Here is a 117435-nt window from a genome sequence, read left to right as displayed (position 1 = left end):
TCTATGATGGGATGGCAGCATCATCAGGGATACCCCAGACCCCAACCACGGACTGCTGACCCTCCGTCCATCAGGGAGGCGCGACAGGAGGCGTCAGGCCGCGCCAGCAGACTCAGGAGCGCCAACACTCCTACTAACGCCATCAACAACAACGACAACCACATTTATTTCTATCGCACATTTTCATACAAATGGCGTAGCTCAAAGTGCTTTACAAGGTGAAGAAAGAAAAATAACTAAATAACAAAGAATAAAATAAGGTCTGAGGGCCTGGAGGACAGCAAAAAAAAACCAAAAAAAGTAAAACTCCAGAGGGCTGGAGAAAAAAAAAAAAAACAAAACAAAATCCGCAGGGGCTTCAAGGCCACAAGACCACCCAGCCAGCCCCCACTGGGCATTCTACCTCACATTAATGATCTCAATCAGTCCTCATGGCTTTCAGGCTCCATGTGGAAGAATTGCATGATGCTGGTCATGTGGACCTCTGACCTTCAATCCATCAATGGAGGGGCAGCATGGCACCCTGATCAGGTGGTGGGGGCGCAGTTGGGCAACACAGAAAACTAGAAAGAGAACAGCAGAGAAAGTAAGGGTTAGCATGGATTGAGGAGCCACGAAAGAAATGAGAATTCAATGCATCTACAGAATATCAGGGTTACACCAAAGTGAAGCTCTGAGGAGGCCATGTTACAGTGATGAGTTTTTAAAGTGCCCCACCGTATCAGCCTGGTGAATTTCTATCAGTCAGCTATTCAGGTTTGAGGTGCCTAACAGCAGAAGGCCGCCCGCTGCCTCACCACTTCTTTTAAGTTTCGCTTAAGACCCTCATTTGAAGATCTAAGGTTACGATTTGAGAGGCATTCTGGGATATAGGATTCCACAGCTCCCGGAGGTCAGACGGGAGCTTGGAGTGAACCCGGATCATCACAAGGACGGAGCAGATTATCGAAGGCTTTGTAAACCATCAGCAGGATTTGAAAGTCAGTTCTAAATGGCACAGGTAGCCAGTGTAGTGACGCTCGGACTGGGGTGATGTGCTCGGATTTTCTCCACTATTGTGGATTACCAGTCTGAACTCTCAACTCTTGCCACTCGATAGCTGACCTTGCTAAATATCAGTAACTTCTGACTGTACTCCATGTATATTTTCAGCTGTTCACATCTGTCTATTCTGTATCTCTATATTCATATCATGTATCTGTACTTACTAATCAGTATTCATATCTATATACTCTTCCTTGTATTCACTACTACTGTACCTGTAAACTCACATATCGTATAGATTTATGATATTATGGTATCATATACTCTTCCTTTGTATGCTGCCTTATTGCACCTTACTGGCTATTGTACTTTTCTCTGTTTGCACTTTTGGATGCTAAACTGCATTTTATTGTACCTGTACAATGACAATAAAGCTGAATCTAATCTAATCTAAGATTATAACTGTGAGACGGTTATCTGACTCCAACAATGACGTGTGTCCATTGAATTAACTCCACCAACTTGGAGCTTCAGTATGGTGGCTCTGGGCAGCAGAGATACCCGTCTCAAAAGCTAAATAAATAAATAAAAAGTAGAGGCTCTACCTGCAGGCCTCCAGAGCTCTGCTCCGTTGAGGAGATTGTCATTTTGTGTTATACGTCCCTGACGTTACACTACGGCTACGATTAGCGTTGTGGGAGTTCACCCGATTCAAACAATGACGACTGTCCAGTAAGTCAACCCACCTACTGGGAGCTCCAGGGTGGAGTCTCTGGTCTGTAGAGATACTGCACTCCCAAGCCGAGTCTGCAGGGCGGAGCCTCCACCCTGGAGCTCCAAGTAGGTGGGGTTAACTCCAATAGCGCCAATAGGGTCCACCTGCAGACCTCCTGAAATGTACCCCAGTTACACTGTGGTTAAGATCTGAGCTGTGGGAGGCGTATCTCATTCAAAGTGTCCAGTAAGTCAAGTGCATGTACTGGGAGTGAATGATTGAGAATTTGGATCAGGGATCAATGTGTTTTATTGCTAGTTTTGTGCTCTTAGATATGAAAAGTTTAGGCCTGAAAAAAACTTTAAAAGGACACCATTAGTGTTGTTAAAGAGGCCTCCTGCCTGCCTGTCCTTCATACTTGCTTTGTTTTTGAGTTTCTGCAAGGCGAGCTGTGAGACGAGGTCATCATGTGCTCTCTGAGGAAGCAAGAAGGCAAACTTTGTTTTGAACATCGCAGGAGCCGAGCTGTTCTGAGACTAAAAAAAACTGCATGTAAGGCCTTTGTCTGTGTGAGTAAAGGGTAAGCTCTTAAAGCTAGCGTATAAAATATTTAAGTAATTACTGTAAATGGCATTAGAAGAGAAGCATTAGAGTTCATTAATAGCTTAGGCAATACAATTAAACACAATGTATTATGATATTAGACAGATAGATAGATAGATAGATAGATAGATAGATAGATAGATAGAGTGAAAGGCACTATATAATAGATAGATAGATAGATAGAGTGAAAGGCACTATATAATAGATAGATAGATAGATAGATAGATAGATATGAAAGGCGCTATATGATAGATAGATAGATATGAAAGGCACTATATAATGGATAGATAGATAGATAGATATGAAAGGCACTATATAATAGATAGATAGAGAAATAGATAGATAGATAGATAGATATGAAAGGCGCTATATGATAGATAGATAGATATGAAAAGCACTATATAATGGATAGATAGATAGATAGATGTGAAAGGCGCTATATGATAGATAGATAGATAGATAGATAGATAGATAGATAGATAGATGTGAAAGGTGCTATGAGATAGATAGATAGATAGATAGATAGATAGATAGATAGATAGATAGATAGATGTGAAAGGCTATATGATAGATAGATAGATAGATAGATAGATAGATAGATAGATAGATAGATAGAGAGAAATAGATAGATATGAAAGGCACTATATAATAGATAGATAGATAGATAGATAGATAGATGTGAAAGGCGCTATATGATAGATAGATAGATACTTTATTAATCCCAAGTTGAAATTCACATACTCCAGCAGCAGCATACTGATAAAAAACAATATTAATTAAATAATTATTATTAATTAGTTTTGAACACTATAGAGACCTAAGAGTTGATTATTGAAAGCTCGGGGACTTTTTTCTGAACGTGTGCCGTGACGTAAGCAGCAGGTTGGTGTCTGTCAGACCACCGGGCAGCTGTGTGCCATGACTTCACAGTACTGCTGTCTGCGTTCATGGGCTTTTTATATTAGTACGCACATACAGTATATATTTTACAGTAGCATTTGCAATATTTCTTTATATAGCTTAGTGATAATAATAATAATAATAATAATAATAATAATAATAATAATAATAATAATAATAATAATAATAATAAGATATAGTAGCACATATAAGTGAACTTAAAGCAGCAGTTTTTCAAGGCTTGCCTTTTTTATCTTTTCCCCCCAAGTGTGAAGCACTGTGCCATGTTAAGGCTGTTTTGCAGCTTGGCTCTTATCGGTGCAGCTGGGCGCTACGCTCACTGGCACAGCCACTTATTACGTTACTCTTAGCCTCACAGGCAGTCCAGTCCAGTTACTTATTTATATATTTTTAACTAATTACAGGGTTTTAACTAATATTAATAGTTAGATGGGGGAACTTATTTTAGTTCGTTTTCTCATTTCATCGGGTAATATTGATATTGATTTTATTGGTCATTTTGTAGTAATAGTTATTTTTGAATTGCTGATGATTGGATACGACTCTACTGAGTACACTTTCAAAAAGGTTATATGTGTAAGAAAACTGGACACCGGTTAGCGACAGACCCTCTGACACTAACACACAGCACTCGACGCCATTGGCACCTCACTTGAATTGCAGTCCGCTGCACGTGGAAGCCGTCGAGACGCCTCAGGCTGTGCTGCGCTGTGCTGCGCTTGTAAGTCCACTGGGAGGCGCCGTGAGAAGGCAGCGCTTTGTTACACCACAATGTGTATTGTACACTGAAAGTGGGCTTGACGTCATACTGTTAGTTTCAACAGTGCCTTGGTCTGATAGCGCGCACTTCTTTAATGCTCTACCATTGCAGTTAATTATACCGTATACATTTATCTATACTGTATATATAAAAGTCAAATCCCACTGACCCACTCATCACGAAATCCCCCGAACCATGAGGACTTGGGACTTGGAATTTGGAATGTAAGTTACCCTTGGCCCATAGATGCTCGCTACGAAACAGTTTTAAACAATTCGTGGTCCAAGCTCGAAATTTCTTATGGTTTTTTAGACCCGTTTATATGTCTGTCGGCTTTTCACGAGAGAACTACTAAACGGACTTAGTTTTTCTTTTTTTCTAGAATTTCCTTGAACATTCCGTTGATTTTGCGACTTTCTCATCGCGCTAAGTACCACAGCTCGCTGGCGGTACCGATTTATTAGCGCGAATCCCAGAAAGACTCATCGGGCTGCGGGGTGGGTGGCCGGGCCCTCCTCACTGTCCTGTTTCACTAATACGCGGGCAAAGCCGCGAGCGATGGCTAATTTTATATAAAGTTTTATCACTTTATACCTTACCTTCATCCTATCCCTTATCTTAATTGCATATCTTATCTTTATTTTATGCAATTGCACTTTCTTATACCACACCTTCATTTTATATCTTCATTTTTAACCTGTACGTTTATTTTACATAATACAATTACACTGAAAAAAGTATAACCTCCATTCAACTTAAAATAATTAAGGTAATGATTCACACTTAACATTTTCAATCTGAACCAATATAATTCTTTTTATTTTATTGAACCCACAATTTTTAAGTTGCGGCAAATCATTTAGAGTGACTGGGTGTAATTCACTTGTTTTATACTGAAGTAAATCTATTTTGAAGTGGTTACAATTTAAAATGTTTTTTTGGTCGTAACCTGTTTTTATGCTATTAGAAATATTATGAACATAACCCATTCCAATGCTGTACTTTTCACATTTATTTAAAAATCTAGTGCAAATGCACAATCATTTTGCAGTGTAAATCTTAAATATACAACAAAAATTATTAAGCGTCCCTACAGCTTTCTTTAAAGTATGTTTTATTACGAGTTCTTATACTTAAAATTAACAGGGTTACCACGGTGGCGCAGTGGGTAGCGCTGCTGTCTCGCAGTTAGGGTCCGGGTCCTCCCTGCGTGGGGTTTGCATGTTCTCCCCGTGTCTGCGTGGGTTTCCTCCCACAGTCCAGAGACGTGCAGGTTAGGTGCATTGGCGATCCTAACCTGTCCTGTGGGTGCCCTGAGGTGGGTTGGCGCCCTGCCCGGGTATGTGATCCTGTAGTTAGGATATAGCGCATTGTCGGGCAACCGGTGCGCCGCGAAAACATTTGTAAAATATTTAAAATTGCTAGTGTTTTTGAACTTTTGGTTTATTAAAAAGATAACGTTTTCTAAAAAAAATATGTTGGAAAAACAGATAACGGAACACTTACGGAAATGAAGTCTAAGAAACGCGAGAGACTTCAAATGATCGACAAGGAAATGCGCGTCTGTCTTTCGAAAACTGATCCTCGCATCAATCTCATATGTGCTGAAAAACAATCTCAAGGTTCACATTAATTCAATTTAAGATTTATCCTTTGATCCCTTTATTAATAAAATGCCTTTCAAAGTTGTAAAATTCACTGTTTTTATTGGCGACTGTCCATAGATTGTGTCGTCACGACTTTATTTCTGAGCAGTCCCTCAGGTGCGCCGCAACTCGAAAAAGGTTGCCTTTCACTGATATAGCGGGTTAGATGATTGATGGATGGATAGCCCAATCCACTCGCTGAAAGCCAGCACGCTGGAAAGTTTAACCGGAAGAACATACAAACAGCCCCTCCCACAAGCACACGAACCACCTAAAGTATTCGCTTCACTGAAATTGGATTTTTATGTTTATTCCCGCCACCATAACTTACTTTGGTACAAACATTTTTTTTACTTTGATTGAGATCTGAAGCCAAATATTTCAAGCTACAACACTAAATGACTTACCCTAAGTTGTTTGAAGGAGAAAATTTACGTTGAATGAATAACGTCAATGTTATACTTTTTTCAGTGTATTTAATGCATTAGCTTTATTTTATATTGCATCCTCATATCATACCACACATTTATTTTATACCATAATTGTATTTGTACACCTTTATTTTATGCAGAAGCTTTATTTAATAATGTAGATTTACTTCATATAGTACCTTTATTGTATCCTATATCTTTGTTGACTTTCAGAGCTTGGACCGCACGTCTATCAGATTCAACACAGAGCACCGCCACTTCTTCTTTAATTCTCACGGGGGACCCCCCAAACCCCCCAATCGGCTGTCATTGTATCACAACACCACAAAGACGGACGCGTCTCAGAACTCGCAGCTCCTCTTAGTCCACCAGTGAGTCCTCTGCTTGAATCTGCACGGGGGACCCCCAAGTATCTGAGCAACTGTCAGAGTGCCACCGGTATGGTGGTCTCACCTGAGGCACTCTTTAGTTCACATGCCTGCAGCAGCTTTAAGCTTTGTTTTATTTTATAATATATCTTTATTTTATGTAACCTATTTAATTTAAACTGTACTTTTATTTTATGCATCACCCTTTTTTACACAGTATCCAAATGTTACTTTATTTATTACACCTTTATTTAAAACAGTTGCTTTATTTAATAAAGTACATTTTTTCATTTGGTACCTTTATTTTATGCTATATCTTTATTTAATGAAGTACATTTATTTTATATAGGAGCTTTATGCTGTAGCTTTTAAGGTGTCTTTATTTCATATAGTACCTTTATTTTAAACTATACTTTATACAGTACCTTAATTTATACTAGACATTTAGTTTTACATATTTGTATTCAGTACATTCATATGAAACACATAAAGAAGAATGTTGTTTTAAAGATTAACTAATGGACGCTATTTGGGTGAGGCCTAAGGTGGAATAATTCTAAGGCGATTTTGACCCAAACATTAGCGAGGGGATTTTATTTTAACATATCTTTGCCGCGACTCCTTACCATGGCCTCATGGGAAATGGAGTCTTCGTCGACTTACAACAAAGAGCATGCGCAAATCCAGAGAGAGAGAGAGAGAGAGAGAGCGAGCGAGAAAGTGAGACACGAAAACGAACGGGAACCGGAAGTGGGCTTTGAGGCGTCAGTGTGCGCGCCCATGACAGGCAGACCGGTGCTGTTAGCTCCTCCTCCACGATGTTACCGTGAGCCCACTTTCAGGATGCCGCCGTTTTTTTCTCTAGTTGACATTGGCTAACATCGGCGTGTGACGAGGGCGGGACAGGTAAGTAGCGGCACGCATTCTGTCTGTCCGGAGGCTGAAAAACCTTCCGTTTGCTGGCCACGCATACCTGGGCGTCTGTGACCTTAAAGTCGCTAGAGCGGTACGTCAGGGTTGTTTTCTAAGCGCTTTGCATTACGAGTTTGCAGTGCCCTGTCACTTACGGACCTGCCGTGTCCCAATGTTTTCGGAAAGTTCGTTATCTCCTTCTCGGCATGTGCGCTGCAGCTTGTTTGAAAAGTTGCAATTTTGACTCTTCGGAACCGAATTCGCTCGGTGGCACTTTAGGCGGAGCTTCCTTGTGTGGGGACAGGTGAGCCCACCGACACCACCGGGAAGGCGTGACGTGAGCCTCAGGTGAGGCTGGAAGAAGCGGATTAATTAAAGACAAAACAACGCGGCGGGGGTCTCAAAGCCTGGGAGCCGAGCGGAGACAAGTCTTGGGAGGCACGTGATTAGGAGATTATCGTCCTGTGGGGCCTCGTCTGGTTGCCACAATGGGGGATTGTGTCCCACCCTTAAGGCGGGTGTGGTTCCCATGGTGGCTCAGATAGCACGTCTCGTGGGGGTCCTGTGAGAAGCGATAGCGGAGCGCAAGTACTTGCTGCCGGCAAGGCGCTATATAACGGCTGTCAGCAGAGTCTTCCTCTCCAGGGTGCTTGCGTCAGGTCCTTTGCCTCCCTCTCAGTTTTGCCAGGTCTGTGCTTTTCTGCTCCGGAAGGCGATTAGGCAAGCGGCAGGGGAAAAGTGTTGCGAGGGCAGCCTTTCTTCTCGTGATCCCGGCTCAGATCTGACCTGTTGTGCCCTTTGTTCCCTCGTGTTTGCTCAAAGTGTCGACTCATCGCTCTCCGTGCTGTTCTTTCCATCTCTTCTTCAGGGGCTGTCACTTTTTGCTCGTGCTACCTCAGTGTCGCCGCTGCCGTGGTCACCATGCCTCCTGTCCAGGACTCGGCTCAGCCTAATGCAGGTAGGTGTTTAGAACTTTTTGCACTAACCTCAGTCCAGACCAAACGGGTGGATGTTAAGGACCCTCAATAAGACCGAACCTGGGGGATTTAAGGATTAGAGAAGAGATACTCACTAGCAGCCCTGAATGGCTGCAGGTCTTCATTCAAACCAGTTTCCTAATAAGAAGACAGTCATTGCTGATAATGAAACTTTTGCTTGTTGGTGCTTTCATTCAAGATGAATTTTAACTACATTGTAGAGTTTTCTTCTCTGAGATCATTATCCATGTGTTCTTGTGGATCAGAACAGATTAGCACTTCATCCTCCTCCTCCTCCTCCTCCTTTCTCTCTCATTTATTTATAAACTTTTTGTTAGGACGGATACTTCATGATGCACATTCTCCATTACACATGGAACCGAGTTAGCTGGAGGGCTGCTGGTTTCTTTATGATTTGCATTTCGTTGTTAACTGATGGCTGGTTAAGAAAAGGGGGTAACAAAGCCTAAGTGCAGCTGCTTGAAACTAAAATAGACAATTCTGAGTTCAGAATCATACAGAGCGAGTTAACTAAAATGAAGCTCCAAATCTATGTTGCTGTAGCAGCAGTCAGTCAGTCATTCATTGTCCAGCCCGCTATATCCTAACACAGGGTCACTTGTCTGCTGGGGCCAATCCCAGCCTTCACAGGGCGCAAGGCAGGAAGAAATCCCGGGCAGGATGCCAGCCCACCTCAGGGCGCACAAACACTAGGCACAATTTAGGATCACCAATGCACCTAACCTGCATGTCTTTGGACTGTGGGAGGAAACCCACGCAGACACGGGGAGAACATGCAGACTCCACGCAGGGAGAGGACTTGGGAGGTGAACCTGGGTCTCCTTACTGCGAGACAGCAGCACTACCCACTGCGCCACCGTGCCGCCCGCAGATATATAGGTTGAGATGAAAACCTGCAGCCCTCCAGCACCATGACAGAAGATCCTTGCTCTACAATGTCATTAAAATTTGTCTTGGATGATTGGAGGCACCAACAAGCCACAGAGCTAAATATCGAATCTTATGACCAACAAGGACTGCCTTCTAATTGGGGAAACTGCTTGGGATGAAATCCTGCAAACACTGTGAACCCTCGGGACTCTGGTGAAGATCCCTGGACTCGAGGGATCTCATTTTTCTAAACATTGATGTGTGTGTTGGTGGTAGACATCCTTAATCTTGTAAGTATTGACATTGGGGTAAACTAAACGGGTTGTGGTAGGGAGACGGTCCTTCTTTTAAATGCCAAACTACTGGAAGTAGAACCCCCCAAACCGGGGGGATACATGGACAGCTCTCAAAATACTGGTGGTAGGGAGATGCTCCCTCCTCTGAATACTGACCTACTGGAGATAAAGACCCCCAAATACCTGTAATTATTGAGTTTTTTTGGGGGGGGATACACAACAACTCTTAAAATACAGGCTAACACGTCGTAAGGAGATGCTCCCTCCTTTAAATTCTGACCCATTGGAGATGGAAACCCTCCATCCTGTAAGTACACGGACTGACCAACAGGTGGTAAGCAGAAGTGCCTCTCCTTTAGGGACAGGGATGATAGAGAACCTCAATCCTGTACATAATTTCACAGGGTAGTTATGAAAAGAGATTTAAAATAATGCTCTGTGGGTTCTAGGGAGACCCTCCCTTCTTTAAATATGGAGCCACAGGTGGTAGAACCATAGGGGGAAAAAACCAAGACATGCAGTTGAAGCAGAAACCATCACAGCCATGAGATATTGGGCCAGCGTAGCTACAGTCGTATGAAAAAGTTTGGGACCCCCTCTTAATTCTTTGGATTTCTGTTTCTCATTGGCTGAACTTCCTTTTAATATCTGACATGCCTTATGGACACAGCAGGATTTCAGCAGTGACATTAAGTTTATTGGATTAACAGGAAAATATGCATCATAACAAAATTAGACAGGTGCATAAATGTGTGCCCCCCAACAGAGATATGACATCAATACTCAGTTGAGCCTCCTTTTGCTCCTTTGAGCCTCCAGGCGCTGTCCTCCTGTAGCCTGTGATGAGTGTCTGGAGTCTGGATGGAGGTATTTCTGACCATTCTTCATTACTAAATCTCTCCAGTTCAGTTCAATTTGATGGACAGCCTGCTTCAAATCATCCCATAGATTATAAGTGATGTTCAAGTCAGGGAACTGTGACGGCCATTCCAGAACATTCTACTTCTCCCTCTGCATGAGTGTCTTTGTGTTTTGGGTCCTTGTCTTGTTGGAATATCCAACCCCTGTGTAACTTCAACTTTGTGACTGACGCTTGAACATTATCCTGAAGAATTTGTTGATGTTGGGTTGAATTCATCCGACCCTCGACTTTAACAAGGGCTCCAGTCCCTGAACTGGCCACACAGCCCCACAGCATGATGGGACCTCCACCAAACTTGACAGGAGGTAGCAGGTGTTTTTCTTGGAATGCGGTGTTGTTCTTCCGCCATGCAAAGCACTTTTTGTTCTGACCAAATAACTCAATTTTTGTCTCATCAGTCCAAAGCACTTTGTTCCCAAATGAATCTGGTTTGTCTAAATGAACATTGGCATACAACAAGCGACTCTGTTTGTGGCGTGAGAACAGAAAGGGCTTCTCTCTCATCACCCTGCCATACAGATGTGCTGAATTGTAGAACGATGTCCAGATACACCATCTGCAGCGAGATGTTCTTGCAGGTCTTTGGAGGTGATCTGTGGGTTGTCTGTAACTATTCTCACAATCCTGCCTCTCCATATGCCGCTCCTGTATTTTTCTTGGCCTGCCAGACCTGCTGTGTTGGTTTAACAGCAACTGTGCCTGTGGCCTTCCATTTCCTGATTCCATTCCTTACAGTTGAAACTGACAGTTTAAACCTCTGAGATGGCTTTTTGTAGCCTTCCCCTAAACCAGGAGACTCAACAATCTTTGTTTTCAGATCTTCTGAGAGTTGCTTTGAGGATCCCATGCTGTCTGTCACTCTTCAGAGGAGAGTCAAAGGGAAGGAAGCACAACTTGCGATTGACCACCTTAAATACCTTTGACCACTCATGATTGGACACTCCTGTCTATGAAGTTCAAGGCTTAACGAGCTCATCCAACCAATTTGGTGTTACAAGTAATCAGCATTGAGCAGTGACAGGCATTCAAATCAGCAAAATGACAAGGGGACCCACATTTGTGCACAGCCAGCTTTTCACATTTGATTTCATTTCATACGACTAAATACTGCTTCATGAAAAATCTATGTTTGGTACACACCGCAGTACTCCTAGGAAATGAAAGACATATCACTGTTATCTTTATTGTTGAAAGGAGAGTCAATTATTATGCAGGCTGAGAGGGGGTCCCAGACTTTTCCATATGACTGTATAAGCTAAACAACAGAGCGACAAATGGACTGAGTGGTCTCCTCTGGGTTGTCAAATCTGTTCTTGGGTTCTAGAAATCCCCAACCCTCATAATACTGAGCTGTGGTGGTGGGTAGACCTTCCTGTCTTCATATATACTGAGATGAGGACAGTATGGAGGCCCTTCAATAATTGCAGGACTGGAAGCGGAGTAGAGACTCCTTCAAATATTAAACTTGTTGGTGTCAGAGGTTCACCCTCCCTAGCTCATCTGAATTGCAAGTCATGAGATTGACGCCATGCCAGGCTTCAGGGTTTTCTGCCTCTGGCCCTGCTTTTTCTGTGCCGCTCACAAGGCCTTTCCAGTTTGCCCGGTGCCAGGGCTGATAGTGGGAGTGGCTAAATGAGGTCAGAATGTAAGCGATGGCAGTTAACGGTGAGCCACCTCTCCCTGCTATGTGCTTGTGTCTCTGTTGGCTCAGATAACGTAGTCAGAGTCATTTCTCAGCTTTGCCACGTCACTGGGCACACTTTTTTTTTTGTTTTGGAGTGAGGACAAGCAGTCCTGTTGTGCCCTCTGACCCGCCAGCACATTCTGCGCAGGAAGATAAGTGGCAGTATTAAGAGCGTTGGTGTATGTGAGCTCTGCGGCGTCCAGGAGTGTGCTAATAAAGGTTCATTGGTAGTGTAAGTGAACTGGAAATGACTCGGATAACGCAAATGAGTTGGCACCCACACGTGACAGAGTTGCTGACAGCTTATTTAAGATTTCCACACTGCCCAACTTCTCTGTCTCTATTTTTCCTGTGGTTTTTACAGACGCTGACATGACGTGCGATGAAGCTGATGGTTTGGATTCTGCCATGGGATGCCGGGAGTTCTCCGATCCTCCCCTGTCTACGTACTTCGAGGAGAAGGTGCCCATTCCAGAAGATTCCAAGGCAAGTAGAGCATGTCAAATCCGTTGTCTGTTTCTGAATGTGAATACTGTGTGGCATCATCAGCCTTATCATCTCCTGAAGACTGGTGTTTCACAAGCAGCTGTCTTTAGAGCAAAGTTTAGCCAGGAAGTGATGGTTGCTTCCTGTGTGTAATCCATGCCCAGAAAGCCAGCACACATGTCCTCTTACTGCCGTGTTCCTTGGGGACAGTCGGCACTAACTCGTTCTTAGTTTTCCTTGCAGGATGGCTTCAGCTTTCGGAAGCTTTGGGCATTTACGGGGCCTGGATTTCTCATGAGCATCGCTTACCTGGATCCAGGAAACATCGAGTCAGACCTGCAGTCTGGTGCCAAGGCTGGCTTCAAGGTATTCTAGGGTTACTCGTACCATTGCATTTCACCCCATTACCCAGCAGCTGACGTGCTTTCTGTTTTGCAGCTCCTGTGGGTTTTGCTGTTCGCTACTGTGATTGGTCTCTTGCTGCAGAGACTGGCTGCTAGGCTAGGTGTGGTGACCGGTATGCATTTAGCAGAAGTGTGTCACCGCCAGTACCCCAAGGTGAGTGTCGAGTTGCTCTGAAACGTGGGTGGGATGCCTGATGATTGCTTGCATGTAAAGCTTGCTGTCCCTCATCACTGCCAGGTTCCTCGCATTATCTTGTGGCTTATGGTTGAGACGGCTATTATTGGCTCAGACATGCAGGAGGTCATCGGCTGTGCTATCGCCTTCAACCTGCTTTCCTCAGGCAGGTAGGGTTGCATGACTCCCATATGGGGCGCAATCGGGGTGTACTACACACAGGTAAAGCTCACTAAGCCATTGTTAAGGTTCGGGGTTTAGGGGTGAATCCTATTTAACGGGGTAGATGTGGAGTTTTAGTGCCTGTGCTTGCTTGCTGTGAGGCAGACAACCATGTGCTGAATGGAAGGAGGCACAGCGGTGACTGAATTGAAGTGTGTAGGGTATGAAGAGTTCATTTTTGTTGAGGAGGGCAGGGATTGGACACACAGCAGCAGTGCAGGCTGAATAGGAAAGGCTTCCTAATGGGGTCTGGTACCCGTGTGTCTGCCCGCTCACTCCACCAAAGTGGGGCAGTGGAGCCGCCCTGCTAGTCGCCAGTGCCCATTCTTTCTGTGAAGGTTACAGGCACTGTGTCAATTGACATGTTTGATGGAGGAGCCTTTATGACAGGGGTGCCCAACTCCAGTCCTGGGGGGCCGCAGTGGCTGCAGGTTTTCATTCTAACCCCTTTCTTAATTAGTGATCTGTTTTTGCTGCTAATTCACTTCTTTTGAATTCATTTTAATTGACTTGGTTTTTAAGAAATGTTTCCCTGAATTGCTTCATTTCTTTCTTAAATGGCAGCTGTGACAGATAGGGGGTGCTGTCAGGCCCGCACCTAGGAAATTCTGGGCCCCAATGCAGCTGACAGAGTTCGGGCCCCTTTCATGTTTCAAATACAGTGGGTACAGAAAGTTTTCAGACCCCCTTCAATTATTCACTCTGTTATATTGCAGCCATTTGCTAAAATCATTTAAATTATTTTTTTTCCTCATTAATGTACACACAGCACCCCATATTGACAGACAAAAAAATAATTTTGAAATTGTTGCAGATTTATTAAAAAGAAAAATTGAAATATCACCTGGTCCTAAGTATTCAGACCCTTTGCTCAGTATTTAGTAGAAGCCCCCTTTTGAGCTAATACAGCCAGGAGTCTTCTTGGGAAAGATGCAACAAGTTTTTCACACCTGGATTTGGGGATCCTCTGCCATTCCTCCTTGCAGATCCTCTCCAGTTCTGTCAGGTTGGATGGTAAACATTGGTGGACGGCCATTTTTAGGTCTCTCCAGAGATGCTCAATTGGGTTTAAGTCAGGGCTCTGGCTGGGCCATTCAAGAACAGTCACAGAGTTGTTGTGAAGCCACTCCTTCGTTATTTTAGCTGTGTGCTTAGGGTCATTGTCTTGTTGGAAGGTAAACCTTCGGCCCAGTCTGAGGTCCTTAGCACTCTGGAGAAGGTTTTTGTCCAGGATATCCCTGTACTCGGCCGCATTCATCTTTCCCTCGATTGCAACCAGTCGTCCTGTCCCTGCAGCTGAAAAACACCCCACAGCATGATGCTGCCACCGCCATGCTTCACTGTGGGGACTGTATTGGACAAGTGATGAGCAGTGCCTGGTTGTCTCCACACATACCGCTTAGAATTAAGGCCAAAAAGTTCTATCTTGGTCTCATCAGACCAGAGAATCTTATTTCTCACCATCTCAGAGTCCTTCAGGTGTCTTTTAGCAAACTCCATGTGGGCTGTCATGTGTCTTGCACTGAGGAGAGGCTTCCGACAGGCCACTCTGCCATAAAGCCCTGACTGGTGGAGGGCTGCAGTGATGGTTGACTTTCTACAACTTTCTCCCATCTCCTGACTGCATCTCTGGAGCTCAGCCAAAGTGATCTTTGGGTTCTTCTTTACCTCTCTCACCAAGGCTCTTCTCCCCCGGTAGCTCAGCTTGGCGGACGGCCAGCTCTAGGAAGGGTTCTGGTCATCCCAAACGTCTTCCATTTAAGGATTATGGAGGCCACTGTGCTCTTGGGAACCTTAAGTGCAGCAGAAATTTTTTGTAACCTTGGCCAGATCTGTGCCTTGCCACAATTCTGTCTCTGAGCTCTTCAGGCAGTTCCTTTGACCTCATGATTCTCATTTGCTCTGACATGCATTGTGAGCTGTAAGGTCTTATATAGACAGACAGGTGTGTGTGGCTTTCCTAATCAAGTCCAATCAGTATAATCAAACACAGCTGGACTCAAATGAAGGTGATCTCAAGGATGATCAGAAGAAATGGAAAGCACCGGAGTTAAATATATGAGTGTCACAGCAAAGGGTCTGAATACTTAGGACCATGTGATATTTCAGTTTTCTTTTTTAATAAATTAAAAACATTTTTTTTTTTGTCTGTCAATATGGGGCGCTGTGTGTACATTAATGAGGAAAAAAATTAATTGAAATGATTTTAGCAAATGGCTGCAATATAACAAAGAGTGAAAAATTGAAGGGGGTCTGAATACTTTCCGTACCCCACTGTATGTGCGTATATTTGAAAAAACTCGAAAAAGGGCGGACCCCTGACAAGTGTCATGGTTGTCACCCCCCTAGGTGCAGGCCTGGTGCTGTCGTCCCCTTGAACCCTCAGACTAAAGTCCAATAATTGACTTTATTATTATAATACAGTGAACAAAGCACCCTCCTCTCCACAATACTCATCAGCCAATACAATACACAATAATCAGTAATCCTCCACTCCCAGACGCGTTGCCACCCTTCCACCCAGCTCAGCTCACTCGTCTGGGATCTCCCAGAGTCCTTTATAGTCCGTGATCTGGAAGCACTTCTGAACCCCTGTCCATGTGACTTCTTAGCACTTCCAGGTCAGATCAAAACTCCTCTTCTTCAACCCGGAAGCACGTCATTCCCTTTGTCCATTTGACTAGGACACACTTCTGGGTTGCAGGCAAAATAGTCGTTGCTCCTTCCTGCAGCACCTTCTAGCGGCCCCCGTGGTATCCAACAGGGTTGTGGATAAAAACTCCATTGTCCATAATTCCCTGCTGGCATTCAGGGCACCTCCATGCTGCTGGGAGAGCTCCACCTGGTGGCCTGGGTGGGATGACTGGCCGGCCATAGTCCACACACCCAAAGGGAAATGAAATGTGAGGTGAGGGAGCCAACAGAAGACCAACTAAGTCAGGGCCTCAAACTCCCAACAGTTTCACTCCAACCAGTTGCTTAATGAGGCGCCGAGTCTTGTCGTTAATCAAACCCGCTCTTTAATTCCATGGCTTGTTGCTGCTCTCATTATGCAATGGCAGACATTTCTGAAATTGTGGATTTTCACTTTTCTAAGAGCAGATCAGCATTCCTGAGACCTTCACCTTTCTTTATTTTCACATATTGTATGATGGACACCAGTTGTTTTGGTTCATTTTGTATCTCATTATTGTTTGGCTGCTAATTAAAGAAAAAGAAACAACTGAGGGGTCCGAGTCAAGTCAATTAAAATGAATTCAAAAGAAGTAAATTAGCATCAAAAACGGGTCACTAATTAAGAAAAAGGTTTAGAATGAAAACCTGCAGCCACTGTTGCCTTCCAGGACTGGAGCTGGGCACCCCTGCTTTATGTTGACAGCTGCTCTGGTTGCCATGCCAGTTGAATGGAGAGGCACTGGGGCCACTTTACTGCCCCATGGCTGCTGTTGGTCCATTTGGAGAATTGAGCAAGTCTTTTCAGACACAGTGATGTCATTTTGGAAGAGTTACCATGCTGATTTGTTGGTGGCAATGTGGTGCTGTCTTAACATTGGGCATGGGAGGGTATGATCTGTTTGGCATGTGCCTCTTGTAACGCCAGTCTGTGTCTTTAGGATTCCTCTGTGGGGTGGAGTTCTCATCACCATTATTGATACGTTTATGTTTCTTTTCCTGGACAAGTATGGTAAGTTGTGCCGTTTTCCCTCTTGTGTGTTTCAAAAGTTGCGCTCAAATTTCTTATGCCCCCGTCTCTGTCTTTTTAGGCTTGAGGAAGTTGGAAGCCTTCTTTGGCCTTCTCATAACCGTTATGGCATTCACATTTGGGTACGAGGTGAGTGGTCCTGACTCATGTCCCCTCTGTCAGGTATGCAAGTGCTCTTCACCTAATTGTTCCCCTATTTTCTCTGATAGTATGTGATTGCCAAGCCTGACCAGGGCCAGCTGCTGAAGGGCATGTTCCTTCCTTACTGTCAGGGCTGTGGAGCCCCTCAGCTAGAGCAGGCTGTGGGCATCGTAGGAGCCGTCATCATGCCTCACAACATATACCTGCACTCTGCTCTAGTCAAGGTAAGAGTGATGGTAGGATGAGTGGGCAGTATGGCCTACAGCAGCTGGTGCCTCACTGATGTCCCGTTTTTCTTCTGTAGTCTCGGGAAGTAAATCGATCCAACAAGAAGGAAGTGAAGGAAGCAAACAAGTACTTCTTCATTGAGTCCTGCATTGCGCTGTTTGTCTCCTTCCTCATCAATGTCTTTGTTGTGGCTGTCTTTGCCCAGGCCTTTTTCAATAAGAAAAACAGTGATGTGGTGAGGAAGCATGGGCTAAGCATTGGGCACCGGGCACCACTGGGGTCTCGCCTCTGTTGCTCCTCACACCTTCTTTTTTCTGATTCCAGCATGCAATCTGTGCCAACAGCACTGGCCCCCACAGCCCTCACTCTGCCCTTTTTCCAGATGATAACAACACACTGGAGGTTGACATCTACAAAGGGGTGAGTGGATGGCAGCGGGGTGGTTGCTCTCTGCCACACAGAGATGGTTCATCTTCTCGCTCTCTGTGGTTTTCAGGGTGTGGTTCTTGGCTGCTTTTTTGGACCTGCTGCTCTCTACATATGGGCCTTGGGAATACTAGCAGCTGGACAGAGCTCAACAATGACGGGCACCTACTCTGGCCAGTTTGTCATGGAAGTAAGTATTTGCCTAGTGTAAAGTTTTCTGGGGTGGGTGTCCTGGTGGCGATTTCCCAGTCTGCTTGCCCATTTTCTTTGATTTTTGGGTGCAGCAGACAGCCTGTGCCCATGCTCTTTTAGTACTAGCTTACCTGTGCCTCAAAGCCCACCAATGTTTTTGTTTATTCCTTCGGTTTATCTACAGATGAAACCAACTAGATTGGCTTGTCCCCACTACCACCCTGGCACTGGTCTCTTGCATACCTGCCCCTTTATTTGACAACAGCTGGCACCTTGTTTGCCTACCTCACCAGTTTATCTAAAGCTGTCACCCTAGCTGTCCTAGGATCTGGTGCCAGGTGCCCCCTAACAATTGCTCCATCCCCCATTTACCACTTAATTTTGAGCTACACATTAGGATTCTGTCCAAAATTTCATTCTGTCATCTCCGTCCATTTCTGTCCTTTAATGATACTCAAACTCTGGTTCATTGTTTCATAACGTCTCGTATTGATTACTTGTAATTCCTTCTTCATTGGCCTTCCTGTAAAATCTACACAGAAGTTACAGTACATTCAGAACTCTGCAGCCACACAAAGCGTTCTGCTCACATCTCTCCTGCCCTCTCCCAGCTTCACTGGTTACAGGTTCCATCAAGGATTAAATTCAAGATTCTGCTTCTCACCTTGCCCCTCTCTACCTCACTCCGCTCCTAGCTCCTTACACTCCTTGTTGCTCTCTCAGGTCTTCATGCAGTCGTCTCCTTTCTGTCCCACGCAGCAGACTCTCCGGCCCTGGGAGGGCACGTCCTTCAGTGTTATGTCCTCCCAACTCTGGAACTCTCTTCCTCACGCTATCCGAGATTGTTCCTCTTTTTCCACCTTTAAATCTCAACTGAACTCAAACTTTTGTCTTCTGTGTAATCTTTCTTTTTTTCCCCATCTAAATGTAAAGCAGCCTTGGGTTTGTGAAAGACACTCTTTACAGTATAGAAAAGAATCCCCCCCTTTGAAATATTCGCATTTTTTAAGTTTTTCTTTACACCCTTCAATGAACACACAAACTAATTTTTCTTCCCAGCTTTACTTACTCAATGCCACCTCTAACATCCACATGAAAGATATCACAGCTACAGTTCAGAAGAATTATAAAAAATCAAAAATAAGACCTACTGAGATTAATTAAGGATCAACCCCCCAATGTCAGTGTCATTTTGTTGACCCCCCTTTTGCTTTAATGACAGCCTTGAGTCTGTTGATTCTTCTCTATCAGCTTTGCCCATCTAGACTGAGCCCACTCAATGTTTGCCCCCCACTCTTCTTCACAGTTTAACTGTTCAAGTTCGATCATAGCAGACCACCAACGCTCACCATCTGATATCTTCAGATCTTTCCACAGATGTTCACTGTGATTTAGGTCTGGGCTCTGACTGGCCACACCAGGACATTCACTTTTTTGTCCTTTATTGACTGTGTGGTCCATTTTGCTGTGTGCTTCAGGTCGTTGTCGTGTTGAAAGGTGAACATTCTGCCCATCTTTAACTTTCTGGCAGAGGGTAGCAGGTTTTCCTCCAGAATTTGACGGTACTTTGCCCCATCTATTTTTCCTTCTACCCTAATGAGAGCCCCAGGCCCCCCACAATAGGATGCTGCCCCCTCCATGCTTTACTGTAGGTATGGTGTGTTGCGAATGGTGGGCTGCATTGCTGTACCGTTTGGTGTTGAGGCCAAATAGTTTGATTTTGGTCTCCTCTGACCAGAAGACCTTTTTCCACTTGGCATCAGAATCTTCAAGGTGCATTCTGGGAAAGCTCAAACGAGCCGCAATGTGGCTTTTCTTGAGAAGTACGACCCTCCTGAATAAACCACCATTGTGGAGCGCTTGTGAAATTGTTGTCACCTGCACACCATTAATGACCACTCTGTGCCATCAAATCCTGTAACTCCTTCAAAGTGGCCATTGACCTCTCGGTCGCCTCTCCTACCAGTTTCCTCCTTACTCTTCCATCCAGTTTGGAGGATCCAGGGAGGGTCCTAGTAGTAAAAAATAGTTGCTGCCACTTTATGATGGACTTTACTGAGCTTCTGTGGGTTTGATAAAACCTTTGAGATTTGTTTGTCTCCATCTCCTGCCTTCCGTCCACAACTCTAACCCTGAGATCTTTTCAAAGTGACTTTTCACCCACAAGTCCGTTGTTTGCTGTCAGTTGCTCTACCAAGCAAGGGAATGAATGGACCAGGAGCAGCTTCACTAATCACACTCCTTACAACTGATCACCGGTGGGAGGAAGACAGTAACCGCAATGAGAATGGTGGGCACTGATACCTGATTGAGTTGGGGGGGGGTCCTTTATTAATCTCAGGATTTATTATTTTTGGATTTTTTATAATTCTTCTGAACTGCAACTGTAATATCTTTCACTTGGATGTTACAGATTGCATTAAGTAAGTAAAGCTGGAAAAAATATTACTTTATGTGTTTTCATTTAAGGCTGTAAAACAAACAAATGGGAATATTTCAAAGGTTTTTTTTTCTGTACCCACTGTAAATGCAACTTAATAATAATAATAATAATAATATTTCCATTAAAGTTGGATTTGTTCTCCTTTGTATGGTGCCTTTTGATCTCTCTTATGTTCTTCTCCAGGGCTTCCTGAATCTAAACTGGTCTCGTTTTGCAAGAGTCCTTCTTACTCGGTCCATTGCCATCACACCAACCTTGCTGGTTGCCATCTTCCAGGATGTTGAACACCTGACTGGCATGAATGACTTTCTCAATGTGCTGCAGAGCATGCAGGTAACCCATGCTTGAGGGGTCCTTAGCTCATCTTTGCTGGACCATTAACTTTTACTTCCTAGCACTAAGTGTTCCTCTGTTTTCACAGCTGCCGTTTGCGTTGATCCCAATTCTCACTTTCACCAGTCTTGGGTCCATTATGGATGACTTTGCCAACTCGCTGTGAGTATCTGATTGTCACCAGTTGTTCAGTTACTCTTTTGACAAGTGCGTGAGTGCTGCTGGCTCACAGTAAGCTCTTGATGTTAGACTGCAGTATACCGCCCCCTGCAGGTGGTCCCAGTGAAGCCAGTGGATAGTTACGCATACCTTCTGCTTGTTTGTTTTTTGTTTTTTTTTTTATAGACGAGCCCCTGTCTGGCGGTATTCTCTGTCTGCGGTGTTATCTGGTGATCTGTCTGTAGTCGGTCATCTGTTTTTGGGTCAAATACCTCAGGGATTTGGTCTTAAAATGTTGTATGAACTTTGTGCTGGTCTAATGGAGTGTGACCACTAATAATTCTTTGATAATAATAATAATCATTAATTCTTTGCATTTATATAGCGCTTTTCTCAGTACTCAAAGCGCTCGGCGATTGCAGGTTAAGGGCCTTGCTTAAGGGCCCAACAGAGCAGAGTCCCTTTTGGCATTTACAGGATTCGAACCAGCAACCTTCCGATTGCCAGTGCAGATCCCCAGCCTCAGAGCCACCACTCCGCCTAACACTAGGGGGCATCTTTGACACATCCACGCAGACAACAGTCCTGGGTTTGTCCAGTAAAAGTGTCTTCTAAGTGTACAGTGTCTTCTAACTCAATCCAGTCACAATTACAATTCTTTTCCTCCTCCTCCTCCCAAACGAGTTTTGTCCACCTCATTTGGTCTCCAACTTACCTGGGGAGAGGCAGGGAGAAACTCTTTATGTTGGACCCAGGAGTACTTTAGGTTCCTGAACAGTGCACTGTGACGGTGTGGGTTGGCTACACTCTTCCGGGTCCTTCCGTGAGCCTCTAAAACCCGCCACCATCTGTAATGTAACCAAGTTATAGCCAAGCAAATTAGGACACACACACACAGGAAGGCGTGGGTGCATAAAGTGATTGTGTTTTTATTAAAAATCAATCAAAAAGTGTTCAATGGTGCAGTGCTCAAAAAATCTTCATCTTCTTCTTTCGGCTGCTCCTGTTAGGGGTTGCCACAGCGGATCATCTTCTTCCATATTGTCCTGTCTTCTGCATCTTGCCCTGTTAAACCCATCACCTGCGTGTCCTCTCTCTTATCACATCCATAAACCTCCTGTTAGGCCCTCCTCTTCCCTGGCAGCTCTATCCTTAGCACCCTTCTCTCATTATACCCAGCATCTCTCCAAACTAACGCAATCTCGCCTCTCTGACTTTGTCTCTCAACCATCCAACCTGAGCTGACCCTCTAATGTCCTCATTTCTAATTCTATCCATCCTCGTCACACCCAATGCAAATCTTAGCATCTTTAACTCTGCCACCTCCAGCTCTGTCTCCTGTGCCACCGTCTCCAGCCCATATAACATAGCTGGTCTCACTACCATCCTGTAGACCTTCCCTGTCACTCTTCTTGTTACCTGTCTGTCACCAATCACTCCTGACACTCTTCTCCACTCACTCCCCTCTGCCTGCACTCTCTTCTTCACTTCTCTTCCACAATCCCCGTTACTCTGAACTTTTGATCCCAAGTATTTAAACTCATCCACTCAAAAATCTTCATCAATAAGTAAATAATCCATAAAAACAGTTGAATTTATGCGTCTGGAAGGAGCCATCAAAAGATGGCGGTCATAAAGGTATGGATATGATCAGCAACAATACTCGGGTAGGCTGTGGCATTTAACCAATGCTTAGTTGGTACAAAGGAGCCCAAAGTGTGCCAAGAAAATCCTCCCACACCATTACACCACCAGCCTGATCTGTTGATACAAGGTAAGATGGATCCCTGCTATCAAGTCATTGACCTCGCCATCCGAAAGTCACAGCAGAAATCAAGACTCATCAGATCAGGCCACATTTTTCCAGTCTTGTATTGCCCAGTTTTGGTGAGCCAGGTGCATTGTAGCCTCTGTTCTTAGCTGACAGAAGTGTCACCCAGTGCGGTCTCCTGCTGCTGTAGCCCATCTGATTCAAAGTCTGACGTGTTGTGTGTTCAGAGATTCTCTCCTGCACCCTATTTGGGTTGTAATGAGTGTTAAATTTTGTTCTTGTTGCCTTCCTATCCGCTCAGACCAGTATGGCCATTCTCTGACCTCTGGCATCAACAGAGAACTGCAGCGCGCTGGATATTTTCCCTTTTTCAGACCATTCTCTGTAAACTCTACAGATGGCTGTGTGTGAAAATCCAAGTAGATGAGCAGTTTGTGAAATACTCGGACTAGCCCGTCTGGCACCAACAGCCATGCCACGTTCAAAGTCACGTCAATCCCCTTTTTTTCCCCTATTATGATGCTCAGTTTGAACTTCAGCAGGTCGTCTTGGCAAAGTCTACATGCCTAAATGCATTGAGTTTCTGCCATGTGATTGGCTGATCAGATATTGGTGTTAACAAGCAGTTGAACAGGTGTACCCAATAAAGTAAGTTTATATTATAACTTGCTTTGTTAGTCACTGCGGATAAAGGCTGTCTGCTAAATTAATGATAATCAGAAGATCTATTGATCTTGGCCACTAGGTGGCAGCATTGAAACACTATAAACATTGGTTATGGCCAGTAGGCCTTAATATGAAAGTGGGATCTTGGCGATTTTCTTTGCAATCCTGAGAGTTTAGTGAATGTTGGACATCAAGGTGGACTTGAATTCAGGAAGAACCTTCTGAAGTGGCCAATTGAAAAGTTAGTAAATCGTGTGCAAGCCTTTTTTTCCTTAAACCACACTTCACGTCCTCTGTCACAGCTTGTCATCCTGATGTCAATGGACAGACAGCGTTGAAGGTTTTATTTTAGAATTTATCGAGTGTCTCTCAGTTGTGCTCAAATTCATGACCTCTTTCCCCCTATCAAGTCATTTTTCTTGGGCTTGTGGTTTGTACTTTTATTTATCCGTCTTCATCTTTCTGCTACTGTGGACTCCCTTAGTAGAAGTAGCCCATGTTCTGAACTGTAGTTAAGTCTGATGCACCATCAGGGTTAGCACCGGTAGAATCGGCATGCATCTCTTTATCTCGGACATACATATCGTTGTGCTGAGGCCACCTCAAAAGCCTGGTGTTTCTGGCCTCCTTGTTATGCTGAAAACAAAATTTGTCGGCTGCAGTGTGGATGGTATGGCGCCATAGTGGTTGACTTCTCCAGAGGTATGGTTTGAAATGCTTGCCTGGCTGCTGTTTTTCCATGTGTACTTTCTCCCTAAGTCTTCATATGAGCTTCTCTCATGTTTACAAACTCACACACACAGTTTTATATTGGAATGTTCTACACAAATATGCCCTGTGATGAACTGTTGTCTTCAGTAGCATGGGTTCTGCCTTGTACCTCATGCCAGCTTGACCAGATCAAGGTAATTTTGGTTCAGCATTGTTAAACTTGTGTTTAATTCTCTGCCATTTCATTTTTAGTTTAAATTTATGAAATTTTGACAGTTTCCATTTTAGTTTATTATTGTTTTTGATGACACATTATGATGTCACATTATGCAGCATATAGTCATGGTGCATGTAAGCCTTGCCGACTGCAGTTGCTGATCACATCGCTGGACCATGTCTGTTTACACAACTGATAATTTACTGAGTGCTACCCTTCCAGCCCCGTTTTGCCCACCGAATGACAGAGCTGGCATTGTATGAAGAATAAACAGGTACGGAAAATTCACCCCAAATATCTTCTCCTTTCTTTTCTTTTTTTTTTCTTCCCCATTCGGTTGTAGTAAGCAAAACATGAGACATCAGACAGAAGAGCTTCACTTGCGTTTGTGAGCTCCTTGTTTCTCATTGCTGAATTCTATGTATTGTACTACATTCATTACTTGTGAGCTGTCGTGCACACAAGACGAGAATCAAACCGGTCTGTGCGAGTCGTGGACTTGTTGCAGTGAGTCACTGGGTATGTCACATGCTACTGGGCACTGTGAAGTTTTATATTGTTGGTTAATTTGTTGTTTAGTTAAGTTTAACCACTTTATCGATTGTAACCTATGGTGGTAAATTTATTATTATTACATCTCTTCACGTGTGGCAGTCGACTTTTGTTACCTGTCCTATTACACTTCCTGAACAAACGGGCCTCAGCCTAATGTTACATCGATTATGTTTACCTCATTTGTAAGTCATTTTGGATAAAAACGTCTGCCAAGCAAACAAATGTAGATGTCACATTACACGATTGGATTCATGAAGGAGTGGGATGCCAGCTGCCTCTAACTCACTTAATATTTTATAAATAAATGACTAGCACTGAAAATTGTTGGAAAAATCATGTTTTGTGACAAGGCCATTTACCTCAGTTAAGTTTTATTCTTAGAGGATCGTTTTAGTTTCGTTTTCATTTTTAGCAACGAAGATTGAAAAGTATGCAGATCTGCCGATAAAAGGGTCAGCGAGGCTTTTTCCCTCCAGCAATCTTGTGGATGTTTTATAAACGTGTGTCACTCTGGTGGTGGCAGTATCCATCTGTTTAAGGAACAGGCTCTGTGCTTCAATACTTCAACAGCTCTTGGCATTTGAAATTTTATAGTAACTGAAGAACTTCAGTAAATCGGGGAGGATAGTCGCTTTGAAGACCCACACAAAACCACTCCAGAAATTTCTTTCATCCCACTGAAATGCATCATTTTTAGTAAGTACTAGGGGGTTTCGCCCCCTGCTCACTTCGCTTACCAACCCCTACACGCCGTTGTGAAGAGGGGGGCTGAACGCATGCCAAGGAGACGCGGCCACTCCTCTGAAATCCCCTATTAAACGGTGAAACAATGGGAAATATACATAATTTTTTTTTTTACCTCTTCTTTGTTCGATCAACTGGTGGCTTGCTGCTGCCGTGCCACATGATCGGCATCTCGTGCAGCGCTTCAAATGTTTAAAAGCCTGTACAGCCTTTTGTCTCATTGCCTTGTCTGTCTTCTCTCCCAGACATCCTCAAACACTATTCAATCTCTTTTCACTGTTCCGTTATTTCACCAAGTAATATTTTCCGTTTGTTTGCGCTAATGCGATCTTTACTATCATTTGTTTTTTAGACTTTCAAATTTTCCTACTTCCGTTATCTCTAACCTGCTCTGCATGTGTATCATGGGACTTGCTTCCAAAGGTTGAAAGTGTCTCTCTTCAAAAGATCACGACTCGCTGCAGGAAAAAAAATCTCGTCTTGTTCCAAGATTTTTATCTATACTAATAAAAGGCAAAGCCCTCACTCACTGACTCGTCACTAATTCTTCATCTTCCCGTGTAGGTAGACGGCTGAAATTTGGCAGGCTCATTCCTTACAGCTTACTTACAAAAGTTAAGCAGGTTTCATTTTGAAATTCTACACAAAACGGTCATAACGGTCTTATTTATGGACCCATCTTCACGAAATTTGGTAGGGGCTTCCCTGCGCTAACCAAAACCGATGTACGTACTTATTTCGGTGGTATGACACCACTGTCAGCCGCCATATTGAACTTTCCAACGTCACTAATTCTCCAACTTCCCATGTAGGTAGAAGGCTGAAATTTGGCAGGCTCATTCCTTACATTTTACTTACAAAAGTTAAGCAGGTTTCATTTCGAAATTCTACACGTAACGGTCATAACGGTTGACAAAGTTCGCCATGTTGAACTTTCTTATTTATGGCCCCATCTTTTTTTATTTTTTCTCCAGCCGTCTGGAGTTTTTTTTGTTTTTTCTGTCCCCCCTGGCCATTGAACCTTACTCTTATTCGATGTTAATGTTGATTTATTTTTTATAATTATGTCTTTCATTTTTCTATTCTTTAATATGTAAAGCACTTTGAGCTACTGTTTTGTATGAAAATGTGCTATATAAATAAATGTTGTTGTTGTTGTTGTTATCTTCATGAAATTTGGTAGGCGGCTTCACTGCGCTAACAGAAACCAATGTACGTACTTACTTCGGTGGTATGATGCCACTATCGGCCGCCATATTGAACTTTTCAACGGTCTTTGTTACTTATGGGCCCATCTTCAAGAAATTTGGTACGCGTGTTCCCAACGCTAACTGAATCCTACTTACATTCATATATACGTCCATAGCCTGCAGCTCGGTCACCATGTGAGGCGGTGTTGGGTCCCCCATCCCAACGCCTCCCACGTTGTTGGCTGCCTGCCTATATAAGGCCGTCCGTCGCTCCGGTCTCTACATTCCCTTCCTTGCTTTGCCACGGGATTCACGTCTCCCTGCTGATAACTACAGCCTTTTTATTTAATCCACGGCTTCTCCGCTGTTTTATTGTTCATTTATTACGATTATAGTTATTGTGTAGGTATTTTAGACTTACTTTACATTGTTCAGGTACACATTTCCTTTATCGTTCCAACCGTACCCCCATTAACATGTCTATCGAGGTGATCACCATCGATCAAAGAACTGTCACTTACTGAGCGGTTTCCATGCCCGGAGATGGCACCTACCTTTTCCATTCTCTGTGTTACATATTGCACGGCCATATCAGGCTCACTCTTGATATCCATTGTGTCTTATGTATTGAATGACTGGGACAGGTTCAAGGTGTGGACTGATGACGTACAGGAGATAATTAGACTACACAGGAGCACTAGAAGAGTGAAATGCTTAAGCCCTTCACCTGTGGTTCTCCATGTGAGTTGATGGCCGCCACTGAATTGTTCGGTTGTCGCTTTCAAGTGTACCGGAATGGCCAAATATTTTACACCTTTCGACAACTGCCAATGCCTCTTAAACATCTTAGATTCACAGGTGACGGTTTCAGTAGTGGACACTTGATGTTTATGAATGTTTAAGCTCTCAAAAGCTGGATGTGAAGTTATCGATGAAACCGGTTGTGTGCTTACAACGCTTGACAGATGGCGAATGTCACTTCAGCACAACAAGTCCTGCAAATACTTTCGTCATTGAAACAAACCATGAAACTCAAATCAATTATGACAGCAGCAATCCAAGCTGTGAGATTTGAAACAAGATTAATGTTCACATGGCCAACTGTACGTTACATGCTCAAGAGTAAGCTCAGCGCACAGCTTGGTCATATTACAACCGGAGGGCTGAACTGACAACGTGGTATACAAAGAGATCCTTAACAAATAATTATTGGTATATTTTCCCTCAGTTTAAAAAGGATTAATTTTCTTCTTAATAAAAATTTTAAGGCAGTACTTTGCCGCTGCGAAGCACGGGTATTTTGCTAGTTTTATAATAAAGAGAAATTCAGAGATGATAAACAGTGTAGTTTTTCATGTGTGTCATATTTTAGGTAAAAACTATCAAACTAACAGAAGTAATTAGCAAAGAATTTGTTTACAAATGATTCATACATTTTAGAATTTCCGTGTAACTTATTAAGCTCTCTTTCATTCGTATGTATGTATGTATGTATTTGTGTGTATTATATATGTTACAGTCAAAACCCCAATTGGCTGGCCGTTTCGCATTTTGGCCGCGAGGTGTGGCCAAAGTCTGAATTACTAGAAATGACCAGCGTATATGCTACTTTGGCCAGCCATTTCGCGAAGTGGCGAGAACTTCCTGGCCAAAATCCGATGCACTGATGTAAGACTGTCCGCTCAAGGTGCGAAGATGCTTGAAAACTTTCAGATGCAGATTCAGAAGTGAGTTTTCCATTCTGCATGAGAAACTGCTCAAGGCGGGTCTTGTTCAGAAAGTGGATGCCACTTGAGACGGCCTTCCCCTCGCCCAAACACTAACCTTAAGGTCAATAAAATAGGTCCCTGATGTTAAGTCACTATTTTAGGGCTAAAATGATAACAGAAATGTGAAACCTGCTTATATACCTAATCTTAATTATTGTGAAACAATCAAGTGACATCCGCTTTCTGAACAAGAGCCGCCAAGGCTACACTCGATGCAATTCAATTGCACTACTAAGTGCGCAACAAATCGCTGCTCATGCCTTTTTACTTCCGACTTTGGCTGATTGCCCCATGCCATTTCGCAAACTGGCTGGCCAAATCCTGAAATCGAGGAAAAGATTGGACATTTGCCGGTCAATTTTACAGCGACATTGGCCATTTCCTGATTTGGCTGGACACTTCTTGCTTTGGCCGATTTTTGGGTTTTGGCCATACATACATATATATAGCAGTAATGGCGTACTGCTATAACGATAACGTGCAGTGAATCCACTTGACTTGAGCCTTCCTAATTTTCATCCTCTTTCTCTGTCTCTGTTTATCATTCGTTTGCTCAGAGGTTGATGCGCTTGCTGCGCTTGCTGCTTTCTGAGCAGCTCTTCTTTTCTCCACCCTAGCGGCCTGCTTCTTCTCTACTTTTGTCGGCATCTTTTCACATTAAAACTGATGAAGCCAGTGTTTGTGTTGCAATTACTTAGTACGTTTTCTTTAATTGTTCACTTAAGCTGGCCCTTTAGTCTTCAAACAGCCTCAAGAATGATTTAAGATATGAAGAGGTAGGGGAAGTGACGGTGAAAGAGGTAGGGAATGAGAACGGCGCCCATACGCATGCGCTGCACTGCTCCCGCTGCCGATAGTTGATTCTACAATAAAATAAAATGAAAAGAGGAATAACCTTGGAGGTCAATCATCACCCTGAAAGAGGATAGTAGACGTCACATAGTATATGTGTACCAAATTTTAGGTCAATCGGTCAAATGGTTTGCGAGCGACAGGTGATTTTAAAATCCTGGCAAGACAATAACAGTAGCATATCCTCTTTAATAAAACCCCTGTGTGCATCCAGGTGTCCGTGTGTGTGTGTCTTCTGGTGGACGCCCGCCCTTGCGCATGACACCATGGACGCACACACACTGGAAGCTGGGCACACAGTGAATGGCCTTCCCACGGCCGCGCATGATAAGGAATAAAGGACACACACTGGAAGCTGGACACCCAGTGAATGGCCTTCCCACGGCCGCGCATGATAAGGAATAAAGGACACCATTGCTGGGGAGAGTGCTGATTGGATAGTCGCAGCTGCGCACATAAAGTCCGTTGCTGGGGAGACGCCACACATACAATAATCGGCTGGGGACACTCTGCTGATTGCCCACTGTTGTGACAAAAAATTAGTCATATTACGGACATCCAAGCCAGTATTACTGTCAGAGAAAATTACAGGCATTTTACGGAAATACAAACCAATATTACTGCGAGAGGAAATTAAAGACACACAATACAGTGATGCATATTACAGCCAGATACAGGCCAGTATTGCTGTAAGAGAAAATATTACAGACGTATCTACTAACAACATGCCACACAAACAAAAAAGGACACGTCAAGTAGAACAAAAGACACAGACAATCAAATCCTAAATAAGCAACATCTCCTGGAAGAACAGTCAGCTCAACAAGTAAACATCAACAAAAGAAAGGCTGAAAGACAAAGAAAAATACGAGCAAATAAATCGATTGAAGAAAAAGAAAATGAGCGTCAGAAAAACGCTAAAAGAGAGAGAGACTCAGAGGAGCAAACCTTACAGAAAGTTGCCATTTTCTTTCCAGATCCAGTATTCAGCCGCGGTCAGTTATATGTTGCATTATCAAGAGTTAGAAGTTTTCCAGATGTTGTTGTCCAGGCTGTAGATGGTCCTGAACAAGGCAAACTGTTGCCAAACTCAGACAGAATATTTACAAGAAATGTTGTCTATAATGAAATTGTATAGAAAAGTTTCATGAGGTAAAAAAAAAATAGAAAATTTTACCTAAATATCTTCTTGAGATATTGTGTCTTACAGATTGTTACAAAGTTTTACACTAAGGCAAAATTAATTATACTTACTGTATTGTCATATACGTTTCTATTTTATTTTTATTATTATTTTACTTTAGGCAAAAATATTTTTGACAAGAAACAGAATGAGGTCAAGTTCCCTTGCCATTTAATATAGACTGTTCCTACTAATGTTTATGCACTACTGTTCTAGCGCCCATTATTGTAACGGCTTAATGTCTAGTATATATATGAAGATATGAGGTGTGATCAAAACATACTGTGAATGTTTTAAAAAAGATAAAAGATTTACAACTACTAGTCACCCTTAAAATACTCTCCTCCACTTCGAATGCACTTATCCCAACACTCCTGCCACTTTGCGAAGCAGTTCTGGACATTTTCTTTCGAGGGTGTCTTTAGTTGGGCTGTATTGGCTGCCTGGGCGTCCTCAGTGGATTGAAATTGTTAGCCTTTCACGGTCATTTTTCAATTTAGGGAACAGCCAGAAGTTGCACGGTGCCAGATTCGGCGAATAAGGTGGATGCAGGCACAGCGTAATGTTTTTACTCAACAGAAATTGTCGTACTAGAAGGGATGTATGATGAGGAGCGTTGTCCTGATGAAGAATGAAACTGTTTCAACGTTTTCCTCGGTTATTAATGTTGAAGGACGTCCTGATCTTTTCTCGTCTTCAACCGAGTCAGATCCATTACGAAATTGATCAAACCACTTGTAAACGGGCTTAATTGTCGGTGCAGTGTCACCATAAAACGATTTTAACATCTGATGGGTTTCCTGAGCTTTTTGCAATTTGAAACAAAATTTCATGTTAATGCGTTGCGCGATGTCCATTATTAATGACAAACTTGAAAGACACACAACAGTGGCTGACAAACGACTGACAGTATCAAACAAGTTGAAACTGGTCATAAACTCGGCTCTAGCATGGACCTGTCAAAACTGGCATTGAAGTGTTTTACGTTGCTTTTGCATCAACATTCACCATACTTTTTAATCACACCTCGTATGTGTATGTATGTATATATGTGTATATATATATCTATATCTATATCTATATCTATATCTATATCTATATCTATATCTATATCTATATCTATATCTATATCTATAGATAGAGATATATATATATATAGATAGAGATATATAGAGATATCTATATATATATATATATATATATACTGTGTATATATAGATATATATATACTGTGTATATATCTATATATCTATCTATCTATATATCTATATATCTATATATATATATATATATATATAGATAGAGATATATAGAGATATCTATATATATATATACTGTGTATATATAGATATAGATATATATAGAGATATCTATATATATAGATATATAGATATATATATAGATATATAGATATATATATAGATATATAGATAGATATATAGATATATATATCTATATATACACAGTTTATATATATATATATATCTATATATACACAGTATATATATATATATATATATATATATATATATATATATATAGAGATAGAGATAGAGATAGAGATAGATATATATATATAGATATATATACACAGTATATATATATATATATATAGATATCTCTATATATCTCTATCTATATATATATATAGATAGATATATATATATCTCTCACCTTTCTTGTGTATTACAGACAGGAGGAAAAGTAAAAGGGATACCGTTTTGCCGATGTGCTCGCCTTGCTTATGTATTAGCAGCTAAGCGAATGACTCTTTCTTCTGAGGTTTCATTTTGCCGCCGTGCCCTCACCCCGACTCCACCTCTCACTTCCGGGCCGGACAGACACACACACTTCCACACATAGACGTTTATATATAAGATACTGGGGGCTCTGCCCCTTTCTCGTTTTGCTCACCAGCCATTTTGCGTCTCTGATGCTTGCATATGTAGTTTTCACTTTCACCAAACAACAAATCTTTTAATTCTCACGGATACGCCTCTTCATTGGGAAGTATCACTACTTATCCCTGATAGCAACATGAATTAGACGATCATACTAGTCTCCGACTTAAAGTTTAAAGCTGATCAATATCTACATACAGTGGAACCTCGGTTCACGACCATAATTCGTTCCAAAACTCTGGTCGTAAACCGATTTGGTCGTGAACCGAAGCAATTTCCCCCATAGGATTGTATGTAAATACAATTAATCCGTTCCAGACCATACAAACTGTATGTAAATGTATATTTTTTTTACGTTTTTAAGCACAAATATAGTTAAAAACCATAGAATGCACAGCGTAATAGTAAACTAAATGTAAAAACATTAAATAACACTGAGAAAACCTTGAACAACAGAGAAACTAACACTGAGAGAGTTTGCGCTATAGCGCTACCAACTGCTGGCTAAAATCACTTTTTTTAATGAGTTTTAAGCACAGGGGAAAAAAATGAACATTTGAAAAAATCTGTAATTTAATAAACCACCAAGAAAAATAACATTGCAACAATGCACGGTATGAACCGATCGCTGGAAACAGAAGTGAAAACAAAATCAAGCCCTGTACATTCTTTAACTGCCTTCCTACCTTAATGCGTCCAGCTCTCTCGTGCTGCCTGTGTGTCTGCTCGTCTCTCTCGCGCTGCCTTTGTATGTGTGTGTGTGTGTGTGTGTGTGTGCGCGTGTGCTCTCTCTCGTGCTCTGCCTGTGTGTGCGCGCACACGTCTGTCTCTCTCTCGCACTGCCTGTGTTTGTGTGTGTCGCACTCTCTCACTCTCTCTCTTGCTCGCTGCACAGGAAATGCACAGGGAGAGACTGAACATGTACAAACCGAAAGGGAAACTGGCTTGTTCATATACCAAGTGTGTGGTCGTGAACCGAGGCAAAGGTTTGGCGAACGTTTTGGTCGTAAACAGAGTTGTACATGTACCGAGACGTTCGTGAACCAAGGTTCCACTGTACTTCTGTCATATCGCCTATGTCCATATATTCAATCTTTTTTTGCCGTTCTGTTATTTCACTGAGTATTAATTTCCATGTGTTTGCGCTAATGCAATCTTTACTGTCAGTTTTTTGAGACTTTCGAATTTTACTACTTTCATAATCTCTAACCTGCTCTTCATGTGTATCATGCCAATGTTTTTGAACCTCATTACGACGTTCTACTTTATTGCTCTACTCTTTGTCCTTTATTTCCGACCCTGCTTGGAGCTGAGAGTGCAAGAACTGTGTCAGACAATAGCATTCACACAAATGAGAACTGATTGGACCGTGGGCGGGGTTGCAAATGTTTGAGAGGAGGGCGGGACTTGTCGAAATCTCTTGGCAAAAAGTCTCATCTCGCGGGACCTAAAATTGTCTCTTAGAAAGTCTTGTCTCAGGATGTCCTTTTATAATAGAGATATATATATATTGTCAAAGAAAAGACAAAGAGCCACAAAAAGGTATGGGGCCTGCCTCCCGTATACTTGAACCTGGCTGCAAAATGTTTAAATTGATTGTATAGTTGTGTACAGATTGGAATCTAAAACAGAACTGACTGGGTGAGGTTTAAGATGGTGGTTTTTAAAGTAAGGCAGAGGAAATGAGGTAATCGGGACCGGAATTGACGTCATTGAGGCCAAGCGGAATTTCCTGTAATTGGTCTGCAGTGGAAAGAGAGAGAGGATTAGTGCACCTTGCCACCTTCTGGTCCGGCATGGAATTACCCTCATTTGAGCCCTTTAGCTGCCTCCCATGTGCATTGTGTGTGACAAGTCCAAAGCCATCGGGTCTTTGTGAATCCAAGAAAAGGGCATTGGCGTTGGCATGTAGGGATCCTTTCCGATGAACAAGCGAAAACTTTTTGAGTTCAGGAGTACAAGTCCTCCGATGGCAGTTTTTTTGACCAAATTTGTAGCTGCATTGTAGCTGTTCCAAATTACCAAAGTTGTGCAGCTTTTAGTTTGATTCATAGGGCAGTTCTGGCAATAGTGTGACGTGTCTTCAAGTAATTCCCCAGAGCAAATATCTTTGTTTTAAAACTTTTAGTAAAATTTCAAAGCCAGACAATTCACACAAAAATAGAGAAAGAAAATTTTAAAGAGTTATCTTGTTTTATTTTGTTTTCATTTGATCCTACAGTCGTACTTCAAGTGCGTTAAGCGCGGTCAGAAAACTACATGCCAACGTTCTATTTCCAAACCTGTCGAACAGTCCATATTAGCAGTGAGACTATTCCTTAACTGGCTTAATTAACCCTTAAAGCGTCTCATACTTTGGGGTGGTTAATGCACCACCTGGACGACAAATACTTTTTTGCTGCATTATTTAAGTCAACGTCACAATTCACCAAGAAAAAGTGAAATTTTAATGCAACACACATTTTTTTCATGCAAAGAGCATCACAATTACTGCAGCACTGATCATTTTGCACACTGCTAATGAACTGTAAAAACTGTAAACTAAAACTACTGGAACAATATGTATGAGGTGCAACTGACACCATTGATGAAATTCAGTAAATCAACTGCGCTTGAACTGGCTGCACACAGGCGCCAATGCTGATGCTGGCAGGCTAGTCTAGTGTAGTGGCTCAATCCCAGGGACAGTGATGCGGTTTCATTAGGGGGTGCCAGTGGTCATGAGCTGGCTGCTCAACGAATGGATGGCATGGACTGATCAGATCTGGTGTGCTGGCAAATTGCACTGGGAACCGACTATACAGTGCATCCAGAAAGTATCCACAGCGCATCACTTTTTCCACATTTTGTTATGTTACAGCCTTATTCCAAAATGTTTCAAATTCATTTTTTCCTCAGAATTCTACACACAACACCCCATAATGACAACGTGAAAAAAGTTTACTTGAGGTTTTTGCAAATATATTAAAAATAAAAAAACTGAGAAAGCACATGTACATAAGTATTCGCAGCCTTTGCCATGAAGCTCCAAATTGAGCTCGGGTGCCTCCTGTTTCCCCTGATCATCTTTGAGATGTTTCTGCAGCTTCATTGGAGTCCACCTGTGGTCAATTCAGTTGACTGGACATGATTTGGAAAGGCACACACCTGTCTATAGAAGGTCCCACAGTTGACAGTTCATGTCAGAGCACAAACCAAGCATGAAGTCAAAGGAATTGTCTGTAGACCTCCGACACAGGATTGTCTCGAGGTACAAATCTGGGGAAGGTTACAGAAAAATGTCTGCTGCTTTGAAGGTCCCAATGAGCACAGTGGCCTCCATCATCTGTAAGTGGAAGAAGTTCGAAAACACCAGGACTCTTCCTAGAGCTGGCCAGCCATCTAAACTGAGCGATCGGGGGAGAAGGGCCTTAGTCAGGGAGGTGACAAAGAACCCGATGGTCACTCTGTCAGAGCTCCAGAGGTCCTCTGTGGAAAGAGGAGAACCTTCCAGAAGGACAACCATCTCTGCAGCAATCCACCAATCAGGCCTGTATGGTAGAGTGGCCAGACGGAAGCCACTCCTTAGTAAAAGGCACATGGCAGCCCGCCTGGAGTTTGCCAAAAGGCACCTGAAGGACTCTCAGACCATGAGAAACAAAATTCTCTGGTCTGATGAGACAAAGATTGAACTCTTTGGTGTGAATGCCAGGCGTCATGTTTGGAGGAAACCAGGCACTGCTCATCACCAGGCAAATACCATCCCTACAGTGAAGCATGGTGGTGGCAGCATCATGCTGTGGGGGGCAGGAACTGGGAGACTAGTCAGGATAAAGGGAAAGATGACTGCAGCAAAGTACAGAGACATCCTGGATGAAAACCTGCTCCAGAGTGCTCTTGACCTCAGACTGGGGGACGGTTCATCTTTCAGCAGGACAACGACCCTAAGCACACAGCCAAGATATCAAAGGAGTGGCTTCAGGACAACTCTGTGAATGTCCTTGAGTGGCCCAGCCAGAGCAGAGCCAGACTTGAATCCGATTGAACATCTCTGGAGAGATCTTAAAATGGCTGTGCACGACGCTTCCCATCCAACCTGATGGAGCTTGAGAGGTGCTGCAAAGAGGAATGGGCGAAACTGGCCAAGGATAGGTGTGCCAAGCTTGTGGCATCATATTCAAAAAGACTTGAGGCTGGAATTACTGCCAAAGGTGCATCGACAAAGTATTGAGCAAAGGCTGTGAATACTTATGGACATAGGATTTCTCAGTTTTTTTTGTTTTTAATAAATTTGCAAAACCTCAAGTAAACTTTTTTCATGTTGTCATTATGGGGTGTTGTGTGTAGAATTCTGAGGGAAAAAATGAATTTAATCCATTTTGGAATAAGGCTGTAACATCACAAAATGTGGAAAAAGTGATGACGCGCTGGGAATACTTTCTGGATGCACTGTAGCAGCGGTTTAAGGGTTAACACTCTATTTTACAGGTATAGCAAAGAAAGTTCAATTTCATGTTAACTTACAGGGTACAAAAGACTATACCGTATTCTAAGTAGCTATGAGAAACTGATATTCCATTGAAATTAAGCAAACACTTGAGTGAATTTAACATTGACTTCGTAAGATTGACTCTTACAATTGGTAACAACACATGGAAACAAAAAGTAAAGATTACCAATTTATTTTTTTTGATCTTCAAAAGCCAATGAACTACAAGTGAATAACTGTTAGATAGATAGATACTTTATTAATCCCAAGGGGAAATTCACATAATCCACCAGCAGTTTACTGATACAAAAAACAATATTAAATTAAAGAGTAATAAAAATGCAGGTAAAAACAGACAATAACTTTGAATAATGTTAGCATTTACTCCCCTGGGTGGAATTGAAGAGTCACATAGTGTGGGGTCTCCTCAGTCTGTCAGTGGAGCAGGACGGTGACAGCAGTCTGTCTCTGAAGCTGCTCCTCTGTCTGGAGATGATCCTGTTCAGTGGATGCTGTGGATTCTCCACGATTGACAGGAGTCTGCTCAGCGCCCGTCGCTCTGCCATGGATGTCAAACTGTCCAGCTTTATTCCTACAATAGAGCCTGCCTTCCTTCACCAGTTTGTCCAGGCGTGAGGCGTCCCTCTTCTTTATGCTGCCTCCCCAGCACACCACCGCGTAGAAGAGGGCGCCACAACCGTCTGGTAGAACATCTGCAGCATCTTAGTGCAGATGTTGAAGGACGCCAGCCTTCTAATGAAGTATAGTTGGCTCTGACCTTTCTTACACAGAGCATCAGTATTGGCAGACCAGTCCAATTTGTTATCCAGCTGCACTCCCAGGTATTTATAGGTCTTTATTAGAGTCTGTGTTAAACGCCAACAAACATTTATGGTTGGTGGGGCTGGGATCACAAGTTGGATTATGACAGCCCATGAGCGGGTCCTTAGCTGTAGTGTCAAGGGGGCCCTCCCCCCTTAGGCTCTACCTAAAAGGGACATGTTAGATAAACTGAATGAATTAACTGTGACTTTTACAGTGGGTATAGAAAAGAATCCCCCCCTCCTTTGAAATATTCTCATTTTTTTTTTTACTTTACAGCCTTAAATGAAAACACACACAAACTAATATTTCTTCCCAGCTTTACTTACTCAATGCCACCTATAACATCCAAATGAAAGATATCACAGCTACAGTTCAGAAGAATTATAACAAATCAAAAACAAGACCTACTGAGATTAATAAAGGATCAGCCCCCTCCTAAATTCTGCAAACAACTGAGTGTGGGTGGCCAGAAAAAATATCAGTTTGTGTGTTTTTATTTAAGGCTGTAAAGCAACAAAAAAAAAGGAATATTTCGAAGGGGGGAGTAGTTTTCTATACCCACTGTAAGTAATGCATAAAAATCGACATGTAAAATATTTGTTCTAAACAAAACACAAAAAGGAGAAGACGAACATGTTCAATAGCATATTACAGCAACCTATAGCAAGGATAATTAATTAAATTAGTAAAGAAAAAAAGAATTTGAGCCAGTGACAACACCCTGACTACACCATAACACACACACACACTCATAAACTGTCTTTATTTTTTAAACTATTCATGCTCTAACAGTTCATTCATTTATTCATCGACCTAATCAGATACACCGTATGTTGTTCTTGACCAGCAGTTTAAAATACTTGATTTGGCAGTTTAACTGCTGTAAACGCTAGGGGTCGCTGTCTCCTCGTTAACCCCAACAGACAGACGCTCTGGGCACTGAGTAAAAGTCCCAAGAAGCATTTTAGTTACTTTTCCTCCTAGTGACAGTGCCTTAAGCACCACAGGTGAATAATTAAACAATACAGAATTCTCTCTCTCTGTCGCCTCTCCACCCGACTCTGGCTCACTTGCTGGGTTCGCAGCAGTCCTTTGACCCCGAAGTGCTTCCATCCTTCCGATCATGTGACTTGTCAGCACTTCGGTCGGATAGAGAACTTGAATTTTCTTCAGTCTGGAAGTACTTCGGGGCATCCATCCTTGTGACTTGGGAGTACTTCCGGGCTATGGATAAGATACGAGTTCCACAGGTCTCCTGGCAGTACCCAGCAGGGCTGTGAAGCCGAACACCAAATCCCAGGGTGCCCTGCGGGAATCCGGGGCACCGCTACGCTGCATGGAAATTGCCATCTGCTATCCTGGGGATGGCAGTGTCCCAAAGTTGCAGCCTTCCCCTATCTTTCTACTCTTTGGGCGTCTCGGCCATCCACCTCACCGCATACCTGTTTGAATAGCTTATTCCACACAGCCAGACTGGTAAAAACCAGTCAGACATGATTTAAAATTGCCAAAGTCACAACTCTGAGTTTGTCTAAAAACAGAGTCGCATTTTGGTCTTGCGGAGGTGACCGCCAGACAGAAACGTATTTGATTTTTTTTTTAAACAAAAAATGTTTCGTGTTCATTCATCCGTCAATTCATTCATGGTAGATTCTGCATAATCCAGCAGAGCCTGGCCTGACCGTATCGGGTGAAAAGTAGAAATCAAGACCAGATGGAAAATGCTCGCTTTCAAAAAAAAAAAAAGACTAAAAATAATACAAAGAACCGTGCGTCAAAAGTACCTACCTTTAGAAAAGATAATGTCAGAGAGCAAGGAAAGACACTTGCTTAAGGCTTTGTTAAAGGAACCTGATGGGCCCCCACACCCCATCAGTCTCTATTCAGACCCGCTGCCTTAGTGTTAAAGACAGAATTCATCTCCATATCATATTCCACAAGACTCGCCGTTCACATCATCATTATTTAACACCCTTTGCTTGTGTATTTGTGTTTCCCATTTTGCAGAAAGTGCCATTTCCTGCAGTGCTCCCTTTGTATGTCATTGCAAATCTTCTTCTTTCGGCTGCTCCTGTTAGGGGTTGCCAGAGCGGATCATCATCTTCCAAATCTTCCTGTCCTCGTCATCTTGTTCTGTCACCCCCATCACCTGCATGTCTTCTCTCACCACATCCATAAACCTTCTCTCAGGCCTTCCTCTTTTCCTCTTCCCCGGCAGCTCTATTCTTAGCCCCCTTCACTCATTATACCCCTCATCTCTCCTCTGCACATATCCAAACCAACACAATCTCGCCTCTCTGACTTTGTCTCCCAACCGTCCAACTTGAGCTGACCCTCTAATGTCCTCATTCATAATCCTGTCCATCCTCGTCACACCCAATGTAAATCGTAGCTTTTTCAACTCTGCCACCTCCAGCTCTGTCTCCTGTGCCACCGTCTTCTGTCACAAATCACTCCTGACGCTCTCCTCCACTCACTCCACCCTGCCTGCACTCTCTTCTTCACTTCTCTTCTACAATCCCCATTACTCTGTACTGTTGATCCCAGGTATTTTAACTCCTCCACCTTTGCCAACTCTACTCCCTCATCCTCACCATTCCACTGACCTCCCTCTCATTCACACACATGTATTCTGTCATGGTGGTCCTACTGACCTTCATTTCTCTCCTCTTTAGAGCATTTCTCCACCTCTTCAGGGTCTCCCCAACCTGCTCCCTACTATCACTACAGATCACAATGTCATCAGCAAACATCACAGTCCACGGGGACTCCTGTCTAATCTCGTCTGTCAGCCTGTCCATCACCATTGCAAATAAGAAAGGACTCAGAGCCGATCCCTGATGTAATCCCACCTCCGTCACTCCTACCGCAGACCTCACCACGGTCACACTTCCCTCGTACATATCCTGTACAACTCTTACGTACTTCTCTGCCATTCCCGACTTACTCATCCAATACCACAGCTCCTCTCTCCTCACCCTGTCATTTGCTTTCTCCAGGTCCACAAAGTCGCAATGCAACTCCTTCTGTTCTTCTCTAAACTTCTCCATCAACATCCTCACAGCAAACATTGCATCTGTGGTGCTCTTTCTTGACATGAAACCATCCTGCTGCTCACTGATCATCACCTCACTTCTTAACTGGGCTTCCACTGCTGTTTCCCATAACTTCATGCTGTGGCTCATCAATTTTATCCCCCTGTAGTTACTGCAGTCCTGCACATCCCCCTTATTTTTAAATATCAGCCCACCAGTACACTTCTTCTCCACTCCTCATCATCCTCTCACTTTCCAAGATTCCATTAAACAATCTGGTTAAAAACTCCATTGCCATCTCTCCTAGACACCTCCATGCTTCCACAGGTATGTCATCTGGACCAACGGCCTTTCCATTTTCCATCCTCTTCTTAGCTGTCCTTACTTCCACCTTGCTAATCCGTTGCACTTCCTGATTCACTTTCTCCACATCATCCAACCTCTTCTTTCTCTCGCTCTCTTCATTCATCAGCATCTCAAAGTCCTCTTTCCATCTGCTCCACACACTCTCCTCGCTTGTGAGTATGTTTCCATCTTTATCCTTTATCACCCTAACCTGCTGCACATCTTTCCCAGCTCGGCCCCTCTCTGTAGCCCACCGGTCCTTTTCTCCCTCCTTATTGTCCAGCCTCTCATACAACTCATCATACGCTGTTTCTTTAGCTTTTGCCACCTCTCTCTTCACCTTGTGCCTTATCTCCTTGTACTCTTGTCTACTTTCTGCATCTCTCTGACTATCCCACTTCTTCTTTGCCATCCTCTTCCTCTGCATACTCTCCTGTATTTCCTCATTTCACCAATATATGTCACAATGTTGTGAGAAGTCAAGCAAAATGATCCCTTTTATTGGCTAACTAAAAATAGCTTACAATATGCAAGCTTTCGTGGTGACTCGGGCCCCCTCTTCAGGCAAGATGTAATATGTCACAATGTTGTAATTGATACAGATTTAGTTAACTTGATGGTGGGCCTCATTTGTCCTACACTTCCATATCTGCGTCTCTTCTCTTGCTCAGTGGCTCAGATTAGATGTCTGGGATTTTCATATCTGTTAGTTATGGAAATATTGTGGTCACTGAGCTTTGCTTGACCATGTTTTATAAACCAAGCTTTACTCCAAACCAAATTACCTCCAAACTATGCATGAATGATGTTTGCAACAGGTGGGCATAAGTAAAACTAATCAGACCACTTCAATGTCAATTTTGAAAAGATTTTGCCTATGAGCTTTACACGCCAAGTTTTACTCATTAGAGCATTAGAAGCATTTTGACGAGCACAACAAAGCTTTCCAATTCTATCCAATTGCAGCAGCGCAACCTCCACGCCACTGTGTCCCCACGTGTTTAATACATGCTTTAATGCATTTCATCACGAAAATTATATCAAGTATTTATCTTAGCATTCTAAATGTTCAGAGAGCAGGAATGTCATGAAATGAATGTATTCTGTGTGGCGATTGCTGCCAGCATCTCCTCTCAGGGCAAGAGGAAGTCGGTGTAAGAAGCACATACCGATTAACATGGCTCAGGGAACACGTAACACAAAGCATTTAATGTGCTACATTAGTTATGGCAGGGTTTGAGAAAATCTAGTAAATTAAAAATTGATTTTAAAATAAAGTTTACGACATTCTGCTTTAATGACAGAATAAACTATGAGAATAAAGTCTACATGTTAACTTTAATCTTGACAGAAATGTCGAGAATAAATTCAACATGTCGACTTTAATCTCAACATAAACATCAAGAATAAAGTCAACATGTCAACTTTATTCTTTACATTTCCACTTTAATCGACATTTATATCAAGATTAAAGTCTACATGTCGACTTTAATCTTGATATAAATGTCGAGATTTAAGTGGAAACGTTGAGAATAAAGTCAACATGTCAAATTTATTCTCGACATAACCATTGAGATTAAAGTGGAAATGTCGAGAATAAAGTCAACATGTCAACTTTAATCTTGACAGAAATCTCGACAAGAAATTCAGCATGACGACTTTAATCTCGACATAAACATCGAGAATAAATTCAACGTGTCAACTTTATTCTCGACATAAGCATCGAGATTAAAGTGGAAACGTTGAGAATAAAGTCAACATGTCAACTTTTAATCTTGATATAAATGTCGAGATTAAAGTGGAAATGTCGAGAATAAAGTCTACATGTCAACTTTAATCTTGAGAGAAATGTCGAGAATAAATTCAGCATGACTTTAATCTCGACATAAACATCGAGAATAAATTAACGTGTCAACTTTATTCTCGACATAAGCATCGAGATTAAAGTGGAAATGTCGAGAATAAAGTCTACATGTCAACTTTAATCTTGAGAGAAATGTCGAGAATAAATTCAGCATGACGACTTTAATCTCGACATAAACATCGAGAATAAATTCAACGTGTCAACTTTATTCTCAATATAAGAATCGAGATTAAAGTGGAAACGTTGAGAATAAAGTCAACATGTCACCTTTAATCGTGATATAAATGTCGAGATTAAAGTGGAAACGTTAAGAATAAAGTCAACATGTCAACTTTAATCTTGAGAGAAATGTCGAGAATAAATTCAGCATGACGACTTTAATCTCGACATAAACATCGAGAATAAATTCAACGTGTCAACTTTATTCTCGACATAAGCATCGAGATTAAAGTGGAAACGTTGAGAATAAAATCAACATGTCGACTTGAATCTCGATATAAACGTCAAATAAAGTCAACATGTCAACTTTAATCTTGATATAAATATTGAGAATAAAGTCTACATGTCAACTTTAATGTTGACAGAAATCTTGAGAATAAATTCAACATATCGACTTTAATCTTGATATAAATGTCGAGATTAAAGTGGAAACGTTAACAATAAAGTCAACATGACAACTTTAATCTGGAGAGAAATGTCGAGATTAAAGTGGAAACGTTGAGAATAAAGTCAACATGTCGACTTTATTCTTGACATACATTTTTTTTTCTTCTCCATGGCCCTCATACGCTTCCATATAAGTCTCAGTATTACATAAAGGGAAACAAAACCCAGAACAATATCTACCTGCCACCTACCAACCCACTGATATTTGAAATGAGTGGACACATCCTTGTGAACAAGGGTGGGGTGTACCTTAAAAAAACCACCATTAACACTAGAGAGACCATAAGGGAGAGGGATTTAGCTGGCTAAGGATGTGCCTGTGCATATCCTATTAAACATTATTTGAATAAAAGTATAAATGTTTGCACGCATACTGTATGCCCATACATAAACTTGTATATGTACACAGAGTGCATGTGTATAGATAAGAGATAACGTTATCTGCCCAGTCTCCTCCTTCCCCACACTCGACAACTGAATACCTGGAGGGTGACCAGATTAGAACAAGTTGAGTTTGTTTGCCGTCCTCTCTCAGGAAGTCCAAAGATTGGGATGAGGCTTTGTTTATACAAAGGGCCAGATTGTTCTAGAATAATGAGATTGTAAAACCGCTCGTATCCAGGAGTGGACAGTAACGCATACAGCGGTTTGCCACCTCGATGTGAGTATTAATTTGACCACAATGGTGCCTAATAAAAAGATTCTCTGTTGCTGAGGTAGTTTGTGGGATGCTACATCTAAGAATACAAATATGGTGTAATAGAGAGGAAGTTGAATAAGCTTTGTATGGGGGTGGGGGGGTCATGTTGAGTACACTGCTGGAAAAAAATGTCTTTTCCCATTCCTTATTTTCTGTTTCTGCTTATTTTACACAGTGGATGGCCACAGACCTTTAGACACAGCTCAATATTAAGAGAGCAGGAATGTGAGTGAACACACAATACAGTTTTTAAGTTGGGACTTTTCTTTATTCCAGAATTAAACTTCTCTAACACTACCACCAATGTTAAAAATAATCAACTCCAGTGCTTCAGTGGTTGCGGCACCTTTACCAATAACTTTTATTTTAAACATTTACTTATGTTTCTGATGCCTTTATCCAAAGTGATACAATTGGTTACATTACTTTTGGTTGTCCAGTTGTCCAGCACAGGTAGCTTATGGTCACACAGGATTTGAACCCACAACCTCAGGGTTTGAAGTTCAAAGCCTTAACCACCACACCACACCACACCGCCTGCCGGTTAACTAAAAACTTCCTACAATTTCACGTCAGTCTTTTACATTGCAGTTAAGGAACTGTAGCCCATTGTTCTTTGTGGAGCTGCTTTGAAATCCGACATGTCGGTAGGCTTGCACGTGTGACTCGCTCGTTTAAAGGACCTGCCACAGCATCTCGTTTGACTTCAAGTTGGAACTTTGACTCGACTGTTGTATTGCTTCTTTTGAAAGATTCAGTTGTAGACCTGGTTTGTGTTTTAGTTCATTGTCCTGCTCTTTCCGCTTCAGATCACGAACAGATGACCGGCCACACTCCTTATGGCAGTACTACTCCACTTCAAAACTGGGAATTAGACTGACTAAAGGGCCGCAATGCAAAATAAGTTAACATTTTCTGACATTTTTGGTGTTAATTGTTTCCTGAAGATTTAAGTTAGAATGTTTTAAAGCTAGCAAATCTATTTAACAAATTTTCTTTGCACTTGTGGTTACGTCTAATAAGCAATCTTTCAAAAGAATAATAAATGTAGAAATTAGCGCTTTATTTAAAGTTGAGCTAACATAAGACTTGTAATTATATCATTAGATAAGAACAATTTTAACAAATAACATTTATCTGAAAATGGCCGTAAAGTAAAAATGCATCTAAAAAAATAATGAAAGTTATTATGTTATTAACATTTTATGGCCCCCATCTACTTTTGCTCTTTAAATGCTTGCATATAAGGATAATATGTAAGTAACATATGAATACTGCCATGCTCTACTGTAAATACAAACGGTAATACAATCCGGATGGTTATTAACATTCACGCTTGTCAACAAAAATCCTCTCTTCTTGTTCGGCCTTTAAGTGGAGGAGGTGTGAGTATTTCCTCAGCAGGGTCCGCACCATTAAAAAAGCGCACCCACACCATGACCTGGGCCATCCATGTCTGATATGTTGGTTGACTCGTCAATGGCCAGACTAAAATGTGCCACGTTACTTAGGTCAGTTACAAGCTTTTCAAAAAGATTATCAGAAATTGTTTCAGCTCTTCAGGCTAGTGTAGAATCATCTTCTTCTTTTGGCTGCAGCCGTTACGGGGCACCACAGCGGATCATCTTCTTCCATATGTTTCGATCCTCATAATCTTGCTCTGCCACAGGAGTCCCCGTGGACTGTGATGTTTGCTGATGACATTGTGATCTGTAGTGAGAGTAGGGAGCAGGGTGAGGCATGTCCTCTCTCACCACATCCATAAACCTTGTCTCAGGCCTTCCTCTTCTCCTCTTACCTGGCAGCTCTATCCTTAACATCCTTCTCCCAATATACCCAACATCTCACCTCTGCTCATGTCCAAACCAACACAATCTCGCCTCTCTGACTTTGTCTCCCAACCGTCTAACCTGAGCTGACCCTCTAATGTCCTCATTTCTAATCCTGTCCATCCTCATCACACCCAATGCAAATCTTGGCATCTTTAACTCTGCCACCTCCAGCTCTGTCTCCTGTGCCACCGTCTCCAGCCCATATAACATAGCTGGTCTCACTGCCGTTCCTGTAGACCTTCCCTTTCACTCTTGCTGATACCTGTCTGTCACCAATCACTCCTGACACTCTTCTCCACCCGGCCTGCACTCTCTTTTTCACTTCTCTTCCACACTCCCCATTACTCTGTACTGTTGATCCCAGGTATTTAAACTCCTCAACCTTCGCCAACTCTACTCCCTCATCCTCACCATTCCACTGACTTCCCTCTCATTCTCACACATGTATTCTGTCTTGGTGGTCCTACTGACCTTCATTCCTCTCCTCTCATATCTCCACCTCTCCAGGGTCTCCTCATCCTGCTCCCTACTTTCGCTACAGATCACAATGTCATCAGCAAACATCACAGTCCACGGGGACTCCTGTCTAATCTCGTCTGTCAGCCTGTCCATCACCATTACAAATAAGAAAGGGCTCAGAGCCGATCCCTGATGTAATCCCACCTCCGTCACTCCTACCACAGACCTCACCACGGTCACACTTCCCTCGTTCATATCCTGTGCCACTCTTGCGTACTTCTCTGCCACTCCCGACTTCCTCATCCAATACCACAGCTCCTCTCGAGGCTCCCTGTCATATGCTTTCTGGGCTAGTGTAGAATCTGATTGTTGCAATTTGGCTGTCTGACCAATGATATCGTCTTTATTTTTAAAATCTGCAAAAAGAGATTCACTGCACTCCAAGAAACATTTTTTTAATGAGCTCACCTTCAGTAAAAGGTCTGAGGCTCTCTACAGTGTCCCACGCTATTTTATATGAGGCTTCTGTAATGGAATCACTCTCTTTTACTTTGCATCGTAGTATATTTTGCTGGCCGCCTAGAACTGAGCGGATTTTATCCTTTCTTAAATTGGTCTGAGGGGGATATAATTTTCTAAAGTCAGCATGACAGCTTTCGTGGTGATGCTGGATATTTGCGCGCTTTGGTACCGCTGTACTTCTCTGACAAAGCAGACATAGAGGTTTATTGTTTGTTTCAGTGAATGCGAATTCTTCTTCCCATGCTTTGTTAAATGTTCTACGCTCGTTTGGAAATTTAGCGTTTTGCCATTTTCACCAGTAGCTCTCTAAACGTTTTTGTCTGCTTTGCGTTCTGATACAGAAAGGAACTTCGCATGAACTGAAAAAACGTATAAAGCACTAGTGCGCCCCCTATAGAGAGAAAATGGAATGTACTTGTTTTGAGCAGGAATTTAAATTCTGAAAATGATTAATAGACTTTAATACATTTCTTACTTCCTGGGGGCCTTATGTGGCGCGTGGGCGCGTGTTGAGTAGCCCGGCCATAAGGTAAAGTGCAGAATTCTTGGTTCCTTCAATGATGCAAAGTCTTCCAGATCCTAAGGCAGCGAAACCATCCTCAGCCCATAGTATTAGTAGCCCCCACGTTTTAGTGTTAGTCTGATGTTCTTGAAGTTGAATGACAGACAGTGGAAGCTGCGACATCCTGTTGACTGTCCATTGCTTATTCCAAATGCTTGGCCATTATCCGGGTATGTCTCTACACATGCTAGAAGAGAACTGATGTTTCTTTTGAATAGCAGGGGTTACCACCTTCATACTCTCCTATGAATGCCATTTCTCCTCAATCTCTTATCATGTACCACCATAACACCAACATTTCAGACGCTAGAGAGACTTACAAGTCTTTGGACCTCCTTCTGTGATCCTCTGTAACTTCTTCAATATGCCATTGCTGTCTCCTTGAGAGGTTGGCCTTACCTGGGAATTTTCTTAACTTTTTCAATTGTGCCGCATTTATAAATAACGCCTTTCCCTGCAGGTACCTTAGAAATGAGTGTGTCACCCTTTTTCTGATTTGAAGTTTGTTTTTTATTTCCTCATCTCTTCTGGGATCTCCTTGGATTGTGGCGGCCTTGTGTTCTTTTAGAATCCTTGATCCAGTGACATGAAACAAAGACTGGACTCCTTCTTGTGCGTCTCTTTGGAGAATCCTTGAGTCCCGCTGATTTGACATGGAGTCGGTCGTGGAGTCCCGAATGAGGCACATGACCTGCATTGTGAAGGGGAGCGTCAGTTAGTCATGTCATGTGGCGCGACTACACGAGAGTGATCCAGCTCATTGTTGAGGACCAGGCCAAGGGGATGCCCACATAGCACCTGGCTCCAGCAGATAGAGGGTCATTTCCGAAAGGTGTCTGCCTATTGCCAACCAGGATCCCAAGCTGTTTCGTTGCGTGGTGGGTGCTGTACCAGTGCAGGCTCCCCAACCTCACCTTGACTGGTTGTGGTGAAAATGTCACTCTCAATCTATGGTGAGCTTTAGATTCATTAGGTGTAGCTGCCGAGGCGCAAGACGTTATCAAGCATGGGTAAAACGCGTATCGAAAGAAATCTCACAGTCCAAAAGTTTGTTTTAAAATATTTAGTGAAAGTTAAAAGCAAATAATCCACAAAAGAATAAAAGGCAAAAAAAGGAGAAAAATGTTTCTTCTATAATCTAAGCTTTTCTTGAGAAACTTTAGTTAGTTCTAAACTTAAAGGTTCTTAATTTCTTCTTCTATACGCTTTAAGCGTACGGTACAGCAATTAAATTAACAAGTTTTCTTTACGTGTTACTTCACACATTCAAAGAGCCCATAGGCCATCAGACACGGTCACGTTAAAAACCGTATGCCTACACACCTTACACATGGCAAGGCTGTCACTAACTGAACAATAATGTTTACTCACAGCTGTTAGAAATGGCAAGAATATACCAATACAATTGTACTTATTGGGGGGTTATAGGAACCTCCCATAGTTCATACATTGTCATTTAGTAAGATATTTATAAATCTTATAGAACTAGAAAAATGACTCTTACATTGGGGGTGAGTGAGTTTTACTTGGTCAGCTGTTTCTGTGAGAAATTAAGAGGGGGGGGGGCATTTACCTTTTCACAGAAGAAGTTTATGACTTAAAAATATTAAGTAGCAATTTAGAAATGTTGTTCTATGTTGACTGTGGTTCTCTTTTTTGTAATATTATATTTTGTCCAACGAGACGGTGGCACTGACCAGAAAGCAAGAGACAGAGCTGGAGGTGGCAGAGTTAAAGATGCTAAGATTTGCATTGGGTGTGACGAGGATGGACAGGATTAGAAATGAGGACATCAGAGGGTCAGCTTAGGTGGGACGGTTGGGAGACAAAGTCAGAGAGGTGAGATTACGTTGGTTTGGACATGTGCAGAGGAGAGATGAGGGGTATATTGGGAGAAGGGTAGTAAGGACAGAGCTGCCAGACAAGATAGATAGATCTTTATTAATCCCAAGGGGAAAGTCACATCCTCCAGCAGCAGCATACTGATAAAAACAATATTAAATATCAGAGTGATAACAATGCAGGTATAACAGACAATAACTTTGTATAATGTTAACGTTTACCCCCCGAGTCGCATAGTGTGGGGTCTCCTCAGTCTGTCAGTGGAGCAGGATGGTGACAGCAGTCTGTCTGTCGCTGAAGCTGCTCCTCTGTCTGGAGATGATCCTGTTCAGTCGATGCAGTGGATTCTCCATGACTGACAGGAGTCTGCTCAGCGCCCGTCGCTCTGCCACGGATGTCAAACTGTCCAGTTCCATGCCTACAATAGAGCCTGCCTTCCTCACCAGTTTGTCCAGGCGTGAGGCGTCCCTCTTCTTTATGCTGCCTCCCCAGCACACCACCGTGTAGAAGAGAGCGCTCGCCACAACCGTCTGATAGAACATCTGCAGCATTTTATTGCAGATGTTGAAGGACGCCAGCCTTCTAATGAAGTATAGTCAGCTCTGTCCTCTCTGCACAGAGCATCAGTATTGGCAGTCCAGTTTATCATCCAGCTGCACTCCCAGTATTTATAGATCTGCACCCTCAACCCAGTCACCTCTGATGATCACGGGGGCAATGAGGGGCCTGGGCCTCCTAAAATCCACCACCAGCTCCTTGGTTTTGCTGGTGTTCAGGTGTAGGTGGTTTGAGTCGCACCATTTAACAAAGTCCTTGATTAGGTTCCTATACTCCTCCTCCTGCTCACTTCTGATGCAGCCCACCATAGCAGTGTCTTCAGCGAACTTTTGCACGTGGCAGGACTCCGAGTTGTATTGGAAGTCCGATGTATGTTGGCTGAACAAGAGAAGAGGAAGGCCTAAGAGAAGGTTAATGGATGTGGTGAGAAAGGACATGCAGGTGATGGGTGTAACAGAGCAAGATGACGAGGACAGAAAGATATGGAAGGAGATGATCTGCTGTGGCAACACCTCAGGGGAGCAGCCAAAAGAAGAAGATATTTTGTCTAACTATTCGAAGCCATTCATTGTGACATTTTTTTATACAAATAGAGGATATTGAGGGGACAGTGCTTTTTCCCAGCACTTGTATCTGTTTTGCGCCAATTTCCTTGATAACAATAAACTCTTTTCAAAGAGAGTAGCTGGCAGTTTTACAGACTTTAAGAGTCTAAGAGCTTTTGCCTGCTCTTCTGACAGCGACTTTTGGTTAGCACTTTAGATTTTGTTATTTGTCCCCGCCTGGCTTTGACCCTCACTTGTGTACTGTTTGTGATTTTCTTTTTTTTTTTTTTTTCCTCTTTTTTTTGGATTCATTTCCTGGTACTGAGCTTTGCCTTCTTTCCATCCTGCCATTTCAAACAAGGCATTTGCCGTGGGTTGTCCCAGGTTCCCACTGACAGTCACTGCCAACGTCCATGACCTGCTCCGAGTCTTCTGAAGAGTATAATGAAGGCTGCAACTGAAAACGATTGGAAGCGTCGTGTAATTTGATCCGGACTGAAGTTTATTGGGCTCTGCCCTACAAGGCAGCTGCTTCAGAGTTGAGCCTGCATGCTTTGAAATGGCCTGCCCTTATGTACTGTAAGGCTCTGAGCGAGAGCTGTAAGGGTGCAAGTGAGGGGGGGGGCGTAGAGTAAATTAAGGCTTTTCTTGTTTTGTCTGGGGTGATGCCAAAGGGGAAGTCAGGCAGGCAGTCAGACTAGAAATCAAACAACAAAACCAAAAAGGGCACATCAGGTCGCGCCTCGCTTTTGCAAGCAAGGAGTCTGGAAACCAGCGAGTCCAATCAGAACTTTACATTCAGATTGTGATTCTTAACTGATCTTGTCCTTTGGAAAAATATAAAAAGCAGATAGGCAGAAATAAAGAAACACATACAAGACAAAGAATGGTGAGAAAATTGAACGCAACAAGATTACTTAAATCTTGCCCCTCGTGCTCAGCTGGGTCAGGGTGCGCTTTCTCATTTGCAAACCTGTTTGTGTACCTGAGGTGCTGGTCGTCCAGTATTTGAACATTTAGAATAATAGTGTTGAGAACCAGTATAGGAAGCTAATCAAGGACTTTGTTAAATGGTGCGACTCAAACCACCTACACCTGAACACCAGCAAGGCCAAGGAGCTGGCGGTGGATTTTAGGAGGCCCAGGCCCCTCATGGACCCCGTGATCATCAGACGTGACTGTGCAGAGGGTGCAGATCTATAAATACTGGGAGTGCAGCCTGGATGATAAACTGGACTGGACTGCCAATACTGATGATCTGTGCAAGAGAGGACAGAGCCGACTATACTTCATTAGAAGGCTGGCGTCCTTCAACATCTGTAATAAGATGCTGCAGATGTTCTATCAGACGGTTGTGGTGAGTGCCCTCTTCTACATGGTGGTGTGCTGGGGTGGCAGCATAAAGAAAAGGGACGCCTCACGCCTAGACAAACTGGTGAGGAAGGCAGGCTCTATTGTAGGACCGTTTGACATCCGTGGCAGAGCGATGGGCGCTGAGCAGACTCCTGTCAATCATGGAGAATCCACTGAACAGGATCATCTCCAGACAGAGGAGCAGCTTCAGCGACAGACTGCTGTCACCATCCTGCTCCACTGACAGACTGAGGAGACCCCCACACTATGCAACTCTTCAGTTCCACCGGGGGGTAAACGTTAACATTAAACAAAGTTGTTGTCTGTTATACCTGCATTGTTATCACTCTGATCTTTAATATTGTTTATTATCAGTAAGCTGCTGCTGGAGTAGGTGAATTTCCCCTTGGGGATTAATAAAGTATCTATCTATCTATCTATCTATCTATCTATTATATAGAGCCTTTCACATTATCTATCTATCTATATCTATCTATCTATCTGTCTATCTATCTATCTATTATATAGCGCCTTTCATGTCTATCTATCTATCTATCTATCATTATATAGTGCCTTTCATATCTATCTATCATTATATAGTGCCTTTCATATCTATCTATCTATCATTATATAGTGCCTTTCATATCTATCTATCTAGATACATCGATCAGGGGGTACTCGATTACCATCCTGGAGGTCTGCAGTGGTTGCAGGTTTTTGTTCCAATCAGTTAAAGTCAGATAGTTAGCAAAAATGACCCCTTTTGTTGGCTAACAACAACAAAAACAACATTTATTTCTATAGCACATTTTCATACAAATAATGTAGCTCAAAGTGCTTTTACATGATGAAGAAAAAGGAAAAAAAGACAAAGTAAGAATTAAAATAAGAGAACACTAATTAACATAGAATAAAAGTAAGGTTAGCAAAAATGACCCCTTTTGTTGGCTAACTAGAAAGATTACGATATGCAAACTTTCGAGGCAGCTCATCTCGCCTGAAGAAGAGGCCTGAGTTGCCTTGAAAGCTTGCGTATCCTTATCTTCCTAGTTACCCAATAAACAGGGTCATTTTTGCTAACCTTCTGACTTTATTCATAATGGCTAACACGGTACAACACCCTAGTGCAGGGGTCGCTAAGTCCGGTCCTGGAGGACCACCGTGGCTGCAGGTTTTCATTCCAACCCTTTTTTCTCATGAGTGTCCTGTTTGTGCTGCTAATTAACTTCTTGTGAATTCATTTATATTGACTTGCTATTTTAAGATTTGTTCCCCTGAATTTCTTCATCGTTCCTCTGAAATGCTTCGTTTCTTTCCTTAAATGGCACCCAAGCAGAAATGAAATGTGAAGTGAGGGAGCTGACAGAAGACCAACAAAGTCAGGGCCCCAAACTCCAACCAGTTGCTTAATGTGGCACTAAGTCTTCTTGTTCGTTAAACTCGTTCTTTAATTCCGTGGCTTGTTGCTGCTCTCATTGTGCAATAGCAGACATTTCTGAAATTGTTGATTTGCTGGTCAAATTGTTGAATTGCTGGTCAAATGTTTAGGGGACCTGAGCAGATTGACATTCCTGAGAGCTTCATCTTTCTTTATTTTCAGATATTGTATGATGGACGCCAGTTGTTTTGGCTCATTTTGTATCTCGTTATTGTTTGGCTGCTAACTAAGGAAAAAGAAACCAATGAAAGGGGTCTGAGTCTTCAAGAGCAGAACAATTAAAATTATTTCAAAAGAAGTGAATTAGCAGCAAAAACAATAATAATAATAATTCATCCATCCATCCATCCTCTTTCGCTTATCCGAGGTCGGGTCGCGGGGGCTGCAGCTTGAGCAGAGATTCCCAGACTTTCTTCTCCCCGGTCACTTCTTCCAGCTCTTCCGGGAGAATCCCAAGGCGTTCCCAGGCCAGCCGGGAGACATAGTCCCTCCAGCGTGTCCTGGGTCTTACCCGGGGCCTCCTCCCAGTTAGACGTGCCCAGAACACCTCAGCAGGGAGGCGTCCAGGAGGCATTCTGATCAGATGCCCAAGCCACCTCATCTGACTCCTCTCAATGCGGAGGAGCGGTGGCTCTACTCTGAGCTTCTCACCTTATCTTTAAGGGAAAGCCCAGACACTCTGCGGAGGAAACTTATTTCAGCCGCTTGTATTCGTGATCTCGTTCTTTTGGTCACTACCCACAGCTCATGACCAGAGGTGGTAATATATTTTATTTGTAGGCACCTTTCTATACACTCAAGGACACCGAACAGTAGACAAAACACAGATTATAACCAAAAGTTAAAATCCGAGAGAAAGGCGTCTTAAACAAATGAGTTGCAAGTTTAGATTTGAAAAGTGAGAATGATTCAGTATTTCTAAGCTCAGGTGGTAGCGAGTTCCAGAGCAACCGAATGCTGTGCCCTCCATGGTGGTAAGACGGGCGAAGGGGACAGTCAAGTGGATGGAGGAAGAGGATCTGAGGGTACCGGAGGGAATGTCAACCTGGAGGAGGTCAGACAGACATGGAGGTCGAGGTTGTGGAGAGCCTTAAAAGTTAGCAGGAGAATTTTGAATTGAATTCGGAACTGAACTGGAAGCCAATGAAGCTGCTGCATGATGGGAGTGATGTGGTGAATAGAGGGGGTTACAGTAATAATGGGGGCGGGCAGCTGAATTCTGGACCAGTTGAAGCTTATAAAGAGATTTGCGAGAAAGACCAAAGAAAAGGGAATTGCAATAATCGAGACGAGAAGTGACAAGGCTATGAACGAGGAGAGCAGTGGTGTGGGGCGAATACGATTAAAGTGACGCAAGTGGAAATAAGAAGACCGGGAGATGTTACTGATGTGGGACTGAAAGGATAAAGTACTGTCAAGGATGACACCTGTGGGGAAGGCGAGACAGAGGAGTGATCAATAACAAAGGAAAAATGATCAGTTTTGGAGAACCTCAGCTTTGTCACTTGTTATTTCATTGAAGAAAACCAGGATTTGATTTCTGCTCTGCAATCGGTAATAAACGAGGAGGGTGGAAAGGAAGCAGTAGGTTTGCTAGCGAGATAGAGCTGGGGGTCATCTGCATAACAGTGGATGCTAATTTTATATTTACGAAAGATATCACCGAGGGGAAGAAGGTAAATAATGAAAAGGTGGGGAGCCCACCTGAAGTGACAGCGGTGGGTTGGGATGGGAAAGTTTTGAGCTGAACAAAATGTCACTCATTAAGAAAAGGGTGAGAATGAAAACCTGCAGCCACTGTGGTCCCCCAGGACCGGAGCTGGCGCCCCCTGCCCTAGTTTTCCAATCAGTTGTAATTAGAAGTCAAGCCTAGTCAGTCGGTCATTGTCCGACCCGCGATATCCTAACTACAGGGTCACTTGGGTCTGCTGGAGCCAATCCCAGCCAGCACAGGGCGCAAGGCAGGAAGAAACCCCAGGCAGGGTGCCAGCCCACTGCAGGTCAAGCCTAGTAAGTAATGAAACTTGGTGTTTAATTACAATACCAGACAAATGTTTTAAAACACCTCAGTTTAATGTCTTGATGTGTCAAGAAATCGAGGCATAGAACAAATAAACAATGGCAAATTAAAAACGAAAAAATAGGGTCAAGGAATCATTAAGTGTACAAGATGTTATTCATCAAAGGTAGCCTGATGTAACAGCCAAACTGTGGTAACCCTTTTGATTCAGAATGCCAGTCACTCAACTCTACCTCCAGCAAAAGAGCCCTAAAGTAGTAAAATGCACAAAATTGTCTCCAGTGAGTCCTGGGATTTTGGAGCAGACCACTACTTCCATATTAGAACTGAGCGTAACGTAATTGTCTTAAGAAGATCCAGAGGATCAGAACTGAACCGCATGTCCGTTGCCACAAAGAAAACTGCTGCACTGTGTGCCCAGAATCTGAAAGCCCTGGCTGAAGCAGTTCAGGTTCGATTCTGAGGTTACCGGAGCAGCTGGCAGGATTGGTGTTTGGGGAGGACACCATCCTCCACCTGAAGAAACCATTCTGTCGATGTTTTTTAGGAAAATCGGGAACTACTTGTCATATGACTAGCCGGTCACCAGAGAGTTTTGATTCTCTCTCTTTATAAGTTTCAGATATGTTTGTCATGAAAGGCTCAAAACATCCATCGATCCATCCATCCATTATCCAACCCGCTATATCCTAAATACAGGGTCACGGGGGTCTGCTGGAGCCAATCCCAGCTCACAAGGCAGGAAACAAACCCCGGGCAGGGCTCAAAACATGCTGGCGCAGTTAAAGGCGCACATCTCCTCTACCCAATTATGACCTTTGGGTTTGCAATATGACCGATCTCCTCAAGATTCTTGTGTGCGTCTCCCTGACACCTTTGCTTTCTTTCTTTCTTTCTTTCTCTCTCTTTTCTAGGGCCTGGAAGATTGGAGGTGGAATGGTCATCCTGGTAGTGTGTGCGATCAACATGTACTTTGTTGTAGTGTACGTGACCAGTCTGGCTAATGTTACGCTCTACGTGGTAGCTGCCCTCCTCTCTGTGGCATACCTGCTGTTTGTTGGCTATCTGGTGAGTAGCAGAGGGCTGATACCCACAAAGTGGCCTGACCTTGAAGCTTGGACTTCTGTCTCATGTCTGTCTCTCTCTCTCTCTCTGTCTAGGTGTGGCTGTGCCTGGTTGCATTGGGGGTCTCCTGCCTGGACATGGGGCACAGGGTAAGGGACAATCACATGGTGTTTACTGAGGAGCCGTCAGAGACGGACACTTGAGCCGAACGTTTGGGAAGAGGCGGCGATGCTAGTAGATGCCGTTTTCGGAGAACTCCAGTGCAGAAGGGTCTTCCGGACTTTTTGTTTGTTTCTTTTTTTTTTTTTTATAAACACTATGCGTCCGTTTCCTTGTGAGAAGCTGCTATGAGACACAAACTCCAGAAGCTTGCTGGCCACCCGTTCTGTCAGGGCTGTGCCCGGAGGTCCATTTTTGGGCATGTTACAGAGCTCCTCTGCGTGTCCATTCAGGTGGGCTAACCACCTCTTAAGTATAGACTAGATTCAGTGGGGTCAGTTTGCCACAGTGGTCACTCAGTTAAGAGCCATGGGACACACAGCCAGATGGCCGGCTGGGGTGGCCTTTGTGTCTCATTTTTATTGTTGGAGCAAACTGTGCAATATGTAAAGATGCCCAATAAAGTGTCTTGTGTCCACCCGGGCAGCACTTGAGGCTTTGTGTGTTCACTTCAGGAGAGAGATGTGGCCCCGGCGTATCGGTCAGCGGTGGGTTCAACGCATGGAATAAATGGTGTCTGCCTCGCACTGACCTTCTCCTCCTGTCCTCCCTGCCTGCCACACCATCTTGTTTGTCGTTTCTCTTGCTTGCCCACTCACTAACCTCCTGGTCACTGCTCTTTGACGTGCCCCCCTTGTCTTCTTCTTGAACGTGACTTTAACCTTATGAGTTTCTTCTCTGCTACATGTGATTCTCGCTGGCTGTCCCGCACTGTCTGTGTCACTGGTCTGTTCTCCCCGACCACCTTCGCCACATCTCTCACTGGACTTGTGTTCACGGGAGGCCAAGGATTGCCTGGACGCTTGATTTGGTTTTCATCAGCTGGTCATCACCCCATGGACACAGAATGTCAATTTGGGCCACCCAACAGATGACTTCCATGCTTGCGGCTGGACTCTCCTGGTATGCCACACTCCGGTGAGCACGCAGCTTGGTAAGTTGGCTACTGTGGGTGACAACCGGCCTTCTTTCCTTCCTTTAATGATCTTCTTTTTTTTGGTGTCTTGGACTGCAGTGCCCACTTGCCACCAATAACAGGGGCTGGGGCCTTTCTGATGCCCACTGTGGTAAGAAACCTCAAACTGAGCAAAAAAAAATCTCTTGGCAGTCAGGATGTCTGATGGGAATGTGAGGTGGTCAGCAGGGGTCATCTGAAAGATAGGGGTGATAGTTTTGGTGGGACCCTAATGCATGCATGCTTAATATTTAATTAATAGGCAGGAGGATTGGTCAGCATACTTGAGGGGACTGATGTCCAGCGCGTGGTTCTAATTTATTTCTTTTTCCACTTTTGCAGCACCCGTTGTGCCTCACTGGCCACTCCGACCTCCTCCTCCTCAACGATTTAGAGCCCAGCCCTGTTCTGGACAGATAGTGACCCTTGGTGCTCTCCTTCTGGATGTGTTTCTGTTGCTCACTGGGGGGCACAGTCTCAGGTGTAGACCCCCTTGTCCTGGCCAGTTGATATGGTGGTGGCACACTTCTCTCTCTCTCTCTCTCTGGTTTTCTTGTCCCCTTGCCATGCCCATTTTCCTCTTTCCCATTACTGATCTCAGTTGGTTGACCATTGCTCGTTCCATAAATGTGCCAGCCAGTTTCTCTCAAGGGTCACACGTGGTCCAAATTAGTGGCTACAGTAGGCATTTGACTTGGCCCAGGCAGTCCTTGGGACAAACGCTGCCTGGCTCAAGTGCCCATGAAGAGGAGTTGGTCACACAGTGCTGACGGTGTGGCCTGGACAACCTCGTTACCTGGAACAGTCCATCCTACGAGGTACGTCACTGGTCAGGGATGGCAGCCACCAAGGACTAGTCTGACATTGCAGACACGCCCTGCTCCAGCAGTGTGGCGATGGCCGACGTGAGAGGAGGGCCTGGACATTGTGCTGGGAGTGCAGGTTTCTTACAAGGTTGATTATTTTCTATGGAACGCCCTACCCGTGCCTGACGCTGATCCCTGTCCACCTAAAATTAAAAGGAAATCCTCGTGTACCTTCTGTGTGGTGTGGCTCAAGTAGGGTGCATGGTGCGAGGGGTTTATAATAAAGTGATGGCACCCAGGGAATGATGGGAAATGTTCCAATCCCAAGCTAAGGCTTCAGTCCAACTGAAGAACCCAGCTGCAAGGGAGGGGCAGCTGAATAATGCCAGCTCCTGGCCCAGAAACCCCCCTCTAACTGCTCCCCAGTACCCTTCTGCGGGACCTCCTCCCAGGACTGCCACTGAAAGGGTTTCAGGAGTGGGCATCTGGTACATCTTCTCTATTGGGTGTTTGACTGGTGCGGTGGTCAGTTTTGGGGGTGTTTGTGGAAGACATTACTGCTAGGGGGCGCTATGTCTCATCTTCTTTAATAACCCTGATACCGACTGTGGGCAGTTTGTGCCTTGGTCTTTAGGGACTGTGAAGTTGAGAGAAAGCCTTACGGCGCTGTTCGCCATTTATTAGCCCCCTTCGTTCAATTGAATCTCCTGAAGCCCTCTGAATTTGGCCAAATTCGCCTTCCATTATTGCTTTCGCCGAAAGGCTGCTGTGATTGGAGGATCTCGGCAAGTGAGGATGAGAGTGTAGTGACAGATGAGACCAGCAGAGGGCACCACTTCAAGACCGTTAAGGAGACTTGAGCTTCCCTGACCTGTGGAGACCTCCTATGTAGACCCCCAACTGCGTGTGCCTCGCCTGCTCAGTGGGGCGCCCCCTTCATGCCTGAAATGCCAGTGCAGGCTGCCTGTTGCATTTTCTTCTTTTAATTTGTGACACTTTTTTTTTTTTAAGTTTCTCCTTTATGTACAGTGGTGGCCAAAGGTTTTGAGGATGACCTCAAGTGTGGGTGTTCACAAAATGTACTGCCTCAGTGTTTTTAGATCTTTGTGTCAGATGTTTCTATGGAATACTGAAGTAGAATTACAAGCAGTTCAGAAGTTTCAAAGACTTTTATTGACAACGAGCTGAAATACCCAGCATTGCCCGGGAGGAAATTAAAGTGTTTTTTTTTCTTTTTTTTTAATTGAGAAAAATATCCATCCATCCATTATCCAATCCGCTATATCCTAGCTACAGGGCCACGGGGGGGGGTCTGCTGGAGCCAATCCCAGCCAACACAGGGCGCAAGGCAGGAAACAAACCCCGGGCAGGGTGCCAGCCCACCGCAGGGCACACACTAGGGACAATTTAGGATCGCCAATGCACCTAACCTGTGTGTCTTAGGATTGCGGGAGGAAACCCACGCAGACACGGAGAGAACACGCAAACGCGGATCTCCTAACTGCACGGAAGCAGCGCTACCCACTGCGCCACCGTGCCGCCCTGAGAAAAATATAATTTAAAAAAAAAAAAAACTTTCAAAATAAATGAACAAACACTGAAGACTCACTAATGTGCTTGTCTTGCGGTCTTGTATGTATGTTATCATCCAGTTGACTCTGTTTAAAATCATTTCAAAAGCAACAGGCGGGTGCAGAAAGAGTGCTGGCAGTCACCTCCAGTTCGCCCTCTGGTGGTCACTCCGAGTGCAAACAAGACCGTAAGATCACTCCCACCCGACCCCGAAAGGGGTGGATTAGGGTTGATTTCACCCTACAGTATCAGTTTAGTCGACCAATGAGAAACATGCGTACCAAGATTCATGAAAATTGCTCCAGCCGTTCGGAAGTGATGTTGGAACAAACATACAAACTCACATTGACTTTTATAGGTGTAGGTGACATCACGTTTATGCACAGAGAGTTCATATCTGTAGTGTTGGCCCTTCTTTCTTTTTCAAGACCTCTGTGATTTGCCCTGGCAGGCTGTCAGTCAACTTCTGGGCCCAATCCTGACTGATGGCAGCCGCTCATTCTTGCAGAATCGATGCTTGGAGTTTCTCAGAATTGGTGGGTTTTTGTTTGTCCACCCGCCTCTTGCAAGGCCATCTTAACAGCATTATAGACCCCAACCCGGGCAAAGCAATGCACTAGAGCCCCCTACCTACACAACCATTCAACAAGTCACAACATCTATAGATTAGCATGGGACCACCTGGGCAACTGCTCAGTGTGCCCATGCATTAAGTCAGCCCTTGACCCCAAATTCTCAAATGGAGAGTTTCCTGGCTATGGACTCCAAATGTCGATGTTTTGTTCCCCAAGCCACTCAGTTCTCACTTTTGACTGACAATGACATGAAGTTGATGCACAGAGTGTCCATATCTGCAGTGTTGGCCCTTCTTTCTTTTTCAAGACCTCTGTGATTCACCCTGGCAGGCTGGCAATCAACTTGTGGGCCCAATCCTGACTAATGGCCGCCGCTCATCCTTGCAGAATCGGAATTGGTGGCTTTTTGTTTGTCCACCCGCTGCCTCTTGACCACAAGTTCTCAGTGGGGAGTTTCCTGTCCATGGACCCTAAATGTCGATGTTTTGTTCCCCCAAGCCACTCATTTGTCACTTGTGCCTTATGGCCTGGTGCTCCGTCATGTTGGTCACCAGACTGTTGTTGGATGGTTGGCAGAAGTTGCTCTCCGTTGATGTTTTGCTCCCATTCTTTACTCCTGGCTGTGTTCTGAGCCCTGCACTGCCTTGGCTGACATGACTGGTCTCAGGATGCTTTACTGTTGGCCTGACACAGCACTGATGGTAGCCCCGCTCACCTTCTCTTTATTCTGGATGCCCCAAACAATCAGAAAGGGGATTCATCAGAGACAATGACTTGACCCCAGCAGTCCAATCCCAGAATATCAGTCTGTCCCTGATGGCTTCTTTGCTGCCCTTCTTGATACCCACCAGGCCCACCTACACAAGTCTTCGCCTCACTCCCACCTGCCTGCTGCCATTCCTGAGCCAGCTCTACCCTGGTGGTGCCCACAGCTGAATGAACTTTACGAGACGCTCCTGGCGCCCTCTCTATTGTAACTCAATCAGAGTGACCTCCAGCTTTGTCCTCGTCACTCTCACCTGAGCTAAGGAGAGGATCACTGAAGTGACATCAGCAGGTCCTTTGGTGGCAGGGCTGACATGCAGTGGGCTTTTGGGATGAAGTTCATTTTCATGGCAGAGAGGGACTTTACAATTCATTGCAATTCATCTGATCGCTCGTCAGAACATTCCGGAGTCGATGCTAATTGCCGTCATAAACACGGAGGCAGCAAACTTGATGAAAATTCATATTTGTGTCATTCTCAAAACTTCATCCACCCATCCATTATCTAACCTGCTATATCCTAACACAGGGTCATGGGGGGTCTGCTGGAGCCAATCCCAGCCAGCACTGGGCGCAAAGCAAGAAGAAACCCCGGGCAGGGCGCCAGCCCACCACAGGGCACACACGTGGGACAATTTAGGATCACCAATGCACCTAACCTGCATGTCTTTGGACTGTGGGAGGAAACGGACGCAGATACGGGGAGGGAGGACCCGGGAAGCGAACCCAAGTCTCCTAACTGCGAGGCAGCAGCGCTACCCACTGCGCCACCGTGCCGCCCTTCTCAAAACTTGTGTATATTAAAAATAGCAGCAGCCCCAGCACTGCCTCCTGCTGGTCACCACTCTTAATATAAGCCAGTTCTGATGAGGTTCCTCGTGCCATCGCCCTCTGCTTTCTGTGTCTGAGCCTTTTCTCCATCCACACCCCTCTGGTCCCTCGTCAGAATATTCCGGAGTCGATGCTAATTGCCGTCATAAACACGGAGGCAGCAAACTTCCCATTTGTGTCATTCTCAAAACTTTTGGCCACGACTGTATTTAGGTGTGTTTTTATCCATAAGACTTCCTTCCATTGCTCCTTCGCAGATGGACGGGTCACTTGTATCATGTGGAAATTAATGTGAAAGGTGTGTAAAGGTCTTTGTGACAGTGGGCAGTGCAAAAGGCGCTATATAATATGTAGATTGTCCACAATGCTGCAATAAAAATCGTTACAGAGGTGCAATATAAAATATCTCTGCCGCCCTAATCATCCCCTGACTGTCTCTCTCACTCATTCACCGCCTCAAATTTCCACGAAAAAAGAAGACCCCACAATTGTCTCTGAAATAGTTTGAAACGGACAAAAGTCATCGGCACCCATCATCGTTTATTTACAATTTAACAACAATCAGACGTTGCTTTTCACTTTTGATTTAACAGAACACAAGCGATGGGACCCTTCACCTCCTGTGTGGTTGCCCCACCTTTAGAGCTTGCAGTCCCTGCACACAAGCGATTCCTGCAGCTCTTCTGCGTCCTCCTGCTCCAGCCGCGTCTTCTCCTGACTGCAGGTTTCACTTCTTTCCAACAGATGGGGTAGGATAGGATTCAAATCGGGGCCCCTAGAAGCCCACCTCAGAATAGTCCTGCTCTTCGCCATTCTTATCTCTAACAAGAAATCCTCAGACCGGCTGGCTGGCTTTGCACGACTTGGGTTCAAATTCTTCCTTTGGCCTTCATTTGCACATTCACCTCATTGCATTGGGGGTGTCCTTGCCCTCCTATTGATTGGCTTCTCTAAACTGGCCCAGTATGGCTCAGTGTTGCCGTGGCATCCAGTCTTGGCTTGGCACGCCTTGCACTTCAAGAGATGCCTGAGGTCTGGGCGGTTGGCTCTTCGGTGGAAAAGCAGCTTGGCTAAAGGGAATGATGGAGAGCAGCCATATCAGGGTTATAGCACTGAGGATCCCTGGGACCCCCCACCTTAGAAATGGTGCCCTCTCTACATATTAATAGAGGGAAGAATGAAAGATGCAATATGAAATTTAAAATTGTGTGATGATTACATTACTCTCTGTCCATCCATTAGTTGACCCTGTTTTATCTAATTTGAAGCTTTTTGCACTGAACCACATCATATGCCAGTAGCCTCATGAGCGAGATGAGATGCCAGTCCATCACCGAGCCAAGCAAACAGAATACTGAGGTTGGTAGGAGTGCTAATGTGTAACATAAAAACTCTGATGAGTATCCTACTCCACAGTAATGCCCTAAAGAGGTTTATGACTGCAGTCAGTGAAAGGCACTATAATAAAATGCCAACTGTGCAACCTTTGCAGACTTATTTCAAGATTATCTGTACTACACATCTATGAGGGTTTCAAATCTAAGTAATCAACGTAGACCTTGGTGTCACTGTTTGCAGTGCACCACATGTGCATTGGAATGTATTTGGTGATGCATGTAATAATCAGATATATTGCAATTGTCATTCCAACAGTGGACACATCACAAACATTTGTAGTCATAAAATGCATTTCATTTATCTTTCCAACAGATGGCGCACCTCAAATAGTTGTAGTAAAAAAAATGCATGCATTTGTCATTCCAGCAGATGGCGCATCACAAACATTGGTGGTAATTCAATGCATCACTTTATTCATTCCAACTGATGGTGCATCACAAATACTTGTAACAATAAAATGTGTTGCATTTGTCTTTCCAATGGATTTTTGGAGTAATAAAATGCACTGCACTTGTCAGTCCAACAGATTGTACATCAAAAACATTTGTAGTAAAGAAATGACAAGCGAACTGCATTTTAACAGAGGGCACATCAGAAATATTTGTAGTGATAAAATGCATTGCACTTGTCATTCCAACTGATGTCTAATCAGAAACATTTGTAGTAATAACATGCATTTCATTTGTCTTTCCAATAGATGGCACATCTCAAATATTTTTAGTAATAAAATCCATGCATTTTTCATTCCAGCAGATGGTGCATCACAAACATTTGTAATAATTCAAAGCATTACATTTCTCATTCCAACTGATGGTGCATCACAAATACTTGTAACAAATAAAATGTGTTGCATTTGTCTTTCCAATGGATTTTTGGAGTAATAGAATGCATTGTATTTGTCATTCCAACAGATGGCTCGTCACAAACATTTGTAGTAATGGAATGACAAGTGCATTGAATTTTAACAGAGGGCACATCAGAAATATTTGTAGTGATAAAATGCATTGCACTTCTCATTCCAACTGATGTCTAATCAGAAACATTTGTAGTAATAACATGCATTTCATTTGTCTTTCCAATAGATGGCACATCTCAAATATTTTTAGTAATAAAATCCATGCATTTGTCATTCCAACAGTGGGAACATCATCAGAAATATTTGTAGTTATAAAATGTAATGCACTTTAAACTGATGTTGCATTAACAAACATTTGTAGTAATAAAATGCATTGCACTTATCATTCCAACTGATGGTGCATCACAAACATTTGTAGTAATAAAATGCATTACATTTGTCATTCTAACAGTTTGGAGTGACAATTACAATGCATTTTATTACGACAATGCACGTGTCATTCCAACAGATACCACATCATAATTTTGATGAGCCACCTGTTGGAGTGGCAGTTTCTCAAACTGACAAAATTTAGGTTGGGGACAAACGTTTTTTCTAAAGATGAAATGTTCTGCACACTCATCCAGCTGTTCATTTTTAAATCTTCTTATCCAGGGCTGTGGTGAGTCAGTGCCCAAGGTGGGCACCCTTTGCCCATGGTTGGTATTTGATGGTGTTTTTGATGATACACCCTGGTGGCAGAAATTTCTGAGCGAGAGTCACCACTGTATCCCACAACAAGCCAGGTGGCACAGCGTGTGACATAGAGGACATTATACCTTTATTTTATATATGTCCATTCTGTCGTGAACAGCACTTTATACCATCTGACTGTCCCCACATGTTTTGTTTTTTTTTCTTTAAATGACACTGGGGAGTTGAACCGACAACTTTGTAGTTTACAGCCCAGACCACCAAGCCATTACACCTCGCGTCGAAGCTGCAGCTTTTCCCAAGGAGACAAACAGATGGGTGTCGTTCATAAAAGGCGGTGGGCTTTACTTACCCTCTGGTTTACAGCACATCCAGAAAGTATTCACAGCGCTTCATCACTTTTTCCACATTTTGTTATGTTACAGCCTTATTCCAAAATGGATTAAATTCATTTTTTTCCTCAGAATTCTACACACAACACCCCATAATGACAACGTGAAAAAGTTTACTTGAGATTTTTGAAAATTTATTAAAAATAAAAAAACTAAGAAATCCCATGTACAGAAGTATTCACAGCCTTTGCTCAATACTTTGTCGATGCCCCTTTGGCAGCAATTCCAGCCTCAAGTCTTTTTGAATATGATGCCACAAGCTTGGCACTCCTATCCTTGGCCAGTTTCGCCCATTCCTCTTTGCAGCACCTCTCAAGCTCCATCAGGTTGGATGGGAAGGCCGTGCACAGCCATTTTAAGATCTCTCCAGAGATGTTCAATCAGATTCAAGTCTGGGCCACTCAAGGACATTCACAGAGTTGTCCTGAAGCCACTCTTTGATATCTTGGCTGTGTGCTTAGGGTTGTTGTCCTGCTGAAAGATGAACCGCCGCCCAGTCTGAGGTCAAGAGCTCTGGAGCAGGTTTTCATCCAGGATGTCTCTGTACATTGCTGCAGTCATCTTTCTCTTTATCCTGACTAGTCTCCCCGTTCCATCCCTACATCATGATGCTGCCACCACCATGCTTCACTGTAGGGATGGTATTGGCCTGGTGATGAGCGGTGCCTGGTTTCCTCCAAACGTGACGCCTGGCATTCACACCAAAGAGTTCAATCTTTGTCTCATCAGACCAGAGAATTTTGTTTCTCATGGTCTGAGAGTCCTTCAGGTGCCTTTTGGCAAACTCCAGGTGGGCTGCCATGTGCCTTTTACTAAGGAGTGGCTTCAGTCTGGCCACTCTACCATACAGGCCTGATTGGTGGATTGCTGCAGAGATGGTTGTCCTTCTGGAAGGTTCTCCTCTCTCCACAGAGGACCTCTGGAGCTCTGACAGAGTGACCATCAGGTTCTTGGTCACCTCCCTGACTAAGGCCCTTCTCCCCGATCGCTCAGTTTAGATGGCCGGCCAGCTCTAGGAAGAGTCCTGGTGGTTTCAAACTTCTTCCACTTACAGATGATGGAGGCCACTGTGCTCATTGGGACCTTCAAAGCAGCAGAATTTTTCTGTAACCTTCCCCAGATTTGTGCCTCGAGACAATCCTGTCTCGGAGGTCTACAGACAATTCCTTTGACTTCATGCTTGGTTTGTGCTCTGACATGAACTGTCAACTGTGGGACCTTCTATAGACAGGTGTGTGCCTTTCCAAATCATGTCCAATCAACTGAATTTACCACAGGTGGACTCCAATGAAGCTGCAGAAACATCTCAAGGATGATCAGGGGAAACAGGAGGCACCTGAGCTCAATTTGGAGCTTCATGGCAAAGGCTGTGAATACTTATGTACATGTGCTTTCTCAATTTTTTCATTTTTAATAAATTTTCAAAAACCTCAAGTAAACTTTTTTCACGTTGTCATTATGGGGTGTTGTGTGTAGAATTCTGAGGAAAAAAATGAATTTAATCCATTTTGGAATAAGGCTGTAACATAACAAAATGTGGAAAAAGTGATGAAGCTGTGAATACTTTCCGGATGCACTGTATGTCAGCAATCGATCAGAGATTTTTTATAGCCCCCTGTCCACATAGCTCTATGTTTCACATTTTTTCCAGTAATAGTAAACACACAAAACCCTCAGCTCTGACCTTTAGCAACAGAAGGTGGACCTCCACGCCATCACCTAACATTGTCCATTCAGTTTAGTCCAGTCCAAGTCCAGATGGGTGCATCAATGCATTACGGGACCCCCTCACACTCACCCACACATGGCCAGATCTTTTTTTGGGTTCATCAATCAAACTGACTGGCAAACACCAAGAAATATTCAAAGACACATTGTGTGGTGTGGGGGCTTGATGGGGTCAGAAAGAGAAGAAAAACTCAAATTAGAGGCATGAGACCCCCCCAAACAAAGCCCCACCACCTGGTCTGGACCATTGGGTCATAAAGATGCCAGCGAGGGCAGCAGTCACAGAAAAGCCCCAGGAAAGCTGGATGGATCGGATGGTCAGAGAAGTTGGGACCCTCGACCTGGAGACATTCTGGAAAGGAGTGTTGTCCTCAGAGGTCAGGACAGGTCAGGTCCTCGTCTGGGACAGAGCTCATCCTGGTGACAAATTGGAAATTGTGCTGGCGTCCTGTTCTCTTCAATCTCTTGCATCACCAGTTACCGAGACCCCACAGTAGCCTGCCTTCCTAAGATGGCCCGTGTCTGGCATTCTGGTCAACAGCTGGAACCTCAGTGGACTGCAAGGAGTCATCCTGATGTTGTTCAGCCCTTGGAACGCCAGACTGACTTTGTGTCTTTGCTCTTAGCGTGGACATGGGAGTTTACCAATCCTGTCTGTCAAGAAGGGGTCTGATGGCTGCGACCACTTGTGTGGAGTCCCAAACCCTTAACTACAAAGACACAGTCCCAGGTTCAAATGGACTATTCCTATTTTGGCAAACACTTTTTCCCCAGGCTCTTCACAACGGTTGTCCTCTTGCTTTATTATTTCTTCATCTTGTTCTTCCTCCTTCTCCTCCACTCCTCTCAGGTTTCAAGATGGACCCTGGAGCACTTAACATTGCCACCAAGAAGTAGTTCTGGAGCCGATGGGACCTCCCTAGGTCAGGGTAGTGTTTTTGTTTTTTCCTGACAGCTACTCCTGGCAGCACCCAAAAGGGCCACTTATTGCTGCCTTGCGGGTGCACAGACGAGAGCTCCACCACAGGGATGCTGCCACCCAGTGCATAGGGGGAACACATGGATGGTAGTTCCTTACCCTGTCAGGATGCCAGCCTGCCTTGCCCTCTATGACATGTTTACCTCAGTATCCTGTAGGGGGCACTATAAGGAAGCTTTCTTAAGCCACTGCTGCTGCATGACTTTCAACCAAACAGATGTGTTGGCACACTGGGCATCCATTGAAGTCCATTTGGCATTGCCATTGAAGTCTGCTATGGGTTCAGCTTGTCCCCTTTTCCCATTTCTTGACGTGGGCACAAATTACACTGTTCATGGAGATACACCAGCACTCGATGGAAGTGCGCTTCATACTCACCAGTATGGTAAGAAGAGTCGTGCCCTCTCCTGTTTGTGGTTTTTTATGGATGAGATACAACGATGCAGCAGAGCCTCAGAGAGAATGCAGTCTGGTGACCTTATGGTGACCACGTCAACACAACCAGAGTGGCAAAGAGCACCAGGGCACCTGCACTGATGGTGGTGGTGAACAAGAGTTAAACCTTTTTAGGTGAATCTCTCTGTTGTTGCGCCCATCCTTATGCATGGCAGTGTGCTGAGGGCAGCGTTACCCTGCATTTATATGCAGCTGTCATTAGGGTTTTCATCAAGATTGGTGGGCTTACTCCAGCAGAAAGGATGAGGAGCTTGACAATGTACCCCTCTGGATCAGGAGGCACCATTATCAGAGCTGCCCCCTGGCACTCTCTATCGGTTGAGGACTCGGGGACACGCTGGCCGCTTTTCGATAACGCATCCCCGAGCACGCGCTCCCTTCTCACGCACAAGCGCATCGCTCCCACCGTCGCCCGTTCATTTCCATTGGATTTGTAGAGAAGAGCCAAGCAAAATGACACCTTTTATTGGCTAACTAAAACGATTACAATATGCAAGCTTGAAGGGACCTGAGTTTACTCGAAAGCTTGCATATTGTAATCTTTTTAGTTAGACAATAAAAGGTGTCATTTTGCTTGGCTCTTCTCTACATTCATAATGGCTAACACGGTACAACACCCTAGTACATTGGATTTGTAAAACGCGGGACGAGCGAGCGCGTGCGCGAGCCCTCTTCCGCGCGTTCCCAAGCGAAGCCGCCGCCGCCACCACCCCTGATACGCCCACTTCCTCAACAGCCAATCGGCGTCGTACGGCCGTTTCAAGGCGCCCCGGGGCTCGCGACACGACAAAAACAAATCGCCAAAAGTCGACAAGCTGTGGCGTTTGGGCCCCCGGGTGTCGCCGCTGGACCTTATCGGGTGAGAGGGGCACCATGGCGGGCGGCGGTCGCAAGGTACGAGCCGCCAGCGGCGCCCCGACGGACTTGTTTATCTGTAGTAAGGGGCGCTTGAAACCGCCGCGCCCCATTTCCTCGCTTGTTTTGCTCCATTCTCCATGTTGGAGCGCTCGCTCGCTTGCTTGCTTGCTCTCTAGTTTGTTCGCTCGGCCAAACAGCCCGCCCGCCTGCTTGCTCGCTCGTCCGCCCGTGGGGTGAGAGGGAAGTCGAGTAAAGAGGACCGCGCACACCGGAGCCCCAGGACGGTCAGCTCTCTCTGTCGTCACGCCGGTGCAGCATGGAGAAGAGGTGCTTCTTGTCGTCCGGAGCAGGTGGGTAGCCCGGCCGAGTCGAGTCGAGTCGAGGCGCGCGAGTGGAGTGGGCGTCGGTCGCTGGGCCGGCCGGCCTGGTGTGGCACGTGCGGCGGGGGCATTCGCGTAGGGGAGTCGTGCCCCGCTGGGTTTTTCGGGGTTAACTGGCGGCGAAGCTCGTTTTTAACGGGACGTCCCTGCCCACTCGGCCGGATGGACGCCCGTTGGACTGGTCAACAGCTCGGCGGGCAATGTACGGGCCGCGGTGTGGGTGCCTTCTGATCTGTCAGGCTTTGTATGTCCAGTTCGCTGGTGTCAAGGGGGTCACTACCATGTAACTTGATGGGAGGGCCAACTGGGTTGTCCATTGCAGCAGGCACATCTTACCAGTTTGATCCAGCTTGTTTGCTGCATAACTTCTGCAGCCACTTTGTCCTTTGCTGTGGATTCACCAGGTGACCCTCAGGTGGGTGTTTGCTCGAGAGTTGTGCCTCTTAACTTGCGGTTTTGCCCAGTTAGGTGACCAGCGCATGGCACCCTTGGCATGACCTGCCTGGTGTCCACAACTTTCCCATGTTCGGCTGGAAGTACGGGGGCAGGTCTGTTATGTAACGTTTTGGGGCTTTCAAGTCCCCCCCCCACCCCGTAGTGCTGTCCAGGGTATCGTCTACCGTATAATCAATTAACCCAACTAGTTAGTTATACTGGATATATAGCGCCTTTCCTACTGGGACACTAAATCACAGGCTGTCAAGTTTTATTTATTTATGTCTGCAGGTTTCTTGCTTGGCTCACAAGTCTGCTAATCCCCTTTGATGTGCTGGACAGACGGGCAAAGAGGTGGACAGGTTTAGTCTCCCCAAGGCAGGGTGTGTCACAGTCGTCGGTCACAACGAGTGAGCCGATCCGTTCAGATGGACTGGGAATTCCCCCACAGTGGAGGGGAGTCTTACCCGTGGGACCCCCAGAGTCCACTCCTGCATGTCAGGGGGTGTCCCCCCAACTGCGTGTTAGGTAGTAGGAGGACATATCTAGTCTCGGGGGTTCGTGGTTGCTGTAGAAGCCGCTCCTTTTATACACTTCCTGCTCACAGGTCCGTTTTTAGATGTCCATTTGCACCGTGCTCGAGTTGGCCCCACCGCTCACCCTCATCTCCCACCTGGACCGGACTGGGAAAAAAAGGGGGCAGAGGGCCTCTGTGTGGCTGGCACTGGGGTCCCTCTGTGGGGCCTTTTGGGGTTGTGTCGTTCTCAGCTCACAAACAGGCTGTGCGGCTGGAATGTTATTCAGGCTGAGGGTTGGGGCCCCGCAAGGGGGCTTCTGGACGGGCGCCAGCACCGGCCGCTCAGACCTGTGGAGCAGCTCCTTGGTGTCTCACTCCTCGGTGTCGCCCTCCACGGTGCGTCCTCTTCTTCTGCGCTCTCGGGGGTTGGGGGTTCGGTGTCCGTCTGCTTTTTGTTTTGTTATTTTTTTTTTGTTTTTCTTTCCCTCCCTCTCACTTTTAGGACCGGACGCTCCGTCTCCTCTGCCTTTTGGGACGCCCTGCATTCTGCTTTACGGGTTGGTGCTGCGGATGCCTGGAGACGCAGGTGAACATTGGTGGTGGTAGTGGTGGTGAGAGAGTCGGAAATATGGGGTGTGGCTTCCAGGTCCCCTTATCTTGAGGACACGTCCGTAGGGAGTCGGGACTTCAAGACCCCTAAGTAAATGTTGTTATTGCCGACCAGCTAAGGTAAAACAGCAGGGTGGAATAGTGGGCGGGGCCTGACAGGCACTACGCGTGTGGCTACAGAAGGTAAGTGGGTGGGGCAGCACACAGGGAGGGGGGAGAGAGAGAGAGAGAGTGTGAGCGAGCTGCATGAAGTCGGGCTGGTGTGGCGGTGGGCGGGGCCTCATTAGTATGGTGGGGAAGTGAGGGGTGTGGGTGTGTCAGCTGAGAATGATGGAGAGGTGGGTGGAGCTTTGTGGGGCTAATGGCAAGTCGGGAGTGAGGGTGATGTCAGGGCAGGGTGGGACTAATGAGGGGGTTGTGGGTGAGGATACTTGGAACCAGTGGATGGGCAGAGCTGCGTGACTGTAATGGGGGGTTATATGGGCATTCATTGGAGTGTTGGCCTAACAGAGCAGGGGGCAGCAGAAGGCGCTATAATCATTCAGCGAGTCCGGTGAGCTGCCCGTTTTTTATCTTGCAGGCCCTTTGCGCAGTGAAGCCGATTCAAAGATTCCAGAAACGCAGTGAAGATTTACGGGGAAGAGGACTGGACGTGGTGGGTAGTGGGTGACCAGGCTGGTGTCCATCCTCCGGGGGTCTGCTGCGTCTTCAGCGATTCACCATTTTTTTTTTTTTTGATACCCTGTGTTGGTTTGGGGAACATCTGGGTAGAACTAGTAATATTATAGGATGGATGTGGGGAGTTACAAGCCGTTCTGGTGGGCCATCTCCCGCCTGGCTACACCCTGGTTCAAGTAATCCAGGATAGGCTGTTTCCTGGCACAGCGGCCTATTCTTGACTACTTGTTTCAGGTGGTGGTCACCAGCGTCTCGATTTTTCAGGAGGACATTTGGGCAGCCTGGTGGGTGGGTGGGGGGAGGTCAGTGCCCAGCGGACGGACGGACGAGGAGAAGCGGACCAGGTGTAATCAAAGGGTGGGACTGGAAGCCATTTAAGTAAAGCGTGCAATTCCTGTGGGTTCAGCTAGAAGGCTAAGTAGTGACTTTGTTTAAAAAAATAAATAAATAAAAATAGTTCAGTGCAATAAACACAAAAGCGAAAGTGAAAATTGTTTTCTTTGCTGTCTTGTGTTGCTTGTCCTGTTTGGGTTTTTTTTTTTTTTTTTTGTTCAAGCACATTTGAATGTTTACCATCATTAGCGATGCCAGTGATAACCGCAATGCCAGGGATGGCCTTTTTTGGTGGTGGAGCTTGTTGAGTGCACTGCACCCGCCTCACCTGGCCTGGATTATTAAAAACACTGGCATTGAGGTGCCCCCCCCCATTGCGCCGTTGCCCACTCACCAGATTCATTTTAGCAGAACACCTCCAGCGTCTACTGCCCCCTTGTGGTATCAGGAAGTGCAGCAGCAGGTTGGTGTACAGCATGGCAATGTGACTAAGAAGTACTACACGCCATGGGGTTTTAATGGCATGCCCACGTGTCTGTATAGACCCCCTTATAAAAAGCTCCTGTGTGGTGCTGCCGTCACCAGCTGGCTGCAACTTGCTTGCTACTTTTAAGGTCCCACTATTGAGCCTGCCAAGTTTCACTGTTGCCCACCCGTGGTGTGCCCCCCACTTATGTGTAGGATCTACAGGCCCTTATATTAAGGTTGTGCTGTTTGGTGTTGCCACCTAGTGGTGACAGCTGGTTATTTACTTTTAACCCGCAGCCCAAGTTTTGCTGTTGCCCTCTCACATGCCCATCGCCTTTTTTTTTTCCCCCCACACCTGTAGGATGGTTGGCCGAGCACCTCCAACTCGTGATGCCCCCCTTGTGCTGCCCACGTTGCACTGCTGTCGTTATTATCACCTTTTGCCACCAAGTGCAGAAGACGGTCACTCCACGGTACTGCGTTCCAATGATTTCAAGACGCGTTTCGTGCCCTGAGTGGGTTTGGGTGTTGACGGAGGGTCTGTCCACCCCAACCACTCGGAGGTAGGAATGGCATGGGCACACTTGTGTATACCATAGACGCCCTACACCATGTAGTGCTGCCTCCTAGTGGCTGTGTGGTGTTATGGGTCCACAGCTCGTGGAGAAAAGGCCATTGATTTTAAATAAATAATCACCGCACCCGAGGCGGCTTCGTGAGGGGGGCGTTGTTGTAGCGAGCCGCGGGGCAGTCGTCGATGTGGGCGTTTCTCACCGTGTGCACAGGTGAGGAACTGCCCACATTCGTGATTGCTCCCGTGGCTAATGCTGCAGCTGTGATGGCCCCTCACGTTTTAAAAAGAAGCGCGAGTCGGTTGTGGGGAGTGTAAGAAACGATCGGGAAAAAGAAAGAAACGTTCGGAGAAAGGAAAGGAGAGGACGGAGGTTACCGGGAGCAGGAGAGGAAGCAGGTCGGTGAGAGGGAGAGAGCCGCGAAGAGCGAGCGGACGTGCGAGCGAATGAGCGCTCGTGGACAGCTGCATGGAAGCTGGGTGTTAGGCCGACACCCACGTGTTTGTGTTGATGTCGCTCCCGCTGAGCGAGCAGGTAGCGGTAGTGACCAAGGTGAAAGCGACGAGCCGCAGAAGGCCGCAGAAAGGCAGCGGAAGTCGGGAGGCTTGGAGTGGCAGTCCTTGGTGTGAGCGTCCTGGAGACCAAGGAGTCCAAGTCTCGAGGCTGGGATGAGAGCCAAACCGAAGCCAGGGATCGGGAGGTCTCCAGTCTTGCGTGTGTTTGAGGAGGGCAGCTGTAGAGAGCGTCTTGCCTGCTGCTTGGCCCATACGGGATAAGCAGGTGAGACGCTAACAGAAGAGCACCAGATTTGTTTGTTGGGTTTTAAGACTGCTTCCTAAAAAGATTTTAACCTCTCGTTTTTAAGGATTGTTTTTTCTATTTATTGGTTTTAATCCACGTTCTTTTTATGGATTATTTATTTAATGAATTTGAAGAACTGCACTATTTATGAACACTGTTTTTGTTGACTGTTTTTAATAAAAGCACTTCTGCACTTTTTACCTTCCCCTTGCTAAGATGCTCAATTATTGCCTCCATTGACTAGCTCACTCGGCAACATTATCGACGGTGTTGGGTTCATGTGCTTCCAATATCAAAGGGAGTGTGGAGCCTGAACCCACATCGTCACAGGCTGCAGCTTGTTCTGTACTTGGAGGGCCAGGCGCTGAGCCCACTTTCCACTGTGGCCCCCTCATAAGACCACCTGCAGCTGTAATCCATCTGTATGAAGGCAGATAGAGGACTTCCAAATCGTGCTGCCCCCTTGTGGTGCCCAGTTTCCATCACCAGTATTAAAGCTTCCTGCCACTGAATGCAGCAGAAGGTCATCCCACAACATTAAATTACGTGGCTGACATGGTTGGGGGGGGCACTAAAGCAGAAGTCATACGTGCACAAAATATCCATGGGGAGTGGCATGAATACTTTCGGCTGTAGCTTGAGGACCCCCTTTATTAAGGTCACTGTTTGTTGCTGCCACTTAGTGCTGCTGGTGTGTTATAACCTTTAAGGTCGGGTCATTGAAGTCCTCCCAAGTGCCACTGTTGCCATTTTCATCGCTCGGAAGGGTAGCTGAGCACCTCCATCTCATACTGCCCCCTTGTGGTACTCTGCTTAAATGAGTACAGTAAAGGCAGCAGAAGGGGAAACGGCTTGTGGCATTGCATCCCATTGAAGTCAAGAAGCCTTGCATGCCACTTGGGGGGTGACAGAGGTTATATGCCCACCATAAGCACTTGGAGGGTGGGAGTGGCATGGGCGTGTATGCGTAGAAGACTGAGGCTCTAGAGACCCTTTTATTAAAACCACTCCTAAGACCTCCTGCAGACCTGTTCATCTCTATGAAGGCAAGTGGAATATGCCCAACTCATACTGCCTCCTTGTGGCACTCTGGTTAAAAGGCCACTGGTACTACAGTAAGGGCAGCAGAAGGGGCAACGTTAGTCTACAGCATTGTAGTCAAGAAGCATTGCAAGCCGTTTGAGGGTGACGGAGGTTATATGCCCACCATAAGCACTTGGGAGTGGCATGGCCGGGCAAGTGTATAGGACTGAGGCTCTAGAAACCCCTTTTTTAAAACCACTCCTAAGACCACCTGCAGACCTGTTCATCTCTGTGAAGGCAAGTAGAATATGCCCATCTCGTACTGCCCCCTTGTGGTACTCTGGTTTAATGGCCACTGGTACTACAGTAAGGGCAGCAGAAGGGAAAAGGTTAGTCCATGGCATTGCATGCTATTTGGGGAATGACGGAGGTTATATGCCCACCATAAGCACTTGAAGGGTGTGGGTTGTAGCGCGGCCGTGCATGTGTATAGGATTGAGGCTCTAAGGAACATAAAGCCGCTACAGTGTGCTGCAGCTTATTATGTACTTGGAGGTCCAGATGTTGAGCCCCTTTTCCCTGTCCCACTGTTGCCCACTCCTAAGACCACCAGCAGACCGGTTCATCTCTATGAAGGCAAGTAGAATATGCCCAACTCATACTGCCTCCTTGTGGCACTCTGGTTAAAAGGCCACTGCCACTACAGTAAGGGCAGCAGAAGTGGCAACGTTAGTCTACAGCATTGTAGTCAAGAAGCATTGCAAGCCGTTTGAGGGTGACGGAGGTTATATGCCCACCATAAGCACTTGGGAGTGGCATGGCCGGGCAAGTGTATAGGACTGAGGCTCTAGAAACCCCTTTTTTAAAACCACTCCTAAGACCACCAGCAGACCGGTTCATCTCTATGAAGGCAGGTAGAATATGCCCAACTCATACTGCCCCCTTGTGGTGCTCAGGCTACATTACCACTGTTAGGGCACTTCTGCCACTAAGGTCAGCCCACAGTGTTACTTTCTCAATGTCTCCTGCTGTCCCCCCTCTACCTTCATAGGTCCCCTGATTGCATCTGCTGGCTACTGCTTCAGTTTGCCATTAGCCTTGAGGTGCCAGCCTTGCCCAAGCCTGTTGTGTTCCACTGGGCACCACTGTTTCGACCCCAGAAAGACCACCTGGTCATCTTTGATCCTCATAGTCTTTTGTTCTTGATTGATGTTCTTCCCTCTCTCATCTCGTGACAGCCCCAAGGATGCCACACCTAGTGGCACAATACAGATGTGCCCAGCGGCCCCTCTTAATTGTGGCGCCAGTTCAGGAAGCCCACACATTAGAACCCAAGTCCTGCTTCCTAACTGAGGTGTTGTGCCAGTCAGATTCAGACCCACTCATTCTTTTAAAACAAAGCCTGCCAGCCCCACTGTGGAGTGGGCGTCATGGCAGTTTGACCACAAAGTCCAACTTTGAGGCTACTTGGCAGGTCTCCTCTGGCCTGTGTAGCCCTGAAGTGTCCCGCTTTTTGGCTCCTTTATGATGGCTGCCATCTTTGGTCACCTTCTCCTCTTGCTGGCACAGCGGGTGGTCATCTGTTGTGTGGGACGCGTCCCTCAGCCTGGAAGGCGCGTTATGAAAGCTGAACCCCTTGAAGTTGATGCCAGTGCTTTTAGTGTGTGGATCCCAAAGCTTTAACGTATGTGCTGTCCTCTAGTGGCCACACTGTCACTGGTGGGCTTGGTGAGCTCTGAAGGGTTAATTCATCCCTCCAGGTGGTCTGCTCAGCTTCCTCTCAAAAGCATCTGGTGAAAGTGCACCTCTGCTCGTTTGCATGTCAGCCGCAGGGTGACACGCAAATAAGCCAGGCCTTGTAAAAATGTGGAACTGGACACACGCAGGGGCCGGCGCAGAAGCAAAGGGCAGTGCCACACCTGAGCAAGGAGGGGCCGTGCGGACCGTCATGAAAGGCCCCTTGTTCTCTCCTGACCAAACTCATTTGCCTGTAATCTGACATCAGACGTGTCACAGCAACGTGGTGAACGATCTGCACCTGAATGAGCTCCGTTAGCGGGCACAGCCCACAGAGTCACCCTACCACCAGTCGCAAATGACAAGGGGATGGGCATCCAGCATTCACTGCATGTGTGGGTCCACTTGTAAGATGAGTGTCTCCGCTTTTTACCGTCCACATAACGTGTGCCTCACCCCAAACATGCAAACTCATTCAAATCACCCTTCATGATTGTCCCTTGACAGTGCCGGCCATTCCAGTCTCTGCTGTCATCAAGACAGGGTGCCAGGCGTCATCCGCTGCCACTGCTGAGCACTTTCATCACAAGCTCTCCAGCCAGAGCCACGTCCAATGCTGTGACGTCTTACAGGTCAATAGAATAGAAGGTACTCTGAGCAAAGTCCAAGCCTTGTGGTGAGTGTCCAGACGCCTTCGGCCACAGCATTAAACTGCCCCCCTGAGCTGCCCAGAGTGACGCCAACTTACCGAAGCCATGGCTCTCGCATTCAAGTCCATCACCAACAGCCCGGGCATCATCATCTGGAGGATCGAGGTAAGCGCGGCCCTTTATGCTGGTCAGAGTAACCACCTGCTGAGGGGTTGGCTGGGGTCAGTCAGTCGAAAGATGGCCCTGAAGTGAGTGACCCCTGAGATCTTCTGTTCTCTGTTGTTTGCTAGAAGATGGAGCTCGTCCAGGTGCCCCAGAAGGCTCTTGGGAATTTCTTTGAAGGAGATTGTTATGTCCTGCTGGCGGTGAGTAAGTGACCAGTGGACTGGTCAGTGGGTGTGGGGTCAAGGGTGCCAGTGCAAAAGCTGGCTATCTATTATATAGCACCTTTCATATATACCTATCTGTTCATCTAATATATAGTGCCTTTCACTCCATCTATCTATCTATCTATCTATCTATCTATCTATCTATCTATCTATCTATTATATAGCGCCTTTCATATCTATCTATCTATTATATAGCGCCTTTCATATCTATTTATCTATCTATTATATAGTGCCTTTCATATCTATCTATCTATCTATCTATCTATCTATCTATCTATCTATCTATCTATCTATCTATCGTGCCTTTCATATCTATCATATAACGCCTTTCACATCTATCTATCTATCTATTATATAGCGCCTTTCACATCTATCTATCTATCTATCTATCTATCTATCTATCTATCATATAGCGCCTTTCACATCTATCTATCTATCTATCTATCTATCTATCTATCTATCTATCTATCTATCTATCTATCTATCTAGAGTGTGGTGAGGTGTTGCATGTCGATTACTAAGAATTTCGCAGGACTCGATGCTGAATGGGCTGTCAGTGGGCTGTGTGTCCATCAGGGACGGCTATGGCAGTGAAAAGCCGTTGGTGTGGTGGTCTTCTAGAGATGGATGCAGTGCTGTGTAACGGTGGTCTCTCCTCAGGCCCCCCTGTGTTGCTCAACTGTAAGTGTACCCCGACTCGTATCTGTTGTATTTATAAGGGACCCGTTATCAGGTCAGAACGCCAATGTGTTGGGTGTGGCGACTCCGATGCTGGCGTCTGTACCAATGGGGACTTTGTGTAACGCGTCTGTGTGTGCGGGTGACTTGTTCTGTAAGAGCAGTTGGTGTGCGTTTGGGGTTGTATGATGGGCAGCGTGAGCGCAGGGTACCTCAGTGGTCAGCAGTGAGGCGTTGCTTGGCCGTCGTTTCTGCGTGGACGTGACGGGCCGCTGCTGTGTAGCAGGCGTGTGTTGTGGTTGAATGGCAGGACAGAAGTGAGACTGTCTGTCATAATGAAGTCTTGTGCAGCATCTCTGTGACCGGGCACACTTTTGTGAGTGTACAGCCAAGGTGTTAAGACCCACGTGTGCAGGTGAAGCGTCTTTGGGGTGTTACAGGTGTTTTTCCCATGACAGTTAATGTGTATTGCGGGTGGGACGTGGTGGGCAGTTGTAAATGTTTAAGTGTTATTTCTGTATGTGAGCATAACAGGTCAATGTGTGTGTATGATTGTGTAGAAGGTGTGGAGCTGCGCGTACATCGCTGGACGAGTAGTGGAGGTGTGAAGTAAGAGCTGCGCCGGTCAGATGTGCCCCGCCTAGAGGGGCCTTGGGGTCATTCGGACTAGAATTGTTACAGGTCCATGTTCAGAGTGTGTGTGAGGGGTCAGTTTTACGACTTGTGTTCAAGTGTAGCCCCCGTGTGTGCACGCGCTGCCGTGGATGAACGGAGTACCTACTGGCGCGGACGTGCACGTGTGTGGCTGACGTCACTGTGCCGATCGTGAAGCGCGCGCGCGCGTGTGTGTGTGGGCAGCAGCAGACATTGTGTGGCCTCGTCCGGCGCTGTGGGCCGAGTGTCATGGAGATGTTCCCCCTGATTTCCTAGAAGGATTTTGCTCGAATTCGATGTCAAACATTAACGCCACCGGTCAGCTCACCAGTGAGTGGCTTTGCGTGTTTTATTTGCGTTAACAATCCCGACTGAAATCCAGAGAGCAAACTTGTGAAATGTGCCGATCACACAAAAACAGGAGAGACGACAAACAGACGGCCTTCAAAAGGGGACAAACAGCTGGACGAGGCAATTGATTGGCAATGAGGGTCAAAGGGCCACCCGGGGCAAAGATAAATACAAGAACAAAACCAGCGGCCTGCTGCGGTTACCTGAGGCCGATGTTTGGTGGTCTCATAGAGAAGAGCCCCGAAACGTGTCTGCTTGTGCCGTAAACGACACACTCGGTCAGTGGGCTACTCCCTGACTGGCATCTGAGGTACCAACGGACCCCGAGTCAACCCCGTCGTGCGCTGCCCCCCCCATAAATCCCGACTTTAGCCAACAGTCCCACATTTCTTTACAGTTCACCCGTTTGAATTCCCACCGTGGTGACACCTGCTGTAAAATATGGAGCAGTGCACTCCGGTGGAACTCAGAGGCAGCCACCTTATGCCACTGCTGCCACCAAGTGAGGTCATCATAGACTTACTGGGAAAATGAATAAGCACGCTGGGAAATTCCCTCATGTGTGGGCGCCATTGGCACTGAGGGGTCCTACTGTTAATTATTCTGTTTTGAAAGTCAAACATTCATTGAGCAAGAATAAGGCAGCACATGATGCCCAGAAAGTACCCAGTTGAGGCCAAATGAAGGCTGTCAAGCTATGGAAGGCTGGCACTGCCCGCTTGGTGACATTGCACATGAGATGTTGTGGCATGAAGGGGGTGCTCCTTCAGCCCCCCCCCAAAAAAAAAACCCCAAGGAACAACAAAGAAATGAAAAATATGAAGAGAAGAAATGATTAATTATGACAAAAAGACAGCAATCCAGAATGGCATTGGGCTTTAGAGGCGTTGGTACAAATCTCCATCTCCATCTCCCACCACAGGATATCCTGTCCCCTCAGCCCCACCCTCACTTCAACTGGCATACTTTAAGGGTCTGTCTGGCACTACCTCGGGGGGGAGGGGGGCAACCCGACTACCATGTCTGAGGTCAGAATATACCCAGGAAGATCCTAGTGAAAGTCCTCTTAGTGCCCCATGCATCTCTGGACCACCCATCCACCTACCAATATAGTGCCAGGCAACCCCTGAGATAATTATTTGTGATATTGAGGAAGAAAGAGAGAGAGAGAGAGACATGTGCTAGGTGACAAGTTCCCCTGCCAGGGCCTAATGGCATGTTGGGCTTTGGACCCTCTGCCACTTGTCCACCAGACTATTGGACTTGCACCAGTGTCCCAGGAGCCATTGCTCCAGAGCTTCACACCCAATACTGGTGTTGAACTGCCCGCTATCAACAGTGGCCCATTTTCACTGGCACTGAAAGCGCTGCCAGTGGATGTGCCCCCTGGGTATCTAGATCCATTCCAGTCCCTATTGGACCCCCTTTTACCTTTACATGAGGCGAACTGGAAAATGGAAAATGCAATTTTATTTGTGAGAGTACAATAACGTGGCATAGCGTTAACCTTCTCAAACCTGTCGTGGTGGCTACTAAAGCAGGAATCAGGCCCTCATGGGATGCCAGTCCATCACAGTCACACGCACACCAATTGACCTAAGAAGCCCATCTTTAGGTAATTCCATAGGAAGAGCATAAGAAGTCCACACAGACATCCACCTCGGTGCCACTCCTGTGCCAGCGTGCATTCATCTCACACCGCATTTGGTTGCCCTGCCTCTCCTTTCACTTTTTTACTAATTCTTGAACCTAATTTGGTGTGCCCACCGAGTGATTCCAACTCCTACAGACCAGCAGAGCTTTGGGCTCCCACCAGTATGTGGGAGTGGATCAGTGGGCTGTGACTGGCACACCTGCCATTGAGGGCACCCAAGGGGCATTCTGTCTACCCGCTGATGCCGTGCAGGCCTGCTGTGACTTGAAGTGTTTTCTCTTTTTTGCATAAAAAAACTTTTCTGTCGTGTCCGCGTTATTCAGCCCTGACCACACCCCCTCTACACAGCTCGCCCAATCAGTACTCCCGCTGTGCACATCCTCTCTCTGTACCACCCTGTGACACCTCGCCCCTTCAACACAGTCGGGTACAATGGCGAGGCAGAGAAGCAAATCATCTGTTCAAGACATCACATTTTAACAGCGGCAAGAGCTGTTTAATGTCGAGCTGCAGAGAATAAAAATCGAGAACAAAGAGAATCATTCAATAAACGTGAAGAGGAAAACATCCTGAACAATAGATGAGCAGAAATGCAAAAAAGTTAGAGGATCAAGTCATTCATAGATAGAAAGATAGATAGATAGATAGATAGATAGATAGATAGATAGATAGATGTGTAAGGCACTATATAATAGATAGATAGATAGATGTGAAAGGCACTATATAATAGATAGATAGATAGATAGTCAGTCAGTCAGTCAGTCAGTCAGTCAGTCAGTGATTATCCAACCCGTTATATCCTAACCACAGGGTCACGGGGGTCTGCTGGAGCCAATCCCAGCCAACACAGGGCACAAGGCAGGAAACAAACCCTGGGCAGGGTGCCAGCCCACAGCAGGGCACTCACATACCCATGAGAAACGTCACAAAATCAACTGGAAAGTTGAAGCAACTTATAGAAAACAACCCGATCTAAATCCATTAAGTAATTCTCTTGTGAAAAGTGGACAGACATACAGACAGAGAGACGCTTGGACCACGAAATTTTTAAAACCGTTTCTTAGCGAGCACCTATGGGCCAAGGCTAACCTACATTCCAAATTTCAAGTCCTGAGTCCTTACGCTTTGTGAGATTTCGTGCTGAGTGAGTCAGTGGGATTTGGCTTTCATATATATATATATACGCGTAGTTTTATATTTATATACTGTATATATATTTGCTGTGTAAGACCGTGCTGTTAAAAGCACGAGATCCTAGAAAGTATTGAAATCGTCAGAACTACTCTGGGCATCTCTCTGCTATGAAGATTCGTGTTGCCGACGCGCTCACATCGTTTGTGCTTCAGCAGCTAAGCGACTGTCTTTCTTCTGAGTTTTCCTTTTGCTGGTGTCCTGGCCTCGCTTGTGTATCCTCGGAGCTGGAGCCCTCACCCCGACTCCATGTCTCACTTCCAGGCCAGACAGACACACACACTTCCACGTATAGACGTTTATAATATAAGATATACATATAGCTGTTTGAGTCATGAGCGGCACGGTGGCGCAGAGGGTAGCGCTGCTGCCTCGCAGTTAAGAGACCTGCGGGTTCGTTTCCCGGGTCCTCCCTGCGTGGAGTCTACGTGTTCTCCCTGTGTCTGCGTGGGTTTCCTCCCACAGTCCAAAGACATGCAGGTTAGGTGCTTTGGCGATCCTAAATTGTCCTCGGTGTGTGTGTGGGTGTGCCCTGTGGTGGGCTGTGGGGCGCAATGCAGGAACAAACCCCGGGCAGGTCACACACCAGGCACACTCCACGCAGGGAGGACCCGGGAAGCAAACCCAGCGTAGATAGTGCCTTTCACATCTATCTATCTATCTATCTATCTATCTGTCTATCTATCTATCTATCTATCTATCATATAGTGCCTTTCACATCTATCTATCTATCTATCTCTCTATCTATCTATCTATCTATCATATAGTGCCTTTCACATCTATCTATCTATCTATCTATCTATCTATCTATCTGTCTATCTATCTATCTATCTATCTATCTATCTATCTGTCTATCTATCTATCTATCTATCTATCTATCTATCTATCTGTCTATCTATCTATCTATCTATCTATTTATTTCTCAGTTGCTTTGGTGCAGTTCTCCAAACTTTAGTTTAGTCAGTTGTGCACATCATGACAGCACTTTCTGGGTGTTTCCGTCATTTTGCAGTTGCTTTAGTTCACTCCGGCAGATGCTTATGTGCAATTCTCAGCTACATTATGCGTCAGCGGTTGCTTATGTCATGATGATCAAAATGCATTGTGTAGCCCTCTTTTGCGCAGTCTTACACTCCAGACAAACTTGTCATCTTTTCATTTTTTGTAAGTCATTGCAGTCAAAAGTGTTCAACAAGATGTCACAGGCTGTCGAGTGTATTTTCAACAGAACTTGTTTTGGTTTGTATCCACAATACTAATGATTCCTGCACCACCTTAACTTGCTCCTGATCAGGGCAGGTGGGAGATCTTAGATCAGTGAGTCTCAGTTGCTTTGGTGCTCTTCTCCCAAATCTCTCCAAACACTTAGTGCAAATGGATTAGGCATGGATTGAGGATTTTGAAAAAGTTACTGGTTACTTTTGCTGGTCATCCCTGATGTTTTGCCATTTGCACTAAGTGTTTGGAGAGATGCACCCGCTGTCTGTTGGGAGAAGAGCACCAAAGCAACTGAGAAACACTGGAAAAATAGCAGCAGCCCCAGCACTGCCCCCTGCTGGTCACCACTCTTCATATCAGCCAGTTCTGATGAGGTCACCCTCTGCTTTCTGTGTCTGAGCCCATTGTCTTGAACCAGATCTCCTTACTGCGCCACCATGCCGCCCATTATTATTATTATTATTATTATTATTATTATTATTATTATAGTATTATATTATTATTATTATTATTGTTATATTATTATCATATTATTATTATATTATTATTATTATTATTATAGTATTATATTATTATTATTATTGTTATTATATTATTATTATTATTATATTATTATTAATTATTATTATTATATTATTATTATTATATAACCTGCTTTGTAAGGTTGCTCATGGAGTCCCGAATGAGGCACATGACCGTCAGTTACGGCACTCTGTCCGTGTGGCACCATTACCCGAGGGGTGGTCCGTCTCATTGTTGAGGACCCAAGGGGCTGGACCAGGCCAAAGGGGCGCCCACAAAACAATTGGTTGCGGCAGATAGAGGGTCACTTCCGGAGTGTGGGACTGGACCCCATGTCTACCTGGGGGGTTGCCAACCGGGATCCCGAGCTGTTTCATTGTGTGGTGGGTGTGGCAACGTGCTGTCCCAGTGCATGGTGACATCTGGCGGTGACAGTCTCAGAACGCGTCACACGATGGACGTAAACTAAATCTGGTGCAGTGCAGCAGGGGACACTCGCCAGGCCCCTCCTACTGTATGAACGTTTCACTGTTTACGTGTTTCTATTATACGTCATCACGTTCTTTATTATTGGGAACAACAAATGCAACGTTTGTGAGTCGTTTTTCTGGTGCTGAGGGGGTTTCAAGTGGCTACGAACGCACCGCGTAACGTCCCGTGGACATCCATACAGGTGAAGTTCACCCGACCCCTGCCATTCCCCCCCCCACACACCACGGCAATACAACATTCTGCCAATTTTACTGACAAGCTCAGTCTCGAAACCAAAGTTCGAATCCACCGACCTGATGATCAGTTTGACGGACTAAACAATTTATGTTGAAACTGCAGAGAAAGTCAATGAAATTCACTAAACTGGAGAAATGTCCCATTTGAGTCTGTCATTTTTGGGGTCTTCCACCGCCTTCCTTCCCAGACTGTGATTGGTTCACTCCTGCCCTGGTCATCCCCCCTGAGCTGGTGGCCATCTTGACCAAGAAAAACTCATGTCAGCTGGCTCCGCCCCTTAAATAGGTCTGAAGCCTTGTCAGAAAGTCCCACCCCCCCTAAAAAGGCCCCAGAAGAAGCGATGTCAAGGAAGCTCCACCCACTTAGATAGACCTTAGGCAAAGTAGTATCGGCTGGCCCCGCCCCTTTACATAGGCCTCAAGCAAAGCCATGTCAAGAGGCCCCGCCCCCTCAGGCTCAACTTACGCACTACCAAAGAGAGAATTGGAATTAACATAATGAACAATTCCAAGTTGATTAAACAACAGCAGTCAAAACAAAAGTGATTATCACATAAAATAACTTAAAATCGACATTAAAAAAAAATCAAAAAATAACAAGCAAGAAAATCAGAAAACCAAACAAAAAGAGACCCCCGGCTTAGACTGAGACCCTCGCTTAAGCTGCCTCTTCTAAAGTGGTTGGCACTGTGCACCAGCCTTGCACTTTATCGCTGGACAAACAGGCAGGAACCCCCACCACCCCCAAGTTACTGATTAGCGGGCACTTGTCTGGCCAAAGGACAGGCAGGTCTGTGTGCCCGTTCAGCGGTGTGCCAGCATGTAACACTGAATGCTTTGCCCCCTCTGGTGGCTCTGTGTGTTCCTTTGCCCCCCCCAGACTCGCAAGTCCGGTTCCATTCTCGCCTACGACATCCACTACTGGATTGGCCTGGAGTCCTCTCAAGATGAGCAGGGGGCAGCTGCCATCTACAGCACCCAGCTGGATGACCACCTCGGGGGCAGTCCTGTCCAGCACCGAGAGGTCCAAGGATATGAATCGGACAGCTTCAAGGGCTACTTCAAACAGGGCATAATGTGAGTGCAGAGCGAGTGCCCGGTGCGCTCATCGCCTGCCGTCATCCCCACTGAGTCTGCCTCTTGGTGCTTTGCAGCTACAAGAAGGGTGGCGTGGCATCGGGCATGAAGCACGTGGAGACCAACAGCTACAACACCAGGCGGCTGCTGCATGTCAAGGGCAAGAGGAACGTCCAGGCTAGAGAGGTCAGTTGGGCAATCGGAGGGCTGTGACTGTGACAACAAGGGACTTGAGTGACATCTCTGTCCTGTCTGCCTGCCTGCAGGTGGCACTGTCCTGGGAAAGCTTTAACCTGGGTGACGTGTTCCTACTGGACATCGGAAAGACCATCGTTCAGTGGAATGGCCCCGACAGCAACAAGCAAGAGCGCCTGAAGGTACTGGCCTGGCACACAGCACTGGTCAAGGTGCCCGGATGTGTACCAACTTTGTGTTCTTACTCTTAAACAGGGCATGCAGCTGGCAAAGGACATCCGTGACCGGGAGCGAGGCGGAAGGGCGGAGATCCGCGTGGTGGAGGGGGACAGTGAATCCAAGAATTCGGACTCCATGGAAATCCTGAAAAGTGTGCTTGGCGAGCGATCTGGACAGTTGGGTCCAGCCACCCCCGATGAGCTGGCTGACCAGCAGCAGAAGGCCAACATCACCCTGTACCAGTGAGTAGCCGCCAGCCCGCCGTGTGCGTGTTGTCCTACGAGTGGCCACGCTTTGACCCGCCCGCTTGTGCTGTAGTGTTTCCGATGCTGGAGGGCAGATGACCATCATCGAGGTTGCCGCCAGACCACTGGTCCAGGAGATGCTGAACCGTGAGGTGAGTGCTCAGGAGAGGGGGCTCATGGGTCATTGGCTGTCTTTGGTGGGAACCTTTCATGCCCATGCTGGACGTCTCTTGCAGGACTGCTATATCCTGGACCAGGGGGGCCTTCACATCTTTGTCTGGAAGGGGAAGGGGTCAAACAAAGAGGAGAAGAGGAAGGCCATGTCACGGGCATTGGTAAGAAGCTGGGCATCCCCTGTGGGTTCAAGAATAAGATGATACCCATCAGTTTCCTCCTCCTTCTTCTTCATCTTCCATGTGGGGTCATGGTGCTTGATCAATCTTCTTCATACTCCTTGGTCCTACTCTTCAGTCAGGCCCTTTTCCTGCTCCCTAGGAATTCATACTTCTTCTTCATCATCTTCTTCTTCCTCTGCTAGGAGTTCATCAAGCTCAAGGGCTATGCAACGACCATCAACGTGGAAACGGTCAACGATGGGGCAGAGCCAGCCATGTTCAAACAGCTCTTTCAGAAATGGTCATTTAAGGAGCAGACAGTGGGTTTGGGCAAAACGTACACCGTGGGTAAAGTGGGTAAGTGATGGCCTGGAGCGTTTCTGGATTTGGTTGGCACATTCTGGTCAGTACCTGGAGCCTTCTGAGTTGTCGAGCTTTTTTCAGATATCTCAGACGCTGCTGGACCCCTGCCTGCCCTGCCCGCCATCTTTAACTGCTTGTGTCCCTTTGTCCTTCTACAGCGATCGTCACTCAGGAGAAGTTTGACGTCAGCCTCCTACATGCCCAGCCGGTGGTGGCGGCACAGGAGCGGTTGGTGGATGATGGAAAAGGGAAAGTGGACGTGAGTGATCTTCCTGTGCTGCTGCTCTCTATACCATGTGCTCATTGTGCCAGTTCACTCATCTCAGCCTATCTTGGCAGATCTGGCGGATTGAAAACCTGGAGCTGGCGCCCATTGCGCGAGAATGGCATGGATTCTTCTATGGCGGTGACTGCTACCTGGTGCTGTACACCTATGAGATTAACGGCCGGGAGAGCTACATCCTCTACATCTGGCAGGTGACGTGGCCAAGACTGGCACCTGGTGGTCCTTAGTTGCCAGTGTCTGCCTCCACCGACTCCTTGTAATTTAAAGGTGGACCTACAGGGTGGCTTCTCTGAGGTTTGCATCATGGTCATGGTTATGAACTGGCAGTGCCCACTCAATGAGAAATCACTAAAAATGATATTTCAGAGTACTTTGGCATTTAGTTGCCCTCCCAACATATCCAAATGCTGCTATGATGGGTGCCCCTGTGCCCTTTACCCGATGGCGGTGCGCACACTGTTCTAAACTGGTCTTACCCTTATTTTCCCCCTCCAGGGTCGCCATGCCACCCAAGATGAACTCGCAGCATCTGCCTATCAGGCAGTGAGTCTGGACCAGAAGTATGGTGGGCAGCCTGTCCAGGTGCGGGTCACTATGGGCAAGGAGCCCCGGCATTTCATGTCCATATTCAAGGGCAAGATGGTTGTTTTTGAGGTGAGTTTCCTAAAGTGACTCCTCACCTTCCTCGATCTACCGGAAACGAGGGGACACGGTCCAGCGGCCCTCCTGTGATTTGAGGCGGGCACTAAATGTCCAAAGTCTCGAGCCTGTCCACTGACCAGTACCTGCTCCACAGGGTGGAACCTCTCGGAAGAAGAGTTCAGAGCCGGAGCCCCCCGTACGTCTCTTCCAGGTACACGGCAGCGACCCGTCCACCACCAAGGCCATTGAAGTGCCCAACTTCGCCGCTTCTCTCAACTCCAACGATGTCTTCCTGCTCAAGCATCAGGCTGGCTGCTTCATCTGGTGTGGGAAGGTGAGATGCCCGCCGGGCATTGGCCCCAAAGGCTAGGTGCCCTGTGCGTGCGCTCATGCCTAATTCTGTCTCACCAGGGGTCGAGTGGAGATGAAAGGCAGATGGCCAAGCAACTTGCCTCGGTGCTGTCCAGGGACTCGGAGATCATTGCAGAGGGCATGGAGCCCAATGAATTCTGGGAGTTCCTGGGCGGAAAGACGACATACGCCAACGACAAACGGTAAAAATGTGAGCCGGCCAGAGGTGTGTCCGCCTGTGGTAGTGCCTAGTCACTCACTGTCTGTGTGACTCTGATTGGCAGGCTGCAGCAGGAGGTGCCCGACTACCCGCCGCGCCTGTTCGAATGCTCCAATAAGACGGGCCGCTTCATCGTTACCGAGGTGACCAGCTTCACCCAGGATGACCTGCTGGAGGATGACATCATGCTGTTGGACACCTGGGACCAGGTAAGGGTGGCGTGGGGAGGCGAGGGAGGACGGGCAGGCAGAGACTCAGCGGGTACGTTTCTTCTTTAGATCTTCCTGTGGATTGGGAAAGAGTCCAACGAGGTGGAGCAGAGGGCTTCTCTGGACACGGCCCAGGAGTACCTCCTCACCCACCCCGCCAACAGGGACGCGGGCACCCCCATCATTGTCATCAAGCAGGGCTTTGAGCCGCCCACCTTCACCGGCTGGTTTCTTGCCTGGGACCCGAAGTGGAGTGTAAGTGAGCACCAGACCTGGGTTCCGGTGGGCACAGTGTTACACCACCCTGTGGGCATCAGTACACGTTTCACGTGATAGCAGGGTTCAAATACCAGGCTGGTCCCTTTGTGCATGTGAAAGTGCCCAATGATAGACTGGTGACGCATTCAGGATTGGTGCAGATGTGACAGTTAGTTGGGCTTTCATGTGCCCGATGCCACCAGAGTAAGGAGGGCATAAAATATGAACGGAGGATCACTGGTTCAAGTGGTCAGTCGTGTGTCCTCACGGTGGATGTTGGCACAGTTTTAAAGTTACCATAATGTGTTTGATGTGGGCAGCTTGGCTCGCCAGTATTAACACCAGGTGGCATGGGCACAAGTCCTCTTTGCATTCACCCTGGTTGGGTCTGAGGTGACAGACATGGGACTTTATCTGGACTGCTGTTTACTTGGGAATCTCAATAATGGGGTGGAGGGGGTCACCATTGGGCACAATGCTTTCTGCTCCCAAAGTGGGGGTCCTGGTGGGCTGACTGGCACTCTCATTCCTCCCAACTTTCACCTACAGGGAGGAAAGTCTTATGAGCAGCTGAAGAAGGAGCTGGGGTCTGCCGCCTCTCAGATTACCGTGGTGAGTAAAGGGCAGGTGTACAGGTGAACCACCCACGCTTGCCAAGCACTGTGGGCGATGACCCTCTTGTGCCCATCTCTCTCGACAGGACCTGCGCCAATCTCAGGTTTCGCCCACTGCCACCAGTGAAGCGCAAAAGTGCTACCCGCCCGGAATGCTCATCAATAAGCAGAAACACGAGCTGCCCAGCGGGGTCAATCCGGCAGAACGGGAGGTAAGTGGCATTTGGGGGCACACAGGAAGGGGGCAGTCGGACTTGGATGATGATGGACCCCCAACCTAACCCTTCTCTGTCTAACAGAAACACCTCTCCGATGAGGATTTTGTCGCTGTCTTTGGCATCACACGTGGCCAGTTTATCGCTCTGCCCACCTGGAAGCAACTGCAGCTGAAGAAAAGCAAAGGGATGTTCTGAGGCCAGCAAGGAGACCCTCCAATCGGGCAGGAGTCCCGGCGAGCTACAGCCCACCACTTGGTGCATCCCTCCAAACTACGACTGATGTGCTGTAATGTAACCACCATGCCACCCCAATAAAAATCCTAACTTTTGTTACCTTTTGTGCTTTCAGTGATGACAGAGACAGCGGGGTGTGGTCCATCAAGACCCCCACAATCCTAGTCAGACCCGCTGGAGTGAGTGGAATGATGACCTGTGTGTGTGAGGCGTCAATTTTAAATCAAGTGATTACTTTATTATAATATTCATTCAAAAACACCCGCCTACCCGTCCAGACCACCCACCCCAAATATTAAGGGTCCATTCAGCTCTGCTCCACAGAATGATCGCTCTCTCCACACTCAAAGCGGATGAAGTCCAGCACCCGGACGGCTTTCTCCTGGACATACTGGCCAACAGTCCGGCTGGGGTCCGGGAGAAAGGACTGGACCATCATCCTCGTCTCCGTTTCCCCACAGGGCAGATCATCCAGGCATCCCAGGAAGGAGGGGGCCTCACCCACCACGTGCTGCCCAAGGCGGCGGCCCACCTCCACCAGCTGCTCGGCGTCGCGACCTTCCTTACTGCGGCAGACCACCAGAGCAGCATACTTCCCAAACGACGTCCCATCTAGGGAGGGGTCATCGATAGGCAGGGCGCCATGGACGTAAGAGCCTATGTGGAAGTCGGGGGGCACTGCCAGTAATGCGGCTCTCTTCAGTGCCAGGTTCTCCCCCAGCTTTCCTACAAAGAGTGAACAAATGAATGAATGGATGAGCCGCGAGACTGTAAAGGGAGATGGAAGTGCAGGAACATCCCACCCAACTCACCAATCGCCAGTGCCAACTTGTTGGCCAGGGGAGCCCCATCCGACGCCGACTTTAGCTGCCCCAGGTCTTCACCATTGAGGACGCTCTGAAAGAGAAGACGTGTTGAAAAGTGGCTGCATTAAGGCTGGCAGATAAGAAGCACCGACAGGGCCGTCTGTCTCAAAGGCACTATAGGCCCCCCCGGGCAAAGCAGTGCATTAAGACCACCAACCTACACAAACCACTCAGCAAGGTGCATCTCAATCAATTAGAATCTCATCGCAAAGTTCACTTATTTCAGGAATTCAAAAAGTTAGTCAGTCATTGTCCGACCCGCGATATCCTAACACAGGGCGCAAGGCAGGAACAAACCCTGGGCAGGGTGCCAGCCCACCGCAGGGCACACACACGCACACCTGACCTGCATGACACGGGGAGAACATGCAAACTCCACGAAGGGAGGACCCGGGAAGTGAACCCTGGTCTCCATACCGCGAGGCAGCAGCGCTAACCCCTGCGCCACCGTGCCGCCCAATTCAAAAAGTGAAACTCGCATATTCTATCGATTCCTTACACACCACACAGAGTGATCTGTTTCAAGCGTTTATTTCTTTTCATTTTGCTGATTACGGCCTACAGGTAATGAAAACTCAAAATTCAGAGTCTCATGAGAATTAGAGAGAAGCTTGTGGAAGGCGACCTGAGACGTTTGGCTCAAGTGAAACAATTTAAAGGCGATGCGACCAAATATTAATAAAGTGTGATCTGGTCAACAAAAAGTGAAATGCTGGGAAAAAAATGGACGTCTTACACGACAGGCCAAACTGAAAGTTTATTAGGGTAAAATCTGTGTGGGGGGCTTAGAAAGAATTCACCCAAAGTGGATGGAAACGTTCGTCTTCAGCTGTAGCTTTTGATTCTTATTCAAGTTTGTCTCATGTAAATAAACACTTTTTTTTATCATTTCCCCTTCTTTCAACATAAAAGAGAATGAAATCATCATTAGGACCACCGGCTTCAACCCCTTCAAGGAGATGGCAGACCCCCTTCCCTGCCTCATGGATTCTCCTTTCGCTTTCTTTCCGAATGCAACACACTTGTGATCAGAACGCCGAACCCCCAGTGTTGGCGCTCCTTGTCCCACCTTTTGACAAAATCCGATTACTTTTTAGTTTTTGGGCGCAATTAAAGTGTTGTGTCGGTTCAAAATGTAAAGCACACGGAGCTGCTGCCACATGCAACACGCGTCTGCTCTGCTTTGCCATCCTTGGACGTGAATTAAGATGAAGTCCGCCTTTGTATTGCATTTTAAACGGATAGGAAAACGGAGTCCCGCAGTGAAAAGCAATCAATCGTTTAGGCTTTTAATTACGACACGAGAAACCCGTGCCAAAGTCACACATCCCGCCTGCACGTGTGTTGCATTTCAGCGTAGTCGACATTTCATTTTAGCACAAATGACTTTCTGTAGTGGAAAGGTAAAGGAGAAGAACAAGAGGAGGCGAGTCTGGGCGGAGAGCAGCGAAGAGCGGGGATTCGAAACAGCAGCTCCAAATCACGTGGGGGGCGGCTCTGGGGGCATTAAAGGAGAAGTTCAGCTACTCTGAAGGCAAAGCCGTTTCTTCACAAACTTGGTATTTACCCATTGGCCAAGCAAAATCGTGTTCCAAATATCAGGCCCACGCTGGCACTTTACAGCGGAGACAATGAAGCGCCACCCGAAAATAAGAGCCTAACAATTCACCAGACGCGTCCCCTTTGAGTTTCAATAAAAGGAAACGTGCCTTCCGTGTTGGTTTGCGACAACAAAACGGATCTGGAAAATAATCGTTTCATCACATGTCTCTGGTATTGTTTTTCTCGAAGGTAAGGACACGTTTTATACTCGATGGTGTGAGCTCTCACCTAAATACGGGCGTCAATCAAAGCAAAACCAACCGCAGTTAACTGAATGAACAGTTCAGTGGGATTGTGAGAGGAAAACACACCATGGAGGGGTGAATGAGACAACTAAAGGCTGAGCTCCTTTATAGAAAACGCACGACCATTTCAAGTGGCATAAGCACATATCAATATATAAATATAAATAAATAAATAAATATTGTGAAGGACACAAGGGGATCGCGCCCTGTTGGGTAGTCTGGGAGAGCAGGGGACCAAGAAAAGGGCAAACCATTCCCCGGGACATGAAAGGAGAGCAACCCTGGGTTACATCTGAGCCACGTGCATGGGGCTGCAACGCTCAAGCCTGTTGGGTCACGTGGCCACCATCAGAGCTGTGGTCTGCAGCACTTCCACCTCAATTGGGAGTGCTGCCAGAGGAGGAGCCGGATTTCAAATGCACCACTTCCGGTTGGGACTTAATTGAGGAACACCTGGAGCACTTCCGGGTGAGGTATAAAAGGGGCTGCCTCACTCCAATCGGGAGACGGAGTCGGGTGGAAGAGGACAGAGCTTGCAGGAGAGGAGAGGAGAGGAGAGGAGTGGAGGCAGTGAAGAAAAAAAGGAAAAGAAAAAGATTTGAGTTATTGGGAAGATCTGAGGAAAAAAAAAAGGAAAAATCAACCGTGTGTGTTTTGGGGACTTTCTGAGTCCGTCTGTCTGTGTCCGGTGGTCAAACTCCACAAAATGACATATATAATAAATATATATAATAGAGATATATCTATCTATATCTCAACCTATATATCTCTATCTATCTCTATATTGTCAGTAAAAGTAAAGAATTACACATAGGAAGTAAAAATATTAGGTTTGAATACACAATGGGCGGTTGGAAAATCGAGAGTACACCTTATGAGAAGGATTTAGGAGTCATAGTGGACTCCAAGCTATCAACTTCCCAACAGTGTTCAGAAGCCATTAAGAATGCTAACAGAATGTTAGGTTATATAGCGCCTTGATGTGTGGAGTACAAGTCACAGGAGGTTCTGCTCAACCTTTATAATGCACTGGTGAGGCCTCATCTTGAGTACTGTGTGCAGTTTTGGTCTCCAGGCTACAAAAAGGACATAGCAGCACTAGAAAAGGTCCAGAGAAGAGCGACTAGGCTGATTCCAGGTCTACAGGGGTTGAATTATGAGGAAAGATTAAAAGAGCTGAGCCTTTACAGTTTAAGCAAAAGAAGATTAAGAGGTGACGTGATTGAAGTGTTTAAAATTATGAAGGGAATTAGTACAGTGGATCGAGACTTGTATTTTAAAATGAGCTCATCAAGAACACGGGGACACAGTTGGAAACTTGTTAAGGGTAAATTTCGCACAAACATTAGGAAGTTTTTCTTTACACAAAGAACGATAGACACTTGGAATAAGCGACCAAGTAGTGTGGTGAACAGTAAGACGTTAGGGACTTTCAAAACTCGACTTGATGTTTTGTTGGAGGAAACAAGTGGATAGGACTGGCCAGCTTTGTTGGGCTGAATGGCCTGTTCTCGTCTCGAGTCTTCTAATGTTCTAAATATCTAACTCTATCTCTATAGCTATCTATTTATATCTATCTCTCTATCTATATATCTATATACATCTATCTATCTATCTATCTATCTATCTATACAGTATCTATATATATATATCTATATCTATCTATCTATATCTCTATCTCTGTATATCTATCTATTTATATCTATCTATTTATGTATCTATATCTATATATATGTATCTATATCTATATCTATCTATCTCTATCTATTTATATCTAAATCTCTATCTATTGCTATCTATTTATGTATCTATATATACACATCTATCTATCTATATATCTCTATCTATCTATCTATCTATCTTATAGTGCCTTTCACATCTATCTATCTATCATATAGTGCCTTTCACATCTATCTATCTATCTATCTCTCTATCTATTATATAGTGTCTTTCATATCTATCTATCTATCATATAGTGCCTTTCACATCTATCTATCAATCATATAGTGCCTTTCACATCTATCTATCTATCATATAGTGCCTTTCACATCTATCTATCTATCTATCTATCTATCATATAGTGCCTTTCACATCTATCTATCAATCATATAGTGCCTTTCACATCTATCTATCTATTATATAGTGTCTTTCATATCTATCTATCTATCTATATCTCTCTCTATATATATCTCTATCTATCTATCTATCTATTATATAGTGTCTTTCACATCTATCTATCTATCCTCACCTGTACTGCCCTCCTCTAGACTAAGGGTGGTTAATGTCGGTCCTGGAGGGCCGCAGTGGCTGCAGGTTTTCATTCCAACCCAATTGCTTAATTACAAACCAATCCTTGCCAGTCTCAGACCTTATTTAATTTTATGGCTTGTTAGTCTGCAAAGAACTGTAAGGTTGTTAAATTGTAGATTTGTTCCTTTCCGAGGATATCATCCAAGTGAGTCAAAGCCTAAAATGGATCATTTTCAGTCTGTCACATTTTCTGTGACGTGTTTTATTAAGCCAAACCACGCATGCTGAACACACACCGATGTAAATGGAAACAAGCGAGATGGAGAACTGTTGGCTGCTTTGTCATTTACATCTTACTGCTAATAAGGAGCCATTAAAACAGTGAGTGCAGCTGTTTAAGATTGAGGGTGGGGGACCTTAACAAGGGAGACCACTAAAGTGAAGCATCAAAATGGCACTTGAGCAGTAAGTGCTTCTTCATCAGCAGTAATTGACTTCTCATTAAGAAAGTGCGTGGGAACAAAAACCTGCAGCCACTGAGGCCCTCCAGGACCGACTTTGCCCACTTTGTCAGCTTTAGGGCCGGATGAAGCCGTTTAGAGGCCCTAAGCACTTAAAACATTTTGGTGCCCCCATATATACCTAATTCAAATGATAAGCAATAATAAACCGTAAAATAAAATTTTGCTTTCCAAAGTGAAACAAACCTTAGAGTAAGACAGAAAATAATGTTAATCTTGCAGTTTTTTGCACCATATGGCCTCATGGTAAAGGCGGCAATGGAAAATGTCTGTGGTGCCCTCCTTCCCTTTATGCCCTCTGCATGTGCTAAATTGGCTTAATGGTTAATCCAGCCCTGGTCTCTCTTAGGGTGTACTCACAACAGGCCCATTTGTTCCGTACTGTGCCCAAGTGCGATTGCCCCTCCTGACTACCCCCAAACAGCCCCCCACCCTACTGTCCTGCACTCGCATTGTCCTTAACATCCTGGGCCCGGCACAGTTTCGTCATCACCATGTGACTTTGTGTAAAGCCAAAACAAGATCCGAACAGGGGGTGACAGCAGGCCTGTCCAAATGATGTTTGTGGTTGTTTTGGAGTCGTGTAGGGCAGGATGACGCTCTACCCTCTTAGAGACTTATGGAGTGTGCAGCGCAGTGGTTTGCTGTTAATCGTGCTGCACGTACGAGAAGACTTTTACGGAGACAAATGATGTCCAGGGAGGAATGGCTGAGAATCCCACCATCTGACTTGTCGCATCATTGACGTCATGACAGTTTTCGGTGCCCAGGCAGGTTCAGCGATCGCACTGTTCCCGAATCCTACTGAACTGTACCTGGGCACACCTCTTCCAAGCGGTCCAGGGCATGGTACGGAGCGATCAAGCTAGTCAAACAAACTAGATGTTTGCGGGGTTTACTGTCAGACAAACGTGCAAATAGCCAGTGTGAGCGCACCCCAAGTCCCGTTACGATGGTCCATTTCCGTCGTAGAAGTAAATCAGTGTAGATGTGTGAGATGCCTAAGGTTAGCGGCACAGACCTGAAAACAGACCCACCACAGGTTAGAAGAAGATGGCGTGAGCTTCAGCCGTTCCGACGAGAATGTGTGCACGTGACCGATGGGTGACTTGATTAGAGAGGCCAATCGTACATTAGCGAGAGTGTTAGGGCGAACAAGTGCAAATACTCAAACAACAGAGCTAACTCGTGCGTACTACACAGCACTCACTGTCGACTGACCAAAGTTGGCACAAAATAAAATTAGATGAAGCGACACATCCTCTGACACGAAATCTAACCTCAATAATCGTAATATCGCCCAGCCCGTCCAATGATCCTGTATTACCAGAGACAATCCCGCTTACCTTTGTGTAGCAGGGTCGGCTACTTTGCCTCCTCTGGAGATGAAGAGCCATCATTGCCAGCGCGGCTTCCTTTACCAGCTGCTGGAATGTGATGTTCCGAGCCACGAAGTCCGTCTCACAGTTCACCTGTAATAAAGGAAGGCAGGGGTTTACTCATCGATATCGACTGACCATGACACGATGCGCCTCACCTCCCATCAGACTCTGCTCTAACCTCCACCATGACGGCAGCCTTGTCACCCAACAGGAGGCCAATGAGCCCCTCAGAGGTCTTCCTTCCCTTCAGCTTGGATGCTTTGCTCCAGCCCTCCTTCTGTGCCTGTTCGTGTAACCAGCTCTCAGCCTGATGGACACAAAGAGCAAAGATGGATGGCAGTGAGAAGCCACACTGTGTTGACGATTCCGCAGCAGGGCGCCCACTGATCGGCCCCCTTGAGTACCTGTGCCATGTCGTTACTGAACTTCTCCAGGGCCTTTTTGCAGTTGATGAATGAATATCCCGTGGCTTTGCGCATCTTGACCAGCAAGGCCTTGTCCACCGTAAGGCGTGGAGCACCTGAATGGAACGCACACCCTGCATGGACCTGTGGAGACAGTAGGGGGCACACTTCACCTTCTGTTTATCGCTTCTTTTCAGACATTCTGACCAGAACCCGAGTGATGGACATACAGAACCGTCTGGCCTCCTCTCACGCCCTCTTACCCACCAGTACGAAGACCAACAACAAGCTAGGCCACACAAACGCCCCTGACGCGCCCACTGGGAGCAGCGCCCGCCCTATCGGGGTCAAGTCAACAGACATGTTTACAAGGACTGTGTTGCGACTAGGCAGAAAGTCCAGCCCGCTGCTGTTTAAGCTTCAATAACAACCCCCCCCCACCCACCTGAGGCTGCAAGCAATAACAGCCCCCCGATATTGAGATCACCTGCGCTTCAAGGTTCTGACAATAAACTCGCCCGCCTCCTCCTCTTCACACTGCCCACCTGAGGGTCCAATGGTTAGTGTTTGAAACCCATTCAAAAAATTCAGAAGCCCCCTTCATAGAACGGCCCATCCTACACTCCAATAGCAGCCTCCTCTCCACTGCCGGGCCACCTGAACAGCTCATAATAGAAACCAACACCCCAACCCACCAGCACCGTCACAAAGAGCGGGCATGGGGTCTTAGCAGCACACACAAGTAATTCTGAGAGGATGGGGGTGGGCAGGGCCATCTGAACAACATTATAGGCCCCCTGGGCAAAGCGGTGCACTGGTGCCCCTGTCTACACAGCCACTCAGCAAGGCACAATATACATAGATTGGCATTGGGCCCCTATGTTTGTGGGGGCAACTGCCCAGTGTGCCCATGTGTTAAGACGGCCTTGGGGATGGGTAGAAACTTGGGGAGTGAAGGTGGAATAGAAACATGGGGGTGAGGAGGGAGAGAAACTTGGGGGGTTAGGGTGGGTAGAAATATGGGGGTGAGGAGGGAATAGAAACTTGGGGTGGGGGAATAGAAACTTGGGGGGTTAGGGTGGGTAGAAATATGGGGGTGGGGGATAGAAACTTGGTGGGTGAGAAGGAAAAGAAGCTTGGGGTGAGGGTGGGTAGAAATATGGGGGTGGGGGGTAGAAACTTGGGGGGTGAGGGTGGAATAGAAACATGGGGTGAGAAGGAAAAGAAACTTGGGGTGAGGGTGGGTAGAAATATGGGGGGTGTGGGGGGATAGAAATATGGGGGTGAGGAGGGAATAGAAACTTGGGGGTTAGGGTGGGTAGAAACATGGGGTGGGGGGAGATAGAAACATGGAGGGTGAGGGGGAAATTAAAAATTTGGGGGTGAGAAGGAAAAGAAATATGGGGTGTGGGGGGATAGAAACTTGGGGGGTGAGGGTGAGTTGAAATATGGGAGGTGAGGGGGGATAGAAATATGGGGGTGATGAGGAAAAGAAACTTGGGGGTGAGGGGGGGATAGAAATTTGGGAAGTGGGGGGGTAGGGTGTGGCTAGTTATGAAAACAACAAACTGAAAGAGAAGCTCAAGAGGCCGACTTGCACCTGTCCATAGGGCAGAGAGACAAATGCCCCACAAGGAACACAGAGACCGGATCATGCTAATGTACTGCAGACAGACAGGCAGACTCCTAATCCGCAGGTTCAAGCAGAGAGACTCTTATCAGATCCCATAAATTCAGTTTGAACTCAAAGACCTGGGTAAACCCACAAGGGAGAGGTGGGCAACCACAAAGAGGCTGACGGACAAAATCTCCACAAGAATCACAGATTAAGACTGACACACATAAATCCACAAAGGACGGACAGACAAATACCTACAGGAAACAGACCGGCAGACTCGTAATCCCCAGCGTACACCGAGGCAGACTCTTATCAGAGCCCAAAAGCTCAGTCTGATTCCATAAGCCTGGGTAAACACACAAGGGACCGGTGGACACCTAGAAGAAGACTGACAATCAACATTTCTGCGAGGAACAGAGAGAGTGGTGGACCATGCAAATGCACTGGAGACACAAAGACAGAGAGATACCCCCAGGGTACAGGCAGGCAGACTCTTATCAGACCCCATAAACTCAGTTTGAACTCAAAGACCTGGGTAAACCCACAAGGCAGAGGGGGCCAACCAGGAGGACGACGGTCAAAATCTTCTTAAGGAACACAGAGAAAGACTCACGCAGGTGCACAGGAGACTGACAGACAGACAGAGGTGCACAAAAGACACACAGGCAGACAGATATCTACAGACCAGCAGAATCATAATGCTCAGCTTCAAGGAGGCAGACTCATATCAGAGCCGACAAACTCGGTTTGATTCCATAAACCTGGTAAACACATGAGGGACAGCCAGAAGGAGACTGACAATCAAAATCTCTGCAAGGAACAGAGAGTGGATCATGCAAATGACTTGGGGACAGACAGATAGACAGATATCTATAGACAAGCAGAATCCAAATCCTCAAACTCAAACTGACAGACTCATATCAGAGCTGATAAACTCGGTTTGAACCCGAAGACCTGGGAAAACACATGAGGGACAGGGGGACAGCCAGAAGGAGAGTGACAGACAAAATCTATGCAAGGAATGGAGACAAAGGCTCATAGAAGTACATGGGAGACGGACACACATTAGGACATTCTAGACGAGAACAGGCCATTCAGCCCACCAAACCGCGCCAGTCCTATCCACTTATGTCTTCCAAAAAAAACATCAAGTGGAGTTTTGGAAGTCCCTAAAGTCCTCCTTTCCACCACACTTCTTGGTCGCTTATTCCAAGTGTCTATATATAAACCCATCAAGGACATATACCTACAGGAAACAGACCGGCAGACTTGTAATCCACAGCGTACACCTGAGGCAGACTCTTATGAGAGCCCAAAAGCTCAGTTTGATTCCATAAACCTGGGTAAACACACAAGGGACAGGCAGACACCCAGAAGAACACTGGCAATCAAAACCTCTGCAAGGAACAGACAGACTGGACCATGCAAATGACATGGGGACAGATAGATAGGCAGACAGACAGATACCCCCAGTTTACAGGCAGACAGACTCTTATCAGACCCCATAAACTCAGTTTGAACTCAAAGACCTGGGTAAACCCACAAGGGAGAGGTGGACAACCAGAAGAAGGATGACAGTCAGAATCTTCTTAAAGAACACAGAGAAAGTACACAGGAGACTGACTGACAGACAGAGATACACAAAGGGCAGACAGACAGATATCTACAGACAAGCAGACTCCTAATCCTCAGATTCAAGCAGGCAGACTCATATCAGAGCCGACAAACTCGGTTTGAACCCGAAGACCTGGATAAACACATGAGGGACAGGGGAGCAGCCAGAAGGAGACTGACAGACAAAGTCTATGCAAGGAACGGAGACAAAGGCTCATACAAGTACAAAGGAGACGGACACACATAAACCCACCAAGGACTGATGCCTACAGGAAACAGACAGGCAAACTTATAATTCAGTGGGTACAACTAGGCAGACTCTTATCAGAACCCAAAGGCTCAGTTTTGATTCCAAACACCTGGACTGGTGGACACCCAGAAGAAGACCGACAATCAAAATCTCTGCAAGGAACAGAGAGACTGGAAAATGCAAATGAGAGGAGGCACAAAAACAGAGAGACAGAGTCCTCCAAGGTGCAGGCAGGCAGACTCTTATTAGGGCCCATAAGCTCAGTTTGACCTTAAAGACCTGGGCAAAACCACAAGGGACAGGTAGTCAACCAGAAGAAACAATCAAAATCTCAATAAGGAAGAGAGACTGACATTTAACAAATGCATAGGAGACTGACAGACAGAGTTGCACAAAGGACAGACAGATACCCAGGGGAAACAGACAAGCAGACTCCTAATCCCCAGGTTCAAGTAGGCAAACTCATAAACTCGGTTTGAACCAGAAGACCTGGCATGTGGGCCAGGGGGACGGCCAGAAGGAATGGAGAGGAAGGCTCATACAAGTGCACTGGAGACATGTGACAAACTCCTGCCGGACCCCATAAACTCAGTCAGAACTTAAAGAAGGACTCCGGTGTGCCCATGAGGGACAGATGGAGAAATGTCCACAGAAGGTAAACACGCAGACTCATACAAACCCACAAAAGAGATGATGATCCACCAAGGTGCACATAATAAAGCCCAAGGGTGGCAGATAGAAACCTCCTCAAAGGCCAGGAGACCTGATTCTGATAACCTTGAGAGACAAAGACAGAGAAATCCACGGGGGCTGACTGGCAGATTATCACCCACAAGAGACATCCACGGACGGCACGCAGTCTCGTAAGTGGGGTTAGGCAGACAGGAAGGTTCTCAAGTGTCCACAGGGTCCTACGTGACAGAGGAATTCCAGTCAAAGCCCACCGAACAGCAAAATAAAATAAAAGCAGAATGAGAGAGACTCAAACTTTCAGGACCGACTGACAAACGCCCAGGAGGCTGAATGACAGTCTCATATGGTCGACGGGACTTGATGGGGAACGGGGAGACACACTCGCGTATGATCACGAAGGACTCAAAATCATAAAGGATCAGTAGATGGGGTCATCGAAGCTGCCGAGCCATGTGGAGCTCCACGTACGAGACATAAAGTTAAAGGAAGAAAAGAAACAAGGCAAAGGACACTCCCGTCCTCAAGGACAGAATAAAAAAAAAAGACGGACAGTCACAGAGGAGTGCGACTGTGAGGAGCTCACCTTGCCCACAGCACCTCTGACCCCGAGCAACACACGGTGCACACACTGCATGGCTTCCGTTGATGTCCGTGCCGCAAGACTAGATGAGTGTCATTGACAAATACGAGCTGTGTACGGCGAGCCAGAAGGTTCAGTCCAAGCGCGGCGGGCGGGCAGTTCCAGTGCGCATGCGTACATCATGCAGCCCGTGACGTAACAGCGAGCGAGAGAGCGAGAGAGAGAGAGAGAGAGAGAGAGAGAGAGAGAGAGTCAGTCTGGCGCCGCCGCTTGTTTTTCGCTTCGGCAGCCTGGCCGAGGGGCCGGAGTCCAGTAAGGGAACAACAGGGCGAGGCCACACAGAAAGGGAGGCGTTTCGGTGAGCAGACGGGGTCGGGATAAACAAGGGGGTATTTCAGTGCACCGCGGGCACGCGCAAGTTTGAAGTCGTGAACTATCGGATTAAGAAGCAGTGGGGATGTGATGGTGCAGGACGCACAACAGAGTAATGGAGTTCACCTTGGGAATGGGCGTAAGCAGGGATTCATTATTAAAGAAAAGACTCGGGTTAGGTCGATTTTGTTTTGTTTTTTTAGGAGATGCGCATTTTAACAAAACCACTTTGCCATTGTTGCCCATCAGTCTACACTAAGTAACCCATTATGACAAACTGCAACGTTTTCTGAAAGGTTTGCAAACCAAGTACAAATCAAAAACTGAAATCTCTAATTTATCTTAGTGTTCAGACCCTTGATTTAATACTTTGTGGAAGCCCACTTTGGCAGCTCGGAGTCATTCTTGTTAAGTCTCTACAAGGTTTGCACACCTGGATTTGGGCAGTTTATCCCATTTTTCCTGGCAGATCCTCTCAAACTGTCGTTTCAGGGCTCTCCATGCACATCCTCTGGGTTTTAAGTCTGGGCCATTTAAGGATGTTCTGAGACGTGTCCCAAAGGCACTCCGGCGTTGTCTTTGCTGTATGCTTCAGGTCATGGAACCGTCATCCCAGTCTGAGGACCCCAGGACCCCCTGCCCCTCTGTGTTTGGCTGCATTTATCCTTCCCTCAGTATGACAATACTGCCACCACTGTAGGGATGGTGTTAGGTAGCTGGTGAGCAGTGCCCGGTCTACATCAGACATCGTGTTTGGAGTTCTGTCCAAAGAGTTCAGTTTTGTCTTATCTGACCAGATGACTTTTTCCTTCTGCTCTCAGAGTACAAGCGGGTGGTCAAATGCCATTTACTCAATAGTGGCTTCTGTCCTGCCACTGTACCATAAATGCCTGACTGATGGATTGCTGGTGAGATGGTTGTCCTTCCAGCATGTTCTTCCGTTTTAGCCGAGGACTTATGAAACTCTTCTAGAGAGACCATTGGCTTCTTGGTCCCCTCACTAATTAAGGCCCTTCTTGCCTGGCTACTCAGTTTGGCCGGGTGGTCAACTCTAGGGAGAGTCCTATTTGTTCCAAACTTCTTCTGTTTTACAATTCTTGAGGCCCACTGTGCTCCTGGAAACACTCCAACCTTTACAAATGGTTTGACCCCCTTGCCCTGATCTTTGCCTCATCACAATTTGATCGTGGTGGTCTACAGAGAGTGCCTTGAACTTCATGGCTTGGTTTCTGTGCTCACTAGCAGTGTGAATTGTTGGACCTTCTATGCTCAGTTTCATGTTATGTTGTCCACTCAATTCACTTTGCCACAGGCTGACTCCACTTAAGTTCTGGAAACATCTCAAGGAGAATTAAAGCAAACAGGAGCCACCTGAGCACACAGCAAAAGGGTCGGAATACTTCTAAGAATGAGAGATTTACAGTTGTGTAATAAATTTGTAACCCTTTCAGAAAACACGTTGTCACTTTGTCGTTATGGGTTATTGAGTGCAGATCGATGAGCAAAAGTCATTAAAAGTAAAAAAAAAAACGAAATATCCCATTGATGATTGAACCTTTGGTTTGGCCAACAGTGCATCCCATTCTATTGATCATCCGTGAGATATTCGGAGTCCTTCTGTGGTCAGTTCAATTGATTGAAAGGCACACACTTCTCTCTCTAGAAAGACCACCAGTTGAGCAAACCAACCAACGCCAAGTCGTGAGGTTGAAGAAACTGCCTACAGAACTTTGAGATGGGATTGTGTTGAAGGCTGCAGAGTTGAAGATTCCTGAGTACAGTGGCTGCCATCATTCTTAAATGGAGGAAGCTGGGATCAAGCACAAATCTCCCTGGAACTGGCCACCCCACCAAACTGAGCAATCAGGAGAGAAGGACCTTAGTGAAAGAGGTGACCAAGAACCTGATGGTCACTCTGTCTGAGCTCCAGAGAGCCTGTGTACAGATGGCATTGAGTGCCTCCTTGATGGAACACAACAGCACCTGCTCCGAGAACGCAAGAACATAAGAAATGTGACAAAGAAGAGGAGACCACTCAGTCTGTTTGCCGCTTGTTTGTTTGGCTAAGAGCTCAACTGGCCCAATGTTTAATGCAGATCCTTCTAAAAAGTTCTCAAGGTTTGTGATTCAATTCCATGTCTTGGTAGTTTGTTCATTCATCCAGCCTTGTCCAATCAATGGCCACTCAAGCATTTAGCCACACCCAGCCTGCTGACACTCAAGCATAGCCCCGTGCATTTGACTTTGACTCAAGTGTCTAACCCCGCCCAAACTGCTGCCACTCAAGCATCTAAACCCCGCCCAAACTGCTGCCACTCAAGCATCTAACCCCGCCCAAACTGCTTGCACTCAAGCATCTAACCCCGCCCAAAGTGCTACCACTCAAGTGTCTAGCCCTGCCTAATCAAGCCCAGAGCTCAGATGCCCCATCTCTCATCCACATCCTTCTTTGAGGTGGTCAAGGATTCTGCTGCAATTCCATGGCTCGGTAGTTTATTCATTCATCTGGCCCCGCCCTTATCAGCTGCCAGTCAAGCAGCTAGCCTCATCCAGTCAGCTGCCACTCAAGCAGCTGGCCCCATTCCAATCAGCTGAGATTGAAGTGTCTAGCCCCGCCCAGGCTTCTGCCACTCAAGTGTTTATTCCCATGCGACACTGTGACAATGAGAGCCAATTTGTCACTTGTTTGTTTAGCAAATAGCTAAGCTGTCCTAGTATCTCATCCAGACACTTGTTAAAGGTTTCTGCTTCAAATGCATGTCTCGGTAGCCCCGCTTAATCCACTTTCAATCAAGCATTTAGCCACACCCAGCCTGCTGACACTCAAGCATATAGCCCCACCCATTGAGACTCAAGTGTCTAACCCCGCCCAAACTGCTGTCACTCAAGTGTCTAGCCCTGCCTAGTTTAGCCAAGAGCTCAGCTGCCTCATTTCTTATCCACATCCTTCTTAGAGGTGGTCAAGGTTTCTGCTGCAATTCCAAGGCTCAGTTAATTATTTATTCATCTAATCCCGCCCTTATCAGCTGCCACTCAAGCATTCAGCCCATTCCAATCAGAGCCCCGTCCAAGCTTCTGCCACTCAAGTGTGCATTCCCATGTGACAGTGTGACAATGAGAGCCTATTTGTCACTTGTTTGTTTAGCAAACAGCTAAGCTGTCCTAGTATCTCATCCAGACACTTCTTAAAGGTTGCTATAGGCTTCTGTCTCAAATGCATGTCTCGGTAACCTTGCTTAATCAGCTTTCAATCAAGCATTTAGCCACACCCATCCTGCTGACACTCAAGCATATAGCCCCACCCATTCAACTGAGGCTCAAGTGTCTAACTCCGCCCAGATGGCTGCCACTCAAGTGTCTAACCCCGCCCAAACTGCTGCCACTCAAGTGTCAAGCCCTGCCTAATCAAGCCCAGAGCTCAGATGCCCTATCTCTTATCCACATCCTTCTTTGAGGTGGTCAAGGATTCTGCTGCAATTCCATGGCTCGGTAGTTTATTCATTCATCTGGCCCCGCCCTTATCAGCTGCCACTCAAGCAACTAGCCTCATCCAGACAGCTGCCACTCAAGTGTCTAACCCTGCCCAGACAGCTGCCACTCAAGTGTCTAACCCCGCCCAGACAGCTGCCACGCAAGTGTCTAGCCCCACCCAGACTGCTGCTGCTCACAAACATAAGAAACTAAGACACACGAGAGGAGAGCATTCAGTGCATTTGTCTCGTTTGTTTAGCTAAAACACGAGACGTCCCAGCATCTCATCCAGATTCATTTCATTTGCCCTTTTTCATCTTTTCTGCACGTTGCTTAGACAATGAAAATGTGCCAACCTATGCCCCCCAAGTCCTCTTCATGGGTTGCTTCCTGTAGCTCAGTGTCTCCCATCTTGTATTTATAATTGATGTTCCTGTTGCCCCCATGCCGCACCTTCTACTTTATTTTCCAGCTGAGTTTGTCCAGTTCTGGAGCATCTGCAGGTCTTCCTGAATTCTTTTTGCTGCCTTCTCAGTGTCTGCCATTCCTACAATTTCAGTGTCATCTGTAAATTTCCATCCATCCATCCATCCATCCATCCTCTTCCGCTTATCCGAGGTCGGGTCGCGGGGGCAGCAGCAAGCAGAGAGGCCCAGACTTCCCTCTCCCGGCCACTTCTTCCAGCTCTTCGGGAGAATCCCAAAGGCGTTCCCAGGCCAGCCGGGAGACATAGTCCCTCCAGCGTGTCCTGGGTCTTCCCCGGGGCCTCCTCCCGGTTGGGCGTGCCCGGAACACCTCACCAGGGAGGCGTCCAGGAGGCATCCTGATCAGATGCCCGAGCCACCTCATCTGACTCCTCTCGATGCGGAGGAGCAGTGGCTCTACTCTGAGCCCCTCCCGGATGACTGAGCTTCTCACCCTATCTTTAAGGGAAAGCCCAGACACCCTGCGGAGGAAACTCATTTCAGCCGCTTGTATTCGCGATCTCGTTCTTTCGGTCACTACCCATAGCTCATGACCATAGGTGAGGGTAGGAGCGTAGATCGACTGGTAAATTGAGAGCTTTGCCTTACGGCTCAGCTCCTTTTTCACCACGACAGACCGATGCAGAGCCCGCATCACTGCGGATGCCGCACCGATCCGCCTGTCGATCTCACGCTCCATTCTTCCCTCACTCGTGAACAAGACCCCGAGATACTTGAACTCCTCCACTTGGGGCAGGATCTCTCCCCCAACCCTGAGAGGGCACTCCACCCTTTTCCGGCTGAGGACCATGCTCTCGGATTTGGAGGTGCTGATTCTCATCCCAGCCGCTTCACACTCAGCTGCGAACCGATCCAGAGAGCTGAAGATCACGGCCTGATGAAGCAAACAGGACAACATCATCTGCAAAAGCAGTGACCCAATCCTGAGTCCACCAAACCGGACCCCTTCAACACCCTGGCTGCGCCTAGAAATTCTGTCCATAAAAGTTATGAACAGAATGGTGACAAAGGGCAGCCCTGGCGGAGTCCAACTCTCACTGGAAGCGGGCTCGACTTACTGCGGCAATGCGGACCAAGCTCTGACACGGTTGTACAGAGACCGAACAGCTCTTATCAGGGGTCCGGTACCCCATACTCCCGAGCACCCCCACAGGATTCCCGAGGGACACGGTCGAATGCCTTTTCCAAGTCCACAAAACACATGTAGACCGGTCGGGCAAACTCCCATGCACCCTCCAGGACTCTGCTAAGGGTGAAGAGCTGGTCCACTGTTCCGACCAGGACTAAAACCACACTGTTCCTCCTGAATCCGAGGTTCACTATCCGACGGACCCTCCTCTCCAGAACCCCGAATAGACTTTTCCAGGGAGGCTGAGGAGTGTGATCCCTCTATAGTTGGAACACACCCTCCGGTCCCCTTTTAAAGAGGGGACCACCACCCGGTCTGCCAATCCAGAGGCACTGTCCCGATGTCCATGCGATGTTGCAGAGGCGTGTCAACCAAGACAGTCCTACAACATCCAGAGCCTTAAGGAACTCGGTATCTCATCCACCCCGGGCCCTGCCACCAAGGAGTTTTTGACCACCTCGGTGACTTCAGTCCCAGAGATGGGAGAGCCCACCTCAGAGTCCCCAGGCTCTGCTTCCTCATGGAAGGCATGTTAGTGGGATTGAGGAGGTCTTGAAGTACTCCTCCCACCGACCCACAGCGTCCGAAGTGAGGTCAGCAGCGCACCATCCCCACCATATACGGTGTTGACACTGCACTGCTTCCCCCTCCTGAGGCGCCGGACGGTGGACCAGAATCTCCTCGAAGCCGTCCGAAAGTCGTTCTCCATGGCCTCTCCAAACTCCTCCCATGCCCGAGTTTTGCCTCAGCAACAACGAAGCAGCGTTCGCTTGGCCTGCGGTACCTATCAGCTGCCTCCAGAGACCCACAGGACAAAAAGTCCTATAGGACTCCTTCTTCAGCTTGACGGCATCCCTCACGCGGTGTCCACCAGCGGGTTGGGGATTGCCGCCACGACAGGCACCGACCACCTTGCGGCCACAGCTCCGGTCAGCCGCCTCAACAATAGAGGCACGGAACATGGCCCATTCGGACTCAATGTCCCCACCTCCCTCGGGGCGTGGTTGAAGTTCTGCGGAGGTGGGAGTTGAAGCTACTTCTGACAGGGGACTCTGCCAGCCGTTCCCAGCAGACCCTCACAACACGTTTGGGCCTACCAGGTCTGACCGGCATCTTCCCCACCATGAAGCCAACTCACCACCAGGTGGTGATCAGTTGACAGCTCCGCCCCTCTCTTCACCCGAGTGTCCAAGACATATGGCCGCAAGTCCGGCGACACGACCACAAAGTCGATCATCGACCTGAGGCCTAGGGTGTCCTGGTGCCAAGTGCACATATGAACACCCTTATGCTTGAACATGGTGTTCGTTATGGACAATCCATGACGAGCACAGAAGTCCATAACAAAACACCGCTCGGGTTCAGATCGGGGCCATTCCTCCCAATCACGCCCTTCCAGGTCTCACTGTCATTGCCCGTGAGCATTGAAGTCTCCCAGCAAAACGAGGGAATCCCAGAAGGTATGCCCTCTAGCAACCCCTCAGAGACTCCAAAAGGGTGGATACTCCAAACTGCTGTTGGCATACGCACAAACAACAGTCAGGACCCTTCCCCCCACCCGAAGGCGGAGGGAGGCCACCCTCTCGTCCACCGGGGTAAACCCCAATGCACAGGCTCCAAGTCGGGGGGCAATAAGTATGCCCACACCTGCTCGGCGCCTCTCACCGGGGGCAACTCCAGAGTGGTAGAGAGTCCAGCCCCTCTCAAGGAGATTGGTTCCAGAGTCCAAGCTGTGCGTCGAGGTGAGTCCGACTATATCTAGCGGAACCTCTCACCTCGCGCACTAGCTCAGGCTCCTTCCCTTCAGAGGTGACATTCCACGTCCCAAGAGCCAGTTTCTGTAGCCGAGGGTCAGACCGCCAAGGTCCCCGCCTTCGGCCACCACCCAACTCACACTGCACCCAACCTCCTTGGCCCCTCCCATAGGTGGTGAGCCCATGGGGAGGAGGACCCACGTTACCTCTTCATCTCGCCATCGAGCCCCACCTCCAGGCCTGGCTCCAGAGGGGGGCCCCGGTGACCCGCGTCCGGGCAAGGGAAAACGTTGTCCAAAGTTTTTGCTCTTCATCGGAGGTTTGTTGAACCGCTCTTTGTCTCATCCCTCACCTAGGACCAGTTTGCCTTGGGTGGCCCTACCAGGGGCATAAAGCCCCGGACAACATAGCTCCTACGATCATTGGGACACGCAAACCCCTCCACCACGATAAGGTGACGGTTCAAGGAGGAGACTGTAAATTTTAAGAGGTCACTAACTACACTTGAATTAAAGTCATTAATGTAAATCCTAAAAAGTAAGGCGGGTCCAAAGGCTGCATTAAGACCCCCACAGCCCCTGGGTGACTTTGCTCCTTAACAGGCAGTTGATTGTAGTTTTAATAACGCAGCCCGCAGACATCATCATTTTTTTAATAAGGCGCCGTATTTCTCGCTCTTGATTTTGGCGTGCAAGCACTTGTCTCTTTCACCGAGTGATTGGTTGTCCCCCCAGGGTCATTTTGGCCCACGAATACTCCATCGTTTTATCTTTGTCAGTCCCCCTTGGTCATTTTAGTCTGAGGATTGACAATTTTGGCCTGCAGATACTCTGTCGTTTATTGGGTTATTGGTAAAATGGCCCCTTGCCGTCACGGGGGTCCCCAAAACGCCCTGACAGATTTTGGTGTGAGACTTGTTCACTTTATCACACCCTAGTGGGGAAAAGGGGTTAATGTCGATCGGCAGATTATTGAATGATTTATCAAGTGGTTGGTGTCACCCAGGGTCATTGTGACTTGTGCCTGCTCGATTGTTTATTTCATCCAGCTAGGGGGTCCCCATTTGTCATTTCAGCGCTTGAAGGCGTCGTCATTTCATTTACCTTGTAGATCTGCCCCCACCTGGGAGACCCCACTTCGCTGTCCTCTTCGCCTCCTGGCGCTTACCCAGTCCTGGAGGTCACCACTGATGCCTAAGCTGCTCTTTATTGGTAGCACAACACAACCTTACACTTTAAATATGACTAACAATATGAACTATAAGCTGCACGTCTGCACATTTCACGTCAGGAATGGAAAAAACTCACAAACGTCAAAGACTTCTGAAGAGAACTGACTGCTAGGTGAACACAGAACAAATATGGCGGTCTGAGCAGATAAATGACCTCACTTATGCTGTATAGTCTGACGTCTGTCAAGGCAGAGCAAGCAGGGGGTCTCGGCTGAGGTGGGACATGGCCCAAACATGAACACACAAAGGGTCCCGGGTGCAAATAAAGGATGGCTTATTCACCCGTAGTATTCCTTCCACAATACCACAAAGTAGCACAAAAGCACAGGTGTCTCTCTCCAATACCCAAAATCTCTTCTCCTTCCAACTCTCACCACCGCCACTGCTCTCCTCCAGTCGAGTGTCGCCTTCCTTCCTCCCAGCTCTGGCTCTGTCTGAGAGGCGGAGTTCAGTCATCAGGAGGAGGGACTTCGATGCCGCCTTCTGCGGAGCAAGGAATTATGGGTAGCAGGAAGAAAGAGAAAGCGTGCCCGTTGTTCCCACTGTCAGTTTAAGTCTTTGCACTTCCGATATTCAGAAGTGGTGTGCGTCAAACGAAGCAACATAAGTATTGTTCATTTGTCTGTAACGGTCGTCTGGAATATGTGTGTGTTCCCTGTAAGTTTGTCCTTTTTCCCATTCCTGTGTTTTGTGGAATGCCTTAATTTGTAACAGGGGGAGGGGAGCACCAGTCTTGGAGGGCCAACAGACTGTATGGGGAGGAGCCATCAGTATGTAAATGGGTGGCGGGAAAAAAGAGACAAAGAAAGCACAGAGCCAGGAGAGAGATGAACGCCATCACAGAAGAAGGCAAGAGGGAAAGGATTGACTCCTCATGGATAACGTCAGATGAACCCGGGTTTATTTCCAGACAAATTATTTTTACTCTCTGGTGAAAGTTATTCGGGAGAGGACCTGAAGGCCCATGCACAAGGAATGCTTAATCTGTACGTTTCCCGGAATAGGAGGTATAAGTAAAGTTAGACCTCTTATATCACTGAAAGATGCTGAGAAATTAGTTCACGTGTTTGTTTTCAGTCGACTAGATTACTGTAACGCACTCCTCTCAGGACCACCCAAAAAAGACATCAATCAACTGCAACGAGTGCAGAATGCAGCTGCTAGAATCCTAACTAGGAAAAGAAAATCTGAGCACATCACACCAGTCTTAGCGTCACTACACTGGTTACCTGTGTCATTCAGAATTGACTTTAAAATTCTGCTTATGGTTTATAAAGCCTTAAATAATCTCGCCCCATCTTATATATCGGAATGTCTGACACCTTATATTCCAAATCGTAACCTCAGATCCTCAAATGAGTGTCTCCTTAGAATTCCAAGAACAAAACTTAAAAGAAGTGGTGAGGCGGGCGGCCTTCTGCTGCTGTGCACCTAAAATCTGGAATAGCCTGCAAATAGGAATTCGCCAGGCTGATACAGTGGAGCACTTTAAAACACTGCTGACAACACATTACTTTAACATGGCCTTTTCATTTTAATCTTAATTTAACTTAATCCTGATACTCTGTATGTTCAATTCATCATAACAACTATTCATGGTGGCTCTAAAATCGGTACTGACCCCTACTCTCTTTTCTGTTTCTTTTTCTGGCTTCTTTGTGGTGGTGGCCTGCGCCACCTCCACCTACTCAAAGCTTCATGATGCTCCAACAATGATGGACGGATTAAAAGGAAGAAGTCTACGTGACCATCATCATCATCAAGCCCTTCCGTGAGAACCCTAAATCCAAAGAGGACTGTTTCATTTATGTTAGGTAGAATGTCCAGAGGGACTGGGCGGTATCATGGTCTGGAATCCTACAGATTTTATTTTTCTCCAGCCGTCTGGAGTTTTTTTTGTTTTTTCTGTCCCCCCTGGCCATTGAACCTTACTCTTATTCGATGTTAATGTTGATTTATTTTGTTTTATAATTGTGTCTTTCATTTTTCTATTCTTTAATATGTAAAGCACTTTGAGCTACTGTTTGTATGAAAATGTGCTATAGAAATAAATGTTGTTGTTGTTGTTGTTGTATGGTCAGCGCCTCATTCCCCACCGCAGACTGAGCTCAACGGTGCCGTACAGATAAGAAGTAAAGTACTGTAAATCCATTGTTTTTGGTTTGTTTTGTTTCCCTTGCTTGTGGTGGGCTGGCGCCCTGCCCGGGGTTTGTTTCCTGCCTTGCGCCCTGTGTTGGCTGGGATTGGCTCCAGCAAACCCCCGTGACCCTGTAGTTAGGATATAACGGGTTGGATAATGGATGGATGGATGGATGTTTCCCTTTCTCAAATCTCTACTAGTAATGTATGGTTTTAAGTGTTTTGTGCCGTGATCGTGTTGGGAGGGAAGCGCTGCAGCGTGATATTATGTATGTAAGGTTTATTTGTTACATTGTCTTACAATAATCATTTTTTACTTGACCCTGCTTTCACTGGTGTGTCTCTATACTTGAAGTGGTGTAAGTAGGAAAGTAGTGCTGGTCACTCGCGCCCCGGATTATTTATTTCCTTTTTCCTTTGCTGCCTCTCAAGGAGGGCAGCGCATATTATAATCGTGCCGGATCTGAGAGCGGTACATGTTTTTGTCCGTGTTAAATTGTTTGATTATATATGTCTCTCTAGTATAATAGAAAATCTTAAGAGAGATGAGACTACTGCAAAGAGATTTCTTCAAGTCCCGCCCTCCTCTCCACCATTTCCGGTTCACGGCCCACGGCTGCAGTCCTCTCACCTCTCACTGGTGTGAATGCTTTTGACAGACACAGTTCCTGCACTCTGAGCTCTTATACATTTTTACGTTTTCCTCACTTTAGGTTCCCAATCAAAGAAGGCGTATTATGTCCAAATCTTATTGAAGAATTTCATCCAGAAGGGATATCAACAGAAGAAATGAGTACACGGGCAATCCTAGCACGAGAAATGAAGTCAAAAGAATTAACGTGAAAATTGTCGATTGGTTACACGGCAGATTAGTTAAATGCGTATCGATAGACTCTGCTGAAACAGTTGGTGGTGATGGTGAGGAAGATGAAAACATCAACTTACAATATCATGAAGAATATCTACAACCGTTAACACCGTCTGGTCTTCCACTGGTCAAATTACTGTTGAAAGAAGGACGCATCGTAATGTAATTGCGTAATTGATGTCTGAGTGATGAGCTATGCAATACGACAAGATTAGTTGTGTTCAAAATTGGTCGAACAATTCTGACACGTCAAATGTTAACAGGCGACAAGAAAGGTAATGCAGTCCATCTAACACGAGACACCAAAGGAGATCTCGATATGCCATTCGTATTAAAACGTTTACAGTTTCCTGTTAGAATAACTTTTGCTATGACAATTGAGAAATCACAGGGACAAACATTCGAACAAGTCGCTTTATTTATTAGAGAGAAAGAAATTCTGAATGAAATTCACTCCCAGGCAGTTGTCATGATGTAAGTCCAAACACAGAATCAAAATTCAATGCGATATTGACGAAAATGTAATTTAAAATATTGTTTTTACTGAAGTTTTACAGTAAAAGTGTAGGTTTAAAAAGTATTTCCGTGTTCATTTCAATGTCAAACAGAACGAAAATGTATAATGCAACAAATGACCTCTAATGCAACATGAATCATAATTTTCTTTCAATTTATTACATTTGACTATTTTTTACTGTGGCTAAATACTCACTGTAATGTAAAACAGTTCTATTATGCATATGTAACAATGGAAAATAACATGGAAATAACAATCTGTTTAAATTAACATGCGAGCAGCAGGGCCGTGAAGTGGCTAATGTGTAGGGCCCGCCCAGGGGGTTGGCAAGAAAATCAAGCAGGGGGCAGAGCCCCCTAGTTTATCTTCCTCTTCTTTCGGCTGCTCCCGTTAGGGGTCGCCATAGCGGGTCAGCTTCTTCCAAATCTTCCTGTCCTCGTCATCTTGTTCTGTCACACCCATCACCTGCATGTCCTCTCTAACCACATCCATAAACCTTCTCTTAGGTCTTCCTCTTTTCCTCTTCCCTCACAGCTCTATCCTTAAGATCCTTCTCCCAATATACCCAGCATCTCTCATCTGCTCAGGTCCAAAACAACGCCATCTCGCCTCTCTGACTTTGTCTCCCAACTGTCCCAACTGAGCTGACCATCTAATGTCCTCTTTTCTATTCCTCTCCATCCTCGTCACACCCAATGCCAATCTTACCATCTTTAACTCTGCCACCTCCAGCTCTGTCTCCTGTGCCACCGTCTCCAACCCATATAACACAGCTGGTCTCACTACCGTCCTGTAGACCTTCCCTTTGACTCTCGCTGATACCCGTCTGTCACCAATCACTCCTGACACTCTTCTCCACTCTGCCTGCACTCTCTTCTTCACTTCTCTTCCACACTCCCCATTACTCTCTACTGTTGATCCCAGGTATTTAAACTCATCCACCTTCGCCAACTCTACTCCCTCATCCTCACCATTCCACTGACCTCCCTCTCATTCACACACATGTTTTCTGTCATGGTGGTCCTACTGACCTTCATTCCTCTCCTCTCATCTCATATCTCCACCTCTCCAGGGTCTCCTCATCCTGCTCCCTACTCTCTCTACAGATCACAATGTCATCAGCAAACATCACAGTCCACGGGGACTCCTGTCTAATCTCGTCTGTCTACCTGTCCATCACCATTACCAATAAGAAAGGACTCAGAGCCGATCCCTGATGTAATCCCACCTCCATTACTCCTACCGCAGACCTCTCCACGGTCACACGTCCCTCGTTCATATCCTGTACAACTCTTATGTACTTCTCTGCCACTTCTGACCTCCTCATACAATACCACAGCTCCTCTCAGTCACCCTGTCATTTGCTTTCTCCAGGTCCACAAAGACCCAATGCAACTCCTTCTGTTCTTCTCTAAACTTCTCCATCAACATCCTCAGAGCAAACATCACATCTGTGGTGCTCTTTCTTGGCATGAAACCATCCTGCTGCTCACTGATCATCACCTCACTTCATATCTCAGTTTCCACTACTGTTTCCCATAACTTCATGCTGTGGCTCATCAATTTTATCCCCCTGTAGTTACTGCAGTCCTGCACATCCCCCTTATTCTTAAATATCGGCCCACCAGTACACTTCTTCTCCACTCCTCAACATCCTCTCACTTTCCAAGATTTTATTAAACAATCAGGTTAAAAACTCCACTGCCATCTCTCCTAAACACCTCCATGCTCCTACAGTTATCATCTGGACCAACGGCTTTTCCATTTTTCATCCTCTTCCTCGCTCTCCTTACTTCCTCCTTGCTTATCCGTTACACTTCCTGATTCACTATCTCCACATCATCCAACCTCTTCTCTCTCTCTTATTCTCTTCATTGATCAGCCTCTCAAAGTCCTCTTTCCATCTGCTCCACACACTCTCCTCACTTGTGAGTTTGTTTCCATCTTAATCCTTTGTCACCCTAACCTGCTGCTCATCTTTCCCAGCTCAGCCCATCTCTGTAGCCCACCGGTCCTTTTCTCCCTCCTTAGTGTCCAACCTCTCATACAACTCATCATACGTCTTTTCTTTATCCTTCGCCACCTCTCTCTTCACCTTGCGCCTTATCTCCTTGTAGTCTTGTCTACTTTCTGCATCTCTCTGACTATCCCACTTCTTCTTCACCATCCTCTTCCTCGGTATACTCTCCTGTATTTCCTCATTCCACCACCAGGTTTCCTTTTCCTCCTTCCTCTGTCCAGATGTCACACCAAACCCCTTCTTGCTGTCACCCTTACTACTTCTGCTGTAGTCACCCAGCTGTCTTCACTGCCATCCAGTGCCCGTCTCACCTCCTCCCTAAACTCAACCTTGCAGTCTTCCTTTGTCAACTTCCACCATTTGATCCTTGGCTCTGTCCTCACTCTCTTCCTCTTCTTGATCTCCAACGTCATCCTACAGACCACCATCCTATGCTGCTTAACTACACTTTCCCCTGCCACCGCTTTGCAGTCTTCTGTCTCCTTCAGATTGACTCTTCTTCATTGTATGTCACCCTGTGTTAAAATGCATATTCACCACAGCCATGTCCATCCTTTTGGCAAAATCCACTATCCTCTGACCTTCAGTCCTCTCCTTGACGCCATAC

General features: G+C 46.0%; 3 protein-coding genes and 1 long non-coding RNA gene across 5 annotated transcripts; 3 read left to right on the top strand and 1 right to left on the bottom strand.

Annotated features, from left to right (window-relative positions):
• Positions 1-7196: 7196 nt before the first annotated feature.
• On the top strand, positions 7197-58890 carry slc11a2 (solute carrier family 11 member 2). Of its 2 annotated transcripts, none has more exons than XM_039746640.1 (17): positions 7197-7334; positions 8209-8298; positions 12475-12596; positions 12840-12962; positions 13035-13154; positions 13239-13345; positions 17012-17082; positions 17162-17229; positions 17310-17465; positions 17546-17704; positions 17794-17889; positions 17966-18085; positions 20714-20863; positions 20952-21025; positions 56530-56683; positions 56776-56829; positions 58197-58890. In XM_039746640.1, the coding sequence occupies exons 2-17, from the start codon at positions 8262-8264 to the stop codon at positions 58272-58274; spliced, it is 1689 nt and encodes a 562-aa protein (XP_039602574.1). In that variant the 5' UTR covers positions 7197-7334; positions 8209-8261; the 3' UTR covers positions 58275-58890. The 2 variants fall into 2 exon arrangements, with proteins under 2 accessions (XP_039602574.1, XP_039602575.1); XM_039746641.1 differs by lacking the exon at positions 7197-7334 and adding an exon at positions 7341-7434.
• A 12632-nt stretch (positions 58891-71522) lies between these two features.
• LOC120524850 lies at positions 71523-72860 on the top strand. The gene is made up of 2 exons (XR_005632858.1): positions 71523-71681; positions 72285-72860. It is a non-coding gene; the product is annotated as an uncharacterized LOC120524850 (long non-coding RNA).
• Positions 72861-77808: 4948 nt separating this feature from the next.
• Positions 77809-90916, top strand: avil (advillin). Its single transcript, XM_039746638.1, has 19 exons — positions 77809-78131; positions 78257-78331; positions 86232-86428; positions 86506-86614; positions 86695-86805; positions 86879-87084; positions 87161-87239; positions 87324-87422; positions 87626-87779; positions 87944-88044; positions 88125-88262; positions 88567-88725; positions 88868-89047; positions 89125-89267; positions 89349-89493; positions 89563-89748; positions 90301-90363; positions 90452-90577; positions 90665-90916. The coding sequence occupies exons 1-19, from the start codon at positions 78072-78074 to the stop codon at positions 90776-90778; spliced, it is 2445 nt and encodes an 814-aa protein (XP_039602572.1). The 5' UTR covers positions 77809-78071; the 3' UTR covers positions 90779-90916.
• A 113-nt stretch (positions 90917-91029) lies between these two features.
• tsfm (Ts translation elongation factor, mitochondrial) lies at positions 91030-102979 on the bottom strand. The gene is made up of 6 exons (XM_039746639.1): positions 102846-102979; positions 98088-98231; positions 97862-97990; positions 97648-97773; positions 91630-91714; positions 91030-91543 (listed from the first exon to the last, which is right to left on the bottom strand). Exons 1-6 carry the CDS (start codon positions 102894-102896, stop codon positions 91125-91127), a joined length of 954 nt encoding a protein of 317 aa, XP_039602573.1. The 5' UTR covers positions 102897-102979; the 3' UTR covers positions 91030-91124.
• Positions 102980-117435: the final 14456 nt, after the last annotated feature.

Source organism: Polypterus senegalus, chromosome 3 (genome assembly GCF_016835505.1).
Source record: "Polypterus senegalus isolate Bchr_013 chromosome 3, ASM1683550v1, whole genome shotgun sequence".
NCBI lineage: Eukaryota > Metazoa > Chordata > Cladistia > Polypteriformes > Polypteridae > Polypterus > Polypterus senegalus.
The sequence above is the reverse complement of the archived record's forward strand: the minus strand, read 5'-3'. Positions and strand labels throughout refer to the sequence as shown.

What these genes read in the sequence shown, in the direction of transcription:
- slc11a2 (XM_039746640.1), top strand. Translation starts at nt 8,262, where the DNA reads ATGCCTCCTGTCCAGGACTCGGCTCAGCCTAATGCAG. An exon ending in ATAAGAAAAACAGTGATGTG is followed by an intron (nt 17,705 to 17,793) that starts GTGAGGAAGCAT and finishes TTCTGATTCCAG; the next exon opens with CATGCAATCTGTGCCAACAG. An exon ending in ATGTGCTGCAGAGCATGCAG is followed by an intron (nt 20,864 to 20,951) that starts GTAACCCATGCT and finishes CTGTTTTCACAG; the next exon opens with CTGCCGTTTGCGTTGATCCC.
- avil (XM_039746638.1), top strand. Translation starts at nt 78,072, where the DNA reads ATGGCTCTCGCATTCAAGTCCATCACCAACAGCCCGGGCATCATCATC. An exon ending in AGGCCATGTCACGGGCATTG is followed by an intron (nt 87,423 to 87,625) that starts GTAAGAAGCTGG and finishes TTCCTCTGCTAG; the next exon opens with GAGTTCATCAAGCTCAAGGG. An exon ending in ATGGAAAAGGGAAAGTGGAC is followed by an intron (nt 88,045 to 88,124) that starts GTGAGTGATCTT and finishes CTATCTTGGCAG; the next exon opens with ATCTGGCGGATTGAAAACCT.
- tsfm (XM_039746639.1), bottom strand. Translation starts at nt 102,896, where the DNA reads ATGCAGTGTGTGCACCGTGTGTTGCTCGGGGTCAGAGGTGCTGTGGGC. An exon ending in TCAGTAACGACATGGCACAG is followed by an intron (nt 97,991 to 98,087) that starts GTACTCAAGGGG and finishes TGTGTCCATCAG; the next exon opens with GCTGAGAGCTGGTTACACGA. An exon ending in GCCGACCCTGCTACACAAAG is followed by an intron (nt 91,715 to 97,647) that starts GTAAGCGGGATT and finishes CTTCTCTTTCAG; the next exon opens with AGCGTCCTCAATGGTGAAGA.